Source organism: Quercus robur, chromosome 9, assembly GCF_932294415.1.
Source record: "Quercus robur chromosome 9, dhQueRobu3.1, whole genome shotgun sequence".
In the NCBI taxonomy this organism is placed as follows: Eukaryota; Viridiplantae; Streptophyta; class Magnoliopsida; order Fagales; family Fagaceae; genus Quercus; species Quercus robur.
This window is the reverse complement of record NC_065542.1, coordinates 482,190-603,930: the sequence shown is the minus strand read 5'-3', so window position 1 is coordinate 603,930 and position 121,741 is coordinate 482,190. Positions and strand designations below refer to the sequence as shown.

The 121,741-nt window shown below is 36.8% G+C and overlaps 9 protein-coding genes and 1 pseudogene across 17 annotated transcripts; 6 read left to right on the top strand and 4 right to left on the bottom strand.

Moving 5' to 3' along the window:
- Positions 1 to 12,395: 12,395 nt before the first annotated feature.
- Positions 12,396 to 13,109, bottom strand: LOC126699692 (probable carboxylesterase 18; the record flags this gene model as incomplete). The annotated part of the gene is made up of 1 exon (XM_050397641.1): positions 12,396 to 13,109. A coding segment is annotated over one exon (678 nt), but the record flags the coding sequence as incomplete, so codon positions are not given.
- Positions 13,110 to 14,855: 1,746 nt separating this feature from the next.
- LOC126699614 (probable carboxylesterase 18) lies at positions 14,856 to 16,164 on the bottom strand. Its single transcript, XM_050397537.1, has one exon. The coding sequence runs from the start codon at positions 15,972 to 15,974 to the stop codon at positions 14,982 to 14,984; it is 993 nt and encodes a 330-aa protein (XP_050253494.1). The 5' UTR covers positions 15,975 to 16,164; the 3' UTR covers positions 14,856 to 14,981.
- Positions 16,165 to 26,399: 10,235 nt separating this feature from the next.
- Positions 26,400 to 34,358, top strand: LOC126700280 (sucrose-phosphate synthase 4). Its single transcript, XM_050398353.1, has 14 exons — positions 26,400 to 26,862; positions 28,088 to 28,177; positions 29,083 to 29,303; positions 29,524 to 29,587; positions 29,701 to 29,900; positions 30,147 to 30,627; positions 30,832 to 30,966; positions 31,121 to 31,252; positions 31,367 to 31,543; positions 31,830 to 31,883; positions 32,029 to 32,091; positions 32,505 to 33,350; positions 33,467 to 33,594; positions 33,760 to 34,358. The coding sequence occupies exons 1-14, from the start codon at positions 26,653 to 26,655 to the stop codon at positions 34,034 to 34,036; spliced, it is 3,078 nt and encodes a 1,025-aa protein (XP_050254310.1). The 5' UTR covers positions 26,400 to 26,652; the 3' UTR covers positions 34,037 to 34,358.
- Positions 34,359 to 34,604: 246 nt separating this feature from the next.
- On the bottom strand, positions 34,605 to 40,680 carry LOC126700281 (uncharacterized). Of its 7 annotated transcripts, XM_050398356.1 has the most exons (13): positions 40,507 to 40,673; positions 40,332 to 40,390; positions 40,116 to 40,202; positions 39,352 to 39,485; positions 38,219 to 38,277; positions 38,081 to 38,135; positions 37,940 to 37,990; positions 37,227 to 37,266; positions 36,470 to 36,510; positions 36,297 to 36,401; positions 35,656 to 35,703; positions 35,373 to 35,492; positions 34,605 to 34,927 (listed from the first exon to the last, which is right to left on the bottom strand). In XM_050398356.1, exons 2-13 carry the CDS (start codon positions 40,378 to 40,380, stop codon positions 34,859 to 34,861), a joined length of 858 nt encoding a protein of 285 aa, XP_050254313.1. In that variant the 5' UTR covers positions 40,381 to 40,390; positions 40,507 to 40,673; the 3' UTR covers positions 34,605 to 34,858. The 7 variants fall into 7 exon arrangements, with proteins under 7 accessions (XP_050254313.1, XP_050254311.1, XP_050254312.1 ...); XM_050398354.1 differs by having other exon boundaries at positions 35,373 to 35,703; positions 40,507 to 40,678; XM_050398355.1 differs by having other exon boundaries at positions 35,373 to 35,703; positions 40,537 to 40,678.
- Positions 40,681 to 44,201: 3,521 nt separating this feature from the next.
- LOC126699690 (COBRA-like protein 1) lies at positions 44,202 to 76,771 on the top strand (annotated as a pseudogene).
- A 14,268-nt stretch (positions 76,772 to 91,039) lies between these two features.
- On the top strand, positions 91,040 to 92,107 carry LOC126699689 (flavonol sulfotransferase-like). Its single transcript, XM_050397639.1, has one exon. The coding sequence runs from the start codon at positions 91,040 to 91,042 to the stop codon at positions 92,105 to 92,107; it is 1,068 nt and encodes a 355-aa protein (XP_050253596.1).
- A 12,120-nt stretch (positions 92,108 to 104,227) lies between these two features.
- LOC126699688 (flavonol sulfotransferase-like) lies at positions 104,228 to 105,295 on the top strand. Its single transcript, XM_050397638.1, has one exon. It carries the CDS (start codon positions 104,228 to 104,230, stop codon positions 105,293 to 105,295), a length of 1,068 nt encoding a protein of 355 aa, XP_050253595.1.
- A 1,808-nt stretch (positions 105,296 to 107,103) lies between these two features.
- On the bottom strand, positions 107,104 to 108,375 carry LOC126699687 (uncharacterized). Its single transcript, XM_050397637.1, has 2 exons — positions 108,337 to 108,375; positions 107,104 to 107,661 (listed from the first exon to the last, which is right to left on the bottom strand). Exons 1-2 carry the CDS (start codon positions 108,373 to 108,375, stop codon positions 107,104 to 107,106), a joined length of 597 nt encoding a protein of 198 aa, XP_050253594.1.
- An 815-nt stretch (positions 108,376 to 109,190) lies between these two features.
- On the top strand, positions 109,191 to 113,480 carry LOC126699536 (glycerophosphodiester phosphodiesterase GDPD4). 3 transcript variants are annotated; one of them, XM_050397422.1, is made up of 9 exons: positions 109,191 to 109,407; positions 109,500 to 109,586; positions 109,685 to 109,782; positions 110,451 to 110,511; positions 111,556 to 111,636; positions 111,858 to 111,950; positions 112,219 to 112,308; positions 112,889 to 113,016; positions 113,105 to 113,480. In XM_050397422.1, the coding sequence occupies exons 1-9, from the start codon at positions 109,240 to 109,242 to the stop codon at positions 113,271 to 113,273; spliced, it is 975 nt and encodes a 324-aa protein (XP_050253379.1). In that variant the 5' UTR covers positions 109,191 to 109,239; the 3' UTR covers positions 113,274 to 113,480. The 3 variants fall into 3 exon arrangements, with proteins under 3 accessions (XP_050253379.1, XP_050253378.1, XP_050253380.1); XM_050397421.1 differs by having other exon boundaries at positions 112,877 to 113,016; XM_050397423.1 differs by lacking the exon at positions 112,219 to 112,308.
- A 2,586-nt stretch (positions 113,481 to 116,066) lies between these two features.
- Positions 116,067 to 119,890, top strand: LOC126699563 (uncharacterized). Its single transcript, XM_050397464.1, has 6 exons — positions 116,067 to 116,481; positions 116,961 to 117,031; positions 117,268 to 117,373; positions 117,480 to 117,612; positions 119,172 to 119,321; positions 119,560 to 119,890. Exons 1-6 carry the CDS (start codon positions 116,411 to 116,413, stop codon positions 119,650 to 119,652), a joined length of 624 nt encoding a protein of 207 aa, XP_050253421.1. The 5' UTR covers positions 116,067 to 116,410; the 3' UTR covers positions 119,653 to 119,890.
- Positions 119,891 to 121,741: the final 1,851 nt, after the last annotated feature.

Here is a 121,741-nt window from a genome sequence, read left to right as displayed (position 1 = left end):
AATTATAATATATTGCTCACCCCGTAATTCAAAACCTTTTCCCTCTAAACTTTTGTGCAGGGAGAGGTGCAAATTCAGTTACAAAACCCTTGACTCGCTTCATTTTATTTGTGAGTAAATCCGTTAATTTGCTTTCAGTTCAATTAGTATTAAGATTAACTTTAATTGAAATTGATTCATTTTATTATTCATATTAAATATTACAAATCTAAATATATGCACGCAATATTGTTTTATTTACAATTTTAAATGACGAGACATTATGTATATTGTTAGATTTAAAAAAAATAAAATTTTAACCATAAATAATAGACTTTCTCAATAATTTCACTAGACATAAAAAGGATTATATTCAATTGAACTATATTAGTGCAATGCAATTTAATCATGCTATGTTAGGATTCTATATACACAGATATAGTCATTAGGAAATTTCATTTGTAAATTAAAGCTTTTTCTACAATCCAAACATTGAATTACAAGCACATGAATAACTTCAAGAAGATGATTTATTAAAAATTTATTTTTAACCACATTCATTTATTTTTCACTACAATTTCTCTTTTTCCATTCTTATAGGGTTTTTTTTTTTGGTTCAGTTTCAAAGGGTTATTTCTCTTCTTGGTTTGTTGTTTGTTTACTTTGTACTGATACTGGAGTAATTGGACTGTTAAAATAAAGACTTTTAGAGGGTCAGCAAGTGTCCCGGCAACAAGAGCCCCAACGTTCATTGCCCTTGGGTTCATGTGTGGTCCTCATTACCTATAAAAACTTAATAATTGAGATTATAATAATTAAGAATAATTGAAAAGTTTTGGGACTCAATAAAATCTCATAATATTTTTACAACAAATAATATTTCAAACTACTATAACTCAAAATAAAATGAAATAAAAAAAATATTATATTGGGATCTTATCAAAACAGGGCTAACGTGAAAAGATTATGAGATTTTGTTGTGTTTGTAGTTTTCTCATAAGATTTATGTGAGATATAAAATGGAAGTTCCATGATGGAAGTATAAAACTACATGCATGAGAGACATTGCCCTGTCTCCTCTTTGTGTTTTATTATTTCAAGATTCCCGATCGATCTAACCCCCCACAGGGACGGACCCAGTAGGGGGCCCGAGCCCCCTTTGGCCCAAAAAAAAAAAAAACTGTAAGCCCAACCAACCCTTATTGGGCCCCCCCAGCCCAACCTTGATTGCCCCCCCCCCCCCAAAAGCCCAACCCAAATTTTTTTTTTTTAAACCCACTAACACTTTTAACCCTAGAAACCAATCCAGATAAAATTTATAAAGAGAGAGAGAGAGAGAGAGAGAGAGAGAGAGAGAGAAAGTCGAGAGAGACAGAGAGTCAAAGATCGAGAGAGAGTGATTGGAGTGGAGGGATTGAGAGAGAGTACTGAGTAGGGACGGACCCAGTAGGGGGCTCGGGCCCTCCTTGGCCCAAAAAATGAATAAAAAATTTAGTTATATATAATACTTTAAGCCCAGCCAACCTTTATCGGGCCCCCCTCAGCCCAACCTTGACTGGCCCCCTAAGCCTAACTCAAAATTTTTTAAAACCCATTAACACTTTTAACCCTAGAAACCGATTTAGATAAAATTAAAAAAAAAAAAGTGAGAGAGATAGAGAGAGAGAGAAAGTCGAGAGAGATAGAGAGTCAAAGATTGAGAGAGAGTGATTGGAGTGGAGAGATTGAGAGACAGTACTGAGTACTGAGTAGAGTCAGCGGTCAGCCACGGCGCCGCACAGAATATCAGCCTCGCACGACGTTGCCACAGGCCACCATCACGTCGCCACAGACCCACGTCGCTGCCACTGCCCTTAGTGCCTCCGGCAGCTTGATCTACCCAACCCACCATTGTCTCCGGTAGTTGCAGCCTCTAGCCTCCATCCCAAAATTCCAATCTACCCTTTCAAGTAGTTCTTCTCTCTTTAAACTTCAAAACCTAACATAATATTGATATAATGTTTGTGTTGTAAATTTGTGATTGACTGATTGTGTCGTGTTTTTTTTTTTTTTTCCTACTGATGAGTGGGAGAGTCTGAGTTGAGAAAGTGAGATGTGAGTTATGATTTATATATAGTTTTTGCTAAAGTATTTGACTATGAGTTGTGATATATAAAGTGATAATATATAAAGCATTTGATTGTTTGACACTTTGACTGTTTGTTGGTAGTGGGGCAATATTGGGAATAGGCAATAGAGATAAAAAGAAAGAAGGAGATAAAGGACATATAATGCATTATAAATTAGTAGTGGGGGTATAGGTGTGTTTGGGGCAATGGGTGACAAAGATAAAGAGACAAAATGACAAAGATAAGAAAACAAAGATAAAGAAACAAAATGAAATAAATAATATAATATATATGTGACACAAATTTATCAAAATAAAATTTTCAATGTTTGATTAGTCATTTTGTGAGATAATAAATATAATTTTTATTTTATTTGTAGATTATGAGAAAATCAACTACAATATTTGATTTTTTTTTTCAAAAGAAAAGATTTAAATTCAACATATATGATATGGATGCAGTTGTAAATTTTTTTGATTTATTTTTTCGCTTATCTCTGGCCCTCCTAGCTTTAAATCCTAGGTTCGTCCCTAGTACTAAGTACTGACTGGAGTCAGTGGTTAGCCATAGTGCCACACAGACCGTCAGCCTTACACGACGTCACCACAGGCCACCATCATCCCGCCTAGCCTCGGCCGCCATAGATCCACATCGTTGCCACTGCCTTTAGCGCCTCCGGCAGCTTGATCTGCCTAACCCATCATTGTCTCTGATAGCTGTAGCCTCCAGCTTCCAGCCCAAAATTCCAATCTGCCCTTTCAAGTAGTTTTTCTCTCTTTAAACTTTCAAACCTAACATAACATTGATATAATGTTTGTGTTGTGAATCTGTGATTGATTGATTGTGTTGTTGTTTATTTTTGCTGAGGATGATTATAGGAATCTCTGATTGTATTTTTTTTTTTTTTTGGTGGCAAAGGATGATTGTGAATTGAATTTGAATATGTGATTGTGTTTGGGGCTTGGGAGTCTCTATCTGTCTCAGAGTTTTTTTTTTGGCAACTGATGAGTGGGAGAGTTTGAGTTGCGAAAGTGAGATATGAGTTGTGATTTATATATAATTTTTGCTAAAGTATTTGACTATGAGTTGTGATTTATGAATTGATAATATATAAAGTATTTGATTGTTTGACACTTTGACTGTATGTTGGTAGTGGGGCAATATTGGGAATAGGCAACAGAGATAAAGAAAAAGAAGGAGATAAAGGACATATAATGCATTATAAATTAGTAGTGGGGGTACAAGTGTGTTTGGGGCAATGGGTGACAAAGATAAGGAGACAAAATGACAAAGATAAAGAAACAAAATGAAATAAATAATATAATATATATGTGACACAAATTTATCAAAATAAAATTGTCAATGTTTGATTAGTCCTTTTGTGAGATAATAAATATAAATTTTATTTTATTTGTAGATCATGAGAAAATCAACTACAATATTTGATTTTTTTTCAAAAGAAAAGATTTAAATTCAACATATATGGATTTACAAGTGGCAAAAAAGGCAGGGGCCTGGCTAGAGACATATCTTCTTCAGAATAGAGCTCTGCCATGGTAATAATTGTGCATGTTAGGAGAAAGTTCTTATGCATCAAGAGTAGAGGCCCTGGTTACCAAATGTTGGAGTTGATCAACAAGTGTCAAACCAAGTAGGGGACTTGTTTGCATGGCTTAGATATGCTTCTGACAAAGAAGTAGATATGTAACTGTGGAGGATTGGAGTGCTACGTCTTTAGGACCTTTTTTTTATTTTTTATTTTTATTTTTTAAGTGTGAAAGATGTCTAGTCCTATCCATCTCTTCCTTGGAACCATTCTTCATCAACATTAGCATCTGGATCATAGTTATGATAGCAAGGGTCATCATGTCCGATAAAAGGATTGGGCATTTCCCAATGATCTTCATGTGGCATGTTGTCTATAAACATCTGGATCAGTTGGTATTATTTCAAGTAAGATTCTTTTATTAAGAGATTCTGCCATTGTGAGAGCATGGTAATAGGATACCCAAGAAACATCCAAATGTGTATGGAGAGTGCCATCCAAATTAGTAACCCAATGCATCTCTGCAGGGTGGAAAATTCCTTTTGCACGGATATTATTTTTAGAATTAAGCTTGGCAACTAAACATGCTGAAGTGACTTTGTGACCAAATCTTGGGTGTTTTGTTTTGGGATACTTCATCCATTCACCATCATGAGCATCATTTTTCAAAATTTCAAACCAGAATTTGTGAAAATATTTATTTTCATGCGGGAAAATATATCTGTAAAACTTTGGTTCAAAATGAAGACACAGGTAATACTCATTGAGTAAATACCACATGTAAAGATAATGTGCAACCGTCCAATTGGTTATCCAAAAGGCAAAAGGGGTTTTCCATGGTTGGTCTATATCAGGGAAAATAGCAAGGAAGTGGCACTGGTGCTTTCTAAGGTAATCATGGAGGATTCTAATGATTCTTTTGGATATGGTTTCAAGGGTCAAGGTCTTGATTTGGTCTTTTATTTCTGTGGGAAGGGTTTCTACCATATTAAGGATATCATTAGAATTTGCAAAGGAAGGGCCTGAGAATGAGGATGGATTTGTGATAGGATATACACACAGGGGTGGAGGAATAATAGTGGTATTAAGGATTGGAGGTTTTCTAGAAAGGTAATCAGTGATAAGGTTATCTTTGCCTTTGATGTGCTTGACTTGAAAAGATCATTGTGAAAACCAATTTGACCATTTGAGTAACTGAGGATGTGGGAGCATTTTCCTTTTGAATTGGTGTATTTTGGGAAAGGAAGACATATCCATTTCTACTAAAAAATTATGCCCAAGGAGATGGAACTGGAATTTTTCAATCCCATGTTTGACTGCTAGGATTTCTTTAAAAGTGGAGTGGTATTGAAGTTCTGAAGGCTTGAATGAACCACTTTTATAATCACAAATACTTCTTTTGCCACTAACTTCTCCAAAGAGAGCTACTGCCCAATATTCATCACTTGCATCTGTCTGTAGTATCCTTTTTGCCTGGTCCTAGAATCTGTAAAGGGGGAAACTTTTCTGCTAATCTTTTCAATTGTTGGACTTCTTCTGTATGAACAGAATTCCATTCTGGACGTGATTTCTTCAGCAATTGAGATAAACAATTCTTGTATTTGGAGATTTTTGGAATAAAGTTCGACATATAATTAATAATTCCAAGAAATTATTGTATCTGTTTAGTACTTGTGAGCTTATTTGGGAATTCTCCAAGAGAAACAACTATGTGAGGCTGCAAAGTATACTTTCCATCTGAAATGTTTACTCCCAAGAAGTCTATGGAAGACTGTCCTATGACCATTTTCTTTTCTGAAAGCATTATCCCTTGAATATGTGATTGTGTTTGGGGCTTGGGAGTCTCTGTCTGTCTCAGAGATTTTTTTTTTCTTTTTTTTTTTGCTACTGATAAGTGGGAGAGTTTGAGTTGAGAAAGTGAGGTGTGAGTTGTGATTTATATAAAGTTTTTGCTAAAGTATTTGACTGTAAGTTGTGATTTATAAAGTGATAATATATAAATCATTTGATTGTTTGACACTTTGACTGTTTGTTGGTAGTGGGATAATATTGGGAATAGGCAATAGAGATAAAGAGAAAGAAGGAGATAAAGGACATAAAATGCATTATAAATTAGTAGTGGGGGTACAAGTGTGTTTGGGGTAATGAGTGACAAAGATAAAGAGACAAAATGACAGAGATGAAAAAATTAAGATAAAGAAACAAAATGAAATAAATAATATAATATATATGTGACACAAATTTATCAAAATAAAATTGTCAATGTTTGATTAGTCCTTTTGTGAGATAATAAATATAATTTTTATTTTATTTGTAAATCATGAGAAAATCAACTACGATATTTGATTTTTTTTTTCTAAAGAAATATTTAAATTCAACATATATGGATGCAGTTGTGAATTTTTTTGATTTTTTTTTCCGCTTATCTCCAGCCCCTCTAGCTTTAAATCCTGGGTCGTCCTTGGTACTGAGTACTGACTGGAGTCAGCGATCAGCCACGGCACCGCACAGACTGTCAGCCTCGCACGACGTTGCCACAGGCCACTATCACGCTGCCTAGCCTCAGCCGCCACAGACCCATGTCATTGCCACTACCCTTAGCGCCTCCAGCAGCTTGATTTGCCCAACCCACCATTGTCTCCGGCAGTTGCAGCCTCCAGCCTCCATCCCAAAATTCCAATCTGCCCTTTCAAGTAGTTTTTCTCTCTTTAAACTTCAAAACCTAAGATAACATTGATATAATGTTTGTGTTGTGAATCTGTGATTGACTGATTGTGTTGTTGTTTTTTTTTTTTTGCAACTGATGAGTGGGAGAAAGTGAGATGTGAGTTGTGATTTATAAAGTGATAATATATAAAGCATTTGATTGTTTGACACTTTGACTGTTTGTTGGTAGTAGGGAAATATTGGGAATAGGCAACAAAGATAAAGAGAAAGAAGGAGATAAAGGACATATAATGCATTATAAATTAGTAGAGGGGGTATCGGTGTGTTTGAGGCACTGGGTGACAAAGATAAAGAGATAAAATTGTAGGGAATTTAACCAAAATTCCCAACCTATGAGGAACAAAAATAAAAAGAGAAAACACACGTCAAAGAAAAATAATCACACGCACAAGACAATATTTACGTGGTTCGGCAATTTGCCTACGTCCACGGAGTTACAGGAATTTCACTATTATCAGGGAAAAATACAATAGTGCACAAGAACACTCTCAAGAAACCCAAATCCCAATTACACCCTAGCACTCTCTCACAGAAAAAATAAGAATAGAAGCTGATTGCCTCTCTTTTCTCTATTTTCTCTCATGCGGCTTGCTCACTAGGTTAATTGGAATTTTTCTTGAATCTCTCACGGCTACCCTCCAAATATAATATATATATATATATATATATATATGTCAAAGTCGGCTGCTTTTTTGGAATTGCTATTCCTTGTGAAATTCGGTCAAAAGGGACCGACTTAAAGTGGACGTGGGCTTGTGGCAATTCAAGCCACACATGGCCCACTTCAACAAATCTCCACCTTGGCTTGAATTGATCAAGCTACACAAGCAAACTCCTCCATCAGCTCCACCTTAGCCCTTAAGGGCACACAAGCTGCAAACATCAGCCACAATACCTCCATAACACAATCCTTCATCCCTGCAACTCATCCTTCTGTCCTCAAGCTAGAACACCAATTGAAGTTGCGCACAGCTTCAACTTCTCAATAGTGACACCCTTAGTCAACATGTCTGCCGGGTTCTTAGATCCACAAATCTTCTCAAGTATTACCAGTTTATCTTCAACAAGGTAACGGATAAAGTGGTATTTTGTCTGTATGTGCTTCGACTTTGAATGAAAAGCCGAATTCTTGGCAAGAAAGATTGCACTCTGATTGTCACTGTGTAGAATGCCCATCTCCTGCTTCTTACCCAATTCTTCTAAGAAACTATGTAGCCAAATCATCTCCTTTCCAGCTTCAGTTGCTGCAACATACTCAGCTTCTGTATTAGACAAAGTAACAATCTTATGTAGATTTGAAGCCCATGATATAGCTGTACCACCCAGAGTAAAAACAAACCCAGTAGTACTCTTTCTACTATCAATATCACCAGCAAAATCAGCATCTACATAACCCTGCAGTTTCAAACTTGCACCTGTGAAGCAAAGACATGTATTTGATGAACCCTTCAGATATCTCAGAATCCACTTGACTGCCTCCCAATGCTGCTTTCTAGGTCTACTCATGAATCTGCTCACAATTCCCACTGCATGTGCAATGTCTGGCCTTGTACACACCATAGCATACATCAAGCTACCAATAGCTGAGGCATAGGGCACCTTGCTCATGTGGTCCATTTCTTTTTCTATCTTTGGTGATTGTTCTTTGCTTAGTTTGAAATGACTATCCAAGGGTGTGCTCATTGGTTTAGCTTCATTCATGTTGAACCTGCTGAGAACTTTCTTCACATACTCTGACTGTGAAAGTTTCAATGTACCATTAGCCTTGTCTCTAATGATTCTCATACCAAGGATTTGCTTTGCAGCTCCCAAATCCTTCATTGCAAACTGTTTGGACAATTGCTTCTTCAGATTATTAATCTCCTCAATGCTAGACCCTGCAATAAGCATATCATCTACATACAACAGTAATATGATGTAAGAATTGTCAAAAAACTTAACATAGCAACAGTGATCAGCTTCACATCTCTTGAACCCAATTCTATGCATAAAACTGTCAAATTTCTTGTACCACTGTCTTGGAGCTTGTTTTAGGCCATACAAGCTCTTTTTCAGTTTGCAGACTAGATTCTCTTGTCCTTGAGCAATGAACCCTTCTGGCTGAATCATGTAAAGGTCTTCCTCTAAGTCACCATGAAGGAATGCTGTCTTCACATCTAACTGCTCAAGATGTAAGTTTTCTGCAGCTACCATTTCCAGTACTAGTCTGATTGTTGACATCTTCACAACTGGAGAAAATATCTCTGTGTAGTCAATGCCTTCCTTCTGCTGGAACCCTTTAACAACTAATCTGGCCTTGTAATGTTTGCTACCATCATGCTCATTCTTTATTCTGTATATCCACTTGTTGTGCAAAGCCTTCTTTCCTACTGGCAATTCAGTCAGTTCCTATGTCTGATTCCCCAACAAGGAATCCATCTCATCCTTCATGGCTAACTCCCACTTGCTTGAATTCTCATCTTGCAATGCTTCATCATAACACTCTAGCTCACCACCATCAGTCAACAGGAGATAATTTAGAGTGGGTGAATAACGCTGTGGAGGTCTAATGTTCCTAGAAGATCTGCGGACTTCAGCTACAGGTGTACTCAGATCTACCTGTGAATTTACATTCTCTTTATCTTCTTCACCCCTTTTCTGGACAGTACCTTCAGTCAATTCATCTAAGTTGACAAACTCAGATTTCTTTTGATCTATCTCTGTAACATCTGACACTACAGTTGACCTGTCCTTGTACATAACCTGTTCATTAAATATCACATTTCTACTTCTGATGATTTTCCTGTTTTGTTCATCCCAAAACCTATAGCCAAATTTCTCATCACCATAGCCAATGAAAAAACATATTTTAGACTTTGCATCAAGTTTACTACGAGCATCAGAATCAATATGAACATAGGAAACACAACCAAAAACTTTTAAGTGTGAAAACTTTACCTCTTTACCGCTCCAAACCTCCTCAGGAAGTTTGAACTCCATGGGAACTGAAGGTCCTCGGTTTATCAGGTAAGCTGCAGTGCTAACAGCATCAGCCCAAAAAGTTTTTGGTAGTCCAGCATGCAACCTCATACTCCTAGCACGCTCATTGAGAGTTCTGTTCATGCGCTCAGCCACACCATTCTGCTGTGGTGTCTCAGGAATGGTCTTCTTCATCCTAATTCCCTGTGCAGTACAATACTCATTGAACCCTCCATCTATGTACTCTCCTCCATTATCTGACCTCAAACATTTTACTTTCAAACCTGTTTCTGTCTCAACCATGGCCTTCCACTTCTTAAAGATTTCAAATACATCAGATTTATTTTTCAGAAAATAAACCCATACCTTTCTGCTTGAGTCATCAATAAAAGTGATGTAGTACCTTGAACCTCCAAGGGATGCAACTGGAGAAGGCCCCCACAAATCAGTGTGTACTAACTCCAATTTTCCAGCCTTCGGTGTCCTGCCAGTTTTCAAGAAGCTCACCTTTTTATGCTTTCCTAAGATGCAACTTTCACACATGTCAAAATCAATGGACTTCAATTCTGGTAGTTTTCCTTTTGACAGCAGCATCTTCATCCCTTTCTCACTCATATGACCAAGTCTGCGGTGCCATAGGCTTGTATTAATACTTGCATCAGCAACTGCAATTGTGTCTCTTGGACTTGAGGTCATGTATAGAGTACCAGTCTTCTTTCTACGAGCCAATACCCTAGCTCCCTTTGTAACCTTCCAAGTACCACCAACAAATAGTATTGCATGTCCTTCATCATCAAGTTGTCCAACAGAAATCAGATTCCTCCTCAGGTCAGGAATATGTCGAATCTTCTCCAGTAACCAAATAGACCCATTGGGCAACAATATTCGAACATCTCCCATACCCACAACATCCAAGGCTGAACCATCAGCCAAATACACCTTACCAAAATCACCTGCAACATAATTCTGTATGATTTCTCGGTGTGGAGTGGTATGAAACGAAGCTCCTGAATCCAAAACCCAATCATCAAGTGGACTGTCTATTGCAAGAAGTAATGCATCATGTACCTCTTCTGTTACAACATTAGCAGAATCATCTTCATTCTTCTTCTTAGGACTTTTACATTGATTCCTAAAGTGACCTGTTTTCCCACAATTCCAGCATTGTACTTGTTGGCCTGATCTAGATTTACTTCTGTTCCGATTAGAATTTCTGGATTTTGATCTGCCCCGATTTGAATTTCTGTTATTACCTCTGCCTCTTGTCTCAAGGTTTAGGGCAGAACCAGATCCTGAAGATTCACCTGCATCTCTTCTGCGAATCTCCTTAGCCAGAATTAAATCTCGTATATCATTGTACTTGAGTTTTTCCTTTCCTGTAGAATTGCTTACTGCCATCCTCATTGCCTCCCAACTGTTTGGCAAAGAAGGCAAAACGATCAGTGCACAGATCTCATCATCAAAGTCAATTTCTACAAATGACAATTGATTTGTGATAGTGTTAAATTCATTCAGATGTTGTGCTACTGATGCATTCTCTGCCATCTTCAAATTGAACAGTTTCTTCATTAAGTGCACTTTATTGTTTGCTGACGGTTTTTCATACATACCAGACAAAGCCTTCATCAGATCTGCTGTGGTCTTCTCCTTTACAACATTGTGTGCAACAGACCTAGACAGAGTTAACCTGATAACTCCTAGTACCTGTCTGTCAAGAAGAGCCCATTCATCAGCCTTCATAGCCTCAGGTTTTGTCCCTAAAAGAGGCAGATGCAATTTCCTCCCATAGAGATAATCTTCAATCTGCATCCTCCAATACGCGAAGTCTGTGCCATCAAATTTTTCTATTCCAGATGCCTTTCCTGCTTCCTCTGCCATTGCTCCCACTCAAACCTAACCCTAGGCTCTGATACCAGTTGTAGGGAATTTAACCAAAATTCCCAACCTATGAGGAACAAAAATAAATAGAGAAAACACACGTCAAAGAAAAATAATCACACGCATAAGACAATATTTACGTGGTTCGGCAATTTGCCTACGTCCACGGAGTTACAGGGATTTCACTATTATCAGGGAAAAATACAATAGTGCACAAGAACACTCTCAAGAAACCCAAATCCCAATTACACCCTAGCACTCTCTCACAGAAAAAATAAGAATAGAAGCTGACTGCCTCTCTTTTCTCTATTTTCTCTCATGCGGCTTGCTCACTAGGTTAATTGGAATTTTTCTTGAATCTCTCACGGCTACCCTCCAAATATAATATATATATATATATATATATATATATGTCAAAGTCGGCTGCTTTTTTGGAATTGCTATTCCTTGTGAAATTCGGTCAAAAGGGACCGACTTAAAGTGGACGTGGGCTTGTGGCAATTCAAGCCACACATGGCCCACTTCAACAAAAATGACAAAGATAAAAAAACAAAGATAAAAGAAACAAAATGAAATAAATAATATAATATATATGTGACACAAATTTATCTAAATAAAATTGTCAATGTTTGATTAGTCCTTTTGTGAGATAATAAATATAAATTTTATTTTATTTGTAGATCATGAGAAAATCAACTACAATATTTGATTTTTTTTTTTTCAAAAGAAAATATTTAAATTCAACATATATGGATGCAGTTGTAAATTTTTTTTATTTTTTATTTTCGCTTATCTCCACCACCCTAGCTTTAAATCTGGGTCCGTCCTTGCTCCCATGCACAAGACGCAATAATATAGTGGTCCATTCCATGTGAAAAGGGGAGAAAATTGCATCTCATGGTCTTGTTCCTAAAAGCAATAATATGGAATTTCGAAAACCACATCTGTGCAATGCAGTAGATTGAACGGATTTTCACGATTTCCTCTTTTAGCCTTCTTTGTACGCATCTATGCTTTAAGAAATTTTATTCTTAAAGCTTAATTTTTCTGCTATCTAACTAAGCGTTTGAGTAACAATCACAAGCAAAAAATTAACTCAAAAATAAATCTTTTTATTTGATGAATATCGGCATGATTTATTTTCACAACACAATTCCTACTTTTCTTTCTTGTTGAGTGACCACTGACATGCATCCAAGACCCGAAAACAATGTTTTATAAGAACTTCAATAATATCACTTGCATGATTGCTTTTGCATGAAATCCCTCACCTCCTTAATCATCAAAGAATGCTCTGGAAACTCAGGAAAAGCATAAAATGAGTGAAACGCATTCTCATACTCGATCAAATACGCTTCTTTCCCAGCTTTGTGCAACCCCTCATAGTACTTCTTTTGCCAATCCTGTAAAGGGTCAAACCCTCCAACAAACACAATCGTCGCTGGGAAATTCACCCTGGAAATATCAACTGAATTTGGCCCGAAAACATTAGCGGTTGCATGGTCTTGGTTTGACCCTTCTGGTAAAAAAGCCTTCCAAAACCAGTCTGTGTGTTCCACCTTAAGTACTGGAGCTCTATCAAGTTTGTTCTCAGATTCTGTGCGCTCTTCTCCACCAAAAAATGGCTGCAAAGCTATAAGTCCAATAACTTGCAGCTTAAGAAACTTGGACTCACTTGCTTTGAGTGCCACATTGTGCGCTATATTGCCTCCTGCACTGTCTCCAGCGAGAAAACAATCCTTCAGATTAGCATTTTGAGGAAAGTGTTCCAAGTTTTCTTCATCAATGAACTTTAAGACGTCGAAGCCATCCTCGTATTGGCATGGATACTTATGCTCCGGTGCAAGCCTGTAGTTGACAGAGACGATAATGGAGGGGATTCCTCGAGCGAGTCTTCCGCAAAACTTGTCAATTAATTATTAACGATACAGTTCAGCTTTCTCCAAGCTTCCAATAATATATGTCTAGTTACTCTAATTATATGAATCATGCATCCCCACCCTTGTTCCAAAAAAATATTGTAGTAGCATTTCTTAATTTTAATTTCTTATTTTTTATTTTATTTTCCCTTTATCTCTTTATTTGTTTTCATCCATACGTGTCTTTTTATTTCTTTTCTTTTTTCCTCTTTTTTTTCTCCTCCAGGCACATGTACTTCCTCTTCACTCTCCTCCACACACACTTACTTCTTCTTCACTCTATCTTCATTTTCACTTTCATTTTCTACCTATGTTCTGGTCTAGCTCTCTCTCTCTCTCTCTCTCTCAGATCAGCAGTAACTAAGGCTATAGACAGACAGCCTTTTAAATCAGCATTCATGCCACCTCGTCTGCTCCATTGCCGCTCATCCTCCCTCAATGGTGGCTCAGATGGGTTAGATTTGCTATCTTCTTTTTCTTATTCTTTTTTTGTTATGATTTGATTAGTTTTAAGATTGTCATTTGAGTTTGTATTTTAAATATTGTGATTGAGTTTAGATAGAGATGTTTGAGAGAGAAAAGATTTGAAATGGTTGAGTTGTAGCCGGTGTGAATTTTGAGTAAAAATAGAATATTTTAATTTGTGGGTTGAATTTTTTATTCCCAGTAATTCTTTTGCTAATGAACAGTAGGTCATCAGACCTAGAGAGTTACTGTTCATTAGCAAACAATATTTTTTGCTCATGAATAGTGATTTAGAGAGACTGTTGAGCAACTTTTGTGGGTTTACTCTCCAGATTTTGGGTTTAGAGAGCTTGTTGGAGATGTTCTTAACTTGGTAGATTGAGATGTTCTTAGCTTTTAATGGAAATACTGTAACAAAAAAAAAAGAATGAATGAAACCAGCAATAAGCAAAAAGTTAAGAAAAAACATAGACAGACCTACAAAAAGTAGTTTTTTTGACCAAAAAACAATACCTAGCCCATTGACAGTGTGAAGAAATAAGCTATAAATAAGCTTATTTGCTAAGAGACCCATGTAAAACTCGCAAATAGTAAAAAATTTAAGCAAAAAGTAAACTGATCATCGGAATCCAAACGCACACATAGTGTATGTTTGGATTTTGCTTAAAAGTTTTTTGTATTTTGTCCCATTTTTTCTCTCTCTCTCTCTTTTGTTTTGAAAATAATCTAACTTTAGCTTTTGAAAAATAAATTAGCTTGTAGCTTATCTACGTAATACACTTGACATCAAAGTTACTAAAAACTATATATATATATATATATTTTTTATAAATACCATGCAAATAAGCTACTGAAAGTAAGCAAAATTCAATCACACATGTAATGCTTTCTTGATAAGATTGAATCTCCTCTTTTGGATTCTTCATGTTTTTAATGGCATTGTTTCTAATTGGCCCCCAAAAATCATCACTATTTTCTTAAACCATCGTTAGGTTTAAGATACACTTGTAGGCTTAAGTCACATGAGTTGTAGAACGAATTTGGCCACCCTCAACCTCAAAAATATAGGACATGTGGCAACTTACAATTGGTAGAACATAAAGTAAACATTTAGACTGGTTAAAAAAAAAAAACTATTCATATGTGAAATTCAGCAAATAAATCATAGAAGGGATTTTAGCCATACAGTTGACTCTATGAGCATGCGGTTTAAGCAATTTGTCTTGTAAAGCTTTTTCTACAATCCAAACATTTGAATAATTACAAGCACATGAATAACTTCAAGAACATTATTTTATTTTATGGGCTAAAATACAAAATTAACCTTCTAATTTTCTTCAAATTTTATTTCAATCCTTTAATTTCGCTTTTTACATAATTGCTTTCCTATTTCCAGTAATATCATTTGTAGGATTGCTTTTCCATGAAATCCCTCATCTCCTTAATCATCAACGATGACTCAGGAAACTCAGGAAACCCATAAAATGAGTGAATCGCATTCGGATACTCAATCAAATATGCTTCTTTCCCAGCTCTCTTCAACCCCTCGTAGTACTTCTTTTGCCAATCCTGCAAAGGGTCGAACCCTCCAACAAACACAATCGTCGCCGGGAACTTCAACCCATAAATATCGATGGAGTTCGGCCCAAAGACGTTAGCAGCTGCATGGTCTCGGTCGGACCCTTGTGGCAAAAACGCTTTCCACATCCAGTCAGTACGCTCCACTGTAATTAGCGGAGCTCCAGCAAGGTTGGTTTCGGATTCAGTTCGTTCTTCTCCACCAAAAAATGGCTGCAAAGATGTAAGTCCAATAACTTGCAGCTTAAGAAACTTATATCCACACGCTTTGAGTGCCACATGATGAGCTATATTACCTCCAGCACTGTCTCCAGCGATAAAACACTGTTTCAAATTAGCTTTTTGAGGAAAATGTTTGAAGTTTTCTTCATCGATGAACTTCAAGACATCAAAGCCGTCTTCGTATTGACATGGATACTTATGCTCTGGTGCGAGGCGGTAGTTGATGGAGATGATGATGGAGGGGATTTCTTGAGCGAGTCGTTGGCATAAGTCGTCGAAGGGTTTTGAGTTTGCGGCAAAGAAGCCAAACCCACCACCATGGAAGTAAAAGATGATTGGGAGGCTATTGCTGTTGTTGTTGGTGGTGGTGGCGGTGGTGGGAGTGTAGAGGCGAAACCAAAGGTTTCGGGAGGGATCGACTGTGAAATCTGAGGTTTGGACTCCATTGGTGGGATTTTCAGAGGGAGGGGATTTGAAGTCGATGAGGCTCATAAGACAGCGGTTGATGGTGCCGTTTGAGCGGCGACATAAGTCGGTGACAAAGTTGAGGGTGGAAAGGAGGAGACGGATCTTCCGTGGAAGTTTAGGTGACATTATTGTTTGGAGGAATTGCTGCTACAGCTAGCACATGGCATGGAAAGCATATATAAGTGCGGTTCTCACTAGTCTCAGAAGATTTTTCTCACACCGTGCATGTGTGGCTAAAAACATAGTCTGAAATCTGAATTGATATGTTGGTTGTTTTTTTCCAAGATCCAGGATATGCTAAGTAAGAGTAATGATTATCTTATCCTCTTATTGCATATCCAACGTACTCACACAGCCAAATAGACTAATAATGCACAATGACAAATGTGTAATAAGCTCGCTAAGAGCATCCACAAATACAAATACAATAAATTTTATACATTTTGCCTCCAAAAATCTTTCATATCAGTCATTTTAAAATTGTTTATATTTACACATTTAATTTGCTATAGCAATCGTGTATATATGCATAGTTGTTGTATTTGTGCATACTATTATTTTATTAATTTCACATTTCACACCTTTTTTTCTCTCACACAAACACATCCACACAAACAAATCAACACAAAGATACATAAACACACCCACACACAAATACACTCACACGGACAAACCAATAGAGAGACAGATCGGTACTGGTGTTAGTCGCTTGTGGATCGGTGCTAGTGGCGCTAGATCAGAGTTTGTGAGTCGATGGAAATGGGTCTAGATGCTTGTGGATCAATGTTGGCGGTGGAGATTGGTGATTGTGGGTCGACGGGAATGGGTTTTGATGCTTGTGGATCGGTGCTGACGGCGGAGATCGATACTTGTGGGTCAATGGAGTTTGTGCTTGTCGGTTTTGATTCTTGTGGTTCCTGTGGTGGAGATTGGTACTTGTGGTGGATAAGTGATTTGACCATGAGAGGAAAAAGAAGAAGAAGATGCTTGTGGAGGGAGGTGATCTAATTGTGACCTTGAAAGGAAGAAGGAGAAGTTACCGTAGAAGGAAGAAGAAGAAGTAGAAGAGGGACAAAAGATTGGTTTGAGAGATGAGATAAGGACAAAGAAAAAAAAAGATAAGTACAAAAGAAAAATAAAAAGATAGGGACAAAATAAAAATTAAAAATTAAAAAATATTATTATTTAAATAGAGGGGATTATAAAATAGATAAATTAATATGAGTACTTTGGAAAAGTGGCAGTGTAAAATAGAAAAAAATAGGTTTTTAGTGTAAAATAGACAGAAAAATTTGGCCGGACTGATGCAATTGCTCTAAATAAGACTTACTTTTCCAATTTCTGCATTGTGGCAGAGCTATAGCCAAGCTTGGCCCAGCAAAATTTTAAAAATTTTGTTTTATTTTTTTGTATAATTATTAAGATATTTAAATGTTTAGTTAAAAAAAAAGTAGGAGTTAACCCTCCAAATATTTCAGTCAATCAATATTACTCTTAAAAAATGTTAGAATTTGTCAATTAGTCTAGTAGTTACATAGACAATATAGTTTTTGTTTTCTCAATTTCAGATTTTGTACGTGTCTGATATACTAGATTAACTTTTATATATTTATTGGAGCTTAAAAGATGATCAATTCTCTTAAAACATTATCTCTTGAAAATATATATATGTCAATGTCGATACTTTCATATATTTATAAATTATAATCTACTCTAGTATTAAAATATTAAAATTTATATATATGTGTTTAACCGTTTAGGCATATATGTGATGGTTTTGTCTTATCTCTTGTCTAATATATTAGTACCATTATTTGGCTCTCCAAATAAAAAATCTTGGCTTCACCCCTGTTATTGTAGGAAAAGACAAGTAACGTTGGTCAGACCCACGAGATTAGAAGTTTGTTAGATATAGTGACATGGTAGTATGGGAGTATTACGTAAGAGGAGGAGAACTAGTAATTAGTAAACAATTAAGATTTGAAGTGTCACAAGTTGGATTTGGAGACTTCTTAGGTGGACAGGGACCAGCCTTCAATGAAAGTATTCGAATTGTATATGTCTGGCGTGAGGTGCTTGATGCTTCTTTTCATTGGAGATTCGATCAGTTATGGGGTTGGAATAATATTAAGATAATGGTACCATGTTTATGATCGAGGTGCTCAAAAAGAATCAAATTAATTTAGATTCTAAAGACAACTATTGTACTTGTTTCCATGTGTTTCCGGGTTCTATTGATTATGCCCTATATAATTTTCTATTGCAATTTACAAAGGAGGTGAGGGATTTCATGCAAAAAGAAATCTAAATAATTTAATTATATACTTCACCAAACTAATGGAAGACTCTGTTCTACCATGCATTAAATAATGGCCTCTAGTTGATCACTTGATCCTGAAAGGAAAAGCAAATGATCTTGAAGAAGAATCTAGAGAATCCAAAGTATTGGATTGTATTGATTATCTTGCATACATAACAATGAATATATTATATATCTTCAGTATTTATATACAGAGATTCAGCTAACAAATCTAACAGAAAAGCTTAATCTAACAAACTCTCTAATGGCCATATAGGAGACACACAGATCAACTAGATAGCAGTATTGACCTTTGCTGCACAAATAATACTATTATTTTCCTTTAAATACAACTCAATTCAACTATATATCAATACAATCATATTAATGAATTTAAGTTGTGATTTACAACTATTTTGTGTTAGCTTTAATTCCGTGCCAAATTTGATTGTAATTTTATTCAATCATTTTTCTTTATATTTATGTTGTTTTAATTGTAAGAGATAAGTGTGAGAAAGTGTAAAGACTCAAGTTTAAAATGAAGAACAAGTGAATTTTGCGAGAAGCTCGCGAGAAGTTAACCTACGAAGTAGCCACGTGTAGAGCACATGACTGGAATGCGAAGAGTCATGCCAGCTTGGAATCTTCGCTAGTGTCTCGCGGGTAAGGCCTTCCCGCGAAATACTTGCAAAACATTCTGTTTGGCTAATTTGTCATGTTTGTTTTACTAAGTCTTTACTCACACTATATATACCCTCATTACCCATATATTATATGGAGTGCTTTTCAGAGAGAAAACCCTAAAAATACACTTGAGAGTTAGAGATTATTATACCCACAATCATCTACACTTTTCCTTGTGGTTTTCTTCTACTCTTACCTCTCCATCTCTAAATCCTTGAGAGGTTATTAGTCCAAATACTTACCACACTCAATCTAAGTGTCAAGTGAGGTTTTGGTGCTGTTAGGAAACATTGGAAGGAGCCATTCATTGGCGGATGCAATCCAATTGAATTGCGGGATCCAGGAAAGTTAGAGAAGATAAGGTTCTGAGAAGCCAGTTGGTAACAGGAGCTTGGAAGGCTAAAGTATATTGGGTAGACTAGACTTGGAGGGTTTTTTGTTATTCATGTACTCCAACTATATTCTCTAGTGAATCAATTACCGCTTGGAGGGCGGCGAAGAGGTTTTTCGCCGAGTTCTTCGATTTCCTCTTTGATAATACATCTCGATGTTATCTTGTGTTTGCATCTCTCTTCCCTACTCTTTAAGTTTTTCTTTATATTGTTGATAATGGATGAATATGGCTTAGGGTAGTGATATCGATTGTTTGTGCTCATTTACTCTTATTCCGCACTTAGTCTTAGTTAGAGTAAAAACAATCTAGCCATAATTTTAATTTGAGGGTCTAAACAAGCTCTTTTATTTTCACACAAATCCGAGCTTTCATATACAATCACTTTAAAAAAAAAATTATCTCATATAAGTTGATTTTGATCCTATTTATAAAAAGGTTCTATAAATGAGTGGTCGCACATAAGTTAAAGATTAATAAATGTTTAATAATAATATCTTTTGAAGATAAGATACACGTACGTGTTATTGATTCATTAGATTACACAAATAAATTCATTGTGGTTGTGTGTGTGTGTGTTTTTTTTTTTTGGATATATGGAACATATTGACTTCATTTTTTGAAAAATATATAAAATTTTATTTAATAAATCATTTAATGCATCGTAGCCATTGATTTTAGTGCATTTGTTAACGAAATCCTTTATATAATAAGTGACAATTTGATGTCAATTTAATTGTTTTAAGATTGTGTACTTCAAATCAAAATATGATCATTAGATATGGCACAAAGTTGCAAACTGTTTTTTTTTTTTTTTTGATGAATTGCAAACTGTTAATTTTGTTCCATTAATTTTGATTTGGATATATCCTTGGGGCCTGGGGGACAAAAAAGAAACTTAAATAAACATTTGAATTCAGTTGCAGACTTGCATCATTTACTTCTTGTACTTAATTGGTAAAATTTAACTTGGTCTTTTAATTTTATTTCTGTGGCTGAGTATCACTTCTGTGGCCGAGTCAGCCCAAATTCAAAAACAGGCTGAAAATCTTTAATTGACGTCAGTGAAGCCCAAACTCAAATGAAACATTGTAATCCAAAAAAATTGGTCCATAAGAGCGGAGTTAGGTTGGTCCAATTGAGAATGTTAGATGCCAGATAGGAATAATTGTTCTATGGATTAATTGCTCATTTGCTTGCCCTTCTCCCACTGTAATAGGATCGGGCTTTGTGTGTGAACTGTGAATTGGACACAAGCTGAACCCAATAATGTGTCCAATTAGGCAACGATCTCGAATTTGTAATCAATTAAGCATGTAATTTCCTTTGGCTATGAGCCACACACTCTGTAATCAACCAATAGGCTTTTTTTTTTTTTTTTTTTTTTTTTTTTTTTAAATTTTAATTTTATAAATAAATAAATTCAATGGAAGAGAGGAGATTTGAATCCTAAATGTTTCTGTTGAAAATATTGAGAAATGTTTATTGAGCTACAAGACTCTTAATCAACTAGTAGTTATGTAGTTACATTAGACTTTATCTTTAGTTGTTTTGCTAGACTCCATAGGCGCTAATAGTTGCTGTCTAATAATTATACATATATATCAGTTTATATTGTGCATTATTACAATTTTTGTTTTCACATTATGGTTAAGTGGTCAATAATCACTTTTACATGGATCTAATATATATATATATATATATATATATATATTTTTTTTTTTTGTTTTCTCCCAATACTCCTAGAATGCAAGTCATGGAAAAGGTTATGACTAAACAGTCCCTAGACTTCTTTTATTGTGCAGCACTTCATAAGTTCTAGTTACTTCTAGTTCTTTAAATTAAGAGGAAGTTAGCTTATGCTCTTTGATTTCTAATGCCATTCCTCTAGATGATCAGTGGCCGTTTGATCGATCAAGTGCTGAAATTTTCTGAATAAAGTTATTAAGACATATGCTTGGTATTGCAAAATGATTTGAAGGCAAGGAATAATATAGTTCATTATAGGCGCTTGAAAGATTCGTATACTTCTGTATTGTAAAGGGTTCTACGCAAAAATTTATAAACGGTGTAGTCCTCAAGTACAACCTATGTATATTTAACGATAGGAATAAAAGGTCATCGTGAACTTAGATTCTTATACCTTGTTAGTGGCATAAGCACTGATATATGAGAATTGTTCATTTTGTGGTCAATTATTCATGAATGACAATTAATATTTTTGCTATCTATAGTATTAATTAAAAATATGCATTGGGTCAAAAACTTTATAACTTAGTAACATAAGGTACTTTTTTTAATAAGAGAATCAATTCAAACAATATATAATCTCTTAGCGCATCTCTGATCTACCATATCTTGGAAATTGCCGGGTACTCTTCAACATGTTACATGTGTATATGGCATTTCAAATAACGTTTTTTAACGTAGCTAAGGAATATTGGCTTATTTGAACAAGCTAGGCAAGATTCGCCAATAGTGCATGCACTGCCTTGACGGGGAAAGTTGAGACTATCATTAATAAACTTAATGATATTTTCATCCAATAGAATCCTTAAACTGTGTCTGAACGATGGGTGTGGGATCAAATATATATATATGGTGCGTGGTATATTATATATTTCATGGCATCTAACTTTATTCTTCTCTTATTAATATTATTTTTAAATTTTATTCTACAAGTGTCATTCACATGTGTGTATGGGAGATACATCAAATTAGACCTTTTTCTGGTGTCAACTATATATATATATATATATATATGTATTCGAGATTTATCAATCGCAACTTTATTCCTATTGATATCTTTGTGATTGATCAAGAACTATTTTTTTTAACTCCTAATGATATTCTCATCACCTTGAATATTAGTTTCAGTCCTGGTGACCGTGATACACTTTGTAATATATATCGAAAACTTTTCCAAAAACCCGTTGAGCATTCCACACGAATATGCCACAAAAATTGAAATTCCAAAGAAAGTTATATCAAGTAACACATGATTTAACTTAACTCTTTCATGTTAAATGATTTAAAAACTTTTTATTGAATTAATATTTTAAAAATTACATTTGCTAGATGTAATTTTTGAAATATTCTCTATGTTCTTCACATGTACTCTAAATTTTTTTGTCAATAAGATGTTACTTTTTATCTATAAACTCATATTTTGTATAATTTTTTAGTTAAAAATAAAATTTTATGAATGACTTAATTTATTAAGTTTGATCCTCTTAAGATTTTTCATATATATATAAAAGAAGATAATGAAATCTAATGGTAAATTTAATAACAAAGTATCATTAATTTTGGAGAGATTGCATCATTTGATTGGCCCAGATGCAGTGCCGTAGAGATTGACAAAGTGCATAATTACCTAGACAGCATCAAAGGTGGGGCACAACTAGAGCATATAGAAAAAGACTAATTAAAATAATTATAGTAAACAAATATTAAGTGGCTATACTTAGTGTCAAAAACTACAAGTGGTATATATTTCATTGGAAGTGGGGATTGAGATAAAAAGAGGAAAAAGAGTCGAATGGCCACAGTTGTGATAGACTCCTAACCAAACCAATTAGGATATTCTTTCAAATATCCATTTGGCCGGTTAAGGTTTTTTCCCTTTCACCTTTTCACCCCTAGCTAGATAGCTCAATTTCTCAGCCCACTTGATTTCTTTGTGCTTTTGATGTTACCTTTCCAACTATCATGTCCATAAACTACAGCTTCTTCCATAGCCTTTCAATTTTTTTCTGGGTCTTCTATGTCTCCTATACCTTTTCCTTGATTCTTTACTTCTTTCTTCTACAATACTATCCTTTTTGGCAGTGTTCACATTGTTTCAGCCTATCATAATCAGCCAAGTGGATTGTTCCCATGTTATATATATATATATAAATGCTAGTCTTTAAAGTATCTGATGCCGCCAAAAAAGTGCCAAGTTTATTAATTCAACTACGTATCGTAACCTAGAAGCGTGAACAGAGGTCCTTAAAATTAATGCCGTTAGGGGCGACTTGATGCATTTGGAGGCCTAAAACAAAAATTGATTATCTTATTTTAGATGCAAAATTTCTACTAATTAATATGAACTACGTAGAATTTTTTTTTTTTTTTTTTAGAAATTTTATAGATAGAAAAAGTTTGACAAAATTTTTCATACTTGTTGTCGTAGATTGATAGTGTTAAGTAAAAAAGCAGTGTTAGTGGTAGACTTAGATGAAAACTAATAAAAGTTTGCAAACTCAACTCTTATTATTATTATTATTATTTTGTTTTAGAAGTGAAACATTCACAATATTTTTTACAACAAATTCTAGGTTTTAAGTTACTTTTTGTTTTCTATTTGAAAATATCACTATAATTATTTTTTTTTGTCATCAATAACAACCTACTACTTAATATTAGTTGTAAAAGTGTTGTGAAAAATATTGTGGACATTGCATTTTTTTCTCTCTTTTATTTGTTTTTTATCTGGTAAAAAAATATTATTTTATTTATTAATTATAAATAACTCTATTGGTTAAAATTTAGGAGTCTTTTTTTTACTTGGGGCCTTAAACGATCGCATTTTTTGCTCTATCATTCAGCCGGCACTGAATGCCGTGAAAGCATGCAAATATGCAATCACTTTTGGTGTTTTGGTTTCTTTTGGCTAGGGCATTGCATTAATTGATGAAAGCGAATTGTATGAAAGTAACTCCTTAATTTGAAGAATCATTTCGAATGGGTGCCAGTAAGCTATAATGGTTTCTAGTGGCATATCTGGGCTACCTATGATAGCAATAGCATATGTGTCTGCACTTCATTTTTGATATATACATTAATTTGCCTGTAATAAAATGTCACTTAATATCAAAAAATTCAAGTCGTAACACTTGAAGGAAAAGTATGTCTCTTGAAAACCTAGCTAAGATGGACCAACAAAGGTACTATTTGAACTCCAATTTCTTAAATAATCAACTTTCCAGAATTATTTCGACCATTCTAACAATGGCCCCCTTAACGGTGCTTGCAATATGTTTTTGGAATTTGACATCTGCTTCAATGTGATATGAGTTATTAATTAGTGAATTAATGTGGCAAGCTAACTGCAGCCATGGATGGCTTTATCACTATCTATTCAAAATGACTTAACTTAGTGGCATAATTTTTTATTATTATTATTTTTTTATATTAAGAGAAACATGGCTTAAATCTTCATTCTCTTGTTGTTGTAACTATCAAGTTATTCACCAAAAAAAAAAAAAACCCCTCAAAAGAAGAAGAAGAGTTATTAATAGTAGAGGTACCATAACTTTTTTTTAAATGTGGATATTTTGGAATTCCCCTCCAACGATTAACTAATTTTCGTAGTCTTAGGATTAAAACAACAGAGATCTATATTAATAATTTAGACGTGTATTTAATAGATGGTGAATTCACAAATCCAGACCTTTCATCATATTCTTGGTTATTAATGTCACTAACTTAATTAATAAATTAGCTTCTTGTTATTACGTATGAAAGGTTGATCAAATTCATCAAAAAAAAAGGTAGATCAAATCTCATTTACAATAAAATCCCACTGATCTTTCCTTTTCCCCAGCTGCTTTAATTTTGCCAATATAGTAATTTGCTTCACACCTTGATATTCCTTTTAGAAAAAAAATTGATTTAGTTTCACTTACTTTTTCTTTTTTCTCTTTTAAACAAAAATGAGTTCGTAGCGTGTGATAAATGGTTAAAGACTAAAGTGCAGTTAAAAGGAAGGAAGCTCTTTAAAATTAAGTAATCTTAGCTTGACGCATGTGATTGGCGACTGCTGTGATTGCAACAAGTACATAAAGACAGTGATTGTAGAGGAATCAAACCAACTAAAAACTGAAAGATCTGTCTGTTTTTGAGGATAAAGACAACAAGTACTTATTGAGGTTGTTTCTACTTTCTACGCGTCATGCAAACAATTTCCCTTTTTTCTTTTTCTTTTTTCTTTTTTAAAAAAGCGGTAACGCAAGCAACCACAGGATTGTGCTGTGTGCAAAGCATGTAGAACAAAATCAGTCTTTTTAAGTGCTATAAATACCCTTTTTTTTTTTATAATAATATTATTTAATTATTATACAATAGACTTTATTTTGGATTGAATGAAATGGAAGGAGAGAAGATAATATGAGAAAGCAATCAAAATGTATTAATTTTTACATGTATATTCGAATTATATTCCTTTCCATTTTCCTTTACTCTCTCATTTTTTATGTCATTCCTTCCAAACGTAAGGTAAATGTGTCCATTTAGTTTGGTACATTAAATTTTATGGTTTTTTTTTTTTAAAGTGAGGAAGGACCATGTAAGATGCACTTCAATAAATTGTTATTATATATATAAAAAAGGTGTAATTAGTATAAAACAAATAAATCAAATTATTTACTTTTTAAAACTTGTGAATCACACCTTAAAGGTTTCATTATTGATATATTATAATAATTGAAAAAAGAGTTACAAGGGAAACCTCATATATGATGGATAAGAAGGGATGGTTTGTATATAGGAATGGAAAATAGTACTTTATTTGTCCCTAAATTAATAATATTCTCGCTAAAAATTGTTGAGAAAGCTATCAATAATTCAATTGCTTTACAAACAAAATTTTAAACTCTTAATATTACCCTTTACTTTTACCTTAAAAAGCAAAAACCAATTAAATGACTATTTTGAAAAGTGTAAGATACTATTCTTACCTTTTTAACTGTAAAATATTTAGAAAATTATTTGTGAATAAGTATAAAAGTAAATATCAACTATTTATTTTTAAGAGAAGGAGGTAGTGACAATATAAGAATATATATGGATAATATGTTTTGTAAGCTTAAATTCACTAATGCATTTGACCAATTTAATTTGCTATCGGTTTATTTATTTAAATAATAAATAAATTGATTTATTAGAGTTTATTTTGAACTAATTTAGATTATGTTGGCCTTTTAAAATCCCAATTGTATTTTAATCGAATTTGTTTTTTCATGTCCAATAAATCCATGACTCGCCTAACTTAAAAGCATCCCATTGTATGTAACCAACCTACAGAACCCATGACAGAATAATCACCACCGAATCCATCGAACTGATTGATTTAATATTTAAAAGAAAAAGAAAAAAAAATATTGTAAAAATTGAGGCCTTTTAAGGAGCTTGGCTTCTTTGTCCAATTAACTTGGCTTCAAAGGGCAAGAGAAACCAAGAAATCAAGAAACCATCAAACTTCAAAGCTTTCCACTCATTCCTCATTGCTTTTAGAAGCTCTTAAACTGCTATAAAAGCCATTCATCTCTCTCTCTTTCTTGCCTCACATACCCAGAAACTTTTACGCCACCTTTTTATTTTCTCTCTCTCTTTTCCCAAACTCTTTCTACAAAGAAGCTGAAACGGGGAGAGAAATAATCAGTGAGATGGCGAGAAACGAATGGATTAATGGGTATTTGGAGGCGATTTTGGACGTGGGAAGTAACCTAAAGAAAACGTTTGATGGGAAACTGAGTGTTTCAAAGATTGAAGAAAAAGATCATAAGGAAGACAAGTTATTTAGTCCCACAAAATACTTCGTTGAAGAAGTTGTTAATAGCTTTGATGAGACTGACCTCCACAGAACTTGGATTAAGGTTCGTTGCCTTTTCTTCTATTCTAACTACCATATAGATATTGCTGCAGAGTGCAAACTAAGTGCAAAATTCTTCTAATTCAATTCATTCCTAGCTAAAACCTTATAGCTTCTTATAATACCTTATAATAACTTTATGTTCTAATTGTTTGGTTGTAAAGATTGACACACTTATATTTTCACCATTAATTCAAATGAAACCTACAGTTACTTTAAAGAAATAATTGTAAAAATTTTGTAACTCAATAAGTATTTTTCTAGTATTTTCAATAAAAACGTTTACATTTCAAATCTCCCATTTCTATTTTAATTATCAAATTATAAAAAATAATCAATTTCTTTTCTTTCTTTTTTCATATTTGAGATCCTAATAATCTTGTAATGGTTTTTTTTTTTTTTTTTTTTTTTTTTTTTTTTTTTTTTGTGGTGGTCTTCTTGAATTTTCATCCAAGGTATTATGCTTATCACACAATATAATGAACATAGCACCAAAAGGAAAGAAAATGTTCCGAGCATATTTCCCTATTTTGTGTGGCAATTTTTGAGCCAATATTGGTTCTGTTAAGTGGCCCCACAAGAGCAAATGGAACATTAGTTGGGGACCACACTTATATTGTCCCCTTTTCTTTTTTTTTGGGCCTCACCTTGATTAAGATATAAAATAAACCTATGGTTGTCTTGCAAAATCAAAATAATCGAAGATGATTGAAATTTTATGGTCACTATTGTCACGGACACCATGCAAGAACCATATAGTTTACATGGCACACATGTGATTTCCAAAGGGACTAAAAGTTTTCTCCTTTATAATAAATTGAACTTGTGGAAATTTAAACTTCAAAATTCATTATGTGTATGTATATGTAATATATTGTTCTATGATTTTGTCCTCATTCAGCTAATACTTCACACACACTATATATGGAATCCGTTAAAATTAAATAGAACTCCATGAGACTAAAGTGACCCACTTACTCAACAAGTTGAAGAACAAGTTCTTGATTCAAGATTCAAGAATCAAGAATCAAGAATCATAATTGTCTGTGAATACTTGAAACATAAAATGAATGAGAAATGGAAATATGGAAGAATCTTAAATGCATGGAAGAAAAACTTGTTAATATCTTTATTATTTTCTTCTACATATATATTTATGTTTGATTAATTTGTATTGAAAAGGAGAAATGGAAGGAAAACAACTTGTGATTGACGGTGAACTATTACAGGTAATAGCAACAAGGAATACCCGTGATCGCAGTAATAGGCTTGAGAATATGTGCTGGCGTATTTGGCATCTCGCTCGCAAAAAGAAACAGGTGAGAGAGAATAAATGAAATTCCAAGTCTGGTTTTATAAAGTTCACAAGGATTATCACGCCAATTTATCACTAATCTTGTCGAGTTGAGCACTTTTGAGTATTGCCTCATCTTCACGTTACTTTTGTTAAAAGAAGAGAGGTGGTATTTAATGGGAAATTGACTCTGGTATTACGACTCTCTTACATAAGGTGGATCAAATGTTCAAGACTTACATGAGAAGAAGACACGTAGTATATATTTGAATGTGCCAAATAATTTCACATTTATAAAATGGGTCTACTATTAATTGCAAGTAATAACGATGATAGATGGCTAATTGCTACCTAAGTAATTATTTTATTCTCAAAAAAAGAAATTTAAGTAATTATTTAGTACTCAACAAAAAATGGTATTTACTCCTCTCACATAAACAATAAGTTATATTAAGTCAATTTATGGTGGGATCACCATCTATATAGGAGAAGAAAGTACTATGTCTCTAATTCTACTTGAATATTAAAATTTTACCCTTTTTGTACAAAATAACTACTTTAAACATTACCCTACTACCCAACTACAAACTGCATCCACTTGTGAAGGAATTGGCAACAAAAGAGCAAGGGTTTGGGGTGATCATATCCATAGTATATCTTAATGAAATTGTTAAACATGTTAATTTCTCCATACTACACATTTCATCAATTTCTTCAATTTTTAATCAGACATAAGACAAAAAATATTTATTTGATTTTATGTAGTTTACATAGACTTTTTAAGTCCATTAAATACTAGAAATGTCACGAATCTCATATCTAGTTAAAAAGTAAATAGAATTGAAAGATTTTAAATGGGAGGAGTGCCACTTCCAAAAATAAAATATTAAGAATTCTATGAATTTGAAGTAATGTATTTTACATGTGCAGATAGCATGGGACGATGCAAAAAAGCTAGCAAAACGGCGTATAGAACGAGAACAAGGCCGTAATGATGCTGCAGATGACCTTTCCGAGCTCTCAGAAGGTGAGAAGGAGAAGAGTGATACCAATGTCTCAGAATCGACCAAGGATTTTTCCAGGATCAATTCTGTTATGCATCTTTGGTCAGAGGATGATAAGTCTAGGAGACTTTACATTGTCCTCATCAGGTATCTAGCAATCTCAGTTAAGCTTGTTTAATTCTAAATAAGATTGTAGTTGCACACATGCAGTCAATTTGGTGCCAATAAGTTATTTCCATCAATGATCTTCAAAATAAAAATAAAAAGCAAGTTGATTTGAGGAGAATAATATATAGAAAAGATTGTATAATTTGGTTGTAGGGAATAACTTTTTCAAATTTTCATATTGTATTTGTTGCTCTTGTAGTATTCATGGGTTGATACGGGGAGAAAATATGGAACTTGGAAGAGATTCTGATACTGGTGGTCAGGTAATCTCAACTCTAAACTCAAAAAGGGTAAAAAAAAACCTTTAGCAATTTTATTTTATTCCTGAGGGGCTCTAAGTCTAACATCGATTTATGTTTTTACATGTTAAATTTAGGTGAAATATGTTGTTGAACTTGCTCGAGCACTGGCCAACACAAAAGGGGTCCATCGTGTTGATCTCTTAACTAGACAAATCACCTCACCAGATGTAGACTTTAGCTATGGTGAGCCCATTGAGATGATATCATGCCCATCTGATGGAAGTGGTAGCTGTGGAGCCTACATTATTCGCCTACCTTGTGGGCCTCGTGATAAGTAATTACAATTATTTTTGGGCTAAGGCCATCATTCCTAGTGAGTTAGGGGCTGTTTGATATGACATTTTAAACAACAGTTTTCAGTTTTTAAATAACGTATGTATTTTTACACATTTTTTTACTTATACGTATTTCTAAAAAATACAAATAATTACCAAACAGGTCCTCAATTTTTGGAATATACTACTCCAACACATACAAAAGAAAAAAGAATGGTAATTGTTGGAATATTTTTATGTGGCAGGTACATACCAAAAGAGTCACTTTGGCCTTATATACCTGAATTTGTCGATGGGGCTCTAAACCATGTAGTGAACATGGCAAGAGCTCTAGGTGAACAAGTGGGTGGGGGAAAGCCAACATGGCCTTATGTGATTCATGGCCACTATGCTGATGCTGGAGAGGTGGCAACTCATTTATCCGGGGCCTTGAACGTGCCGATGGTGCTAACAGGTCACTCATTGGGTCGGAACAAGTTTGAGCAATTGCTTAAACAAGGGAGGCTTTCTAGGGAGGACATAAATTCAACCTATAAAATTATGAGGAGGATTGAAGCTGAGGAACTGAGTCTGGATGCGGCTGAAATGGTGGTGACTAGCACAAGGCAAGAGATTGAAGAGCAATGGGGATTGTACGATGGCTTCGATCTCAAGCTTGAGAGGAAGCTTAGGGTTAGGAGACGGCGTGGAGTGAGTTGCCATGGACGAAACATGCCAAGGATGGTGGTATGCACATTCTCTTATTGCTTGTGTTTCTCCCACAATTGAAGGAATTGACTTCATTTGCAACTCATTTATAGTCATATCATAAACCAAGTACTGGAAAATGTATATGTGCCTGCTTCTTTCAAGAATGATAGTGAAATATGGTTATAACATACTTAAAAATGGGTCTTCACATCCATACTACTAATGTCAATGTGGCATTAGGTTATACCACCGGGAATGGACTTCAGCTATGTCACAACTCAAGATTCATTGGAAGGTGATGGTGATCTAAAGTCATTGCTTGGCCCTGACAGATCCAATCAAAGCAAAAGGAATCTACCTCCAATATGGTCAGAGGTGATTCTTCTCCTAATCTTCCTTACTAGTATTCAAATATTTGAATGCCTTCCTTTAGTTCTGGATGTTACAGTCTAGACTAGAGTACAGAATGCAAATAACCATTTTTATGCATGGGTTGGGGCATTTCGTTGAACTGAATTTTACAATGCAGGTCATGAGATTTTTCACAAACCCTCACAAACCCATGATACTTGCATTGTCACGTCCTGACCCCAAGAAAAATGTCACCACATTGCTCAAGGCTTTTGGGGAATGCCAACAACTCCGAGAGCTAGCTAACTTGGTAAATTCTCCTTTTCATTTCAGCTAATTTTGTAGTGATTTAAACACGGCTTCATTACTATCAGCATAATAATTTGAGCTAATAGTTCTTTCTGGTTGCATATTACTCTTCCAGACGCTGATACTTGGCAACAGAGACGACATTGAAGAAATGCCTAATAGCAGCTCGGTTGTTCTCACAACAGTACTCAAGCTCATTGACAAGTATGATATGTACGGCCAGGTTGCCTATCCCAAGCATCACAAGCAATCAGAAGTTCCTGATATTTATCGTCTGGCTGCAAAAACAAAGGTACATTGTGTGTTATAGAAATATCTAATGAACACCTGGGATGGTCATGAACAAGGAATTTGTTTACACTTAAATGGTTTTCCACCTCAAATAGCCTATAATACGGCTTTTACAGTTTATACATTACAGATGGCCTAACAAACCTTATGGCAAAGGCCATTAAATGGCATAGATAGAGCCTAAACTACCGTTTAAAATCTGCCACACCTTAACCTCCCATCTTCTTCTTGCAAGTTGCAACATTAAATTTGCTAACAGTAAGACTTGGCGGATTTGTCTCTTGAAGGGAGTTTTCATCAACCCAGCTCTCGTGGAACCTTTTGGTCTCACACTCATTGAGGTAAGCCTTGGTCTATATACTTGAGTTATAGCAAGCTTTCACAAACTGCACTAAACATCAATTATATGCTGCAAGATTTTGATCCTAAAACACATTAATTACATAAACATATTGCTTATGTTTTCTGCTATACACTATCTTGCAGGCAACTGCTTATGGTTTACCAGTGGTCGCCACCAAAAATGGAGGGCCTGTAGATATTCTGAAGGTAATGAAACACCATGTCCTATTTCCCAACCTACTGGAACTCTATAGATACACAATTGTGTTTCTTATTCCAAGTTGGCTTATAAAATTCTTCATTATTACTGTACAATTTTACACCCTAAACTTGAAACTAGAATACTTCATTTTTAACGAAAACCTTTACAAAACGTGGGAGAAGAAGAGTACCCCAAGGTTGCCCAAAAATGGTAATCAAAAACAAAATGTGGGATGCAGATTACAAGCATCTTCATCTGTCTCAATCAGGTAGCATGCGGTCAAACCTAATCTAGTTATTTCTCTGAAGTTCCTATTTATAATTAGAATTCCATGACACTATGGAATGTATTTGCTTAGGTCCTTAACTTATGAATTATGATCATTTCACGAAACTAATAGAAGGCTTTGTTCTGCCAGGTATTAAATAATGGCCTCCTAGTTGACCCACATGATCAGAAAGCCCTATCGGATGCGCTACTAAAGCTTGTTGCAGACAAAAACCTTTGGCTTGAATGCCGGAAGAATGGCCTAAAGAATATCCACCATTTTTCATGGCCAGAACATTGCCGTAACTACCTCTCACATGTTGATCACTGTCGGAATCGCCACCCCACTGCTCGTCTTGAGATAATGCCAATTCCTGAAGAACCGATGAGTGACTCTTTGAAGGAAGTGGAGGACCTTTCTTTGAGATTCTCCATAGAAGGAGACACAAAGATCAACGGAGAACTTGATGCAGCAACCAGACAAAAGGAACTCATTGAAGCCATAACCAGAATGGCTTCCTCTAAGGGTAATAATCCCAGTGCCAATTACTACCCTGGTAGACGGCAGTGGCTATTTGTTATAGCCACAGATTGTTATAATAGCACTGGAGATTGCACTGAAACCTTGTCGGCAACTATCAAGAATGTTATGAAAGCTGCAAGCTCAGGTATAGGCTTGGGTCGGATAGGCTTTGTATTATCAACCAGTTTGAATTTACAAGAGACCATAGAAGCCTTGAAATGCTGCCAAGTAAATATAGAAGACTTTGATGCATTGGTGTGTAAAAGTGGAAGTGAAATGTATTACCCATGGAGAGATATGGTTGCTGATGTGGACTATGAATCCCACGTGGAGTACAGATGGCCTGGTGACAATGTTAGGTCTATGGTGACAAGGCTTGCCAGGATAGAAGGTGAGGCTGAGGATGACATAATGGAGTATGTGAGTGCAGGGAGCTCTAGGTGCTACTCTTATAGTGTGAAACCAGGAGCCAAGGTGAGAAACTTGAGATAATAGAAAACAGAAAACTAATGTATAGAAGGTGGTCCCTTAAATGATGCATTTTGTTAACCCATAACATTTCTAACTGTGATTCTAATTATAAATGGCAGACCCGAAAGATAGATGACCTCCACCAGAGGCTACGGATGAGAGGCTTCCGATGCAACCTTGTCTACACACGTGCCGCATCAAGGTTAAATGTGGTGCCCATGTTTGCATCAAGAATTCAAGCACTAAGGTCAGGTCCTCTTTGCTTACTATATAATGTAGACAATAAATTTATGCATGCATGCAATGTGATAGCTTTTTATGTATTATATACAAAAATCCACATAACAAAAAAATTGCAGTACCAAAGAAAAATTAAAAGAGAAAAATTTCCTGTCATGTTTGTGATATTCAGGTACCTTTCAATTATATGGGGAATTGACCTTTCCAAAGTGGCAGTGTTTGTGGGGGAAAAGGGGGATACAGATTATGAAGACCTGCTTGCTGGCCTCCACAAGACCATTATTCTAAGAGGCTCTGTGGAGCATGGCAGTGAGAAGCTTCTTTGCAGTGAAGACAGTTTTAAAAGAGAAGATGTAGTTCCACAAGATAGCCCTAATATCACCTTTATAGAGGAGAGTTATGAAGCCCACGATATCTCAGCAGCCTTAGAAGCTGTGGGGATCAAGTGAATAAATTTTCCCTTTGTATCTCCCTTCTCAAAGGATTATTGTTACTACTATCGGCTTTAGGGCCTTTTGAAGCATACAGTTATATAGATAACCCAAAGGCAAGAATGTAGATAGAGTATGCAAGAAGAATATAAATATCAACTTCTTGTGAAAATTCCAAATTTGTATAAGAATAAGCATCTAAGCTTTTCAGAAATTTCATCATCTTGTTCATTGGACATGATCATTGTTTGATTCATAGATGCAACAAAAAAGGCACCTGTAAATCAAATATTATCCTTTAGACATTTAAATGAATTCTGGCTGCGCATTTGCGTGTAAAGTTTTGTGCCCATTTTGGGCTTGAATTTAAGATGTATTATTCATAATCTTTCATAATCCAGAATCATAATAATAGGATAACTAATGTGTAGTGTTGGCAATGTTCTGTATTCCACAAAAGAGAGATCAAAACTTTTCCTGGTCATGTATCGGTATACTTAGTAGAACCCATATTTCACTTTCCAGAAGTTAAAAAAACAAGCAACCTTATGATATGAAAGCATTTTAATGAATTGAATTATTGATATGTTTTAACTGGCAATATTTACCATTTCAAAGAAGGCATTCCATTGTTTATTTTCACAAAGAAACTACTCAAACTACTTAAACTCACTCTTCAACAACAATAACAGGTTTATCAGAGTCAACTTGCAATATTAGTAGAGAATCAAATTCTTTTCTGTTAGAATTACCTATACAGCAAGTCACATATTCTAGTGGTCTATTGATTTCTTCTCTTAGCCTTTACAGTTCTCCAATGTTCAAGCAGTTCTTGTTTTGTCATACACAACAGTCCACACCCACCTTGTATTCCTTTCCACATGCACATGTAATGATATGAGAAATTCCCTGCAAAAGGCAAAGGCTTCCATGAAAGAAAGGGGACAATTTCATATTGAAAATGCAAACTTGAGTCTATTAATAGAGTAGAAAAGGAATCATCATCCAGAAAACGTAATTTTTTTTTTTTTTTTAAACTTCCAAATGGTGGTGACTAAACTGACTGTCAATCTCAACATTCCTTTCTTTTGATATTATTCATTGATTTTCAGAGCCTTGACAATACCAAGCAAACACTAACTCTAAATTTATTCAGAAAACAAAAAAAGGTGCACTCCCATACACAGGAAGTATAAGCACACACTATTTGCTAAATGAGTCCTATCTTTACTCATCAAATCAAAATAGAATCCTTTCATCTTTGGACCTAGCTTTGGCAAAATTTATAGGCCATTTTACCAAATGATCAAGTTGTAACAAATATTTTACTATTTTCAGTAGAGTAAAAAAGCACCTTCAGTGTTTCAATTTGGCTTGGTAGAGTCTGCAAATACTCAATTACTCCAGCTTTGTCCGATAAAAGGGCGTTGTGTTCCTCTTCCAAAGTCTTTATATCCATTGTTCTTAGCTCTGGCTATATCCATCCATACATTAAGAAAATACGAGCATACGATGGGTGAAGTACCACTGCTCAGAGAGCCAATATTTTGGCATTGAATAGGCAAATTCCACAAACATTTCTGAGACCATGAACAAAAGTGCAACGCAGCCCCATTTGTCCCAAGTAAACAACTAACCTCAAAATCATTTGCCTTGAACTTCACTTGCTCAAGAAGCTGCTTCATCTGAAACAATAAAAAAAAAAAAAAAAAAAAAAATGCATGTGTTTAGGTTGCCTCTGATATGTTCTACCTGCTATTCTTTTTATTTTTTATTTTTTATTTTTTTTAGGGGGCACAGGGGGAGTTGGAGGGCGAGGGAGAGAAACTGCACAATGCTAAAATTTTACTGGAAACTCTATCTATTTATGGAAATTATACGTATTTTATTCCACTAGAAGGCAGAAATTACTTCCAGTCTTACACTATGAAGAATTATCTTTATCGTTCAAGAAAATTATTAAAACTAAAATTAGGAAATTTGAAATAGTCACAACTTAAATTATAAAGAAGCACACTCATCTAAGTGCTCTTTGAATGTTAGAAGTAGGGGACAGTTCAACTAACAAAATTTGATACCCATTTATTTCAATTCGAATTGAACGAATATACAGCACAAAATCAATATAGATCTAAATTTCGAATTAATAAAATATTTGCATGTGTTGTTATAATTAATTAGGCTTATTGAAGTTACACATTCAGTATATGTATTTAACAAATTGAAAAATAAATATAGATCTAAATTTGGAAAACCGATAGGTATCTGAATAGGTAACCTTGCTGTTTTCCATAACAAGTTTGGATTTCATTTGTGAAATTTCATCGAGCGTGGCTTTAGCAGCATCTAATTTTGCCATCAGGTTGTTCTTTGCTTCACTTCCCTATTAGTCCAAAGATAAGTCAAAACATTTCATCCCAAAATTTTTGATCAACAGAGGGATTGCTTTACCAGATTGTCCGTAATGAGGTCCCCATCAATGCTAGACTTCCCTGCAAGAAAATAAAAATATAAGATGAAGATGCTGGTGCGATATTTTAAGTAAAAAAATATACTTCAGAATATATAATTCTCTGCTTGCAACTTATGGACAGATTTTCTAGCCACTATTGTTTTAAGTACAATAACTCAAAAATGGCAAGTAGCCCTAGTTATATATCAAGGAATGCTTCGGCTGGTTCAGAGCCCATTTCACATATCTTTGCAATTATATGCTTTCCATGATCTATTTATAGATTATTTAGCATCCATTACCCCTAATCCAGTAATCAAAAGATATTTTGAGGCATGTTTGCATTTGGCAGCTAGGCTGCAGAGGCTGCAGCTATATATGGTCTGCTAATTTTGGTGGTTATGTTTGGTGCTCCAGCTATATTGCAAAAGGGGAACAACACCTCTTTTACTCTTCCCTTGTTTCATGGAAAAAGAAATCAACAGCTTGCATTTCTTGAATCTAAGTGCAATATACAAAAAAATAACTAATATTTTAGAAGAATTTCAATGACAGCGATCATATTTGCTAATAGATTACAATCATGTTGCCTGATGGCCATTATACATTAACAATAACTTAAAAGGCCACAACAAATCAAATTAGGCTGCAGGCCCTGAGGAGGCTGGGATCAGATAAGAAGTTAACGACTACCTACTTATCAAAGAGAAAGAAGTTAATGACTACCTCAACCAAATTAAGAATTCTAAGACATACCCTCTGTTTCACCTGTTTGCTCACCGATTCTATCCTTGACCTGTATAAAATTTAATAAGTAGTGTACAATATATATATATATATATATATATATATGTAGCAAGCAAAAATCCTAAAAAGTTATCTTTTACTAAAAAGCACTAAAAGTAATTTAGTTCAAATATATGTAGCTGCGATTACATGATTTGAATCTAAACTATAAACCAAATATGGTATAGCAAAGAAAGAGAGATGCAAGATCTAAATATATTGGAAAATCAACATCCATATTCCAAAAAGGTGTATCCAGGAGAGCACATAGTAAAAAGATCAATTTAAGACAATATTCTGAAGAATCAAGGCAGAACATTCAGCAAATACAGACTTGAATGACTTTGTGGGCTTGTGGATAGAAAAGCACATACAGAGACACACTTTGGATACAGCTGAGTATCACCTAGAGGATGTCTGTTTGGTAAAAATATTCAATGGTGGAAAATAATTACTCAAAGCTGTTCCTAATTTTCAAGCATTCCCAAAAATCGAAAAGTGAGGCAGTTTGTACAAAACACTACCAAAAGAAATCTAGAAGGAAATCCAACAAACATATTTCAGTTCTTTAATTCCTCCAGTTGAGTCCACTTGAGCTCATAAAGGCCAGCTGAAAAGCTATCACAAGTACAATGGAAAAAGAAGAGGAACTAAAATGTAAAATCTGATCAAGAGGAAAGTACCAAAACATGCTCTCCTAGTTTTCTGCTAATTTTGTGAGAATTGACCCAATCCTGCCAAAAATGAAGGAGACTATCAAGTAAATGTTGAATGTTAAACATAGAACTTTAAAATTTATAAGAAGAAATTTTTTTGAATCAAACCTGCTGTTCCTGTAATTTGGCATTGATTTCCTCTCCAACCTTGGTAAAGTAAGTCCTGTTATTGAAAAACAAATTGCAGTTTTAATCATTAAACAATATTTTTTTTCCACAATTGTTGTAGGGTGTGCTTTGAACTACCTCATCTCTAAAAGTTTGGAAGATAAACTGGCCTTTTCTTGTTGAATAAGCTCCAATGTCTGTTTGTTGAAGAATCAGGGTTTAAACAGAGAAAATAGCATATAGGTGCAAAACTGTTTATTATTGAATAATCAAGCATGTGGCATTTCTATCTCAAAAGAAAAATTAGACTGTTTGTAAATCCCCTTATATGCAACCCATGTCTACTTTTCAAAGCCCAGTATAAGTTATAGGCTGTTCTTTAGGATCATGATTCTCAAATTAGCTTCTGCTGTTTAACAGCCCAGGTTTACCCTTCTCTAGGTAGTCTATTGAAAAGTATCGAAGTGACTTTCTATGAAACATGTTTGTTTTGCAGTTATTTCAGGCTTTAGAATGCCTTGACGGGTTATCCTCATCATAAAATAAATTACAGGATCTCATAATCAGAAGCTTTATATCTTCTTTTGTACAATTGTTAAGTTCTACGGAACTCAGACGAACCATTTTTTGTTGCTGTTCTGATTGTACTGTTAACAGCTAATCAATGACTATGCAAAACTCCTATGACTGTAATATCTTCCACTTCACATTAACCATTCATGATCTTTTGTTGTGAAATGATACAAAAAGATCCCCAACGTCTACAAGTTTATATTATAAGGAATATAATTATGTGCTGCAGAAGAAGCAAATACTGAAATAGTGACATGATGAAGATGAATATTAGAATCACATACAGAAGGAAGTATTATTATAATACAACTCAGTCATTTTCTGACTACTAATCTATGAGCATGCTATTGTACTGGTCGTAAAGTGAAAGGACAGCTAGTTGGGCAGGTGCCTACATTGCTACACGTATGAGCTCTGTGCAAAAGCAAGGCACACTATCTTTGCTTTATAAACAAGTTAGTGGACACACTACAGGTACGACGTCCCAAGAATTCTAAACACCACTTTTTCCACAAATAGAGAAAGAAAAATCTTCACAAGATAATGAGGGTCCTCTTTTTCTATAGCCCTATTAATTTTGTTCTTTCAAGTATCAACTACTTCTTTGTGTATCTTTCTAGCAATTTTGTGCAAAATAAGGTTTCACAACCGAGGGCTTGAACACACATGTACGCACCAGCAGAAGGGGTGAACTGTACCTGTGCAAGAGTGGACGAATCAGACTCCAAGGATACAATCTTTCTCTGTCTTTCCAAAATCTGTGAGCAAATCTGACCCTTCGCCTTCATCATCTGCTCAGTATCTTCTTTGAGTTGCTTTGTTTCAGATTTTGCTGCAAAATAACGATAAACAGCTTTAAAATGTTAGCAAACAAACAAGGATGAAAAATGAGAGATGCCTTTCATATGCTTTCCATTACACAGCTCAATAAATATATAACTCATAATGCTGAAACAAGGATTACAGAAAAGCTTGACACAAAAAGTATTGCAAAATTATAAAATGCAAAAATAGTATTAAATCAAAATCATTCTAAGAATAATCATGGCTTGAAAACTTCAACCGAGAAATAGTGTGCACTGTAAAATACCTTAAGACTAAACAAACCAAACCAAGCCATATAGGCCAACCGAAAATTCATTTGAATTTTTCAAAATTTATAATAACAGTTCCTTACAAGGTTTCATTCATAGTTAATTATTTCATTTAACCATAGCACATAATATGAAATGCTCAGCCTAACACGCATTCAGAAAAATCACTGTGAAATACACACTTACAATACTTATATACATGGTATGCACCACCATTATTCAGAAAAATCAACATGATAAACTTACAACTACATACACGTAAATTCATACATACATACATACATTCTGATTAATAATATGCACTACTACTGCTGAGAAAAACACCATAAAACACATGCATAAACATAGATTACATACATGATACATACCAGAATTGAGATCGATTTCCAAGGTTTGAATGGTGGTTAACTGCATTTGCTCTTCGACAGTGATCTTTGCAGTTTGATCCTCCACATCTATTTTTTTTATTTCACTTAATTTGTTACTCACAGATCTTAATTCGCTGTAATTTGAAATACACACACTAGTTCTTCGATTTTAGATATAAAAAATGAGAGAGAGAGAGAGAGAGAGAGGTAGCGTACCGTTCATCTGAGAGCGCAAGGTCTTCATGCACAGCAAGTAATCCTCCATTTTCTAGCTCCTGAGATAATTCACAAAGAAATGCGATTCAGATTGAAATTCAGTTCAACTGAATGTGAACCAAATTTGGTTTTACCGAGAGACAGAGAGAGAGAGAGAGATGAACAAAGATTTAACTGAATCTAACTAACAATCGATCAAATCAACCTTGAGAATTGTAATAGCTCCAGAGAGAGAGAGAGAGAGAGAGAGCGAGAGTGAGTTTTTCAGTGTGTAGGTTTTGAAAATGGGAATTAGAAAAAGGGAGCAGATTTTGGAGGGAAAGCAAGAATGAATGAAGTCCAAGGGGCGCAGATTCATTTTCAGTTTTATCTATCGATAATTCACAGCGACGCAACGTTTTCGCCTTAATAAAAATGTAGTCGTCGCTTTTACAACCGAACGCCCTTGCAAATTTTTATTTATTTATTTAATTTATTATTATTATTATTTTTTTTTTTTATAACTAACACCCTTGCATTTTGAATTAAGTTTTGAGTACAAACTTTGGCTATAACTTTCACTAAAAAAAAAAAAAAATTAAACATAACTATTTATTTTGAAAATATAGCTGTTAAATTGTATGTTCTTTATATTTTTAACACGCATGTCAAATTTCGTGCTAAACAAATGTTATTTACTATTTGATCTATTAAAATATTTTTTATTCATGATTTTAGATTACAAAAATTTGAAATTTAAATATTTGATTGATGACATAGTTATTAATCTTTGATTTTTTGAAAATCAAGCATACTATATTTAAGAATAAAGTATAATTCAATGTTGGATTTCTCAAAATTCACATTCAATAAAAAAAACATTAGGTGCTATTGGCTACTGTGCAGCCCAGCTACCCCTCAATTAGTAGGCCTTAAGTTTTGGGCTCACAATTTATTTGTTTAGTGGGTTTAGTATATCCTACTATGGGTAATTCTAGGGTGGGTTTAAGAACAAGGTACACTCAAATCCTAACTCCCTTTTTCATTTTCTCCACTCTATAGCTTGCTCAGTTACTTTCTCTCTCTCTCCCTCTTTGCCCTTGAACTGTCCAACCCCTACTTTAGTGTTCCTTCCCCTATTTATAGCTTGAGGGAAGCGGTGGAATTATGATTACATTCTAACCCCACTCGTGCGGGTAGGGCCCAAACTAATTATTCCTGACAAGGAATAAATTTTGTTGGGAATAGGAGTTGCTACATTGGAACTGGTGTTAGCCATCGAAACTTGGTCAGCAGCACACTTTCCCAGGGCACTTCCAACTTGCTGGGATGTAGCCGAACGTCATTGGAGGACTAGCCGATCATGGGGTCCCCGAGGTGTATTTGGACACAGAGACCATGATCAATGAGCTACAGTGTTTGGGCTTCATGGGCCGAACATGATGGGACAAGCCCAAGAATGATATCCTTCTTGGGCCTTCCTTAATTAGGGCCCAATGATAGGGGCTTCTGGTCATATGCCGTACAACTACAATCAAGTTTGTAACTAAATTTTGTCTGAGTTTTAAGTCTAAATCAGTTTGGAGCTATCTCCTTTAACCCACAATACAAGTCACATGACTCATTAAAAAAATCACATGAGTAAAACTATACATGAATGATCTCTTCAATCGCCATAAAATAAGATAAAAGAAGATAACTAAACTTTTCCCTTGTATTATAGTTTATTCTTGACACAAAAGCTTAATTATAAACTGGTTTGGAAGATTCTTCTCCAACTCACTACATGATGAATTGTAAAACTATCTATACCTATTAAAATAAGGAAAAAGTTATGCCATCTTGTTCCCACTTCCAACTAACTATGCTGGATTTTTTTTTTTTTTTTTTTTGAAAAGGAACTATGTGGTAATTGAAGAGACCATTTATGTTTAATTTTAGTCACATGATTTTTTTAATTAGTCATATGACTTGTTTAAATAATAAACATAGATAATTTTATAATTTGTTAAGTAAAATGTTGGGAAAGATAACTCCAAATATATTTGGAGCTAAACTTTGTCTTTATTTTAAGATTTTAACAAATTACGTGACTCATTAAATAGTAAATAGAACTAAAACTATTCATGATTTTTTCAACTACTACATAGTGGGTTTAAGGTCTAAGTAAGATTTCTCCAAACTGATTTGGATCTAAAATTTTTCCTTTTTCTCAAACCTTCCATTCTATGTTTGCAAAAGCGATATAGATTTTGGTAACCAAATGGAAAGCTCATGAATCTCTTCAAATAAAAGAAAAGCCCAGATTTCAAATGAATGAAAATATCCTTTAAAAAAAAAAACACAAAACCAAAAACCAATATTAAGAATAATACCATAATTAGAGGAAATCCATGGTAAAAGAGTTGTTACAAAGCTTACTTACAAAGGGATAAAGTTTGGTTACAAAGTTGATTGTAGTTTAAACTATAACTTCACTTAATATATTTTTATTGGATATGAATTTTGACAAATTCACCATTAGATTACATTTTCTTCTTATATCCTCTATGCTTGTAAAATTTCCAGAAGATCAAAAATCAATAACTATGTCATCAATCAATTATTTAAATTGTAAGTTTTTGTAGTCTAAAATTATATATAAAAAATAAGCTTATAGATCATATAGTAAATAAGATCTAATTTGCACAAAATTTGACACGTATGTTACGAGTGTAAAGAATATGCAATCCAATAGTTAGATTTTCAAAATACGTAGCAATATTAATTTTTTTTAAAGAAAGTTGTAGTTTTAAATTACAACTAAATTTGTAGCCAAACTTTAACCCTTACAAAATAATAAAGATGTCAATAATAAATTTTTATGATAATGATGTTGCACTAGTCACAACTTAACATCTTATGAAAGTGATGTACTAGTCACCAATTGCCAACTTAAAAGAAAGTAAAATAGTTTTGTTTCTAACATTGCTTCATCAATAATGTCCACCGGCTTAGTGCAACTTTTTTTTTTTACAAAATAAAAATTCTATTATAACATAATTTAAGTGTATATGTGTGTGAAGTTCCCTTTTAGAAACTTGAATCCCGACTCTTGCCTTCCACACCCAACAAATATTTATACTTGTGAAGTGATCATCACACCAAGAGTGTGCGGTGATTTGTAACTAAAAAAAAAAAAAAAGTAAAATAGTTTTGTTTATAACATTGCTTCGTCAATAATGTCCACCTCTGCTTGGTGCAGCCCCTTAATAAGTCTCCCAATCAACCTTACCTTGGTGTTTTAAGGACCCATCCAACAAGGAATTTGGAATGGGCATTGGTATAAAATGCTAACATACATATAAAATATGGTGTAAAATGCTTAACATAACAAGTTATGATTGGAAAATTAGTCTGTTTTTTGTCAAACATTTTTTCAAAAAGACAAAAGAATCAGTGTTTTTATTTTTAAATAAATTAATGTTTATCTTTTCTCTTATGTTTAGCAAATAAACTATGGGGAATACGAGATACCAAAATAAATTTCCAACATACAGGAGAGAGGGAAACTATTATATTTTTGGTTTTGTTCTCTAAATGACTAAAACTATTTAGGCAGATTAATTTGGTTTGAGTATCTTCTAAAAAAAATGGTTTGGGTCTTCCTCATTCTTTTCCTTTATCTTACGATCATAAATTCATAATATATTCATTGGGGAGAGAGAGATTCAAAACGGTCAAAATCCCTCGGATCACTGATATGTGTTAGCTTTGAATGCGTACACACTCATAAAGTCAATTCATAGACTTAATTCTAAGCACCCAAAATTGGCAACATTCATTGATAAAAAGAGTGACAATTTTCCACACATATCACCTGTCTTATATGTGTGGAGCACTGTGCCATTTATGATTTGGCACAGATTTGAAGAGGGAGAAATACAATTTATATATTGGGTTTTGGAAGTGAACCCCTTTTTGTTTGGGTGAACAAAGATCAATTGAGTATGGTCTTGATTTTGATCTTCTTCTTTCTCGCTTGTTCCATCTCACCTTCTTGTAAGCAGCTAGCTTCTCTCTTTTTTTTTTTTTCTTTGCCCCTCAAATTTTAATTGTTTTACTTATAAATTAAGTTTTTTTTTTTTTTTTTTTTTTTTTTTTTTTTTTTTAAATTTTTTGGGTCAAATTTGATTGAAATGCAGATGGGTATGATTCATTGGATCCTAATACCAATATGACAATTACATGGGATCTCATGGTTGATAACGATAATGAAGCAAAGTATGATGTAAGTTCTTCATTTTTTTTAATATATATATTTATGATTTGATCAAATGTTTTATTTTAATTAGGTCAGGCACCTGAAAGGTTGGATGTTTTTTCAATTACTTAATTTACTTGGCTGGAAGCCCATTCATAAGAATTAGGGTGTCCCACGCCAATACCAATGTTGTCCTTTTAATTAATAAAAATAAATTGAATACTATGATTTTCTTTTTAATGTCAACTCTGTTAGCGACTCGGCTTTCATGAGTTTCAGATTTTCTTTTTCCCCCAAAGAAGGAGAATGAGACTGGTTCTTGAGAATAGTCTGCTTGCAAACGATCATCTGTGCATAAGTTCAATATAGTGCTCTTCCCTGTTGATTTTCTAATCCAAATATCCAGTTTACTATTTTAGGTTCATATTTATAATTTATAATTTTTAATGTCTATTTTGTTTGTATTTGTTAGCCCAAAACTAAAAAGTTCGGTCTAAATTGAATAAAATTTCATACTTTTTGACCCAAAAATTAAGAATTTTTTTAGCCAAAACTAAAAAAGATAATCTACAAAAAAAAAAAAAAAAAAAAAAAAATTTAAGACCTAATTAATCCAAAATGAACCAAAATAGACCGAAATAGACCAAAGTGGACTGAACTAGACCAAAAAAACCTAAGTGGACCAAAATGTGGCTTAATCTTTTAGATATTAATATATTATATAGATTAGTATGTATCTCTTTAGGCATATTTTACCTTCTTATTTTTTTATAGAGTATTTTATCTTTATTTTAATCTTAGAAATGAATAATAACCATCCAAAATTTTAAAAATACATATTAAATCAAATGAATTTTTATAAAATTTAAAAAAATCATATCACACTAATGAGACATTCAGGAGTAAGGACAGAAATGCAGAGTGTCCATAGCTTATTGACACTTGGACAAACTGGAATTTTGGGGTTTATATAGAAAATCAACAAGGAATAAATATTCAAAATATTACCTTAAAATTCAAGTTTTAATAATATAGACATTATATTTATATTTGAAAAGAAAAAAAATATGATACAATTCTAAACTTATATAATGATTTAAACTTAATGTAATATGTTATGTGTAAGGGTCCTCATTCTTGGCAACATAGCTTGTACACCCTTAAGGCGTCACATTATGAATGGTTAGAGTACCAGAGTCAAGTGTTTCAAGTTTCTACATTCTTTTGTTAGATGTTCTGATAAACCAAAACTTAATCCTAGTATATAGATTGCATGAACAAAATCATTTTTTTTTTTGGCTCTCGGATCAGATGTCAACTTATTGAATTGCAGGTAAGGGTATCACTCTACAACTTCCAACTATTCCGACATGTGGAGATGCCTGGTTGGAAATTGAGTTGGACATGGCAAGGCGACGAGGCAATATGGGATATGTGGGGAGCAGAAGCCACCCAACAGGGAAATTGCTTAAGATTTAAGGGAGGAGTACTTCCTCATTGTTGTAAAAAGCAGCCAGTGATAATTGATCTTATGCCAGGAGCACCTTATAACAAGCAGTTTGCCAATTGTTGCAAGGGAGGGGTGCTAACCTTCATGACACAAGACTAAACTAAGTATCTTGCAGCTTTTAGTATGAATGTTAAAAAACCTTCTACTCCAAATATAGGCGGTGGTTTCATGCCCTTAAATTTCAGTCTTGGTCTTCCTGGTTATACTTGTGGAGATCCATTTCAGGTCCCCCCATCCAAGTTCAGCGAGGATAGAGGCCGTCGATGGAGAGAAGCTCTTGGTAAGCATTGAAGTTTCATTTAGAAGCTAAGTATGGTTGGTCTCTAAACTTTTTCATTCATGTGTGCTATTAATCTTTGAAACTTAAACTAATTAGTTGTAATTAATCCATAACAAACTTAAAAATTTAAAAATGGTCGTTTTTAGTCTTAGAAACTTCAAGTTATCATTTTTAGTTTATGATGTATTTAACGGAGTGATGATGTGTCAGTTTACTTAAATTGTTCATGAGATAAAAGTTTAAGAACTAACCATTTATTTTGCAACCCTAAAGGCTAAATCAAATATTTTTCCTTACCCACCTAAAGGCTAGTCATTTATTGAGCCCTATCTTCTTCTTATTCTTCTTCTTTTTTATTTTTTTTATTTTTTATATATAAAGAAATAAACCTAAAAATAAAATTCACAAATTATCCTAACCCTAAACTTGCCAAAAACGCAAAAAAAAAAAAAAAAAGTCCTATATTTGTCACTTTGCATATTTCATTCTTTATAATTATACAATCTTTTTTATTTTTCTTTTCTCACTAGAAATACACAGATTTCAAGTATGTTGATTGAAGAATTAATATGAATATTTTTTTTTTTCCTTTGGGAACTAATATTATGAAGTTGCATTTACTTAGAGATTAGATTATATGGTTTGATGATAGATGCTTTGCTTTCTTTATGACATATATTTCTGGTCTATGGTAGAAACTTGGAATGTAACCTATAGTTAATCACAATTTGAAGCTTCACGAACTCCAAAATGTTGTGTTTCCTTGTCTGCATTCTACAACAGTACCATTGTTCCTTGCCCCCAGTGCAGCTATCAATGCGAAGGACTCTCCGGAGGACAATGTGTAAAGTAAACCTTCTTGGTCTTTCTAATATTTCTTGTTGTGATTGGAAACAACTTTTAGTATAGTTTACATAGAAAATGTATCAAAAATTAGAATTCAGCCTTTATTGTTTTGTTAAAATATTTCCTTAGTGTTGATGCTCATTTTGGGAAGCTCGGTAGAAGGAAGAAGCCCAACAATATGGGCAGAGAAGAGTTAGTAAGTGGATAAGAAAAAAACTATTAAACCCAAGTGGCAGAAATAATGGATCATAAGCTCATAAAATAAACAAATGGGTATTGAGAAAGCAAACGGGCCTGAAGAAATCTGGAGAGAGAGAAGTAGCAAACCCATGGGCAGTATATGATGTAGAAAAATGAGAATGGGCCACAGCAAGCTCGAAGTAATGCAAGTAAAGAAAGTAAGGGGTTAATGAAAAGCCCATGAGCCCCAAGGATGAAGGATATGGTAATTGGGCTAGAGAAGCCTAAAGGAGTTAGTAAAAACCCATGGGAACGCAGAAAAAGGGCCAAGGATGCCAAGCATAAATAAATGGGATACAAGACCCCACAAGCAATGTAATAAAAAGCCCAATGATCATATTGAGTCATTGAGAGAAGAATAAGCAGCAAGCCCAAAGAGGCCTAGCAGGCTTGGGTCAAATAACATCACAGCAGGAATGGTAGAGTGGTATGGCAGGAAATGGTAGCAAGACTGCAGAAAGGAGTAAAAAAGTAGGTTGAAGGAAGAAGAGCCCACAATCCAGCAAAGCCCAACCCCTAAAGGGAGTGGGCCATAAAGAACAAGAAATCAGAAAATAGCTCACGCCATAAGAAGCCAAAGAGGGGCGGCAGAAGGTGCAGAAGAGCCTCCAAACCGCGGCAAACGCATGAGCAGCGGGCAGGTTTTGGACATACACAGAAGTGAAGCACGCATAAGGTCCAGACATCACCAGCCTCTACCCAGCCAATACAGGAAGTAGTGGGTCATAGGTCAGAGGTAAGGGAGGGCATGGTCTGGCAATGGGGAGAAGGAAAAAACCTATTATGGAGTTCCTGTTCAGGTTCTTTTGGGAGAAATGTCTTGCTGCGATGACATACCACCCAAAAGAAGCAAATATGAGTTGGACCCACTAGGTGCATGCTATGAGGGATAACAAGTGAGAATACCCACACTGTGGTAGGTAAGAATGCCACGGTGAGCAAGCAAACAAAATAACCTTCTTTGTCTGGTAATGGTGGTGGTTGAACAGCTGACAAACCAGTAATGGTTGGTAAGGACACCTAGACCAAACAAAGGTAACTAAAGGCTAAAATGAGAGATGCCTTTCATATGGAACCATTTCCTCATTATCGTTCCTATTACCATAATGAGGAAACGGTTCCCTTCTTGGTTTTGGCCCTATAACATAACTCGGAACGACAGACTAACATTACCCTCTTTAATTCAATAGTTCATTACTATTTCTTCCCCACTTATTTCTGCCATTGCATGTACAGGGCACTTTTTGCCGCTACCCTTTATCTATTTATTCTGTCTAAATAGCGGACGTATTTCTCTTATTGTTTTTATTATATCTACCTGTCATAACTCTCCCATATCAGCTTCGCCTGTCATGAGCACATGACCAAAGTTTTTGGCAAACGGGGAGTAGTTTGTCACAAGCCAGACTAAGGTGGGTTACAATTGGACCGATCCCAACTCCCTCATTCAGAACACTTGGGCCCAATACAGCAGGAGACGGCCTAGCCCAACATCACAAAAAGGCCCACCACATTTAAATTGGCGACTCCACTAGGGAGTTAGGAAATAGATAGGGATGGAAGCCCTCATAAACAAATGCCCCCAAGATCTAGGATGACACAAAACATGAGCACCGTGCCCTCGCAGGCAGAATCTAGGCCAACAACGCCTCACTAACAACAGCATAACCAGACGAAAGGTGTTAACAGAATGGGGGCTGAACCCCAACCACAGCCAAGAGTCCCCACTGACAATGCCAACATCTTCATTGAGGTGTTGCAGTCACTGCAACACTCGCAGTAGCAAATGATGGAAGAAATCCTTCAACTGAGAATAAACAAAACAAAGTAGAAAGGGAGCCAGCATGACCCAGAGCATGCAACAGACAAAGAGGAGACACCAGCAAGAGGTGTCCCACAAAATGCGGAACAATGTTTCATCACTATGGCCAAAATTGATACTGTGGGTACGGCAGAAACTGGTGCTGAAAATACGACAGAAATGGATGCTACAGGTGTGGCAGGAGAAGTAGTTGTGGGCATTTCTATGTCTGCTACAAGTCCTGGTTCCTCAAAAGTCTCTACAATAAGAGGAATAGACATGAAAAATAAAGGGAGACCGCATCAAAGGGATGACACAGATATATATGTATAAAGAGGAGATAATAAAATAAAGAAATAAAAAAAATAAAAAAATAAAAGGAGAGAGGACGGAACTTAACAAGATAAAGAGGCACATACCCATGAATTCGGCCTCATGCTCAGCACTTTCCTCTTCCTCAGAATCAAAAACCATTTTTTTCATGGTAGGTTCATCATCAAGATCCTCAAAAACATCCTCAGATCCCTCAGAGGTCAAGTCTGCATCAGGTCCACGTGTAGCAGAGCTTAGGATGGAAGAAGGGGTAACCACCAAGGAGGAGCCATCCTTCACAGCCTGAGATAGAACCGCAAAGGGATCACTGGTAAAGATAACAAGAGGTGTGGCAGCAGAAGCAACCTCGGTCTGAGCAACAACAGGAGGAATGACTCCTTCTTAGGGAGTAAGTGTCTCAGTAGGAATGGGAGCAATCTCACTAACCCTCTCCGTATGAGTACCCTCATCTATGGATACCGGCTTAGTGGAAGGGATAGGAGCCTCAGTAGAAACTCTCTATGCAGTAGCAGGTGTGGCAGGAGCTGCGACCTCAAACATCACATCAGCCCCATCAAAGAAACCTTCCATAAGTGTGCTTATGGAGGCAGAAATCTCCTCAGTCGTGGGGTAATATATGGAGATAGGCTTAGGCTTGGCCTGGAAAAAAAAAAAAAAAAAAAAAAAAAGAGAGAGAGAGAGAGAGAAAAAAAAAATGAGGAAGAGAAGGATGCATGAATGTTGACGATGTAGAAAGGGAGATGAAAAAGAAGAAAAAAAAGAAAGAAAGGAAGGAGACATACCTCGAACTCGGGCTTATCAAGTAATATAGGACGGGTGGTAGACGCGTCCTCCTTATGCTTAGACTGCAAAAGAAAAGAAAACAGAAGACAAGGATAAAGAGATGAGTCAACAAGTGTATAAAGGTTAACCGCAGGAAAGCCCTATAAAAACATAAAGAAGACAAAGCAAAATTAGAGATAACATACTCTTCTCTTAGTAGTGGTGGACACAGGAGGAGGAGATGTTTTTCTCTTACTGCCTCGAGTTCTACTAGAAGGGGGAGCATCGGTAGATGACCGTAGAGCAATAGGCTTGGGCTTGTTGGCAGTGGGGCGCCTACTAAAACAGGTACAGGCGGAAGAAAGGGGAGAGCTCTCTAAAACTATTTTGCCAATGGAAGGGAGATTACTTTCAAAAGGTACAATGTCTAAACAAGCCTCAGAAGAATCATCACCCTTTTTGGCGGACTTAGGCTGGGTAGAACTCTTCTTAGTAGGCATAGAAATGTTTATCACCTTTACTCTTTTCTCCCAACCCGCAAGATAATTGCCAGCATGCCAAAACCACCCTCTATGCTCCTCAACCCACTAAAAAATGGCAGACCGACTCTGCTTCCTAGCATATACCAACACAGATTTAGAGGGCAGAAGCAGCTGAGAGTGGACAGAAATAACCGCACTAAGCCCGTCAAGAGGAATAAAGGAAAACCCACAGCTGCCTATCAATTCCTGCTCAAATGAAGTCATCACAGCCTACCAGTATCCGTGCATGGTAGGAGTACAAATGCCCTCTTTCTATGAGCTTGGAATAGTAACTACAGTGAAACGCTTGCTCTAGAACTCAAAGACAGCTTGTCGCAGGAATGGCCTAACAGTTGTAGGAGACTCCATAAGGAAAGAAAGATCCTCAGGAATATCCTGATCCAGTCTAAACTGCCTCTTCCTCACCTTGTTAATAGGATAGTGCACAAACCTAACGCCCTCATTGGCTAGATAAGGCAACCACCCAGTGTTGGTGACTGCCAAATAAGTAATCCTCCTCTCCTCGAAACCGGTCAATGGGGTAGTGGTCCTTACAGTATCAACAAAGGGACCCATAACAAAATCGGCGCATGTGTAACTTGTACCTAAGTTCCTATATGCTCTCCAAGAAAACCCAACTTCTTTATCGAAAAACTCAACGACAGGATGACCAATTGGCTTTAAACCAACCCAATGAAAAGCCAACAGAAAGTTAAACTCAAATCTACCACAGAAATCAGTAATGACTCTTGGACACGACTAATATTTCTCCTCAGCAAAACGGACGGGCCTACGCTTCGCCAAGTGCCTGGCACAACGCTCATACAACAAGTGCTGTAGAATAGTACTGTGAACAGAAGAAGTAACTATGTGGCAGGAGCCTGCTTGATCCTCGTCACTCTACAGAATGTCCAATTGAACATACAAATGTCCCAAAATCATGGAAGCCTATGGCAAGCTTACCCCTGTAAATATCCTAATAGCTAATTGAAATATAAAGGCTTCACAACATAGTGGGGAAGAGAGCCAAAGATAAACTTACAAAGCCAGAACATAACGAAGGCCACACGAGGAGTAGCAACAGAGATCTTAAAGGAGGAACTGACCCAATATGACAACTTCGCAATGCCACTCATCCTCTTCTTCAACTCGGCCTCCATGGCTTCTTCTTCTCGAGAAAGCTCCAAAATGCTAGGGTCAACATCACCAAGGATAGGCAAAGCAACTGGTTTGCCACATCTTCCAAAGTCACGATGATCTCACCGCAGGAGAGAAAGAAAGTGTGAGTGGTGGTACACCACCGGAAAACCAAATGGTGGAGATTGAAGAGGTCCCTATAGTTAGATAAGCAGTGGGAGGAAACAATCCCATAAAACCCGTGTCTGACAACTCCCTATCCACCCATTCCTTCCAACCTAAAGCTGTGCCCGATCCAAACTTGAAGAGAATAAGCACAAGGAGTGAAGTACCTTGGCGGATGACAAGATTGGGAATTGAGGAAGCCAACGGAGCCCAAGTTTTTAGGACATCTGCTGGGGTAAGCCTGCCATTGGCTCCTATGTTTTTGGAACATTTGTATGTTTAGTTGGACATTCTGCGGAGTGACGAGGATCAAGCAAGCTCTTGCCACTTAGTTACTTCTTCTGTTCACAGTACTATTCTACAGCACTTGTTGTATAAGCGTTGTGCCAGGCATTTGGCGAAGTGTAGGCCTTTCCGTTTTGCTAAGGAAAAATATCAGTCGTGTCCGAGAGTCATTATCGATTTCTGTGGTTGATTTGAGTTTGACTTTTCGTTGGGTTGGTCTGAAGCCAATTGGTCATCCTACCATTGAGTTTTTTTTATAAAGGAGTTGGGTTTTCTTAGAGAGCATACAGGAACTTAGGTATAGGTTACACATGTGCTGATTCTGTTATGGGTCCCTTTGTTGATACTGCTGGGACCATTACCCCATTGACCAGTTTTGAGGAGAGGGGGATTACTTATTTGGCAGTAACCAATGCTGGGTGGTTGCCTTATCTGGCTGATGAGGGCATTAGGTTTGTGCACTATCCTGCTAACAGGGTGAGGAGACAGTTTGGATTGGATCAAGATATTCCTGATGATCTTTCTCCCTTATGGAGTGTCCTACTTTCGTTCAGCCATTCGTGGGACATGCTGCCTTTGAGTTCTGGAGCAAGCATTTCACTGCAGTTACTATTCCAGGCTCACACAGAGAGGGCATTTGTACTCCTGCCATGCACGGATACTGGTAGGTTGTGATTTGAGTAGGAATTGATAGGCAGCCATGGGTTTTCCCTTATTCCTCTTGACAGGCTTAGTGCAGTTATTTCTGCCAACCCTCGGCTGCTTCTGCCCTATAAATCTGTCAGTCTGCCATTTTTTAATGGGTTGAGGAGGATAGAGGGTGGTAAGAGTAAAGGTGATAAACATTTCTATGCCTACTAAGAAGAGTTCTGCCTAGCCTAAGTCCACCAAAAAGAATGATGATTCTTCTGAGGCTTGTTTAGATATTGTACCTTTCGAGAGTGACCTCCCTCCCATTGGCAGCATAGTTTTATAAGCTCTCCCCCTTCTTCCGTTCGTACCTGTTCTAGCAGGCGCCCTATTGCCAGTAAGCCCAAGCCTACTACTCTACGGCCATCTACCGATGCTTTCCCTTCTAGTTGAACTTGAGGCAGTAATAGAAAGACATCTCCTCCTCTTGCGTCTACCACTACTAAGAGGAGAGTATGTTATCTTTAATTTTGCTTTGTCTTCTTTATGTTTTTATTGGGCTTTCCTACGACTAACCCTTATACACTTGTTGACTCAACTCTTTATCCTTGTCTTCTGTTTTTTTTTTTTTTTTTTTTTTTTTTTTTTTGCAGTTTAAGCATAAGGATGATGTCTCTGCCACCCGTCCTATATTACTTGATAAGCCCGAGTTTGAGGTATGTCTCCTTTATTTCTTTTTTCTTTTTCTTCTTTTTCATCTCCCTTTCTGCATCGTCAACATTCATGCATCCTTCTCTTCCTCATTTTCTCTCTCTCTCTCTCTCTCTCTCTCTCTTTTGTCTAGGCCGAGCGTAAGCCTATCTCCATATATCACCCCACGGCTGAGGAGATTTCTACCTCTACGGGCACAACCATGGAAGGTTTCTTTGATGGGGCTAATATGGTGTTTGAGCTTGCGACTCCTGCCATACCTACTGCTACACAGAGAGTTTCTACTAGGCTCCTATCCCTTCCATTGAGCCGGTATCCATAGATAAGGGTACTCATACGAAGAGGGTTAGTGAGGTTGCTCCCATTCCTACTGAGATATTTGCTCCCTAAGAGGGAGCCATTCCTCCTGTTGCTGCTCAGACCGAGGTTGCTTCTCCTGCCACGCCTCTTGTTATCTCTACCAGTTATCCATTTGCAGCTCTATCTCAAGTCGTGAAGGATGGCTCCTCCTTGGTGGTTACCCCTTCTTCCATCCCAAGCTCTGCTACACGTGGTCCTGATGCAGACTTGTTCTCTGAGGGATTTGAGGATGTTCTTGAGGATCCTGATGACGAACCCACCATAAAGAAGAGGGTTTCTAATTCTGAGGAAGAGGAAAGTGCTGAGCATGAGTCCGAATTAATGGATATGTGTCTCCTTATCTTGTTAAGTTCCCTCCTCCCTCCTTTTTTTTTTCTTTTATTATCTCCCCTTTATACATACATACATACATACATACATACATATATATATATATATATATATATCTGTGTCACCTTTTTGATGCGGTCTCCCTTTATTTTGCATGTCTATTCCTCTGATTGTAGAGACTTTTGAGGAACCAGGAGTTGCAGCAGACACAGAGATGCCCATAGCCACTTCTCCTGCCGCACCTGTAGCACCTGTTTCTGCTGTATTTTCAACATTAGTTTCTGCCGTACCCATAGTATCAATTTCTGCCGTACCTATAGTATCAGTTTTTGCCATCTCCACAGCCCCTGTTCTTACGGGTCCTAGTGTGTTTCTTTTCCTCATCTCTTTCTTCACTTCTTCAATGTGAGTTCATCCTTCTTAGCTCATGGTTTTTCACATCATGCTTCATGTTTTCTTGTTAGGTCCACTCCCCACTGCCCCTTCTCAGTTTAAGGTGGGCAACAGTTCTACCATAGTTCTAGACCTTGTAAGTGAGGTTGCAGCCTTCTTTGCTCATTTTGATCAGCCTGAGGTTAATGACCTTGATCCTGCAGACTTCTGGGGTTCTGGGCCTCCCTATGTAGACTTCCATGACTTCAGAATTCTTGAGGATTGTGCTTCTCATTTGGAGGTGGTCTATAGTAGTCGCGGTGACTTCATGCAGAGATTCCACCTTGGCCGTTCTGCTAGGGAATACTTCTTGAAGCTGCTGGGGATCGTGATGAACGATATTGAGCATAATTTTGTTGACACAATTTCTACCAAGAGGATCCTACAGTGGAAGGCTGCGATTCAGGAGCTTATTAGTGTGGGATTTGCTGTGGAGTTCATTATGGACCATCATCATGAGATTGCCCAAGCCTTCTTCATGATGAAGGTTCAGCCTGCCGTTGATGCCATTGATACATGCATCAAGACTCTGAGGAAGGAGGTGGTAGACTTAGAGGGTCGTCGTGAGCGCCTTCTTTCCAACATTGGTGGATCTAGCCACTTCGGAGATCAACCTCTTATTTCGGGGCTTCGTTGATGATGATGTAGTTCCCCTTTCTTTGTTTTTTGTTTTCCTCCTCTTACTACCCCATCTAGTACACTTTATGTTTCCTATAGCACTTATTTGGCAAGTTTGATATGACTGCCACAATTTGGGTTTGTAACTATGATGCTACACTTTGTTACCGCTTTTGCTATTACTATGACATAGAATGTTTTTATAATACTTCGTATCTTTTCATTACATACTCATAAAAGCACGTTACAATCTTGGCTTGTGACATAGTCACTTGAAGGAAAAAAGGAAACATAAAACTCATTAAACAAAAGGGATAACTACATAACCCTTTTTTTTTTTTTTTTTTAAGTATAATAACGCTTTAGCCACTTCCCATTGATGGGATCCATCAGGTCCTTTCCATCCATCTGGACCAGACGGTAATATCCACTTGGATGTGCCTCTCTTATCACAAAAGGTCCCTCCCATTTTGGTGCAAACTTAGATGGTCTTGCCATGCCTCGCCTGACTTAGTCTGCTACCTTTAACATGAGTTGTCCTTCCACGAACACTCTCTCTTTAGTCATTCTACCATAGGCTTCAGTCATCCTTTGTCTATATCTGCGGTTGTGCTATTGGGCCTCTTTCCTTTTTTAATCAAGTCCTTCTAGGCCTTCATACCTTTTTGCCGCAAAGACTCCTTTTTCTTTTTCCTTCTCCCACATCTGCATAACTCTTAAAGACGGAGTCATCACTTCTATCGAGCTCATTACCTCTGTTCTGTAGACTAAGTCAGGCTCATTACCTCTGTTTCGTAGACTAAGGAAAAGAGTGAAAACCCTGTGGCTGATTTTGGCAAATTTCTATAAGCCTAAAAAGCGTCTGGTAGGTGCATTGCCCATCCTTCCATATACTCTTGGCTCATTTTGCTGATAATCTTTATTAAGGTCTTGTTTGTCACCTTTGCTTGCCCATTTCCTTGAGGGTAATAGGGCGATGAACGACGGTGCTTGACTTGGTAGAATTTCAGCATCTTCCTCACATCACTGTTGACAAAAGGTGTGCCATTGTTACTAATAATCCTGTGGGGTACCCCAAACCTCACAATTATGTTTTCTTTGATGAAGTTTTTTACTGCTCCTCCTGTAGCTTTACGGAGTGGCACTACCTCTGTCCATTTGGTGAAGTATTCTGTAGCCACTAGGATATATATGTATCCACGCGATAGTGGGTTAATTGGTCCCATCAATTCAGGCCCCCAAGTGTAGAAGGGCCATAGAGTGACCATGCTGTGTAAGTTCTATGGATGAATGTGAATCAAGTTAGCTTGTACTTGGCAGCTATGGCATTTTTTTACAAATTCTGCCATATCTTTCTTCATGGTGGGCCAGTAGTAACCCATTTGTAGTAGACATCTATGCAGCTTTTTCTTCCTTTGGTGTTCCCCACACTTTCTTGAGTGCACTTCTTTTATCATCCCTTTTGCTTCCTCGGGACCCGGGCATCTTAAGGGATCCCCATCATACCCTTTTTTTAAAAGGACTGCGTTATGCAAAAAGTAACGTGTTGCCAACCTCTTAAGCTTATATCTTTCACTGTGCTTTTGTGGCAGGATACCTTCTATTAAGTACTGTGTGAATGGACTTTTCCAGTCTTCGCTGACGAATATAGTGTAGCTTTCCTCTCTGTCTGCTACAAGCTGGTAGGTCTTACATTGGGTTTGGACTTGATCTGCGTCATTACCTATACTTGGCCAATAGAAACTTGCCCTTTGAAGTCTGCAGTAAAGGTTGACCTTTCTGTAGGATCCATAAGTCTTGTCATGCACTTCCTTTAACTTTCTTTGTGTCTCTTCCTGCCCTATGCATCTGGACAAAACCCCACCTGGCATCCTATGGTACAATTCTCCTCTTACCAAGGCGTAATCTTTTAGCACCTTTAGTTCTATAGCATCTTCTTCCTTCATCAAAGCCTCCTTTATGGGAATCCTCCAATCTCCTTCACACTATTCCTCTTGGAACCTTTCCTTCAACATCTCAATAATAGACTCTTTCCTCTTGCTGACTTCTATCCTAGTGTTATCCCTTCGAAAATTATTCATGAGCCTAATGTGATCAACGCATCTGCAAACCGGTTTTCGTTCCTTGGAGTATGCTCTATTCTAAAGGTTGAAAATTTTTCCTCCATCTTCTGGGCCATTGCTCTGTATGGGGCTAGGCTGGTTTCTTTTAAAGAAAAGCTCCCTTTGGTTTGGCAAACCACTACGTTCGAATCACCCTTTACTCTTAAACGCTTGATTCTCATTTTGAAGGCCGTGGCTAGCCCAGTTAGATAGGCTTCATATTCTGCTGTGTTGTTCGAACAGGGGAATTCTAATTTGAATGATAGTGTCATAGCCTTGTATTCTTCATGATACAAAACTACTCCTACTCCTCCTGATTGGGTGGTAGAAGACCCATCAAATTTCATTACCGATTACCCTCTGATTTCTTCTGCCATGGCTACTTCTCCTAGGACTTCATCATTTAGTGGGAATTCTTCTTCTCCTGGAAACCGTGCCAACAAATCTGCTATAGCCTGGCTCTTTACTGCCTTAGGCGTTCTCGCTTTCAAGTCGTATTGTGACAATTGTAATAACCACTGAGACATTTTGCCAGAAAGAATCAGTTGCTGCAACAAAGTTTTGATTGCATGGGACTTAGTCATCAGCCACATCGCATAAGCCAAGAAATAATGGCGTAGCCTTTACGAGGCATATACAATATCTAGGCATGCTCTTTCTGCCCTTGGGTAACGAGTTTCTGTATCTTTTAGAGCACGACTGATGTAGTAAACTGGTTGCTTAATGCCACCTCCATCTTCTTGGGCAATCAATGCACCTATGGCATACAGATTGGTAGCTGGTAGAGTAACAATGGCTTCTTGCGGATTGGGGCTTGTACAGTGGGAAGGTTTATCATAATCTGCCGTAGCCTTTTGAAGGTTGTCTGTTGTGCTTCGCCCCACTTGAAATTTTGCCCCTTCTTGAGTAATTTACTCAAAGCAGAAGTAATTGATGCCAATCCAAGGATGAATTTTCAGATATATGAGGCCTTCCCTAAGAAACTCTTCAACTCCTTTACTGTGGCTGGAGGTCTCATGGTTGCTATGACCGTAGCTTTGGCCAGATCCACGTCTATTCCTCTGTTGTGAACCAGAAAACCCAAGAATTTCCCCGAGGACACTCCAAACGCGCACTTGAGAGGGTTCGTTCTTAGTTTGAAAGCTCTACACCTCTCAAATACCTTCCTCAACACTTAGATGTGTACTTCTCGCTTCTTTGATTTTACCACTAATGTCATCCACATAGTCCTCTAGTTCTTGATGCATCATTTAGTGAAATATAGCCATCATTGTTCGTTGATAAGTTGCACCTGCATTTTTCAACCCAAACGGTAACACTGTATAGTAGAAGTTACCTATGGGTGTTCTAAAGGCAGTCTTCTTCGCATCCTTTGGCGTCATTCTGATCTGATTGTACCCACTGAATCCGTCCACGAATGAAAACATGGCACTCCCTGCCGCAGAATCTATTAGTAAATCCATGTTTGGTAGTGGGAATTTGTCCTTCAGGCTGACTCTATAGAGATTTCTGAAATCCACATAGCACCTTATCTACCTGTTCTTCTTCTTTACTGGCACTATGTTAGACAACCAGCGCAGGTGTTGAATGGGCTTAATGAATTCTGCGGCTAGCAATTTCTGCACCTCCTTAACTATTTGTCCTTCTATCTCGATATGGAATATCCTGGCAGGTTGGGCCATTGGCTTGACCTCAGGATCCATATTCAGCATATGCACTACTAGCCCCAGATCTAACCCTGGCATTTCACTACAATCCTAAAACATCTTTGAATTCCTTCAGCAACAATATCAATTCTGACTTTTCCTTTTCCAACAACCTTGAACTAATTGAGATGGGCCTTGGTTCTTGCGAGTTGAACCCCAGGTTAATCTCCTCCAACTTTTCTTCTACCACAACTTGTGCATCTTTTTCTACCACAAATTCCTCGTCTTTTTCTTTGCTAGTTTCTTCCTCCGAACCTTCCTGAGCCATGCAGCACACCATGCTTTTGTGTTGCCACTCTTGTCTAGGGCCCGCTTGCATTTCACACGTGGGCCCCACGCACCTTCATAATTTGTATACAATCCTGCCATTAGGTCCTCGGACCCTGACACATTACAATGTATCGTCTAACTCTGAAGCGGGTGCTTCCTTAATTTTCTTCTTCTGTTAAAACAACTCCCTTAGATCAGGTTCAGGGTCACTCCGGACGTCCTACCATCTAGGTACGAAAGTGCCTCGCAGTTTTGATGTTGAGTTCTCTCCATATGGTGCCCATTGGTCATAGAACATAGTTCCTACTAAATGAGCCTCCGCCTGTTCAAATGGCCATGGATTTGCTGTTATGCGTATCGTTTTGCCATTCAACCTTCCCTTTATGCACTGGTGATAGGTGGATGAGACTAGTCGGCGTTTGTGCAACCATGGCCTCCCCAAAAGCACATGATATGAGACCTCCGTCTTTACCAAGTGGAACTGAGCTAAGGAAGCTATGGGGCCTACCTTTAACCACAGCTAGATGTGGCCTGCGGTGTATTCGTCCCTTCCTCCAAACCCTATCACTTCCATTAGGCACACCTGAATCTTTCTTTCTGAAATTTCTGCCGCTTGTAGAGTGCTTAATAGAATGAGATTTATAGAAGCACCTGTTTCCACCAAGGCTTTCTTGATGGGGATTTGATTTATGGATGCTGCTAAGTAAATGAGCCTCCTGTGGTCTTGGTACCCCACCTCCATATCTTCATCACTAAAAGTGATCTCACTCGATTCCTGCAAGAGGGCTCTGTCAATTGTGACTTCTGTTGTTAAACATTCTATTCCTGCCCTGGAAGCAATGCTCACCAGGGCCTCTGTGGCTATCTTTCGCTCTTTCGCAATCAGCCCCAATTGGTCAAACAAATTCTTGAATTTGGAGCTTTTCTGTAAGGTGGTAACTGTTGCGGCAAGCAGGGTTGGATTCTCCTCTTCGACTTCCCCTGGATTTGCACAAATTACTACCGCTGCTATACCCTTCCGTTTGTGGTTTGGGAGTGGGTTTCTTTACACTTCTTGTTGGGATAGTTCTAGAGTCCCTTCTTTGATCCTGTGATGTACCAGTCTGCGAAGCGCCCAACATTCTACGGTAGGATGTTACACGTGATTGTGCAAATGGCAGAAGCATGGGTCCCTCTGCTCTTCCTCTGTGGGCTCTCTAGAAACTTGATTAGGCTTAAAGACTCCGTTTGCTATCCATTTGTCAAGGAGCACATCTAACTCTTTTGGGGTACATGGTATTGGTGGTGGAGTATCGTATTCCTTTCCATCAGTTTTCCTTCTTCGTTCACTAGTGGATACTGCCATAGCCTGTAGAGTGTTTCTTTTGTCAGAACTTGGCTTCACTGATTGGGCAGTCTTCATGGCCTTTTGCAACAACTACGTAAACTGGGAGATTTCTAAGTTTTCCAAGACTGCCCTGTACTCCCTAATCATATTTGTCATACACATTTCCACCAATGTCCTTTCTTCACAATGATCATAGCAGTCGAGTGCTATGTCCCTGAATCTTTTGATGTACTTCATTAAATCCTTACCATTTCTTTGCTTGGTTGCTTGCAAGGTTGCAAGCGTTACTGTTTCTTCTCCATGGAAGTATTTAATGCAAAATACATCTACCATGTCATCCCAAGTTGGGATCGATCCTGGCTTTAGGCCGATGTACCAGGTGTATGCCCAATCACATAATGATTTGAAAAATTCCCGATGGCATAAATCCTCATCTACTGCATAAGGGCCAAGAGTATCAATAGACTTGCTCACATGCTCAACAACACTTCCCTTCCTATTGTCGTACTACACAAAAACTCGTGGTTCATATCTCTCGGGGTACGGCTTGCTGAGTACCTTTAGTGGGTAAGGAGGTCTTCGTGCATAAAATCTCTCCTTAGGTGCTTTAGCCTTCTCCTGCTCCAAGAGGGCCGCAACTTCAGCCATAGTGATGAAATGTTGTTCTGCATTCTGTGGGACACCTCCTGCAGGTGTCTCCTTTTTGTTTGCCGCATGCTCCGGGTCATGCTGGCTCCCTTTCTCATTTGTTTTGTCTGTTTTCAGCTGACAAATTTTTTCCATCATTTGTTGTTGCGACTGCAACACCTCAATGAAGACGTTGACATTGTTAGTAGGGATTCTTGGCTATGGTTGGGGTTCAGCCCCCATTCTGTTTACACCTTCCGTCTAGTTAGGCTGTTGCTGGTAAGGCGTTGTTGGCCTAAATTCTGCTTACGAGGGCACGGCGCTCATGTTTCGCGTCATCTTGGATCTTGGGGGCATTTGTTTGCAAGGGCTTCTATCCCTATCTACTTCCAACTCCCCAGTGGAGTGGCCAATTTAAACGTGGTGGGCCTTTTTATGATGTTGGGTTGGGCTGCCTCCTGTTGTACTAGACCCAAATGTTCTGGATGAGGGAGTTGGGACCAGTCCAATTGTAACCCACCTTGGTCCGGCTTGTACACAAACTACGCCCCGTTTGTCAAAAAACTTTGGTCACGTACCCATGACAGGCGGAGCTGATATGGGAGAGTTATGGCAGACAGATATAATAAAAAAAACAAAGAAATACGTTCGCTATTTAGATAGAATAAATAGATAAAGGGAAGTGGAAAGAAGTGCCCTGTACATGCAATGGTAGAAATAAGTAAGGAAGAAATAGTAATGAATTGCTGAATTAAAGAGGGAAATGTCAATCTGCCGTTCCAAATTATGTCACAAGGCCAAACCAAGAAGGGAACCATTTCCTCATTGCGAATAATCTCCCCAAAAAGAAATTAATCGCTTTGAGGGGTCGGGCCTAAATGACTTGTGCCCAAAAGAATCCTTTGCCTTTGACAGAGGGCAAGGCTTTAGAGGGAGAGAGGGGGTTAACTTATTGGCGCATGCCTGCCATCCTATACTTTCTGTTTTTTCGCTATTTCTAATTCTTCTTACTATTTCTTTTCTCTTTTCCTTTCTCAGTGCTTGCTCATATGTTATGATTCCCTCCCAGAGGTTCCTATTACCATAATGGTGACCCCTCCTTGCTTTTGCTGTGCACGACAAGGGTCCTTTATATAATGCCTGTTGTGGCTAGCTTTTACCATTTTAGCCTTTAATTACCTTTGTCTGGTTTGGGTGCCAACCATTACTGGTTTGTCAGCTGTCCAGCCACCACCATTACCAGACAAAGAAGGTTATTTTGTTTGCTTGCTCACCGTGGCATTCTTACCTGCCACGGTGTGAGTATTCTCACTTGTTATCCCTCATGACATGTACCTAGTGGTTTTAACTCATCTTTGCTTCTTTTGGGCGGTACATCCCAGCATGACATTTTTCCCCCAAAAGAGCCTAAGCAAGAACCCCAGAATAAGTTTTCCCCTCTCCCCACCGCCAAACCATGCCCTCCCTTACCTCTGGTCCATGACCTACCACTTCCTGTATTGGTTGGGTATAGGCTAGTGATGTCTGGGCCTTACGTGTGCTCTACTTTTGTGTATTTCCAAAACTTGCTCGCTGCTCATGCATTTGTCGTGGTCTAGAGGCTCGTCTACACATTCTGCTTATGGCATGAGCTATTTTCTGATTTCCCGTTCTTTATGGCCCACTCCCTTTAGGGGTCGGGCTTTACTGGATTGTGGGCTCTTCTTCCTTCAGCCTACTCTTTTACTCCTTCTTGCAGTCTTGCTACCATTTCCTACCGTACCACTTTGCCATTCCTGCTGTGATGTTATTTGACCGAAACCTGCTGGGTCTTTTTGGGCCTACTACTTATTATTCTCTCAATGACTCAATATGATCACTAGGCTGTTTATTACATTACTTGTGGGCTCCTATGTCCCATTTATTTCCTCTTAGGCATCCTTGGCCCATTTGCTTTCCTTGGGCATCCTCGGCCCTTTGACTGCGTTTCCATGGGCTTTTACTAACTTCTTTTGGTTTTCCTAGCTCAATTACCTTATTCTTCTTCCTTAGGGCTCGTAGGCTCGCTATCAACCCCTTACTTTCTTTGCTTGCATTACTTTGGGTTTGCTATAGCCCATTTTCGCTTTTCTACATCACATACTGCCCATAGGTTTGCTATTTCTCTCTCTCTGAGCTCCTTTAGACCTGTTTGCTTTCTCAAGGCCTATTTGTTTATTTTATGGGCCTATGATCCATTATTCCCGCCATTTGGGTTTAATGGTTTTTCTATCCATTCCCTAACTCTTCTCTACCCATGTTGCTAGGCTTCTTCCTTCTACTGGGATTCCCAAAATGAGCATCAACAATGGCAGGCATGCACCAATAGGTTAACCCCTTCTCTCCCTCTAAAGCGCTGCCCTCTGTCAAAGGCAAATGATTCTTTTGGGCACACGCCATTTAGGCCCATCCCCTCAAAGTGATCAATTTCTTTCTGGGGAGATTATTCACATTGAGGAAATGGTTCCCTTCTTGGTTTCGGCCCTGTAACATGACTCAGAACAGCAGACTGACATTTCCCTCTTTAATTCAGCAATTCATTACTATTTCTTCCCTACTTATTTCTACCATTGCATGTATAGGGCACTTCTTGTCGCTGCCCTTTATCTATTTATTTTGTCTAAATAACGAACATATTTCTTTTGTTGTTTTTATTATATCAGCCTACCATAACTCTCCCATATCAGCTCTGCCTATCATGGGCACGTGACCAAAGTTTTTGGCAAACGGGGCGTAGTTTGTGCACAAGCCATATCAAGGTGGGTTACAATGGGACCGGTCCCAACTCTCTCATCCAGAACACTTGGGCCCAGTACAGCGAGAGGCAACCCAGCCCAACATCACAAAAGGTCGCACCACACTTAGCCATTTGGTTGGGAGAAGAAAGGAAGTAATTCAAATAGTTCCTCCCCACCCCCTCCATTTTTGAAGCTCTAGAGTAGTCAAGACAGACATGATTTACTTGTTAGTTGTAAGTGACAATCATGTTTGACAGATACGAAACATGTTGGGGACACTTATATATATGCCTGCATGTCCTCAGTGTATGTTAATGGCAATATCCGGTCTCTTTTATCAAAGGAATTAGAATTCGAATCCCCCTCCTCTCCACTACCATTGGTTATCACAATATATTTTATTTTATTTTTTATAATTTAAAAGTCTTTAAAGACTTTGATAGTATATGTATAAGAATAAAAATAAATAAAATGTATGTAAGAACCTATACTGTACTCTATTGTGCTCCATTGTAATAGTGTCCTAATTTTTTTAGAATTGTCGTTTTGCCTATCCTATACCGTACATATTGTGTCCGGACAATTTCTACTTTCTATGCCCATGTTTCTTAGATTTGAAATGTCATTTGTTCAAGTTGCTTCCAAGCACCTCATTTTTTGCTTCCTCCTCGTCAAAGTAACTGTTTCCATTTTTTTTTTCCTCGCTGAAAATGGCAGGCAGGATGAAAATCCATCCTTGTTGGAACTACTAAGTGCAAATAGTGAAGCAGAGCCACAACCTTTGGTGAGTTGTTCTTGCCACGTGTCCTATACAGGTGCATTGCCATGTAAAGCGAAATTACAAAGAGTATTGGCGGGTCAAAATCACAATCACGAATCTAAATTATGCGAAAAACTATTCCCAGTGGAATTTGGTGATGCTCCATCCCAACTTCAGAAATATCAATCAGGTTTTCAGCTTCAATTACAAGCCCCTTCATCAGTATGGAATCATCAGTAAGTTGAACGAAACCTATGCCATTATTATTCTTCTTTTATCACTAATAAAACATCAAGATTGGTTTATTTGCTGAAAGATGTCAAAGCTTACTTTAAAACGAAAGATGTCAAAAGTATAATTGTACCCAAAAAAAAATTAAGGATTTAAAAAGTTACTGTAGGGTCATGTTTTTCAACCCAAGCCCAAAATGTATGGGACCTATGGCCAGTGAACCCGGTACAATGAATTTGTAGAGACTGGGTCAAAGAGCTAGGCTTTAGCGTATGAACAACAGTTAACACAGTACTTTTCACGATCAAGCTGAGGTGAACTGGGTTTATCAAAGAGGGTTGGTCCTCGGCACAGTTTGAAGAGCCTTTTCTGGCACCTCTTGTTTGATAAGGGTTTTTCGCCCTCCTTTCTATCTCCCTCCCCCCTCTTTTATAATAGTTTCCTTCCCCATGAATTGGGTTCCTAGTGCTGAGCCTTGTCCCATCAGCCCCTTCCCCCAAGTTGTTGGGGGTAGTTGTAAAGGTAAAAAGAAGCATGGCCATGTCAGGTACAAGACACTGACTGCAATGATGGTAATGGAGTGGTTGTAAAGGCAAAGAAGCATGACTATGTCAGGTGCAAGGCACAGAATGCAATAATGGCAGCTCTTCTTTTAGACACAATCCATTTTTTCCGTTGCCTTTTTCTGTTTTAGTATTCTTCCTGTTCCATGGAGTGACCCGGGGTGTCGTTGCTAGTATTGGGTTGCTCCCTTTGTCCTCGGCTACATCCATGGCCGAAGAGGGTTCTTCCCATGGCCGAGGAGGGATTCTTCCTGGGACTGGACCCCTGGGCCCAATGTAGATATTGACATGGGTTTCCCGGTCTTTTACCCCCCACAATAGCCCCTCGAGATTCTTCTTTTCTTCCCCATGGGAGGGAAGGAGGATCTCGATGTGATGATTGCCCTTTCGCGCCCATTTTGCACTATTCCTGGCTGTGAAACATTCTTTTAGTTTATCCAAGCTGCGTTTCTGCCGTTTCAGTACACGAGGCGCGCATTCATTAAGGTCTCTTTACGAGGTGACGCAAATCCAACAGCTGAAGACTGCTTTGGAAATTGAGCAAGATTTATCTTGCTTGTAAGTCCTTCTTGGAGATTCGGGCGAATTGATTGCCACCAGGTTTGCCCCCTATTTTAGACATATGGGGGGAGATCATTCTCCTTTATTCACAGACCCTTGAGTTCTACGGGAGTTTCAGGCTTTTAACTCTCCAAGTGTTCCCTAGGACCCCATCAAGATAGTGATTGAGATTTAGAGAGTGAAATGGTCAAGGATAAGGGTGAGGGTGAAGGAACCAAACCCTTTTTAGAAGCCACGGGCGTCTCCAAGATTCAGAATGACACATTTAAGGCAAGGGAGGCAGAGGCCAAAGATATTTCTCCTCTTCGACTGGACAAGAAAGAAGTCTCCCTTCCTTCAGCCAAAATCCGAAGCAGGTGTAGGTCGCATCAGATTTTTGGTGCGACAAAATTTGGATTTTGTCCCACACCGTATGTCACCCGTATGTGGATTGGGATTTCTCATCGCCGGTACCATCCATACTTACTCAATTGCTGCTAGAGCAATACTTGCTTGATTGCTGCTAGAGCAAGTATGTGGATTTGGCATTTCTGCTTCTTCTTCTCTCCCTTCGCCGGTGCCATCCATACTTGCTCGATTGTTGCTGGAGCAAGATTGTGGATCGGGCGTCTCTGCTTCTTCTTCTCTTCCACCACCGGTGTCATCTATACTTGCTTGATTGCTGCCGAAGCAAGATTGAGGATTTATCGTTCCCGTGGGATGCTTTTTATAGTTAGCTTCTGATATAGGCTTATCTAAGCCCTTTTATGTACACTGTACTTCTTCTTTATAGTTAGCTTCTGATATAGGCTTGTCTAATTATTCTATGAATGGGTGGGCTGGTATCTTTTCTTTTGAATAGTACTTAGAATTGACACCGTTGATGGTAAAGAGTTGTCACCTTGAACTTATCAAAACTGACGGGCACACCACTGCCAACTTTAAGTAAGTTAACTATATAAGACTAACCAGGAAAACAACCGCATGTTCTGCATTGTGAATAGTGTGACCGCCTAAGGACGTGTAATCCTAAAGTAAACAGTTCGAGGGGATCGCCAAGTACTAAGGTTCTTTTCCACATTTACGATGATGTTTATAGTTTCAACTTGCTTTAGGCGTCTGGTCCGAGGACCGTGGCATGATTAAATTTAGCTTGAACGCTTAGAAAGGTGCCATCGCGTGTTAGTTTTCACAAAGCAGGAGGTCCGAGGACCATGCGAGACCTTTGTTCTATCTAAGACTTAGGTTTTTTTCTCAGAGTAGTTAGTTTCCCCATAGGTTTGAGTCGAAGGACTATGCAAGACCTTGGTTTTATCTGGTACTTGGACCTTCTTGAAGTAGCTAATTTCCCCATAGGTTTGAGTCCGAGGACCATGCAAGACCTTGATTCTATCCAGTACTTAGATTCTTCTTTTGAAGTAGCTAGTTTCCCTATAGGTTTGAGTCCGAGGACCATGCAAGACCTTGGTTCTATCTAGTACTTGGATTTTCTTGAAGTAGCTAGTTTCCCTATAGGTTTGAGTCCGAGGACCATGCAAGACCTTGGTTCTGTCTAGTAATTAGATTCTTCTTCTGAAGTAGCTAGTTTCCCTATAGGTTTGAGTCCGAGGACCATGCAAGACCTTGGTTCTGTCTAGTACTTGGATTTTCTTGAAGTAGCTAGTTTCCCTATAGGTTTGAGTCCGAGGACCATGCAAGACCTTGGTTCTGTCTAGTACTTAGATTCTTCTTCTGAAGTAGCTAGTTTCCCCATAGGTTTAAGTCCGAGGACCACACAAGACCTTGGTTCTGTCTAGTACTTGGATTTTCTTGAAGTAGCTAGTTTCCCTATAGGTTTAAGTCCGAGGACCATGCAAGACCTTGGTTCTGTCTAGTACTTAGATTCTTCTTTTGAAGTAGCTAGTTTCCCTATAGGTTTGAGTCCGAGGACCATGCAAGACCTTGGTTCTGTCTAGTACTTGGATTTTCTTGAAGTGGCTAATTTCCTCATAAGTTTGAGTCCGAGGACATGCAAGACCTTGGTTTTGTCCAGTACTTAGATTCTTCTTCTAAAGTAGCTAATTTTCACATAGGTTTGAATCCGAGGACCATGCAAGACCTTGGTTTTGTCTAGTACTTAGTCATTTAGAAAGTTGTTAGTACGCATTAATTTCCCCAAAGCCAGAGGTCCAAGGACCCGACATAGCTAAGGTTCTATTTAACCACTTCAAAAGATTCTGGTTTGGCCTTCGGCTTCTTTCTCCGAAGGGAATTCAGTGAACCGGACTACTAGGCCCGAGAATTAGCCCCTTGACAAGTGCACGGGGCATACACCTGACATCAGAAGCCCTTAGAACCGCGCCTCGTTTAGCAATCCTTCCCACATAATCAACACTTCGAAGTGTAGACCAAAGCGGAAGCTGAGTTATGACAATGACGGTGTGCCCTTGGAAATAATGGGGAGGCTTTCGTGTAGCTTGCACCACCACTAAAATGGTCTTCTCGAGGGATTCTTACTGATAAAAGCTTGATCCCACCATGATTAACTGTTGCATTTGCTAATGCATAAGCTCTTCCCACAGACAGCGCCAATTGTAGGGTCACGTTTTTCAGCCCAAGCCCAAAATGTATGGGACCTATGGCTAGTGAGCCTGGTACAATGAATTTGTAAAGAGTGGATCAAAGAGTTAGGCTTTAGCATATGAACAACAGTTAACATAGTGCTTTTCACGACCAAGCTGAGGTGAACTGGGTTTATCAAAGAGGGTTAGTCCTTGGCACGGTCCAATGAGCCTTTTCTGGTGCCTCTTGTTTGATAGGGGTTTTTCTCCCTCTTTTCTATCTCCCTCCCCCCTCTTTTATAGTAGTTTCCTTCCCCATGAATTGCGTTCCTAGTGCTGAGCCGTGTCCCATCAGCCCCTTCCCCCAAGTTATTGGGGGTAGTGGCAAAGGTAAAAAGAAGCATGGCCATGTTAGGTACAAGACACTGACTACAATGATGGCAATGGAGTGGTTGTAAGGGCAAAGAAGCATGGCTATGTCACGTGCAAGGCACGGAATGCAATAATGGTAGCTCTTCTCTTAGTCACATTCTGAAAGTTCAAATATGTGTATAAATACCCTTGAACGTTTAGACCCCCAATATACAAATTACCAATACAAGCTTTAAATCAAACAATTAATGTGCGGAACATGAACAAAAGCTTAATACAGAATTGGTAAACAATCTAAGCCAATTAAAAACACATCCACAGCAGAAAATAAAAAGGTAAAGATAGAGAGGAAGGAAGATGCAAACACAAAGACAACACGCGATGTGTTATCGAAGAGGAAACCGAAGTCCTCGGCGAAAAACCTCTCCGCCGCCCTCCAAGCGGTAAACAATCCACTAGAAAATACAGTTGGGATACAAGGACAGCAATAGACCCTCCAAGCCTAATCTACCCAGTGCACCTAAGCCCTCCAAGCTTCTTGCTCCAACGAGGTTGCGCCGAACCTTTTTCTTTTCTAGCTTCCCGGATTCCGCTACTAGACCGTAGCATCAACCAATGAAGATTGGTTCCTTCCTAACTGCTTCCCAAAAATCCAAACAACTGTCTCACAGTGATGATGATGGTGAGAACCAGGTTTGGTATAATGCCTCTCAAGGATTTGACAATGGAGAGGAAGAGAGTAGGGGAATTTGAAGAGACTCTAAGGTATAGATTGTGGGTGAAATAATCTTGTTTTTCTTTAGGGTTTCTCTCTCAAAATTCTCTCTGGAAGCTCTCTTTCAATCGTGGGTAAAAGGGGTATTTATACTGGAGTGGGAGAGGAATGTGAAACGTCAGGTTTTACAAAACAGGGGTGGCTCGCGGCTTGACCTCGCGGCTTGACTAAGTCGCGAGATCCAGTCGCGAGTTAACTGTATGGCCAATTGTCCTGTTTTGTCCTGTAGTGCTCCAGCTAGCATGATTGTTCATCTTCCAGCATGCTTGGCACGTGTGCTGCTTCTGGCGGCTTGCAGCCGCGAGTCACCCGCGAGTTCCAGCCGCGAGTCTCTGTTTTCTTGCACACTCTTGAGCAATCTTCACTCTATCTCACTCACTACCCTTACAACAAACCCACCTAAATACAGGGTTACTAAATGCTGAATTACAAGCAAATTTGGCACGGAATAAAGCCAATTAGATGGTTGAATAAATTCAACCTTACAATCTCCCCCTTTGGCTATTCCGTGACAAAACCCTAAAACAGACTCTAGACTTAACATGTGAGTTGGGAACAGTTAAACAAAACTCACTCACACCTAACTCTAGAAGCTGTGAAACACTTGAATCATATGAACATAATACTCCTGAAACACAACAATACACCATGATCATTGTAAGCAGAAAATTATAAATGCATATGAAACAGGCAATATGTGATCAAGCAAAGATGGAGTTAATAAACAAACCATGGCTTGATCAACCAAGTGAACACCACAAGGTAGTGATCACAGTGCTCATTCACACTTGGAATGAACACAAAGACATACAAGTTAACAAGCACAAGGCAAGACACTTGTATGCTCAACACTCAACCAATGCATAACACACAAGGCATATGCATCTAGGAACAATCCTACAAGGGCACAAGAGTGACAGTACATAAACCAAAATGCAGAACATTTAGATTAAAGTACTGATTTCAACATAGCATAAAGGCTGCATTAAGCAAGGTACATACCATAAAGCCTACAAACTATGCATAAAACATTAACCCTAAAAGCTTACAAAAGCACATGGGTACAAACACAAAATTACTGAATAAAAACTTAAACAAGATAAGCTAAAAGTGCATAAAGGTTCTCCCCTTCAAAGTGATGAGAAGTTGTGATGCACTTGGAACATATATACTTGTAACCTGAAACACTTGCACAAAACACATTAGACCCTCAAGGTAAAGCAAGTAATAAAAGGACAAGTATAATGTAACAAGTAAATTGCGATCAAGTAAACATGATGTGAAACACGTGAGCAACTTGATCATACACCAAAACAGTCATATAGAAATGACTACAATGATCACATAGCAAAGCAAATGATCATCTGAACATGCATTCAAAGAAGCATAATAGCATAGGGATATATGCATGTCCAAAGCACAAACATGATGCAATGAGAACAACAAAGCATAACTCAAAGAACCATAAAGCCAACATGAAAACAAACAGAACAAATTTTTCTTATGATCTCAATGTCTTCTCCCCCTTGGTATATGCATCTCCCCTATGGAATATATCTCCCCCTACAAATGTGCATGAGAAATAGAATTTCTCCCCCTAAGGATGTGCACAAGAGTCATATAAAAATGACAAAACACTCCGTTATACTCTCTAGAGTGTACTCTCCCCCTTTTTGTCTGGAATAGACAAAGGGTCAAGAAGAAACGAGGGCAAGAGATGAAGGAACGAACAATGATAATGATGCATGAGGGGAGCAAGATGAATGAGAAAATGAAGCTCAAACCTAAGACAATGTAAAATGTTACAGAGCATAAGGTAGACATGACATGCTAGGATGAAGAGGCAAGGTCTAGACCTATGCATGACAAGAGTAGCAAAAGTGTGTGCAAGAGGTGGCTAAGTGCAATACATAAACAATGCATGAAAAATGCACATGTGGGGTAAGGTGTGTTAAATACACAATCAATGAACCAAACATGTTCCTAATGAGGAAATATGAGAAACCCCAAAGTTTGGTACTTATCGGAGTCCAAACAAGCGAGAAAATGTCTAAGAGGCATTTTATCAAACACCTAGTATGCACACTATGAACAAAAATGTGAAACAATGCATGAACATCATGAAATCCACCCTTAATACATGTTCTTTCTGCCACAAGGGGCCAACATCCAATGCATATCAACAAAAGAAACCAATCCCATGAAGAAAATTGACAAAAAATAAGTTTTCCCAACCCCTATGATGAAAATCCCAACCAAGAGCACAAAACTCTCCAAAACATAATCTAAGGATCAAAATCAATGAAAAGAGTTTATAATTACCTTAGAGATGTTAATGGATTGAAAAACCATTCAAATTGGTTGGGTTTTGATGTAAAAATATTGAAAGAGGGGTTTTAGAGAGGATGGGAGAGGTTTAAAACAAGTTTTCCACGAAAAAACTCTTTAAAAAGCTGATTCTGGGCGAGTCGCGACTGGCGAGTCGCGAGCTAAGTCGCGAGTGAGCCGCGAAACCTCTCTGTATGAACTCGCGGCTTAAACTCGCGGCTTGCAAGCCGCCAAACCGAGTAGCCAAAACTGGCAGCTTGCTGGCAGCTCACGCAAGTAGCCAAAATGAGTGGCCAAAAAATCTGACACTTGTTTTTCAAACCAGAACATGTTTAAACATTGAAAAACAAAGTAAGCACTAAACATAAACACAAAAATTGATAAAAATCACTTCCAAAAACATATAAAATGATCAAAAATATTTTTGGATTAATCCATATAAGATTGAGCACACACACATCACATTTAGACAAGTACAATCTAACAAATGAATAAGACATTCATTGAACATAAGGCAAGTGTGTTATGTGTGTGTATCAAATGTGGAATAGTCCTTAGTCTAGAGTGAAGCTTCAATGATCAATTCAATCAAGTCATACACAACTAGTACTAAGTCAAGTGGTCTATCTCAATTATAGAAGTGAACATATATGACCTCCCACAAGAAAATGATTGCATACGATTGAAGCTTTTCATTTGGCTTCTTACAATTCATATCATTTGATCATTTTGAATCAATACAACTCATTTTGAGTAATACATCTCATTTTTGAGATTGATGCCTGAAATTTTTGATATTTCAATTTGATGAACAAGCCTTTGGCTTTTTGGGCATCATACATTTTCATATAAGTCGCTTTCCCTTTTTCCTAGTCGAATACTAGTATGTGCGACAGCTTTTGCAGCTCATTATCTCTTTTCATTTTGAGATTTACATTTATTGAGCTCTTTAAGCAATAAAAATAAAAGAGTGGGAAGAGATATAAGCACAAGTCTACGCAAGTATCAAAACCAACATGGTTATTGACTAATCATTCATGACAAGCTTGAAGATCGATTTACAACAATCACACAAAGATGTCAAGATTTTTCCCACAACAATATAAGTGCAAAAATAACAAGCTAAGCTCGAAAATGCACAAAGCCATTTGTACAAAGGTACAAGGTCAAACTCACATGTGATATGTGCTCAAACAAATACGATCAAACTTTTTGAATTTTTCACTTTTTATGTGGTTTTGGATTTTTACTCACACAAAAAAGAAACATAAAAGTAAGATCAAAAACGAAACAATGCATACAAATAAATGCAAGATGCACAAAATGCATGAAGATATGACATTTAATGCATGAAGGGTCCTACAAAGATCGAAAGAATTAGATTAAGGACCAAAAGAGCAAAAGCTCAACCATAGGAACCCTTCCTCATCCAAACGGAACGATTGTTTGGAATGAGTGTCTCAAGAGAAGCGAGACGAGAGTTGGAAGAATGAGAACCGGAGATGCACATAGTCAAGGAGTTAAGAGCATTAAACATTTTCTTTAACAACATGCTATTTTCACTCAAATCCAGTTTACTCTTTTTAGCACAACTTCCAAAAAGCTCAAGTTTCTCTTTTCTTTTGATTCTCTTTAGAGCTTGAAACTTAGAGCAATGAGGTCTTAGATGACCAAAGGCACCACAATGGTGACAAACAATGTGTTTAGGTCCACTAGGCTTTTTGGGAATGGATCTAGCAACATGGTTTTGTTCCCTCTTCAACTTATGACATTGAGGTCTTATATGACCAATCACACCACAATGGTGGCAAGTTGGAACAAACTTAGATCCATCCAAAGCCTTAGGTTGAGACCTAAACGAAGGTTTTGACTTAACAGCCTTTCTCTCCACCTTTTGATTTCTTTTATGTGGAGGAATGTACACCGATTTGTCCTTTAAGGTAGAACACACACTAGGCACAAAATCGAGTACCACAACATGATTGCAATAAATATTATCATCCATTTTATCAATGGGTTCAGCAATCAAACACTTGGCATGCATCTTAAGAGATTCATTTTCACATTTAAGATCATCAACAAGTTTGTTAGACAAAACAAGTTTAGCATCCAAGTCCATATTCAAACATTCAAACTCTTTCAGCTTTTCAAGAGAAATTTCAGCAAGTTTTTTATATTTCTCAACCAATTTGTTGGATTCATTGAGCTTAGCAATCAAATCATCCTTTTCACAAAATAACTTGCTCAAATTCTTTTGAACCTTCTTAGCATTTTTCTTCAAGAGTTTGTCAACAACACCCATGGATTCAAATAACATGTCATCACACTTATGAGGATTAACACTCATAGAGGCATTTTCACAAACATGTGGCATGTTACATTCATCACCAACCAAATCATGCAAAGAGGCATACAAAGCACAATCCATGGCAAATAAACACAAGGGGTCAAGGATCACACTTAGGTATTTAAACCACAACAAGTGTACCCGCTCTGATACCAATTAAAAGTTCAAATATGTGTATAAACACCCTTGAACGTTTAGACCCCCAATATACAAATTACCAATACAAGCTTTAAATCAAACAATTAATGTGCGGAACATGAACAAAAGCTTAATACAGAATTGGTAAACAATCTAAGCCAATTAAAAACACATCCACAGCAGAAAATAAAAAGGTAAAGATAGAGAGGAAGGAAGATGCAAACACAAAGACAACACGCGATGTGTTATCGAAGAGGAAACCGAAGTCCTCGGCGAAAAACCTCTCCGCCGCCCTCCAAGCGGTAAACAATCCACTAGAAAATACAGTTGGGATACAAGGACAGCAATAGACCCTCCAAGCCTAATCTACCCAGTGCACCTAAGCCCTCCAAGCTTCTTGCTCCAACGAGGTTGCGCCGAACCTTTTTCTTTTCTAGCTTCCCGGATTCCGCTACTAGACCGTAGCATCAACCAATGAAGATTGGTTCCTTCCTAACTGCTTCCCAGAAATCCAAACAACTGTCTCACAGTGATGATGATGGTGAGAACCAGGTTTGGTATAATGCCTCTCAAGGATTTGACAATGGAGAGGAAGAGAGTAGGGGAATTTGAAGAGACTCTAAGGTATAGATTGTGGGTGAAACAATCTTGTTTTTCTTTAGGGTTTCTCTCTCAAAATTCTCTCTGGAAGCTCTCTTTCAATCGTGGGTAAAAGGGGTATTTATACTGGAGTGGGAGAGGAATGTGAAACGTCAGGTTTTACAAAACAGGGGTGGCTCGCGGCTTGACCTCGCGGCTTGACTAAGTCGCGAGATCCAGTCGCGAGTTAACCGTATGGCCAGTTGTCCTGTTTTGTCTTGTAGTGCTCCAGCTAGCATGACTGTTCATCTTCCAGCATGCTTGGCACGTGTGCTGCTTCTGGCGGCTTGCAGCCGCGAGTCACCCGCGAGTCTCTATTTTCTTGCACACTCTTGAGCAATCTTCACTCTATCTCACTCACTACCCTTACAACAAACCCACCTAAATACAGGGTTACTAAATGCTGAATTACAAGCAAATTTGGCACGGAATAAAGCCAATTAGATGGTTGAATAAATTCAACCTTACACATTCCATTTTTTCCATTGCCTTTTTCTGTTTTGGTATTCTTCATGTTCCATGGAGTGACCTGGGGTGTCGTTGCTAGTATTGGGTTGCTCCCTTTGTCCTCGGCTACATCCATAGCCGAGGAGGGTTCTTCCCATGGCCGAAGAGGGATTCTTCCTGGGACTGGGCCCTTAGGCCTAATGTAGATATTGACATGGGCTTTCCGGTCTTTTACCCCCCACAGTTACATATAAGCAAATAAATTAATAATCTAAAAAAAAAATTAATCTGAACTTAACCAAAATTGAATGTATTCATTTCCCTTTATGTTTATTTGGCTGAAACTAAAAACTTTTTGCTGAATATATTGTTGATAAAGATAAAAGTTAGCTGAAATAGTACAGTGAGACTCATAAATAGTACCAAAAAGTGCAGTGGGACTCATAAATAGTAGCAAAAATAAACTAAATAGTAAAATAAGTTGGTAAAAATAATTCATGTCAAACGTACACTTTATGTCCTCTTTCTCTCTTTTGTTGTCATAATTAAGCTTGTCAATATATTTAATCAGATGAAACGGGGGTGTTTTATGGGATTCAGTACTACAATGAAATGTTACTTCAAGCAAGACCCAACGGAAATGTACAAACTGAGATGCTACTACAAAAAGATCCAGATATTTTCACTTTTAGAGAAGGATAGGGTTTCCCAAGAAAAGTTTCGTTTAATGGTGATGAATGTGTAATGCCCTTTCCAGATTGATACCCTAGGCTCCCCAACAGTGCTTAAAATGTCTCAAAAAGGCTTGAATTCCTAATGTTCTTCTCATTTTTGTTGTTTATAATAGTGCTTTGAACAAAAAGTGTCAGCATTAGAGATTATGACTCATAATTATAGATGATTAGATAAATATACATTTCCTAGTGTTGCATTTGTTGAACTTTGTGAAAAAAAGTTGAAGTCATATTGTAGACAATTGTATTTTTTATTTTTATTTTTCAATAGCAATAAGAGAGATTCTTGTAAAAACAAACGAAGAGGCCCATGGAGCATTCCTTGGTGTATGCGCACGCACATGCACACACAACAATATTAGAAAAGGTTGTGGTGGACCTTTTTTTGCAACTCTAGGCTGGACTGTCTCATGTCACGTTACGGTCCAATAGTTCTGAGGTAGGAGAGTCGGGATTGGCTTGACTGCAACACACCCCAAGCTAGCTTGTGCACAAGTTAGAACCCCTTTGCTGGGAACTTCGACATGTGCCCATGGCAGAGGATGCTGTTACAAAAAAGTTATGGCAGGCAAGTGTAATATGACAAAAATAAGAAGAATATGCTTATTGTCAGCCAAAAACGAAAAAACTAAATCATTTTCTTAGTAAAGGAGGAAATAATATAGTGATATAAATGCGGCAGAAATGAGTTAATAACAACAATAAAAAAGAAAAGGAAAAAAATATTAATGCTTGATCAATAAAAGGAAGAAAGATTAGTCTGTTGTGCTTGATTTCTCAATGGAGTCAAGTTTGGGAAGGGAACCACTCTTCAATGTGGGCAATCTCACAAGGAAGTCCTGCCACAGAAATTGCTCACTTTGAGAGAATGGGTCTAGATGGCTTATCCTCGAATGCCTTAATCCTCACTAGAGAGCAGGCTATTAGAGGGAGAGAAGGGAATAGCCTATTGGTCCATGCCTACCGTTACACTCTTGCTCACTCTCTATTTTCCTTTCTGATTCCTTTTTCCTTTCTAAGTTCCCTGTTTTCTCTCTTATCTTTCACTCATTTTCTTAGTTGTTTTTCTCTTATTTTATCTCTCATGTTTTCCTTCCCCCTTCTTCTGTTCTCCTTCATTGCCTCCACTGTGCATAACTAATCCTTTTTATATTACCTGTCGTGATGAGTTTTTACTGTTTTACCCCTTAACTGCTTTTGTCCTAGTATAGGTGTCCTTCCCAAACCACCCATTAGTCTGTCGGCTGCCCAACCATCACTACTTACCTATGTTGGTCGTGCCACATTCGATTCCCAGACAAAAGAGTTTTATTTTGTTTTCTTGCTCTCCGTGGCATTCCCATCCGGATAAGGGTTAGCATTCTTTCTTATTAACCCTTATGGCATGCACCTAGTGATTTCAGCTCATATTTCCCTCTTTTGGGTGATATGTCATTCTAGCAAGTCCTTTTCCCCAAAAGAGCTTGAGTGGGAACCCCAAAATAGGCTTATCCCTTCTCCCCACCACTAAACCATACCATCTCTTACCTCTGACTCATAGCCCACCACTCTTGTATTGGCTGGGTTCAAGTGGGTGGTGCCTGAGCCTTGTGCATGCTCCACTTTCATGTGTGTCCATGATTTGTCTGTTGTTCATGCGTTTGTCATGACCTGGGGGTTTTTCTGGTCTTTGCTGCACATTCTGCTACTCATTCTTGACCTCTTGGGCTGGGTCTTGCTTGGGTATGGGTCTTTTCTTCTTTAATCCAACCTTTGCCCTCTTTGTGGGTCGGTTGACACCTTTGCCATGTCACCCCGTTGTTTCTACCATGTTATCATTTGACTTATTCTTGCTAGGCCTCTTTTGGGCTTGCTGTACACTTTCCTTCTGCCCAGTTCCAGTAGCCTAGTACTATCGTTGGGCTTGTACTCACACTGTTTTGGACTTCCTTGGCCCATTTCATCCCTTCAGGGCTTCCTTGACCCATTTTATTCCTTTAGGCATCCTTGGCCCGTTTCATTTCCTCGGGCATTCTCGGCCCATTCCAACCCTTCATTCCCATGGATTTTTGCTAAGTCTTTTGGGCTTCCCTGGCCTAAGTTTCCATATCCTTTACTTTCGGGGTTTATAGGCTTTTCCACCAACTTCATTTACTTAGTTCCTTCCTTTGGGCTCCTTTGGCCCATTTTTGCTTGCTTTCCATTTCTCATAATGCCCATGAGTTTACTACTTCTTTCTTCGGGCTCCTTTGGGCCTGCTTGCCTTTGAGGCCCTTTTACTATTTTACAAGCCCATGGACCATTATTCCTGCCATTCAGGCTTAATGATTTTCTTCTCAATTTGCTAATTCTTCTTCTTTATTCTCTCTTGTAAGGTTGAATTTATTCAACCATCTAATTGGCTTTATTCCGTGCCAAATTTGCTTGTAATTCAGCATTTAGTAACCTTGTATTTAGGTGGGATTGTTGTAAGGGTAGTGAGTGAGATAGTGTGAAGATTGCTCAAGAGTGTGCAAGAAAACAGAGTGTCGCGGCTGGGACTCGCGACTGGACTCGCGGCTTCAACCCGCCAGACGATGCACACGTACCAAGCATGCTGGAAGATGAACAGTCATGCTAGCTGGAGCACTACAGGACAAAACAGGACAACTGGCCATACGGTTAACTCGCGACTGGAACTCGCGACTTAGTCAAGCCGCGAGGTCAAGCCGCGAGCCACCCCTGTTTTGGAAAAACCTGACGTTTCGCATTCCACTCCTCTTCAGTATAAATACCCTTTTAACCCACGATTGAAAGAGAGCTTCCAGAGAGAATTTTGAGAGAGAAACCCTAAAGAAAAACCAGATTGTTTTACCCACAATCTCTACCTTAGAGTCTCATCAAAATCCCTCACTCTCTTCCTCTCCATTGTCAAATCCTTGAGAGGCCATTATACCAAACCTGGTTCTCACCATTATCATCTCTGTGAGACAGTCGTTTGGAGTTCTGGGAAGCAGTTAGGAAGGAACCAATATTCATTGGTTGATGCTACGGTGTAGTAGCGGAATTCGGAAAGCTAGAAAAGAAAAAGGTTCGGCGCAACCTCGTTGGAGCAAGAAGCTTGGAGGGCTTAGGTGCATTGGGTAGATTAGGCTTGGAGGGTCTATTGCTGTCCTTGTATCCCAACTGTATTTTCTAGTGGATTGATTACCGCTTGGAGGGCGGCGGAGAGGTTTTTCGCCGAGGTCTTCGGTTTCCTCTTCGATAACATATCTGGTGTTATCGCTGTGTTTGCATCTTCCTTCCTCTCTATCTCTGTCTTTACATTAATCTGCTGTGGTTTATTTTGATGTGGCTTAGATAGATGTTTAATCAATTCCTTGTTATAGCATATGTTAAGTTTCCGCACACTAGTTGTTTAACATATTGCATGTGTTGATTAAATTGGTTTTTGGGGGTCTAAACGTTCAAAAGTGTTTTTGTACACGTTTTTGAACTTTCAATTGGTATCAGAGCGGGTACACATCTGTTTGGTTTCATTACCATTGTGTGATCCTTGACTCCCTTTCTTTTTGAGATGGATAGGTCTCAATCCCTTAATGCACCTCCATATTTTGATGGAAGTAATTATGCATTTTGGAAGGTTCGTATGAGAGCCTTTTTATGCTCTATTGATGAATCCGTGTGGGATGCTGTTGAGATGGGTTGGACCAAACCTGAAGCAGCCAAATCCACATGGGATAAGGCAGCACTTACTGCATCTAATGCTAACAGTAAAGCACTAAATGCTATTTTCTGTGGTGTGTCTCCAGATGAATTTCACAGGATTTCTCACATTACTATTGCCAAAGATGCATGGGAGATTCTGGAAACAACTTATGAAGGCACGAAGAAGGTGAAAGATACCAAGTTACAAATGCTGACCACTCGGTTTGAGGAGCTCAAGATGAGTGAGGATGAGTCTTTCGACTCGTTCTATGGGAAGCTAAATGAAGTGGTTGTCAGCAAGTTTAACTTGGGGGAGAAGATGGAGGACTCTAAGATTGTAAGGAAGATTCTCCGATCTCTGCCGGAAAGCTTCCGTGCCAAAGTGACAGCCATTGAAGAGAGCAAGGATCTTGACGACATCAAGGTGCAGGAGCTGGTTGGTTCTCTACATACCTATGAAATGTCGCTGCCAAATCAACGGAAGGGTAAATCCATTGCTCTAAAGACCGTTAATGAGAAGGTGGAAGATCAAGGCTCGTCAAGAGAAGATATGGTTGACAAGGATGTAGCCTATCTTGTTAAAAATTTCAAGAAGTTTTTGAAATTCAAAAACAATGGAAAATTTGATGATAAGAGAAATTTCCAAAATTCTGGAAGGGAGAAGAGGGATTTCAAGAGGAAAGATGGAAAAGAATCCCAATCCACACAAGGTGTTACTTGTTTTGAATGCAACGGGCATGGACACTTCAAGAGGGAATGTCCTAACTATTTGAAATCAAAAGGCAAGGTGTATGCCATGACTTTGAGTGATTCAGACTCGTCCGACTCAGAATCTGAAGAAAGCTGTGATGGAGAAGGGAACTACTCAGCTTTCATGACCATTGCTCATGTTGAGTCTTCGGATGAATTGAATTTGCTTGTTCAAGACCTTGGAGAACATAGTGAGGATGACTCACTAGGAATTGTTGAAGAATCGGAAGCTGAAGAAGAAGAAAGCACAGCTACTCTTCAAGAAAATTACAACTCACTTTTGGAGAAATCTGGTGAATACACAAGGGTGGCCAAGGCTGCTGTGAGAAAGATGAAGAAGGCTGAGGAGGACTACAAAAGTCTCCTAATCCGGTATAGGGAGGCCAAATGCGAGATTGAAACTTTGAATGGTGAGCTCTCCGAAGCTTACACTAAAGTTAGATTTCTTGAAAGTGAGGTTGTTCAAGCAAATGCAAAAATAGAGAGGGTCACCACCAAGAAGCTTGATGATGTTATATCATCTCAAAAGAGCTTCTCAGACAAATCCGGACTGGGATATACCGGAGGAAGTAGCTCAACTGGAAATATCACCAAAGAAGTGAAGTTTGTGAAGTCCAAAGATCCAGTTGTAGCTGACTCTACGAGTGTGAACCTCGAGGTGGAGAAAAAGAAGAATGTGGTGGACCAACGGATGCTGAATCATCGGAATCAGTCTATGGGCAGGTCCGAGTCTCGTGCCAAGTCACGTCCACGACCACAAAGAGGTCCTAGAGGAATGTATGTGTGCCATTATTGCGGACTTCAAGGGCACACTCGACCAAATTGCCAAAAGCTGAGGGCAATGAACAGTGCTACTCCTCAAAGGTCAGGAGGACCAAGAGTTGATAGGAGAACTTGGGCAGGGGATCAACCTAGAGAGCAAAATGGAGATCCCGGAATGATGGACGTGATGAAGATGATTGGTGCATTCACCAACTGCTTGGAAAGCTTCTCACGAAGGTTTGAAAGCCCTAACTCCCGTACCCACTCCTTTAAGGAAATCACCCCAAACGCAAGTGACGTGTGGGTGAAAAGGGGTACTCATGCATAAGCATTACAACATGTCCATGCATTAATACTTCCTATGCTTTGTGACTATGTTTGTTTGGTATGCTTGTTGTGTTTGTTTTTGGTTGTTTGTTTGTGAATATTTCTTAATTGTGTTTTATCAGTCTTTTTGTTTCTTGAGTCAAAAATCCAAAAATTACATAAAACTTTGAAAATCAAAAAGCTTGATTAACTGTGTTGAGTTCTGTCTTAAAACTCGTTTTGCCGTGTACCTTTGTGCTAATGGCTTTGTGCATTTTCGAACATTACTTGTTTTCATGCACTCATATCACTATGGGAAAAATCTTGAAATCTATGTGATTGTTGTAAATAGATCTTCAAACTTGTCATGAATGATTAGTGAATGGTTATGTTGATCTAGAAACATGCATAGACTTGTGTCTATATCTCTTCCCATTTTTTATTTTTTTGCTAAAAAGAGCTCACTAAATGTAAATCTCCAAATGAAAAGAGATATTGAGCTGCAAAAGCCTGTCGCACATTCTAGTATTTGACTAGGAAAAAGGGTAAGCGACTTTATATTAAAAGTGAAATTCCTTTCAAAAAGGCCAAAGGCCTATTCTTCAAAGAAAAATGTTATATATCCCTCTCACAATGAGAGATGATTGCCTCAAAAGATCAAATGTTATGGCTGAAAGTGGAGTCAAATGAAAGGCTCCAAGTTATGTTATCAAGCTGTGTGGGAAGTCATATATTCATATTTCTATAATTGAGATTGGTCACATGATCTAGTGCTAATTGTGTATGCCTTGGTTGAATTGATCATTGAAGCTTCACATTAGACAAAGGACTATTTCATTGTTGATATCCACACACAACACACAAGTTTATGTTTGATAAATGCCGTATTCATTTGTGTGATTGTACTTGATAAAATGTGTTTTCACATGCTCAATCTTTGTTAATTCAAGCACAAAAAGATTTTTGAGTGTTTTAGGTGTTTTTTTTTGGAAAGTATTTTGCTGGAAAAATCTGAAAATTTCAAAAATACTGTTTTGCCCTGTTTTGGCGGCTCAGTCGCGGGTGTGTCAAGTCGCGAGCCTCAGTCGCATCTTCGCTGGTCAGTTTTGGCGACTTGTTCGCGAGTGGAAGGTCCAGTCGCGAGATTCACTCAGAGATTTTCGCGGCTCAGCTCGCGACTCACTCGCGGGTAGACCTTCCAGTCTCGAAAAACACTTAGAAAAATTTTTCAAAATTTTCCTCTTGAGTGCTTTGGCGGCTTGAGCTGGCGACTTTGTGGCGACTTGAACCAGTCGCGAAAATCGCGTGTTTTGCAGAAACAGGAGCAGTTTTTAAACCTCTTTCAGTTTTCCCTCGAACTTTTGTAACTGTCCATTTTCTTTTAAAACTGTTGTTTCCTCCCAAAACTCTTCGTGAATCCATTTTTCAAAACCCTTTGGTGCTTCATTTCTTCTCCAAATCATCAAGAAAAGGTATGGGTTTTGTCTTCTCTATCTCATTTTCTTTTTCCTGCATATTTCTGTTGCTGTTTGGACTGGTATTGCATTCGTTTTACTTATCTCTTTGTGTAATGGGTATGGAGTGTCTTGTTTGACATTGTTCTCACCTGTTTTCATGCTGAGCAATCACAATGTGTTTTTCATTGTTCTGATTTTTGCTTATTATTGAATCTGAGAATCTTTTCTGAAATGGGTTTGGTGTCTATGTGACTTACTCATTACATTTGCCTGATTATTGATGTTGGTGTTTAGTTTTGGTTTCTGAGTTGATATGATAACATACTGTTTGTCTCTCAAACACGTGCTCATGTGTGGATGTTTGGTTTCTTCATGATTGAAATATTTTCCCTTGTTCATGTCTCTGATGGAGTGATTTACGTTATCTGTTCTAAATGTTCATATTTGTTTGATTGCATATCATGGTCATGTTAACCTGTCTTAATGACAGTTGTGACGTCCTTCTTTGTCTTGGTGCACTTTCACCAAGTTTGATGCACGTATTAGTTTGTGTGTCTTTTGTTGGAAGGATTGGTTGGGTCTGCACAATATTCAGTCTGGGTTTTTATATCGAAATATTGTTTATACTGAATCTTGTTGACAATCTTTTGTGGGGTATTGTTGCTTGGTTCTTTTCTGTTGGCCTGTTCTCTTGCAGATGTCTCGTCGATCTTCCAGGGGTAAAGACATTGTTTCTGACGAACCAGCAACCCCAGTTGCTAAAAGGACTCGTCTTTCATCTCAAGCATCTCAAGATCCCAATGAGGATAGATTCAGAGTTCCCCTGAACTCACACGCCTACTCAAATGTGTTTGACAAGTCAACAACTATAGTAGAGCGGGTAGTAGAGTTCAACACCTTAGGGACTACTTTCATCCCTCGAATCTTTGAGAAACGAGACTGGGCAAACTTGTTCGGAAACTTTGATGATCCAATGGATGAGCTGGTCAAGGAATGCTTCTCCAATGCATCTGATCTTGGACCTATCCTCATTTTCTGGGTCAGAGGAACAGAGTTTAATGTTACCCCAGACTCCATCGCAGATCTCCTTGGCATCACCAGACCTCAGAATGTGAACTTAACTCCCTATGATGAACGAAATCCAGAGGTTGGGGAAATTCTACAGATCCTAGGACACGATCATGAGGTGTCTAGTGCAGGAACTTCCATCAGCACCGCAAAGTTTGCACCTGAGTTGACCACACTGAAGTTGATCATGTTCACCAATCTCTACCCACTGTCCAACACTACATTCATCAATCTTGGGAGAGCTATATTTCTGTGTGATCTCATTACCGGAGCCCCCATTGATATATGTGCTCACATCTACTACAACTTGAGGAAGACCGCTTGTCGATCTACAGCTCGAGGAATCATTCCATTTTGCAGTCTCGTCATGAAACTCATCCTTAGTGCTGGCATTACTCCTCCTGCGGATGGTAAAATGTTGACTCGTCAACGTCCCATTTCTTTGTTGACTCTTCAAGCGAGCAGAAGTCACTCCTCCAAATCACTAAGACATGCTCACATCTCTCCGGGTCCTTCATTTGCTCCTGACTCAGAGACACCTGCACATACCACATCTGCATCTCGTGATGTTCCTGAAGCTTCACCGGCTGGTATTCCGCAAGCACAAACTGCTTCTCCTACTGACAGAGTTGGCAGTGTTCTTGAGCATATTCAGAAACGGGTTGATGAGCTTGTGGCACTTCTCTACTCCACAAACAACCATGTCCAAATGCGACTCGAGACTATGGAGAATCAGCTAGATGAGATTCAACGAAAGTTGGACGAGAGTCTTTAGCTATTCGTGACAAAAAGGGGGAGAGCATTCAGTAAGGGGGAGAAAAGTTCAAAGGGAAGTGTGCATAGTGATAGGGGGAGTACACACACACACATTTTTTTTGTTTTTCGTCTTATCTTCAAAACTTATGGTTATTTTGGTTTTAATACACTGGGTTTTGGTGTATAACTGTTTCTAAATCTTTTCATATACTCTTGGATAAACTTTTATATATGTTTAATGATGTTATTCAGGTATTTGTTGGTTTGTACCCATATGCTTTTGTAAGCTTTGAGGGTTTATGTTTTATGCATAGTTTGTAGGCCTTGTGGTATGTACCATGCTTAAGTGCAGCCTTTATGCTATGTGAAATCAGTATTTTAAATCTAAATGTTCTGCATTGTGGTTTATGTACTGTCACTCTTGTGCCCTTGTAGGATTGTTCCTAGATGCATATGCCATGTGAGCTATGCATTGGTTGAGTGTTGAACATACAAGTGTCTTGCTTTGTGCTTGTTAGCTTGTATGTCCTTGTGTTCATTCCAAGTGTGAATGAACACTGTGATCACTACCTTGTGGTGTTCACTTGGTTGATCAAGCCATGGTTTGTTCATTAACTCCATCTTATGCTTGATCTCTTTTTGCCTGTTTCATATGCATTTATAATTTTCTGCTTACAATGATCATGGTGTATTGTTGTGTTTCAGGAGTTTATGTTCATATGATTCAAGTGCTTCACAGCTTCTAGAATTAGTTGTGAGTGAGTTTTGATCAACTGTTCCCAACTCACATGTTAAGTCTAGAGTCTGTTTTAGGGTTTTGTCACGGAATAGCTAAAGGGGGAGATTGTAAGGTTGAATTTATTCAACCATCTAATTGGCTTTATTCCGTGCCAAATTTGCTTGTAATTCAGCATTTAGTAACCCTGTATTTAGGTGGGATTGTTGTAAGGGTAGTGAGTGAGATAGTGTGAAGATTGCTCAAGAGTGTGCAAGAAAACAGAGTGTCGCGGCTGGGACTCGCGACTGGACTCGCGGCTTCAACCCGCCAGACGATGCACACGTACCAAGCATGCTGGAAGATGAACAGTCATGCTAGCTGGAGCACTACAGGACAAAACAGGACAACTGGCCATACGGTTAACTCGTGACTGGAACTCGCGACTTAGTCAAGCCGCGAGGTCAAGCCGCGAGCCACCCCTGTTTTGGAAAAACCTGACGTTTCGCATTCCACTCCTCTTCAGTATAAATACCCTTTTAACCCACGATTGAAAGAGAGCTTCCAGAGAGAATTTTGAGAGAGAAACCCTAAAGAAAAACCAGATTGTTTTACCCACAATCTCTACCTTAGAGTCTCATCAAAATCCCTCACTCTCTTCCTCTCCATTGTCAAATCCTTGAGAGGCCATTATACCAAACCTGGTTCTCACCATTATCATCTCTGTGAGACAGTCGTTTGGAGTTCTGGGAAGCAGTTAGGAAGGAACCAATATTCATTGGTTGATGCTACGGTGTAGTAGCGGAATCCGGAAAGCTAGAAAAGAAAAAGGTTCGGCGCAACCTCGTTGGAGCAAGAAGCTTGGAGGGCTTAGGTGCATTGGGTAGATTAGGCTTGGAGGGTCTATTGCTGTCCTTGTATCCCAACTGTATTTTCTAGTGGATTGATTACCGCTTGGAGGGCGGCGGAGAGGCTTTTCGCCGAGTTCTTCGGTTTCCTCTTCGATAACATATCTGGTGTTATCGCTGTGTTTGCATCTTCCTTCCTCTCTATCTCTGTCTTTACATTAATCTGCTGTGGTTTATTTTGATGTGGCTTAGATAGATGTTTAATCAATTCCTTGTTATAGCATATGTTAAGTTTCCGCACACTAGTTGTTTAACATATTGCATGTGTTGATTAAATTGGTTTTTGGGGGTCTAAACGTTCAAAAGTGTTTTTGTACACGTTTTTGAACTTTCATCTCTCATATTGTTGGGCTTCTTCCTATTATTGGGCCTCCTTGCCAAAGTAGGCATCAACAAAGGTTAAGGAGTCATTTTACAAGGACAATTCTCCCTAACCAAGGGTAGATCTATCACCCATTTCAATGTCCTACACATGTTACTTCAAAGATTTAGAGAATGTTCAGTTTCATTCATATTTCTAACATATAGTTTTTGAGGAAGATGATGTTACTATCTTAGTATCCCACATGGATTAAGTATAAGTTTAACCATAATGTATATAAACTCTTAGGCACCTTTTCATTGCAAACTGGTTTTTAAGGGTGTCTTTTTACACATATATAAAATATTGTGATCTACCAAATGGACATAAACAATTCATTTGACAACATTTTAGTAAAAAAAAAAAGTACTCAAATGTTACATTATCGGGTTTACTAGCCAATAAGTAGCTATTATAAGTAGTTATTCAAAATAATGGATATGCCTTGACACCAAGAGTCCTTTCTATTGTGTTTAGACATCCTCCATTTTTTATGTTGAAAATAATGGATATGCCTTGACAAACATGAGAAGAAACTCTTGATGCATGTAAATTGTACTTTTCTAATTAATATACTTCCTTATTCCAAATTATGTGTGCACAAATCATCATCCTAAAAATGATGCATGAATCATTTCCATTTTGAGGAGATTAAAGGTTGTCATCCACAAAAATGCTGTTACATATTGTTGATGGCCAATTTTGACAAAAGGACCTAATGGCAGAAGAAACTCAACAATATGAAAAAGGTGGAGAAAGAAAGTAGTAAAGTAAAGACCATTAAGCCAGAATGACAGAAATAATGGTCCACAGGCAAGGATGTCAATACCGTACCGGAGGCCGTACCGGTACGATATATTTCGGATACCGGTCAATACCTGTGTACCGTTTCAGGTTTACCGCTATTTTTTATATTTATAAATATATATATATATATATATATATATGTATGTATGTATGTATGTGTCTGTGTATATATATATTATAATAAATATAAAAGTTTACCATAAAACATTTCCTCAATTCAGAACTAATTATTCATGGTTTTAGACTTTAGTATCAATTAAAAGGGAAAAAAAATAAAAAAAATAAAATAGAAAGCTTAAAAGTTACAATTGCATACTAAGAAAACAAATAATACTAATAAGTTAATACAAATAAGTTACCATTCTGTCCTAACAAAAATTCAAAAATTACAAAACTTAAAAAAAAAAAAAAAAAAAAAAAAAAAAAAAAAAAACTTTTTTCTGTACCGGCCAGTACGCCTGGTACCGACTGGTATTGGCCGGTACGAGGCCGGTACGGCCGATATTTTTCCCGGCATGAAACAGAGGGGTCGAGTGTACCGGATTGCTGGCCGGTACGATATATTCCGGCCGGTACGGTACGGAATTGATAACCTTGTCCACAGGCCCACATTGTTGGCTACCATTCTATATATATAATAATGGGTAAAACTGAGAGAAAATCCAATTACATGAACCATCAAAGAAAGTCCTACAAATGAAGACTTTGGCTTGTCAAGCCTACTTTCCTCAATGGAAACCCACAGAAGGGCCAAAACACACCTACCCATCATCAAAGCAAGCCCAAGAAAAACAAGCAATTGCTAGTCAGCTTTCATTTTATTCAATATAATGGTAGGTACTGAGGCTCTGAAGGCTTTCCACCTTGCGGGAATAGCGTAGATGGATCAATCACGCGGTTCTGCAGCGTCCTCCAACTTGCTATCCGCTCTCCTTCACTTTCTTTGTTGGAAGGGAAGATGCGAATCGCAAAAGGCCTTCCCACCATGCGGAGTTCAAACCTCGCTGAAGAGAGAGAATTAGTTAGAATCTATCGTAGCGTGCTCTAAACCTACAGTCAACTAGCTACCTGAGGCAAGTAGCTTGCTTCATTGCATTCATGAATAGAGTTTAATTTTGCACCACGTGTCCCATCTAATCTAAGTTTTTAAATTTTTGTACCAAGTGAGTTAATTCAATGTAAAAATTGGATTTTAATTAGAGTTTAATTTTGCGACATGTGTAAAAATTAGAGTTTAATTTATGAGCCTTTTTTTTTTTTAACTAAAAACAATTCAAGTTTATAAATCATCTATATATATATATATATTAGTAAGTAAAGCTGAGAGAAAATCCAATTAGATTTTAAATTGAAATTCAATTAGAGTCTAATTTTGCGTCACATGTATCATCTAATCAAAAATTTCAAAATTTTGAACCAAGTTAGTTTAAAATAAAATGACAAAACACAAAACACAAAAAAAAAAAAAAAATCCTCTTGTAATAAAGATTCTTTTTATCCAAATTAGATTCTTATTTATCTTCGTCATTTTCCTTCATCGTTCTTCATTTTGCCATCAACATACTGTTCTTCATTAGTACTTGCCTCAGACCCAATCAATCTGCATTGTAGTATACGACATTAGATTCATTATATATCTAATACGTCTACGTGAAGATGGTCATAAAGTTACACGAGGATATTATGCTGTCAAAAACATCTATTTCTTATAAGTATGGAAAACTGTTGCCACAATATCAACTGCCACTACAAATCTAAAAGATATTGGATGGACATGTAATTTTAATTTGGCATCATATTAGATTTTTTTTTTTAAAAATGTGTTAAAATTTTCCATTATACTTACTTTTCATTTCTTTTAGTTTTTGGTACTTCTCTTTCAATCTTTTCATCCATGAAGAATATGATTTTTTTTCATCCTGCACGAATATATACCATAGAATTATAGATAGATTGCGTAAGAGACTGTGTTGTGTGTATTAACATATTGTACACTCTTTTAAAAGTTATCATGACTTTTAAGTAAAAATTGTAGCGTGACTTTGTGTTAAAATCTTAATCTATTTTTATACCCAAGTCCATATATGTTTCGGTTCCCTTTAGAATAGGCCTTCAATAGGTATTGTCAATAATGGCCCAAGCCCATTATCAGTCAAGACTTTTTCTAAATTTTTGTATGGTTGAAATTAGAAACCAAATTTATAGCTCTTCCTTGTCTCTATTACAATGATGGTGGTAAACTATTATTATCCTAATCCAGTGGTCTCTCGTCATTTTTTGGCTTTCAAAATTTGCTTCAATCACCATTTCTGACTATGATGTGTTTAGGTGTATAGTTGTGGCAGATAAGCATGAAGCATATCTTTAAGATGACTATCTTTGCTTTGATGTTATGTTTTTTTGCGGTGAAAAGAGGAATAATGAAAAAGGAAAAAGATTAAATAAATGTTTTTCATAGTTAAAATGAAGGACTTAAAATGATGATTCTTGGCTGTCAAAATTTGCTTCAATAACCATTTTTGGTTATCATGTGTTTAAGTTTAAAATTGTGACAGAAAAACACGGAGCCTAACTTTGAGATGACTATTTTTGCTTTAATGCTATGTTTATTTGAGTTGATAGGACGAAAGATGAGGTTTTCCATAGTTAAAATGAGTGGCTTAAAATGATGAACTCTCCTTGTAATTTACCTATATATAATGGTGTTCTTCCCCCTCCATGCATACATGTCACTTACACTAGATCAAGCTAGTTTTATTTTCTACCAATGGAATCCTCTTCCTCCAAAATGAACTCTGCTCCAAAAAGTATTGAGAAAGAAGAGTATATGTTTGATCTAGAACTTGAAAATAAATTCAAACAGATCTTGCCAACCATCCCAATAAAAAAGGGTTCTTGGTCGATAGATTTCTACCAGTATGAAGGTTTTTGGTACCCTTTATTGCATCTACCAGGAATGTTGTTTGCTCAAGAACATTTCAAGCCTCAACCCAACCAAGTGATTTTGAGTAGTTTTCCAAAATGTGGCACAACTTGGCTTAAAGCATTGGCTTTTGCCATAATGACACGATCCTATGAAAGCGAGCCTACGAATCCTTTACTCTCAAGACTGTCACATGATTGTGTACCCTTTATTGAGTTTAATATTCGCTCAAGCCAACAAAGATTGAGTCTAGATGTTCCACTTGTGTCTACACACATTCCCTACACTTCCCTACCAAAATCCATTATAAATTCTAGTTGTAAAATTGTTTATTTATGCAGGGATCCAAAGGATGTATTTGTGTCTATATGGCACTTTTACAACAGGAATGTTACTAGGGTAATTGAGAGCGAGCTTGGAATCACCAGAGAGAAGGATGTACTTGAGGAGGATGTACTTGAGTCATTTTGTCAAGGATTACTTTCTTGTGGACCATTTTGGGATCATATATTAGGGTATTGGAGAGCAAGTTTGGAATCACCAGAGAGGATATTGTTTATTAAGTATGAAGATTTGACTAATGAAACTGTATATTGGGTAAAGAAATTAGCTCAATTTATTGGTTATCCTTTCTCTTTGGAGGAAGAAGATCAAGGTATGGTGCAAAAGATTATAGATTTATGCAGTTTTGAAAATATGTCCAATTTAGAGGTAAATAAAAATGGAGTGATGACATTGAAGGTTGGAATCAAGAAAGATGAAGTCAACACATACGAGTTCAAAAACAATATGTATTTTAGGAAAGGTAAGGTTGGAGACTGGAAAAATCATCTTACACCTGCGATGGCAAAACGAATTGATCAGATAACTGAGAAAAAGCTAAGTAGTTATGGCTTGACATGGAATGTCTGACCTAATGGATGAATAAGGAGTCCAAGCCACATTCATGGCTTCCATCATAAAATAATGTGACATCGAGATTTCTTGTAGTATGTCAAATGGAAAAATGATCATTTTCATTTGTCTCAAAATAAAAGGGTTTCATTTCATGATCTCTATTAATTTAAGGGTAGGCATGATGTCATTTTATTTTAAATTAATTTTTACGTGTAAATTACTTAATAAGGTGAGGATATTTTTGTTAGGGACAAAGTTTGACTCTAAACATATTTGGAGCCAAACCTTTTCCATTTGTTAGTATATTACATTAATAAAATCACGTGATAATTTATATCTAATATAAGTTAAAAAAAATTGGGTAAGTGTTAATTGGAAACCTTAATTGACCTTAAAACAATAAAAACTTGATGAATGCAGTCAACAAATTACAACTTTCAATGCATCTTTTTGTCAAGAACAATTATGATTTTTGCACAATCTTAATAATTTTTTTTTTTCCATTTTATCCATTACAACAAATAGCAATAGCCAAGAAGCTTGTGCGTAAAGCTGAATGACAAAGAAGGAAATATGTAGTAATTCCAACTTCCAACCAAATTATTCTTCTTTCTACAAGGATCATCATGGATCCTCAAAATACTCTGTCTCCATGTTCAAAGTTAAAAGATCTATAAAATCAATGAAACTTAAAAAACTACCCCCTCTCCTCCAAGGAACATGACCAAATGCAATTCAAAATGTGTTCATAACCTGTAATGTAGACCACAACACCTACTTACATGTTTCTACTAAAGTGAGAGTGACTTTAGAGATTTTTTGATGTATTAAAGACATATTAAGTCTTATAGTAATCGAAAATAAAAAAGGTCAAACTAGATGAACACAACCTTTGTAATACATTCTCCATATATATGTGCGACCGAGGATAAAATTACTCAAGATATCTGATTTATCACCTACAACAAAAGAGGAGAGAGGAAAATATCAAAACTGCGAGTATTTTTTTTAAAGAAACCTACACTAGTTAAAAATGATATCCCACACTAATATTTGTGCAGCAAATCTACTTATTTGACCTAATATTCTTGATTGTAGTGGTTTTTGCCAAAGGTTCTTTGGAAACTTTAGCATATGGGCTAGTAGATGTGATCATAAATAATTTGAGAAACCATGTAAATAGAACATGAAGGAATATCAGTTGATTTTTGACAATTAAAGAGGCTTCAATAAGCATCAATCTCATTTACATGGCTCATAAAAGAAAGAAAGTGATTTGTTGTTTAATGAATCATTGTATTGTAAGCAAGGAAATATTACACCTGAGATGGGTATGCATTTGTCAACAAAAATGAGGATCCTTTTTATTTTCTTTCCCTAGGAGATCATTGTTTTTCTATTAGTTCACCGATGTTGCATAAGTTTTTTATGTTTCATATCATTCTTTATTATAATTATCAAAATAACCACCTTTTCCATCATTCTAATAACTCTAAACATGAATTGCAAAAATCTTGATTTGGTTGTTCAACTTATCATGAAAAGCAGATTGTTTTTATACTTGTGTAGCATTATTCCTTCTATTTGTAAATATCAACTAGGAAAAAAAATTCTAACATAGGCTACTATGTGTAAGATAACGTACTACAAGAGGAGCCAACCATTTTTAAGTTTAAATTGAGCTACAAAAGTAGCAACAAGCACTAATAAGTGATCATTCAACTTGTATCACCAATGTATAGGGAAAATAATGCATACATGGTAGGTTCTTCAGAGAAAAGTTTTTAACTTAAGAGGTATTTATGTGTGGAAGCAAAACATATCTCTATCTATGATTCTATATATATATTTCACTATTGTAAATTTCAAAGTTTTTGTTTTAATATAAAAATATTAAAAATCAAAATGAGTACACTTGCTGCAAAGCCACTTCAAAGTTAAAACTTCAAATGCCCTAAATAAAAGACGTGAGGCCTGCTACTTCATCCCCTCCGATAAGGCTTGGGGTCTCCCATCGGAATCTTAGCCCATCAACATCTCTAACTCCAAAACTCTAATTCCAAGAAAATTATAATTAAAAAAAAAAAAAAAAACCCACAGCTATTGAATTTGAGATTTTAAAGAACACACACACATATATACACTATTCAATGATGATAATTATGTTGTTTACTTTATGCAACAATTATTCAAGATACTATTCAATGATGATCATTAAATAATAAATAAAAAGAACAAAAGTGATAAATTGAAACACAAAATACTATACTATCCAATAGACATTGCAACTTTAAAAGAAAAAATATGTAATAAATTGAAAGAGAAAAATTGCTTTTATTCTCTGTAATTGCATATGGTAATTAATTACAATAATTTCTAGGCTCTATATCATCTAATTCGTTAATTTTTTTTTTTTTGACTTTTTGGAAGTTTTAACATTTGAATTTTTGCGTTAGTCTTTACAGTATCTAAACCTGTTTGGAATTCCCAACTATACCATGGATTATTCTTTTGAAGGTAACTCATTTTTCTCCTGTATTTCTTTATTGTGTATTCATATATATATATATATATATATATATATTATTTCAATAATTTATAGGTAGTGATTTTTTGACAATGACTTTTGTCATCAACTTATTGTATCTGCTTTGTTGATCAATATTTCATTTTATTTTCATAATAAAATTTTAAATTGACATAGTTGTCATCAACAATACTATGCCTGTTTAGGGAACGGTTCCACTGATCCAATTTATCCAAAAATGTATATCTTCAATTTTTGTGTGAGGTTTTATTATTTTATTTTATTTTGAGAGTTCAATATGTGTATAAAACACCCTTGAACGTTTAGGCCCCCAATTTACAAATTAACCAATTCAAGCTTTATGTCAAACAACTAGTGTGCAGAAAATGAACAAAAGCTATAGAACAGAATTGGAAAACTATCTAAGCCAAATTAAAATCACAACCCACAGCAAATAATAAAAGACAAAGATAAAAGGGAAGGAAGATGCAAACACAAGGACAACACGCGATGTGTTATTGAAGAGGAAACCGAAGCCCTCGGCGTAAAACCTCTCCGCCGCCCTCTAAGCGGTAAACAATCCACTAGAAAATGTAGTTGGGATACATGAACAGCAATAGACCCTCCAAGCCTAATCTACCCAGTGCACCTAAGCCCTCCAAGCTTCTTGCTCCAACGAGGTTGTGCCGAACCTTTTTCTTTTCTAGCTTCCCGGATTCCGCTACTTGACCATAGCATCAACCAATGTGGATTGGTTCCTTCCTAACTGCTTCCCAGAACACCAAACAGCCCTCTCACAATAATGAATATGGTGAGAACAAGGTTTTGGTAAAATGCCTCTCAAGGATTTGACAATGGAGAGGAAGAGAGTTGAGGAATTTGAAGAGACTTTTATGTAAAGATTGTAGATGAATCAATCTTGTTTTACTCTAGGGTTTCTCTTTCAAAATTCTCTTTGGAAGCTCTCTTTCATTTGTGGGTATAAGGGGTATATATATACTAGGGTGAGAAAGGAATGTGAAAAGTCAGGTTTTTCAAAACAGGGTTAGCTCGCGGCTTAGCCTCGCGACTTGATTGAGTCGCGAGATAACCGAATGGCCAGTTGTCCTATTTCTCATGTAATGCTCCAGCTAGCAAGACGGTTCAACTTCTGGCATGCTAGGCACGTGTGCTGCATCTGGCGGCTTGCACACTCTTGAGCATTCAACACTCTATCTCACTCACTACCCTTACAACAAACCCACCTAAATACAGGGTTGCTAAATGCTGAAATACAAGCAAATTTGATACGGAATAAAGCCAACAGAATGGTTGATTAAATTCAACCTTACAATCTCCCCCTTTGGCTATTCCGTGACAAAACCCTAAAACATACTCTAGACTTAACATGTGAGTTGGAAACAGTTGAGCAAAACTCACTCACACCTAACTCTAGAAGCTGTGAAGCACTTGAATCATATGAACATGAAACTCCTGAAACACAACAATACACCATGATCATTGTATGCAGAAAAGCATGAAATGCGTATGAAACAGGCAATATGTGATCAAGCAAAGATGGAGTTAAGAGACAAACCATGGCTTGATCAACCAAGTAATCACTACAAGGTAGTGAACACAATGCTCATTCACACTTGGAATGAACACTTGAACATACAAGCAAACAAGAACAATGCAAGTTACTTGTATGCCCAACACTCAACCAATGCATAATACACTAAGTATATGCATCTAGGAACAATCCTACAAGGGCACAAGAGTGACAGTACTTAAAAGAAAATGCATGACATTTAGATAGAAGTACTGATTTAAACAAAGCATAAAAAGGCTGCATAAAGCATGGTACAGACCATAAAGCCTACAAATATGTATAAAACATAACCCTAAAAGCTTACATAAGCAACATGGGTACAAAACACAATATATACTGAATAACATCAATAATATATATATAAAGTAAACCCAGTTTCAAAACCAACCATGTGTTAAGAGTTAGGAACAAACATGCACTAAAACCACAATGTATCAAACCCATAAACAACAGATTATCAAAAACATAAACAGAGTTTCAAGTGTTTTTGACTGCTCCCCCTCAACATCTCCCCCTTTTTGACCGGAATGGCCAAAGGGTCACTGCCTATGATGTGTGGTGAAGCTGTCAAGTTTTGCGGAGAGAATATCAAGCTGATCCTGCATGGCTGCCATCCTCTCAGACTGTACTGTCTAGACATCTCTAAGTCCATCAAGTCTTTCCAGGATGACCTGAAATGCATCTGGAGGTGCAGCTGTTGAGGTAGAAGCCCTGTTCCTCTTTGCTCTTCTTCTGGGTGTGGATGACTGTCCTGCAGCCTCTACTTCAGTATCCATTGGATCACCTTCTTCTTGATCAGCCCCCTCTTCATCTACATCGCCCGGAAGCCAGACTTGTATCTGTATGATGGTTTGCTTGTTGATTGCTAAGGGTGTTGGCATTAGGCTGAGGTCTTGAGGAATTGGAATTCCTTTTGCTCTGAAAATCCGCATGAGAAGGCTAGGAAAAACCAGCTTAGCTCGGGAAGTTGTTCTGGTCTCATCCATTATTGTATCAAATATATGAGAGCTGATATCAATGAATGTTTTCTCCTTGAGTTCCATAAGAAAAATGGCTCTGGCATTGTTGATTGTAGTGAGCTTCTTCACAGGATACAAGTTGTTCATCATGATGATGGTGAGGCACCTCATGTCAACTGGAAAAGTTGTGGTATTGAGACATTTCCCTTCTCTCTGTCCACCAATGCAGTTTTGGACAGTTTCTAAAGACAACATCCTGTCTTTGTAGTTGGTAAGCTCATGCTCCTCTAAACCCTCAAGACCAAGGACCTCATCAATATCATGGGCATCTAGAGTGAATTCATGCCCTCGTACCCAACAATCTAACTCATCTTCCCTAATCTTCACATTAGAGTAAAATTCTCTTATCAGAGGCTCACACACACCTGGTAATCCACTTAACAACTTTTCCCAACCTCTGCCCTCAAAACAGGTGGGAATAAATGTGTCCTTTAAGTCCACTAGATCCACAAATCTCTCTTGAATTATGGTTCCCTTCATGAAAGAATCTTTGTATCTCTCAAAGTGTTGAACAAACCTAAACAGATCATAACCTATTTTCAATCGTTTTTCAACCTTCTTTGCAGGAGTTTTCTTCTTCGGAATTGAGGGAGCCATCTGTAATCAAGCAGAAGAGGCCACAACAAACAGATAGCACAATAGATAGAATTATAAACATCAGGGATTATGTCATAGTAAATAAAAATGAGCAATCTGGAGAAACAAATACCACATAGTATGGACACAATCAGAGAGTAATGAGGACAATATTATGCAATGACAATATTATGCAAACACACCAGCCCCACAAATAGTGCATACACCACATGAAAAGACATGATACGGTGCTAAATGCAACTAATCATGAGCTACTTTAATCACATAGCAGACAGAGACAACAAACCAGATTCACCACAAATGAAAGATCAGATATCACAAAAGACCCATACGAATTAGGTTCAAGCAGAATGGGTAAAAGAAACCAACAACTGAACAAAAATTTGCATGGGAACAATTTCTTACATAATCCAAACAAGAACAATCCCAAAAACACCGAAACAAACCCATAACAAAAATCAAACACACCAATACAAATATTCACAAAAAATGAAGATCAAAATAAGAGATATGAGGTGAGAGAATAAGAGCCCATACCTTGTTTTTTGAAGATTTGAAGGTGAACAAGTGCAACAATGGAGTTTGTAAATGGAGACACGAAGTGTTTGGGTAAGAACAATTGAGAGAGTAAGTGAACAGTCACAAAAACTTCGAGGGAAAACTGAAAAAGATTTAAAAACTGCCCCTGTTTTTGCCAAACACGCGTTTTTCACGACTGAAGTGAGTCGCCAACAAGACGCCAGGTCAAGCCGCCAAAACATTCAAAGACAAAATTTTGAAAAATTTTCTAAGTGTTTTTCGCGACTGGAAGGTCTACCCGCAAGGGAGTCGCGAGCTGAGCCGCGAAAATCTCTGTGTAACTCTCGCGACTGGACCTTCCACTCGCGAACAAGTCGCCAAAATTGACATGCGTGCTCGCGATTGTGGCATGCGACTTAACTTACCCGCAACTGAGTTGCCAAAACAGGGCAAAAATGATTTTTGAAATTTTCAGTTTTTTTAGAACAAAATACTTTCCAAAAACACCTAAAACACTCAAAAATCTTTTTGTGCTTGAATCAACAAAGATTGAGCATGTGAAAACACATTTCATCAAGTACAATCACACAAATGAATATGGCATTTATTGAACATAAACTTGTGTGTTGTGTGTGGAAATCAACAATGAGATAGTCCATAGTCTAATGTGAAGTTTCAATGATCAATTCAACCAAGGTAACTAAAATATGTTAAAAAAAGAATATCTATGTAATTTATAATATGTTAACCCCACAACGAGAACCCATTTTCCTCCTATCCTTAAGTACTTTGTGCATGGGAGATGCTAATTAAACTACAAGGCCCTTGGCAAAATAATAGGTTTTATCCTGTAATTCCTCTGTAGGCTGTCTGTATATAACTTGATCATACCCATTTATTTAATTATCATCTGATCAAAATTTCATATATTACTCAGGCTAAAAAAATATATTTCAAATTTAATGCGCGAAACTATAACATCATTTCCTACGGGATAATCAATTGTTTCTGACATTGCTTATATTTTGATGTAATACACTAAAATACACAAAGAGGTCTTGACATGTTTATGCATCTAGGAGCAAGCATGGCATTTCATAAAGAGTTTCAAACAAGTATGCTACTATACAAATCTACTGGCACTTTAAGAATCTTGTAGCTTATGGCTAATTGTGACCATAAAAACAATACATACTACTTTGGACTGCCTCATTAAGGGATAACATAAATAATTTTAAAGAAAGAATCACCTTTGCAACAATAATCACACTCAATAAATGAGAATACATAGTTGAGGCATCCATTATCAACAAGTTTGCTCAAACGAGATCTGAAAATAAGACTAAGCTTCATGCTTAGCACTTTCATTCAATGAAATACAAGTATTTGGATCAATGAGGAAAGGAAACCTACATGGATACTAAGAAGCTCTATAACTAGGCAAAATTTTGTAAAGGTAAAGAAGCAAAAGAAGGAAGAAACCTTATCCTTTGCTCAAAATAGTTTTCCACCCTCCCACTTTTCCATCCCTCCAACCAAACACACACGAGGAAAAACTAAATATTTTCCATCCTTCCACTTTTCCACTCCTCCAACCAAACGGACCCCTAAGAGTCTGTTTGGTTGGAGGAGTGAAAAAGTGAGAGGGTGGAAAACTCTTTTGTTTGGTTGAAAAGAAAAGTGGGAGGATAGAAAATGTAATTTATATAAATTGACAATTATTCTCTTGTTACATAATAGGTAAGAAATAGATTTATTTGTACTCATTAAATAATATAAAATTTACCAACAATTATACTTTTCGATAAGAAGTGTTATGTTCACAACATTTTTTGCAATACTTTCACAACAAAATTTATGTAAAAAGTTGTTACTAGTTCTAATTTGAACCTACCACTGAAATTATTTTTTTACTTACCAATATTAACTAATAACAATCTGTTACTTAAAATTTATTGTGAAAATATTGTGGTAACATTTCTCAATTAGGATTTTTTATTCTTTATATTATTTCTCCTTTCTCTCATTTCATTTCATCCATACGTTTTTTTTTTCTCCATACACGTTTGTCCTTATCTCTTTATCTCCCCCTTCTTTTCTTTCTTTTTCTCCCTCATTCAAGAAGTGCTCTCATTCTCTCTCTTTTTTCTCCAACTCTCGCTCTTTTTTTTTTTTTTCTTCCTCCAAACACGTTTGTTCTTATCTCTTTATCTCCCCCTTCTTTTCTTTCTTTTTCTCCCTCATTCAAGAACATTCCAACTAGTGCACTCATTCTCTCTTTTTTTTCTCCAGCTCTCACTCTTTGTTTTTTTTTTTTTTTTTACTTGATTCCAGAACAGCCGTTGTGTTTGTGAAGAGAGTAGGTGGGAGAGGGCATTTGTGTAATTCCATAGTGAGAGCACTTTTCTCCCCACAATTTTCCTCCCGATTTGGGAGTATGTAAATTGTGGGCCCGGGAGAGAAAATTTTCTCCCGGATTTTCCATCCTTAGCATTTTCCTTCTTTTTCCAAACAATGAAAAACATTGTTTTCCATCCTTCCTATTATCACCCTAACCAAATACAGTGTAAATGTCCAAAAATGACATGATGAACTAATCACATATTGCTCTTTGCCACTAGATCTTCTAATCGTTTCTCTATGTCTTGGAGAGCCTTTTGGACAGGGATAGACCTATGTTGTGTATATGTGCGGATGTGCCAATGAGTTCAAATTAGGAAACTAAATGACAACAGAGCACCAATGAGAAAATAATTTCCAAGTTTTACAAACAAGGATGAAAAATAAAGGACATAAAATATATAGCTAATCCACAAATATACTAGCATAATGTCTTCTCTAAAAAAAAAAAAATTACATCCAGCTATACAAGCTAGTTTTAGCAAATTATCAAGATCTGCTTGAATGAGTTTGAACAAAGACTTCCACTAGGTGTTGGATAATGATCAGCTTGATCATGCTACATCTTTCTTTTTTTTTCATGAAAGAATGTAACGTTAGCTATATCCAGATAATTGGCATGAGTTATATCAGATAATTTATTGTGTTGATTTTATCTAATACTTAGAAGGTAAAGTACCAATTTCATGCCCTAGAAGGGGTGGCCCAGTTGGGAGAGATTCCACATGCAAGCACAAGGTCCCTTGTTCGAGTCGTGGCGGGTACCGTGTGGGAGGAGGGTTCCTAGCTTGCATTGCGCCTCTCCTACTGGCTCTCTTGGGGTGCTAGGGTGAGGTCTGTGACACCCCGGTCACAGTAACTATGGCTCAATCCAACATTTCCTAGCTGGAGGGTGCCCATATTAGGTCACACCTTGGGGGGTTAGTCACATATAGTCGCCCCCGCCCCCCCTTCTCGTTCATAAAAAAAAAAAAGTACCAATTTCAAATTCAACAACCTGATCCAAATATCGCACTAAACCGACTAGTACAAAAGTTTCACTAGGTAAGCTCTAGAGCATGCTGAGTTGATGATACAAAGATAATTTTTTTACAACCTGGGCAGGCAGACAGGAACACGAACAATCTTTGATGGAGAAAACACCAAAGATTATTTCTTGATGCCATTAGATAAGACCATCAAAGATGAGGATTAGACCAATAGAAAAAAAAACACGACCATCCCAATATATAAACAACATCTGTTTTGACTTTTAAAAAACGGGTAGTCGTTTTGTTGAGTGAAAGTGGAAAAGAAGCTCCACCTCTTCTACTTGTCATCCTTTGACGTTTCCGCACCAACACCAAGAGTCCATTCTCTTGTGTTTAGACATCCTCCATTTTTTATGTTGAAAATAATGGATATGCCTTGACAAACATGAGAAGAAACTCTTGATGCATGTAAATTGTACTTTTCTAATTAATATACTTCCTTATTCCAAATTATGTGTGCACAAATCATCATCCTAAAAATGATGCATGAATCATTTCCATTTTGAGGAGATTAAAGGTTGTCGTCCACAGAAATGCTGTTACATATTGTTGATGCCCAATTTTAACAAAAGGACCTAATGGCAGAAGAAACTCAACATTATGAAAAAGGTGGAGAAAGAAAGTAGTAAAGTAAAGACCATTAAGCAAGAATGATAGGAATAATGATCCACAGGCCCACATTATTGGCTACCATTCTATATATATAATAATAAGTAAAGCTAGGAGAAAATCCAATTAGATTTCAAATTGTAATTCAATTAGAGTTTAATTTTGCACCACGTATCCCATCTAATCTAAGTTTTTAAATTTTTGTACCAAGTGAGTTAATTCAATGTAAAAATTGGATTTTAATTAGAGTTTAATTTTGCGACATGTGTAAAAATTAGAGTTTAATTTATGAGCCTTTTTTTTTTAAAGAACTAAAAACAATTCAAGTTTATAAGTCATCTATATGTATATATTAGTAAGTAAAGCTAAGAGAAAATCCAATTAGATTTTAAATTGAAATTCAAGAGTCTAATTTTACGCCACATGTCTCATCTAATCAAAATTTTTAAATTTTTGAACCAAGTTAGTTTAAAATAAAATGACAAAACATTAAATAAAAAATTTTAAAAAAAAATCCTCTTGTAATAAAGATTCTTTTTATCCAAATTAGATTCTTATTTATCTTTGTCATTTTCCTTCAACGTTCTTCATTTTGCCATCAACATCCTCTTCTTCATTAGTACTTGCCTCAGATCTAATCAATCTGCATTGTAGTATACGACATTAGATTCATTATATATCTAATAATTTTACATGAAGATAATCATAAAGTTACATGAGAATATTATGCCGTCAAAAACATCTATTTCTTATAGGTATGGAAAGCTGTTGCCACAATATCAACTACCACCACAACTCTAAAAGATATTGGATGGACATGTAATTTTAATTTGGCATCATATTAGATTTTTTTTTTTTTTAAATGTGTTAAAATTTTCCATTATACTTACTTTTCATTTCTTTTAGTTTTTGGTACTTCTCTTTCAATCTCTTCATCCATGAAGAATATGATTTTTTTTTTCATCTTGCATGAATATATACTATAGAATTATAGATAGATTGCGTAAGAGAATGTGTTGTGTGTATTGACATATTGTACACTCTTTTAAAAGTTATCATGACTTTTAAGTGAAAATTGTAGCGTGACTTTGTGTTAAAATCTCAATCTCTCACACTTTGTGTATTTTTATACCCAAGTCCATGTATATTTCGGTTCCCTTTAGAATAGGCCTTCAATAGGTATTGTTAATAATGACCCAAGCCCATTATCAGTCAAGACTTTTTCAAAATTGCTATATGGTTGAAATTAGAAACCAAATTTATAGCTCTTCCTTGTCTCTAGTATAATGATGGTGGTAAACTATTAGTATCCTAATCCAGTGGTCTCTCGTCATTTTTGACTTTCAAAATTTGCTTCAATCACCATTCCTGACTAACATGTGTTTAGGTGTATAGTTGTGGCAAATAAGCATGAAGCATATCTTTAAGATGACTATCTTTGCTTTGATGTTATGTTTTTTGGGGGTGAAAAGAGGAATAATGAAAAAGAAAAAAGATAAAATAAATGTTTTTCATAGTTAAAATGAAGGACTTGAAATGATGATTCTTGGCTGTCAAAATTTGCTTCAATAACTATTTTTGGTTATCATGTGTTTAAGTTTAAAATTGTGACAGAAAAACACGGAGCCTAACTTTGAGATGACTATTTTTGCTTTAATGCTATGTTTACTTGAGTTGATAGGATGAAAGATGAAAAAGTAAAAGATAGAGGTTTTCCATAGTTAAAATGAGTGGCTTAAAATGATGAACTCTCCTTGCAATTTACCTATATATAATGGTGTTCTTCCCCCTTCATGCATACATGTCACTTACACTAGATCAAGCTAGTTTTATTTTCTACCAATGGAATCCTCTTCCTCCAAAATGAACTCTGCTCCAAAAAGTATTGAGAAAGAAGAGAATATGTTTGATCTAGAACCTGACAATAAATTCAAACAGATCTTGCCAACCATCCCAATAAAAAAGGGTTCTTGGTCGATGGATTTCTACCAGTATGAAGGTTTTTGGTACCCTTTATTCCATCTACCAGGAATGTTGTTTGCTCAAGAACATTTCAAGCCTCAACCCAACCAGGTGATTTTGAGTAGTTTTCCAAAATGTGGCACAACTTGGCTTAAGGCATTGGCTTTTGCCGTAATGACACGATCCTATGAAAGCGAGCCTACAAATCCTTTACTCTCAAGATTGTCGCATGATTGTGTACCCTTTATTGAGTTTAATATTCGCTCAAGCCAACAAAGATTGAGTCTAGATGTTCCACTTGTGTCTACACACATTCCCTACACTTCCCTACCAAAATCCATTATAAATTCTAGTTGTAAAATTGTTTATTTATGCAGGGATCCAAAGGATGTATTTGTGTCTATATGGCACTTTTACAACAGGAATGTTTCTAGGGTATTTGAGAGCGAGCTTGGAATCACCAGAGAGAAGGATGTACTTGAGGAGGATGTACTTGAGTCATTTTGTCAAGGATTACTTTCTTGTGGACCATTTTGGGATCATATATTAGGGTATTGGAGAGCAAGTTTGGAATCACCAGAGAGGATATTGTTTATTAAGTATGAAGATTTGACTAATGAAACTGTATATTGGGTAAAGAAATTAGCTCAATTTATTGGTTATCCTTTCTCTTTGGAGGAAGAAGATCAAGGTATGGTGCAAAAGATTATAGATTTATGCAGTTTTGAAAATATGTCCAATTTAGAGGTAAATAAAAATGGAGTGATGACATTGGAGATTGGAATCAAGAAAGATGAAGTCAACACATACGAGTTCAAAAACAATATGTATTTTAGGAAAGGTAAGGTTGGAGACTGGAAAAATCATCTTACACCTGCGATGGCAAAACGAATTGATCAGATAACTGAGAAAAAGCTAAGTAGTTATGGCTTGACATGGAATGTCTGACCTAATGGATGAATAAGGAGTCCAAGCCACATTCGAGGCTTTCATCATAAAATAATGCGACATCAAGATTTCTTGTAGTATGTCAAATGGAAAAATGATCATTTTCATTTTTCTCAAAATAAAAGGGTTCCATTTCATGATCTCTATTAATTTAAGGGTAGGCATGATGTCATTTTATTTTAAATTAATTTTTATGTGTAAATTACTTAATAAGGTGAGGATATTTTTGTTAGGGACAAAGTTTGACTCTAAACATATTTGGAGCCAAACCTTTTCCATTTGTTAGTATATTACATTAATAAAATCACGTGATAATTTATATCTAATAAGTCAAAAAAAATTGGGTAAGTGTTAATTGGAAACCTTAATTGACCTCAAAACAATAAAAACTTGATGAATGTAGTCAACAAATTACAACTTTCAGCGCATTTTTTGTCAGGAACAATTATGATTTTTGCACAATCTTAATAATTTTTTTTCCCCATTTTATCCATAACAACAAATAGCAATAGCCAAGAAGCTTGTGCGTAAAGCTGAATGACCAAGAAGGAAATATGCAATAATTCCAACTTCCAACCAAATTATTCCTCTTTCTACAAGGATCATCATGGATCCTCAAAATACTCTGTCTCCATGTTCAAAGTTAAAAGATCTATAAAATCAATGAAACTTAAAAAACTACCCCCTCTCCTCCAAGGAACATGACCAAATGCAATTCAAAATGTGTTTATAACCTGTAATGTAGACCACAACACCTACTTATATGTTTCTAGTAAATTGAGAGTGACTTTAGAGATTTATTGATGTATTAAAGACATATTAAGACTGATCGTAATCGGAAATAAAAGGTCAAACTAGATGAACACAACCTTTGTAATACTTTCTCCATATATATGTGCATCCAAGGATAAAATTACTCAAGATATCTGATTTAATGCCTACAGCAAAAGAGGAGAGAGGAAAATATCAAAACTACGGGTATTTTTTTAAAGAAACCTACACTAGATAAAATTGATATCCCACACTAATATTTGTGCAGCAGATCTACTTATTTGGCCCAATATTCTTGATTGTAGAGGTTTTTGCCAAAAGGTTCTTAGGAAACTTTATCATATGAGCTAGTAGATGTGATCATAAATAATTTGAGATACCATGTAAATAGAACATGAAGGAATATTAGTTGGTTTTTGACAATTAAAGAGGCTTCAATAAGCATCAATCTCATTTACATGGCTCATAAAAGAAAGAAAGTGATTTATTGTTTAATGTATCATTGTATTGTAAGCAAGGGAATATTACACCTGAGACGGGTATGCATTTGTCAACAAAAATGATGATCCTTTTTATTTTCTTTCCCTAGTAGATCATTGTTTTTCTATTAGTTCACCGATGTTGCATAAGTTTTATATGTTTCATATCATACTTTATTAAAATTATCAAAATAACCACCTTTTCCATCATTCTAAGAACTCTAAATATGAATTGCAAAAATCTTGATTTGATTGTTCAACTTATCATGAAAAGCAGATTGTTTTTATACTTGTGTAGCATTATTCCTTCTATTTGTAAATATCAACTAGAAAAAAAAATTCTAACATAGGCTACTATGTGTAAGCTAACATACTACAAGAGGAGCCAACCATTTTTAAGTTTAAATTGAGCTACAAAAGTAGCAACAAGCACTAACAAGTGATAATTCAACTTGTATCACCAATGTATAGGGAAAATAATGCATACATGGTAGGTTCTTCAAAGAAAAGTTTTTAACTTAAGAGGTATTTATGTGTGGAAGCAAAACATATCTCTATCTATGATTCTATATATATATTGTTCTTGAAGACAAACAGAGTAAAGTTTTGCACATAACCAACGTGCACAACATTGGAGCTTTTCAGCAACGATGAAACCGGGGTGGCAGACCTAATCAAGCTGTTAGGGAATGAACCGCTAACGCCTTCCACAAGCATGGCACCAGTGCCACCCAGGCTAAGAACGCGCTCAATCTCAAGCACGAACAATGCAAGGACAGAAACCTTATCGACATCCCTGGACAACACGAAATCGAATGAATTGTCCGCGAAATCGAGCTCGTGAACAAACTGCTTACGCTTAAGCGAGAAAAAGCGGTGCCTATAAACACCACCAGCATTGGAGAACCCCAAATCTTGCAATGTCAACACAGTCGCGGCCGACCCTTCTCCAATACAGAGAGCTTTCGCATTATATTTCAATAACTTCATACCCACTAGCTCTTTAACCACATGAATGGTCAAATTCACATTCTCCTTGCAATTCACCGATTCAAATGAGCCCCAAATCGGATTCAAGAACTGGGTGTGAAACAAATACGTGTGGGAGGAGGGTTCCTAGCTTGCATTGTGCCTCTCCTGCTAGCTCTCTTGGGGTATTAGAGTGAGGTCTGTGACGCCCCGGTCACAGTAGCTATAGCTCAATCCAACATTTCCTAGCGGGAGGGTGCAGGTCACACCTTGGGGGGTTAGTCACATATGGTCGCCCCCGCCCCCCTTCTCGTTCATCAAAAAAAAAGTACAAATTTCAAATTCAACAACCTGATCCAAATATCGCACTGAACCAACTAGTACAAAAGTTTTACTAGGTAAGCTCTAGAGCATGCTAAGTTGATGATACAAAGATAATTTTTTTACAACCTGGGCAGGCAGACAGGAACACGAACAATCTTTGATGGAGAAAACACCAAAGATTATTTATTGATGCCATTAGATGAGACCATCAAAGATGAGGATTAGACCAATCGAAAAAAACATGACCATCCCAATATTTAACGACATCCGTTTTGACTTTTAAAAAACGGGTAGTCGTTTTGTCGAGTGAAAGTGGAAAAGAAGCTCCACCTCTTCTACTTGTCATCCTGGCGAAAATGGCCAACTGGCCTTAAAAACCAAACTATCTAGTTAGTAGGCGAGACTTAGAAACATATTTCACTTATAGCATCTCGAGTCTTAAAGGCTCGATTTTGGGCTTCAAAATCGAGTCTTTAAGGCTCGGTTTGTATGCTTGACCACGTCTGATGTGGCAGTGTTGCCATCTGGCATTGACATGGAAATCGAGTCTCTTAGACTCGATTTCTAACCCCTATATATACCACTCACACCAAACACCAGAGCATCAGAGGACAGAGGAGGAAAAACCCAGAGAAAAAAAAAAAAAAAAGAAAAGAAAACCAGAAACAGAGAGGAAGACCAGAAACAGAGAGGAAGACCAGAAACAGAGAGGAAGACCCAGGCGCGCGCGGCATGACCAGAAACTGACCAGCGACCCAGGCGGCCAGGGGCTCGCGCGAGCTTGGGTCGCGTGCGGCCTGAGGCTCGCGCGAGCTTGGGTCGCGCGCGGCCTGAGGCTCGCGCGCGGCCTGGGGCTCGCGCGAGTCAGGCCGCGCGCGACCTGGGGCTCGCGCGAGCCTGGGTCGCGCACGGCCTGAGTCTCGCGCGAGCCCCAGGCCGGCGCGAGCCCCTGGCCGCGCTGGTGAGGTTTGGCAGTGAGGTTCTCTGTTTCTCTCCCTCTGATCTGATCTGAGCTGTGTGTTTCTCTTTCTCTCCCTCTGATCTGATCTGCGTTTGGGTATTTTGGCATGTAGAGACTTAGAATTTTTTTTAAAAATTTTGGGATTGAAAAGACTCGATTTCCAGTTGGAATACACGTGGAAATCGAGTCTAAGAGACTCGATTTCCATGTTAATGCCAGATGGCAACTCTGCCACATCAGACGTGATCAAGCATACAAACCGAGCCTTAAAGACTTGATTTTGAAGTCCAAAATCGAGTCTTTAAGACTCGAGATGCTATAAATGAAATATGTTTCTAAGTCTTGCCTATAGTTTGGTTTTTAAGGCCATTTGGCCATTTTCGCCTGTCATCCTTTGACGTTTCCGCACCAACACCAACAAATCTCTCTCTCTCTCTCTAATGGCGATCTCCATGAGATCGGGAAGGAGACAACAACGAGGAGGAGGAGGATTCCGAATAAGATTATCGTCTCAAAGACGATTATTCCGTACAATAATCATAAGCCTTGTCTTCATCGCTGTTGTCCCTCCCATCTTTTTCCATTTCCGACTCAAACGCCTCCATCAGGTACAACAACTAACACTAACATACAAAACCCATATCTTTTTTTAATACTTGAGAAATTAATTGAAATGGGTTTTTGGTTTGGTTTATTATAGATACAAGGAAGAAAGTGTGGCTGGATGAAGGATCCACCTCTTGTGTGTGCTCATGGAGGTGACTCTACCAACGCCTTTCCCAACACGGTACTAACTCTCATCCTATGTTTCTATTAGTATTAGTATTAGTAATGTTGTGTTTGTTTTGCTGATTCATTCTATGTAATGTAAATATTGCATTGCAGATGGATGCGTATCGTATTGCGCTTCATTCTAAAGTAGACTGCATTGAGATTGATGTTTCTCGTTCTTTTGATGGGGTTTTGTTCGCTCTCCATGATAGGTACTTTTCGGATCATCTACGTTTTTTGCTCTTTCATTTACCATTCTATCTTTACTCCTAACATCCATTAGGCTTAGACAACTTAGGTTCAGTTAGGTTCCCCAAGCAAAAACAGTGTTATCTTTGTTAAAGAACAATTAAATTCAACTATATGATTCAGTACTCAATGCAACTGTGTATTTGGATTGAGGGGAAGTGGAGTAGAGTTGGCCAGAAATTAGCCTAATACTCGGCCAACTCTACTCTACTCCCGCTTGCTCTCCCTTCAATCCAAACAAGCATTTATGGAATTGTACCTAAGTTTTACCCAATTAAAAATTCTTGCCCTGTTGAACTACTTTTTATATCTTGGGAGGGCGTGTTATGCTTGGTTGTTGTGGTGATATGACATAATGTGCAAAAATAATTTAGAATGGAATTGGAAGAATGTCTTGGATGTAGCATTGAAAATTATTACACATTGACTTAATTATGTGGGTTAAATATGCTTAACATTTATAACAAGTGCATTACATGCAATATATTTGAAGAATAGTCATGAAGAAAGGTAAGCGTATCTAATACCGTCCAAAAAGTGTGAAACACATTCATGTTTTAGTATTTATTTTCCAGTCTTTTATCTTTTGAATTAGCTACTTGGATATTTGATTCTCACATTACACAGGCAGGGATTTGCAGCGGATATCTGGAAACAGTACTTCTAAAGTAGGGTACTTGAGCATGAAAGAGGTGAGACTTGGTGCATTAACTTTCTTGTCAAAAATGCTAAGCAGCTCCTCTAGTATTTGCATTGTGAATCAATGTTTTTGTTGTCAATCTGCTAGTTAATGAATGTTGGTCACACTAACTGAAGCTGTAACTGTAAAATTATAAACATAGAATTGTAGATCAATTTTCATTTGGCTGGTTACATTACCTTGGACTGGACACCTGTTGAATTGTACTGGGCAGACCAACTGAAAGGAACAGATTGATTTGTTGTTGGGGTGAGGCTAGCCAAGTTGTGCTAGTTTTGATATCTTAACAGTAGTTTTCTAGCACTAACGTGTCCCACTGGATCAATGTGGTTGTGGCCTGCATGCAAATGGAGAAGTTACACTTGAAAAAGCTAACAAACAAGATCCTTCCTTTGTGAGGACTGACGACCCTTATTTAGCTCAAGTATCAGCCTTTCTTCTAATATATAATTGGTCATGGTTTTGCGAAGTTAAGTGTAGAAGGTATAATATACAATATTTTCCTCTCAATTTAAATGTGGGGGTTCACAATTGTAAAACTAGTAGTGCTTCAGGTGATTAACAGAATTCTTGACACCAAGTGAAGAGGATTTGCACAAGTTTTAACAATGATGACCTTTTGCCTTCAATAAATTGCTCCTCTGTAATGTCTATAATAATACACCTAGGTCATTTAAGGGGAATAGAGTGAACCATAATTAAGCTGATCTGTTTTGGAGGGAATGTAGTTTTGGACTCAAGCTAACTTCTATTGTCAGTCTCAGTTTGGCTTCATCAAGTGTCTTCTGGGCTTGGTTATGGTAATCTAGTATTTGCTTTCCACATGATCTGGTTTTATATGAAGCATGTGAGGTTGCCATATCCTATTAATATCAAGCAAAAGGGAATAATTTTACTTCTGTTTGGGTTTAATTTGTAGAATTCAATAAAAACATATCTTTTTAGTTTTATCACAAAATCTCTGCATATATATTTTGTCTGAGTTTATGTAAATGAGAAAAGTTGACTGAGATTGTAATTTAGCTTATGGTTGTAGATAAAAGAACTAGGCCGTGCTAATCAATCTGCACAGATGTTTCTTCAAGAAAGCATTCCAACCATTGAAGATGCTTTGAAGGTATCTTCCTGGATTTTGTCTAATTCACCCCCATTCACTAAAATAATTTCCATCTTCCTCTTTTTCTACGGTCATTCTGATAAACATATTTCGTAAATCTCGCTGCACCTTTTGATGTGCCTTATGACACTATTCATTGACATCTATCTGCATTTTCATTTATCTTATTGAAACTTTGTTGCTGAGTTTTCTCTGACCATGGTTCTAATGGATGCTCTTAGTTGATATCAAATTCAGTTCGGCAAGTGATTCTAGACGCTAAGGTTGGGCCTCCATCATATGAAAAAGGGCTTGCAAAGGATATTCTTTCTGTGGTAAGTTTTTCTGTTGTCTTTCACTTTGCCTGCTCCTTTAGTTTGTTTTTGCTAACTTACTACTCTACATTTTTGCTTATAATGCATGGCATAAATATCTAACATATGAAATTCATTGTTTCACCCAACAAATATAAAGTTACCTTTTGGATTTGTTGTTTGCAAGCATTTAAGCTAAAAATGATTTTTGAAGTCATGTAACCTTCAGGTTTTCGTATGGAATTAGTAAGACCTAATCACCAAGCCCATCTTGTGCCTTCTTTTACAGGTTGAAAGGACGCATTGTAGGAATTGCCTTGTATGGGCTAAAAGTGACAATTTAGCAAGGGACGTAATTAAACTCTCACCGAATACTACAGTAAGAAGAAGTGATATGTTTTGACATCTTCAGGATCTTATCCTACATAGTTATTTGATGTTATGATTAACTGCTTTGTCCTGTTTGCTGAATTCTTTAGTGCTTATAAGTTGGAAAATACAAGTCCTTTTTGCAGTAAAAATAAACCTGATTCAATTATTCTAAGCCCATTCAGGGTCCACCACAACTCTCTAATAGTCTTTTAGCTTTTTACTATTGTGGGATGTGTTGCTCCAAATTAATGATCTTGTCCAGACATTCATTTTTATAAGTAATTACCATGATTTGGCCAATACAAAATTTTAGTCACTTTTCATGAATAGCCGACCGGAACAGTTTTAGGATTTGAGACTTTGTTATTATTTTTGTGTGAAATCTACGGACCTTACACTGACATGGGAATTTTTTTATCATATATTTTTTTTTGTTGTAAAGATTAGTTGTACTTTTGTTGTTTAGATTATCCATGAATTACTTAACTGGTAAGACACATAAAGCCAGAGAGTTTGGTACAGAAGTTGGTGTTTTGGCTTTTGAGTTTGTTCTCTTTGCATGTTGAATGTGTTAGGTGTCATTGCAGGTGGGCTACATTGTCATGAAGGATCCTTCTACTGGGCTAAGAACCAACTTAATGAGGATGAAAGGTGCTGGGGTGGTTGGTGTCTATCATCCTTTGATTGATGAAATGCTGATGAAAACTCTACATGGGTATGAAATTCCTTTGATGTATTAGTATTTGCAGGGTAGCCAGCATGTGCGCAGTATGATTTCATGTTTTCCATTTGGGTTTAAGCAGGAGAAACAAAAAGGCATATGCCTGGACTGTTGATGATGTGGATTCTATGCAAATGATGTTGTTTGAACGCGTGGATGCCATTGTTACAAGCAATCCTACACTACTTCAAAGTCTAATGCAAGATATTAGAACACAATGCCTCGAGGATGGTTTTTCGTTGTCACAATGACAATCATTTTTCAAGCACTAAAAGGCTTGACTTCCATTTTTGTGAATGACAGAATACGGTCAATATACTACATAGCTTGGCTTCATTAGTTACTTGGTTTGGTATTGGGTTTAGAATATTTCTCATGAACAGGCTGCTTGCTGGTATTTGATAAAAAAAAGTTAAGATTCAATCTGATAAAAAGAGTCATTTGTATGGCATTTTCCATATAGACTTGTTGTGAATCATTTGTTATCACCAGGGTGTGAGTCGACTTGAGTTGTCTTGTTCACAGCTCTCTCAAGTCGTGTGTTTTGTGTTTGCGTGACAAATTCTCTCCCTGGGCAAAATATTATAATGTGCTGCCAATTCAAATACTTGTGGAAAAAAGAATTTCATAAATTCCTTATCCTAAAGCTAAAAGGGTGTTTAGACACGTACGAAGTCAATATTTTATGCAGATCAAATTGATGCAAGAGGAGAAGGCATCTCTTTCTATTAATTAATTGGAAGGTAGACTAGACGAGAACCCTTTACGGAACACACACACAAAGAACAAGGAAAAAAAAAAAAAAAAAGGTAACAAAGAGAATGACGTGCTTCACATCACGTCTCTCTAGTTTCTATCTGGCCACGTAATTTTGGGGTTGTAATGTATGTCATATTTGTACATGTAGTACGCAAGGTATTTGTTTATCCATCAACTCCTCTACGAAGCGATGGCAAAAAAATCTCCCGTCTCTTGTCCCCTGTATCTTACGTGGGTGATTTCCCATTTTGAATAAGTGGCGGTGCATGAACGAGTTTTGCTTGTATTAAGAATGGAAAACTACCCTTAACCTGGCCCAACCCTAACCTGCTTTATTCCTACCCCTACACAAATTTTACCTACCCAAAAAAGAGGATGGAATGGGAGTAAAGGTAAGCACCCCTAATCAACCTAACCTTACCTTATTCCATTGTCATCACTACCATAATAGAATAGAATCTGTATATGTAGTGGAAAGATTGTATTTTGTATTCCATATCTTGTGCTTGCATAGTATATTCAAGTGTTACAATTGTGTTAGACTCACATGCTATGAGAGAGAAAATATATGTACAAAAATACAAAAAATACCTTATCCAATAGTAAACTCAACTATGAAATAAAATGATATTTTTCATGTAAATTTATATAAGTATATAACTCATTGAATTTATTTATATTTAACTAGCAACTATTGACAACATTTTTCACTTACAAAATAATGTGATAAATAGTTATTAATATAATATTATTTTCACATAAATTAGTATTGATACTATTTTTATCCTCATCAATTGCATCATACCACCTTCATAGTTGCGAAAAAAACATAAATAGATCAAATCCGTATGAATTGCAAGTGATAATTAAATATCTTTGTGGTGATTTAATTCTCAAGATTCAATCCTCTTACTATTGCGAAGAATATTTGAGCTAAATTGATATTTTTAGTGCTTTCATTGTAAACGTTTTAGAAATTTATCCTTCCCAAAAAAACATATATGTATATATATATATTTATATATGAGTCCGTTTGGATTGAGCTTATTGTTGCTGAAACTGAAAACTGAAAACACTGTAACAAAATAATTTTTAAATATGTGAATAGTGTCGTGGAATCCATGAACAGTACGTTAACCGAATATAAATAGTGTTTTTTTTCCCTGCACAGTAATTTTACTGTTCACTGCAGAGCCAAAAAAAAAAAAAAAAAAAAAAAAAAAAGGCATGAAAACGCAGGGCTGAAACGCCCTGCCCAAACGCTCACTATATATATATAAACCTAATCTATATATATATATAAAACCGAAGCCTTTGTTGGCACCACAATTTTCCACGTCAGCATAATATTTAAAAAATAAAAAATAAAAATAAAAATATTATAACACCTCAAAACCTTAGCAACTTTACCCCTCTCTCAAGTTAAGAAATAAAACCCTAACAACCTTACCCCTCTCTCAAGTTAAGAAATATAAATCCATAGTTTCTGCAAACTCTCTCTCTCCAAATGTAAATATCAATTTCAACCCCTTTAATTTCTCTTTATATTTTTTAGGCTTCTATAGAGTTATAGTGAGTTATGCTGATTTTGTTTTTTATGTATGTGTGTATAGATGGTCATAATACTCCAGTATTCCAAGAAAAGTTTGTGTTTTCGTTAATTGAAGGCCTTAGAGAGATAAGTGTTGTAGTTTGGAAAAGCAATACAAAAGACGATTTCATTGGCAGCGGAAAGTAATTACTTTGTCTCATATTTTTGTTTTTTGAATTGATTTTGTGTGCTTTTTAGACTCTTTTGGATTAATTTTGTTAATTGGGTGTTTTTTTTTTTTTTTTTGATAGGGTCCAATTGGGGAAGGTTCTTTCAAAGGGTTACGACGACCGCACTTGGTGTCTGTATACTAATAATGGGGGGTAAGTACTATAAATTACTAACCCTTTTAAGTGTATTAGATAGAATTATTTTGTTTAACTATCTAATACAAGTGAATGTACCAATAAAAATGAATGTGTATAAATTTTGTTTAACTATCCCGTGCATCGCACGGGTTAGCGACTAGTACCTTTAAAGTAGATGAATGGTTAATAAATACGGAAATTCAACTATCACACTTTAAGAAGAAAATTCTATTGCAATTAAAGAGCTCCAATTAGAAGAGATGAGATGAGATCACAGTGAATCCATCAGTGGGGCCCAGTAGAGAATAAAATTGTAACCGTGGAACCGACCTCCGACTCGTTTCTTGGTATGGTACCAACCAACCAACCAAAACAGCTTCTCAACTACAGCTACCTGTTTCCGATCTTTTTAGTTTCAGTTCCCACTTCCCACACAACACAACACAACACAAAACAAACACATCTCACTTCAAACTTTTGTTTTTGTTCTTATCTCTTGAGATTAATAAGAAATTGAGTTTGAAGCACGAAATGAGACAGTAAATTTTTTTTTGGGAATTGTAAATAAAAAAAGATTCTCTCATTTCTGAGACAGATACTAAAATTTATTACTGCTTTTGTCGAACTTTCAAACCAAACAAAACAAAACAAAGCTTCAAATAAAAATAAATTCATAATCATAAATATTTAAGGGTTCGGAAAATTCCATTAGCAGAAAAAGGAGGTGGCAATGGCAAGGCTTGCATTGGGTCCTTGGTTCCACAAGAACGTCGTCGATCCTCTCATCCAAATCCTTCGCAGGTACTCTTTTCTTTCTCACAGCAGTTTTTTTTTTTCTTTTTAATTTGTTTTTGTAGAGGGTTTTTTTGAGTGTAATTGAATTGGAAATTGATGAGATTTTAATGGGTTTGTGCTTAATTGCTCATCACTGTAACTCTTTTATTTTTATTGTACATTTCCCATGCTTAATCTTAGTAATTTCTGGGGTAACAAGCATTGAATTTTCGGTTGAAACAGATCAGAGATCTTTTAAAACAAAAAACAAAAATTATAATCGAAAGTTAATTTCTTTTTTGTGCATTCTAATTTTCCACGTTTGGGCAATGATAAATCAGACATAAAGAAAGAAGATTTGAATTGATCTTAGTTTTAGGACTACTATTGTTTGATTATTTCAAGGTTATGTATTGGATCAGTTTATTTATTAGATCTTTTTAGCATTAAGAAATTAATTTGAAGTCATTTTGAGTAAATTTTACCTCTTTTTTTTTTTTTCTCAGGGGTGCTGAGCCGAAGCAATTGGCATTTTCTGCAGCTCTTGGCATTACCTTGGGGGTATTTCCCATTTGTGGTAATGTCTTCTTCATTTAGCTATCAAATTTATTTATTTGTCTTAAAAGTTATCTTATGGTAATACAACATAGTTATCTGATTAGTCAGTATTAGTGAATTCATATTTGAGTCATGATTCATAGTTTATTGTGCACCAATTATACATTTTTGTGGAGAAAACAATAATGCGTGCTTGAAGCTATAGAGCAATGTCAGCATTCTTTAGATGAACATGAACTAACGTTTCATTAACAGGGGTCACTGTGTTTCTATGTGGACTGGCTATTGCATTGCTTGGATCCCGTTGCAATGCTCCAACTGTAATGCTGGCAAACTTTATGGCTACACCAATAGAGTTGAGGTACTTTGTGCATTTTCTTAACATCAGCTTAAATATGTTGTCATTATTGGTAATAGAGATCAATTTTTAGTTTGTATTCTGATTGCTGATATGTCTTGCTTTCTAGTCTGATGTTGCCCTTCTTGCGCTTTGGTGAAATTCTCACTGGTGGACCTCAATTTCCATTTACATCTGATGCTTTCAAGAAGGTTTTGACCGGCCAAGCTTCACATGAAGTCCTCTTAAGTGTTGTCCATGCGGTAGGTAGCTAGACTAACATCCTCTAATATTAAGACTCTCTCTCTCTCACACACACACTCACACTTGCACATGCTTTTACGCCTCATTCACTCCCCTAGTGATATCTGAATTCAAACAAATTGGTATTTGAATCACTCAATCCTGTAGTAATGGCTATTTCTTAACCTGTGTTCTTGGCATGCTGTATGCTCGTAATCCTTTTGCGCTTGATAATAGAGCAGTTAACTTCAATTGCCTAGCTGCAGGTGCTAGGGACTAGGGTGATCCAAAGTGTAACTAAATAATTTCAAATGATTTGGTGTTACTAATGGGGCAAACTGGGAGTGTCTCAGGCTACAGTATCTAATGTTTTTAATTGCTTGGACAAAGCTGTGAATCATGGAAACAGTCATTGTTCGCATACAAATGCTTGAGTGCAATTTTTGATGGTCTTGCATGAAGTGGGTATTTTAACTTGTGTACAATTCTACAATTCTTCAACTCGCACTTGTGTAAAATCAGTGACCAAGTTGTCTCCTGAGTTAAGGGTTTCAACTTGAGGATTTAAATATAAAAATATAAATAAATATATATAATTCTTCATGAGTATTTTAACTTAAATGAAACAATGTTAGTGTTCATTGATTTGATTTCCTTGGCAAGACTGGTTTTTGCTACTCCAGTGCCAGGGTAAAATTATCCTGCTGATATACTAAGTTAGATTTGTTGTAAATTTAGTTTTAATTTAGTTGCTGTAAAAATATTTCTGAATATGTAGCACTGATTCCTCTACCAAGGAAGCCATGTTAGAGTCACTGATGCATCTTGGACACTAGTTTAACATACTCTAAACATCTCTGTCATTCCTGAATCTTGTTTCGGTTGTACAAGTAATGAGTCACAACTAATATAAGGCACAATTTGGAATTTGAAAACAATAATGCTTTTAGTGGGGTGCTCTTTCAGGCTTTTGAGCACTCTAATCACATGCTATTTCATTTTGCTCTGAGCAGGGTGCTACATAACATGATGGCATTACTGTTAGTAAAGGTAGTCTGTTTTATTCATGATCAAAACACGACCACATTTTTTAATCTTTCCTTTGCTTTAAATTGTTTTTAATCAATTCTTATACAAACCAAAAAAGAAGAAAAAGAAAAATCATAGCAAGAGTTTCACAGACTGGACTTGGCACCTATTGTCAGTGATGCTTTAAGCCGTTAACTCTGGTTGCTTAGCTTAGTTTCCCTGTCCAACTTAGTTGCCTGTGCATAGAGCTAGTCATAGCCACCAACGAAATTTGACAAAATTACAAAGGAATAACTGTATGGGATACTACTTCTAAAAAAAATAACTGTATGGGATATTGCAGTTTGACCAAATGGTTATGGTTTGGGAGCTCATAGGAAGATTAACATGTAATGATAATGTAGTTATGTGTTGATCAACACATTCATCAACCTATTATATTTTCAAGCTTGAACTTACTAAAACAAAGTAAAATTTTGAAGCATGAGCATTTCAGTCCTGATCTAATGACACTGTTATCTGAAAAGTATTCGTCTATCAATCTTTGCAGTTGTTGGGATGGCTTGTTGCGGCACCTTTTATATTGGCCACACTCTACATCATCCTTTTACCATGCTTCAAGTTTTTGGTTAACAAGTTCAGCTCTGTTCCATTAAGCCCAAAGAAACCACTTCATTCACTCTCAGATGTCCAGCTGAAGGTAAGGGATGTCTGATTAAACTGTAATAAGCAGATTTTCATTCATCCATCCCATCAACAGGGAACAGTAGTCATTTGTTTTTAGCCTAATTGATGTACATAAAACCCTTTTATGTTCAAGGTGTACAAAGAAATTTGCATTGGTATTGTTATCATATTGATGAGCTTCTTCTACCAAATACTGTATCATTTGGATAAAAATTTAATGAAAGTATGAGATTGATTTGCGATTATGACAGGAAACTGATGCAAGTCTCAATATTGCCCAGCATCGTCACATGTATTCCATGTATTCCTATGCACAACACCTATTTCATCGAAATGCTCATTGAATTACTGGTGATTTTTAAGTTGGACACAGGCTGATGCTTACATTGTACATTGTCTCAAAACACACTAGAATGATCATGGTCATGATAGGCACTTTTGAGGACCAAGGAGCTGCCCCACTCTTTTATTGTCTATATATGATAAGTACTTTTTTAGTTTTGGATTACATACCAAACTCAACTTGTTATTTAAAAAGGTTATGATATTATTATGAAATAGATTTCCTGCATCAAATTATCATTACGACATTTCTGGTTTGTTGTTGTCAAAGTCCAAAACGAAGGCTACAAACAATGGTTTGGGACAAGGAGCGTTGGGAGTGGGGGGGTTATGGTTTCAACAAATTTCACTATTGTTTTTCAATTTTTGAAACGAATTGTTTGGTTGCAAAGTGTATTTAATCTCACTTGAGAAGCATTATATATTATATAATAAAAATTGGGGTTAAAAGTCGCGATTGCACCAAATTGCATTTTTTAGATAAGAACAAACAACTTATTTGTTCTTATCAACTACTATTAGTGTTTTTTTTTTTTTTTTTTTTTTTTTAATAAAATAAAAACTTCTTGTTAGTGTTTTAACAAAAAATGTAACCTATGTACGTATCAACTTTTTATTTTTTTGGTTTTTTATATTTTCAAAGGCTTAATTGTTTTTATCGGTACTTAAAAAAAAAAGTTCTTTCCCAGTTAATTTTACATTTGGTTGATAATAGTTTGATAGACATAATAGTATTTACGTTTTTTTTTTTTTTAATTTAATTCTATCCTATTTGATTTTGGGTTTTGTTGATATGTTATTAACTTTTGATTTTTTGTTATTTTAAATATAGGGCTCTTTTGTTCTTATCCAGCCTACATTCTAGAATTTGAAATGAAATAGCCATATTAGCATCAACTCAAAATCTATTTTGCTTCTAAACAACAGAACTATCCAAGTGCTAAAATATCTTTCAAGATTCCACTTGCATATGTTATTAACTTTTGATATTTTGTTATTTTAGATATAGGGCTCTTTTGTTCTTATCCAGCCTACATTCTAGGATTTGAAATGAAATAGCCATATTAGCATAAACTCAAAATCTATTTTGCTTCTAAACAACAAAACTACCCAAGTGCTAAAATATCTTTCAAGATTCCACTTGCATTTTTTAAAATTGTTACCTAACATAATTTTTTTTTAAATGATAAATTCGGATTTAGAATAGGTGCTTTCCACCATAGTTTTAAAAATTGGATAGGACCGATTGGCTCAATTAGGAGTTGGACCCTAATTCAGTATGGTAAAAAATCATGAAAACTTGGAATCGCACCATTTTTTGGTTCTTTGATTATTCCGGTTTTTAAAACCATACTCTCGACTCAAACTTGTCTTTTTCCATTCTTAAGTGCACAAAATGGATTAAATTGGATGACATGGACCGAATTGGACCAAAATGGATCAAATGGACCGAAATAGACCTAATGGACTGAAGTGGACAGAAATAGTCCAAAGTGAACCGAAGTAGATCCACTGGACTGAAATGAAGCAAAGTGGAATGAAATAGACTCAATGACCGAAGTGGCTTGAAATGAACTGAAATTGACCAAAGTAGACCTAATGGACCAAAATGAACCGAAATGGACCAAAACCATGCAACGAGACTAGTACTGGTCCTTATCTATTTATTAAATACTAAGCCATGCATGATTCTATTATTAAAGAAAAAACCTAAGCAATGATATGTGCAATGGCCTGATGTGTAAATACTGTGGAGATTTTTTTATTGGTCATTTACCCTTTTTTTTTGAGAATCTTATTGGTCATTTACTTCATTATCACAAATTTCACTAATATTCAATAAATTCATATATCTCGAGGTATGAATGATTGAAAGTATCCACCCCTTCAGAGAAAGCACATTCAACGATTGTACATTAAGAGCTTAAATACAAGATTCTCTTCTCATATTCTATAATTGTATCGAATCAAATATTTGCACATTCAAGAAATTACGATGAGTTTGTATGGAAAATGAGAAATGACCTAGATAATAATCCTTTAATCGGGGAATCAATCAATTCTTTCACTTCAAAACTGACCCTAAATATT

What these genes read in the sequence shown, in the direction of transcription:
- LOC126699614 (XM_050397537.1), bottom strand. Translation starts at nt 15,974, where the DNA reads ATGTCACCTAAACTTCCACGGAAGATCCGTCTCCTCCTTTCCACCCTC.
- LOC126700280 (XM_050398353.1), top strand. Translation starts at nt 26,653, where the DNA reads ATGGCGAGAAACGAATGGATTAATGGGTATTTGGAGGCGATTTTGGAC. An exon ending in TCGCTCGCAAAAAGAAACAG is followed by an intron (nt 28,178 to 29,082) that starts GTGAGAGAGAAT and finishes TTACATGTGCAG; the next exon opens with ATAGCATGGGACGATGCAAA. An exon ending in ATTCTGATACTGGTGGTCAG is followed by an intron (nt 29,588 to 29,700) that starts GTAATCTCAACT and finishes TGTTAAATTTAG; the next exon opens with GTGAAATATGTTGTTGAACT.
- LOC126700281 (XM_050398354.1), bottom strand. Translation starts at nt 40,380, where the DNA reads ATGGAGGATTACTTGCTGTGCATGAAGACCTTGCGCTCTCAGATGAAC. An exon ending in AACTAGGAGAGCATGTTTTG is followed by an intron (nt 37,267 to 37,939) that starts GTACTTTCCTCT and finishes AATTTTATACAG; the next exon opens with GTCAAGGATAGAATCGGTGA. An exon ending in TTGTTATGGAAAACAGCAAG is followed by an intron (nt 35,704 to 36,296) that starts GTTACCTATTCA and finishes TTATTGTTTCAG; the next exon opens with ATGAAGCAGCTTCTTGAGCA.
- LOC126699689 (XM_050397639.1), top strand. Translation starts at nt 91,040, where the DNA reads ATGGAATCCTCTTCCTCCAAAATGAACTCTGCTCCAAAAAGTATTGAG.
- LOC126699688 (XM_050397638.1), top strand. Translation starts at nt 104,228, where the DNA reads ATGGAATCCTCTTCCTCCAAAATGAACTCTGCTCCAAAAAGTATTGAG.
- LOC126699687 (XM_050397637.1), bottom strand. Translation starts at nt 108,375, where the DNA reads ATGTCAATGCCAGATGGCAACACTGCCACATCAGACGTG. An exon ending in ACACTGCCACATCAGACGTG is followed by an intron (nt 107,662 to 108,336) that starts GTCAAGCATACA and finishes AATGCAAGCTAG; the next exon opens with GAACCCTCCTCCCACACGTA.
- LOC126699536 (XM_050397421.1), top strand. Translation starts at nt 109,240, where the DNA reads ATGGCGATCTCCATGAGATCGGGAAGGAGACAACAACGAGGAGGAGGA. An exon ending in TTGTTCGCTCTCCATGATAG is followed by an intron (nt 109,783 to 110,450) that starts GTACTTTTCGGA and finishes TTACACAGGCAG; the next exon opens with GGATTTGCAGCGGATATCTG. An exon ending in CTGATGAAAACTCTACATGG is followed by an intron (nt 113,017 to 113,104) that starts GTATGAAATTCC and finishes GGGTTTAAGCAG; the next exon opens with GAGAAACAAAAAGGCATATG.
- LOC126699563 (XM_050397464.1), top strand. Translation starts at nt 116,411, where the DNA reads ATGGCAAGGCTTGCATTGGGTCCTTGGTTCCACAAGAACGTCGTCGAT. An exon ending in CTCATCCAAATCCTTCGCAG is followed by an intron (nt 116,482 to 116,960) that starts GTACTCTTTTCT and finishes TTTTTTTCTCAG; the next exon opens with GGGTGCTGAGCCGAAGCAAT. An exon ending in GGGGGTATTTCCCATTTGTG is followed by an intron (nt 117,032 to 117,267) that starts GTAATGTCTTCT and finishes TTTCATTAACAG; the next exon opens with GGGTCACTGTGTTTCTATGT.